Genomic DNA, 116027 nt, shown 5'->3' with positions numbered 1-116027 from the left:
GCATAGTCTTTGAAATGAGACACATCTGTTCTTTGCAATAGTATAACCCTGCAGTTCTGGAGGTTGTAGATTCCTCATTTGTGAGAGTGCCACCTAGCCAATTCTGCACCATCAGAGCAGAGGAGACCTAATTCTAGCCTTAAAAAACAGGTGCAAAGACTAGACACGTGGAAATTATTTCATTTTTCATTTTTATTTTCTTTCCACCTTATTTTTACATAAAAGTGGACATGGCCAAGTCTTCCAGGGTCAGCTGCTTCAGGTTATTTATCTGTGCAAAAAAAAAAAAAAAATGAAAAAATGCTTGATGTTGCAAACTGGTATTTATTATGATAGCGCTAACATCATTTTCTCCACTTTGTTCAGCCGGTCGCACACCAGACGAGAGGTGCCACAATGTGCTGCAGCTAATGAAGAAGTCTCACACATACACAGAAAATAATTTACTTCCTTGCTGAAAAATAAGGTATTTCTTCCCAAGGAAGCTGAATTTAAAACCAGGATATATATTGAAACAAATGAGGTAAAAAAAAAATTATCAAGCTTTGGGTTAGGGGTTGGTTCCCAGATAGCATCAATGATTGAAATAACGTTGAATCAATGTTAATGTGTCAACGTTAACTGCATTGAATCAATGTCACTTTTGCACCCGCAATTAATGTTGAATCAATGTTAATGTGTCAACGTTAACTGCATTGAATCAATGTCACTTTTGCACCCGCAATTAATGTTGAATCAATGTTAAAATTTCAACAAAAAATCAATGGTAATGGCATTGAATCAGGGTTACAATGTGATGTTGGTTCAAAAACAAAATGATAGAGTGATATAGTTTTCATCATCATAAAGCAAAGTCATTTGCTAATTGTTCTCCTGAGCAAAAGAGCGTATTTGTTCTTAATAGGTAACATTCACCAAAAATACTTTCTTGCTACAAGTCAGACATTCAGAATCTTGACTTTTAAAGCTTTAAAGTCTCAAAGTCTCAACAATGGTGACATCCTTCATGCCGCAATGCATGCTGGGAGCCACCATAGTATACAACTCATGACTCCCAGCATGCATTGTGGCATGAAGGATGTCACCATTGTTGAGATTCATATGCTGATTCTTGATGTCTGTGTGTCGAAATTTTTTTTTAAATTGCACTTTAAAAGTCAAGATTCTGAATGTCTGATCTGTAGCAAGAAAGTATTTTTGGTGAATGTTACCTATTAAAAACAAAAACGCTCTTTTGTTCAGGAGAACAATTAGTAAATGACAAAAGTAACATTGATTCAACATTATTAACGTTGGCACATTAACATTGATTCAACGTTATTTCGATCATTGATACTATCTGGGTTAGGACTATAAATTAATTAAAACTTTAAATAATTCCTGAAAATTAATCATACAAATACAGAACTGAATAGTAAGTGCTATATACTGTACAAAACTAGGGTTCTAGAAATGTGTCCTGAAGCTGCACTCTCTCCAGTTTGAACGATCAAGCTTTTTTTCATTCTTATGTCTCTACTCAGCAATAAACAAGAGGTCATGGTGATGGGAAACCACAGAAGAAAAGTTTATGCCCCTTTTCCAGGATTTGAACCTATAGAACCTCAGGTTACCATGTCTATAGAATCTGCAGCAGTGTTCACAATGACATTGATCTGAGGTGACAAAGCAACCCGAACTCATTAAATTTCAATGAGACATGATGGTTTCCAGCAGCATAACCATCAGTGACAGGATGGTGCTGTGTCCAACAACACAACAGAGTAGATAAAAGTTTTGCTTTTTGTAAATGAGCAGTTCCTCAATGCTAACAGGAATGAAGACAGTATAGTGATCCATCTCTTGTGAGACACCAGTGTCAGCAAGATGGAGAAGACAATGTTACGGTGAGTGATTTCACTGTTCTGTGTGATTTGTTTCTACCCACATACAGAATATAATAACACCATGGAAAACCGAGTCAGAAATCGTTGTCATTCTGAGGGAGTTTGATTCGTGCAATCTTGTTCATGATATGATGTATTATACATCACTGCAATTTTTGTGCAGCTGTTCTGCAAATGCTTTCTTCCGAAGAATATTCATTTTAAGCAGCAACAAAACTGATTTACTGTCAAAGTCAGTGTTGTGGGGTAACGCATTACAAGTAATGCGAGTTATGTAATCAGATTACTTTTTCAAGTAACTAGTAAAGTAACACATTACTTTTAAATTTACAACCAAATATCTGAGAAACTTTTTCAAATAAATAGCGCAAGTTACTTTGTTTTCCCACTAACACCTCTCCTGTCTCCATGTTGAGAAATTGTAAGGTGCAGAGCCACTGTGTGCATTGTCTAGACTAAATGTAAACATGCATTTACTCATCTCACTTGCACAAAAACAGATTCCGTATTCCTCAAAATGAATAAAAACAGTGAAATGCAAACTCAGAATATTACAGAAACCTGCAATAATTAATCTCAATTTATTAATGTCTTTGCTGCTCAATTTATTAATGTCTTTGCTGCTCGATGATCCAATTTAGCCATACTAATTGGCATAATTGAATTTAGATAAACATAACATTTGTTTGTTTGTTCGTTTTTTTATTGCTGAAAAAAGAGAACTTTCTTTTGCAACCCAGAACAGCATAATTTGTTTCACTTTTGGAGAAAAAGGGCCTTTACGTTTGCCAAAAAATAGAACTTTTATTATTATTTAAAAAAAAAAAACAACAACAAACAAACAAGCAAGCTCAGCCCATGTAAGAGAAAGTAAAGCAAAAGTAATGTAACATTACTTTCCATAAAAAGTAACTAAGTAACACAATTATGTTGTTAATACAGTTACTTCTTAAGGGAGTAACACAATATTGTAACACATTATTTTAGTGTAACTTTCCCCAAAAATAGAATTAAATTTTATTTTTATTGTCAATAACTCATTTAGCCTCAAGCACTATGAACACCTACTAACAACTGATCTCCAGAAATCAAATCGCTGTCTATGTGAACTATAGGCAACATTTATAAGTGGTACAACAGAGGCGCTTGATTCACTGAATTGAACTCACAAGTAATACTGTCTTTGTTCTTTGTGGTCTGTACAGTACAGAAGGTGGATCAGCCTACAATATTGGTCAGCTAAACTGATCAACAGGCCCACACAGAATCTGCGCCCACAGAACTCAGCAGATAGCTGAGCAGATTTCTGAAAAACACCCGACACAATGTTCTGCATATTATCCTCCATTTGCATGTTCATCCTACAGATTTTGTCCAAAAATATTACTTATGTGAAAGGTGGAGATAAAGTCTTATAGATTCAGTCTGGGCCTGCTGATCATTCTCATGCTGGTTCATATCCAACAGTGTCTCTGGTCACGTGACCTCTGCACAGGCAATAAATATCCTTCTCCCACTTTGCTCTATCTTAGTAAACAATTAACATGTTGTCGACCAGCTTGTTAGCAAAACCATAAAAAAGCAATTAATTGAACTCTACCTCATGAGCCACATAAATAGCAATTTTGTAGAGGAATATTACATTTTTGGATATATTCTGTGTGGAAACATATACAATAAAATAATAATAATGTGGGTGCGTGCGTGCTTTCGTGTTTAAATTTAAACTACGGAGCGGTCGAGTGGTTGCTTTGATTTTTTTGATTTTTGATTTTAAAAGTTACCTCTTCAATGAATTATAGATTAAAATGTCATATTGTGTGGTATATCATTACATGGTTTGCATTACATGTAAAACTCAGCTAGAAGTCTGCTGTACAAAGACACAGAACATGTTGCGTAATCTCCATTAATGGACTACACAAACATACTGTATCACTACGTCTGATTATATGGAGTACCGTATTGTGTGTTGCTCTTGAGATCCAAATGACCACTTCAAAGCAATGCAACATTTGGCGAAACCTTTTAGAGTAGGATCATTTATAATATCTGTGGACGACAGTTGTGCTGTACAGCATGTAGGCAGGGCATTTCAGAACAAAATGCAGTAATTGAGGAGCTGTAGGAGAGATGGACCTCACTCTCTTTCAAACGATGCTCCATAAATAAAACACTTCAACTTGCTGTATGAAGTGTCCTTCACAAACTTTCAATACAAGCTGCACCTACCAGCACAATGCTATAATCATATACTGGGACTTACAGTATTAATTTGCAAAATGCTGAAGTTTAAAGCAACTTTTAAAGTGAGTGGGAAAAGAGCATAAATATTCTTTTCAAGCAACTTTATATAAATATATTTAGTTGTTTGCAATTATTAATTTTCTTGGACTGTGTATGAATAATAGACCTTACAAAAAGTAGTTTAGATGAGGAAAACAAATTATGAACAGTTAAATAGAACAGCGAGATACAAATATCGCAATTACCTTTATTTTTTATTCAGTGGCGGAAACAAGCTCCCATAGGTTCTTGAATCTGATTGAATGAGAGCCTTTTCCAGCCATGCAATATTCTACTAATATCACATGGTAACCATTTCACAATTTATATCACTCTGCTTGTTTCTGCCGAATCTATTCTGGCAGCATTTTTCACAGCAATTGTCAATGGTGGAAGAGCAAACCCACTATAATTTTACAAACACTACTGTATTCGGCCCGTGGCCTTGTGCTTATGACCTAATCACATATAGCACACTCCTACTTGTGATAGATATATATATATATATATATATATATATATATCCCTGGGCTGTTTCCCAGATCTGAGCCACAAGCAGGCCATAGCAATGCCATGTGTCAGCCAAAAGCAAATAAATAAACCAGAACTGGAACCTTATCTGAGCCATAAAATCTTTATTATTTATAGAATCATCTTAGCATTAACAAGTCTGTTAACAAGCAGAATCACTGAGGGAAAGAAAAGAACAGAAAAAAGAGACAAACAGAAACACAAGAGCTTCAACTGACTTCTGACCACAGCCTTAGATGAAATCAACTAAAAATAAAAGAAGTCATTAAATCCCCCCAGATCTCAGTAGAGGATTAAACAACTCCACAAATCCACAAACAGCATTACAGCTTCACATATTACTAACCAGATTGACTTTATTTCTGTCATTCATCTACAGAAGTTCTTATTGAGAATTAACAGAAGTTTAACGCTCATGTTTGTTTCATTTGAAGTCACTGTAATGGTGATTGATGTTTCCATTAGTTGGGCTCTTATAATATGTTTATCTTATCTGACTGCTATGACAGTGTGTTTGTCAAACACATTTATAAAAACAAAGAAAGCTGAAATGAGATCAGATAATGCTTTTTAGTTATTGATGGTTTTATAACCAATCAGAAACAGCCTGAATCACTGACATCATTTGAACGCAATACATGTGTTATGCCAAACCATGTTTTACTGCAAGATGAGATCACAATGTATTGCATAAACCTGTTAGAAGCTTGAAGAGAGAGAAAAAAACCCCCAGCAAGCTACAATGACAAACACATATATGAGCAATCAGCATATGAATCTCAACAATGGTGACAACAAAAATATTCAGACAATCAGATCAACTCTGGACATCACAAAAAGCTACTAAAAGAACAAAAACAACAGCAAAAAATAAAAGAAAATAGAATTAAAGAAAATAATGAGACAATTCAGCTGCATAATTGATTTCAATGACAGTCGAGTTTGAAATTATTCAAACTGTTGGTTTTTATTTTGTGACAAGTTTCGTTTCGTTACGAGATTTCAATTATGGTCGCTTTTGTTCTGTTACGAGATTTCAATGACGGTAGGTTTTATTCAGGTACGAGATTTCAATGACATCTGTTCTATTCGGTTATGAGATTTCAATGACGGTTGGTTATGTTTCTTTACAAGATTTCTTAATGAAATTTAAATAATGGCCTTTTTTTTTCCATAACGAGATTTCAGTGCCACTTGGTTTTGTTTCCTAAAGAGATTTTAATGACCGTCACTTTTGCTGGGTTAAGAGAGCTCAATGACAGTCGGTTTTCAGTGTAAGTCGGTTTTGTTCCATTATGAGATTTCATTGACGGTCGGCTTTGCTGGGTTATGAGATCTCTATGACGGTCTGTTTTCAGTGTCATACAGTTTTGTTCTGTTTTGAGATTTCAAAGACGTTCGTTTTGTTTCTTTGTACTTTTACGATATTTATTCGGTTACGAAATTTCAATGACATCTGTTCTATTTGGATACGAGATTTCAATGACGGTCGATTTTGCTGTGTTATAAGATTTCAATGATGGCCGGTTTTGCTGGGTTATGAGATTTCAATAATGGACAGTTTTTATGGGTTATGAGATTTTAATAACAGCTGGTTTTTCTGGGTTGCGAGATTTCAATTAAGGTTAGTTTTGTTCCCTTATGAGATTTCAATGACGGTCAGTTTTGTTTTATCACAAGATTTCAATGACGGTCGACTTTATTCGGTTATGAGATTTTAATGACGGCTGGTTTTGCTGGGATATGAGATTTCAACGATGGTCAGTATTGTTCTTTTGCGAGATTTCAATGATGGTCGGTTTTATTCGGTCATGAGATTTCAATGACGATCGTTTTTTCTAGGTTATGAGATTTCAGTGATGGTCGGTTTTGTTCCTTTGCAAGATCTCAATGACGGTCAGTTTTGTTCCTTCATGAGATCTCAATGACGGTTGGTTTTGTTCTTTTACAAAATTTCAGGGACAGTCGGTCTTGTTGGGTTACGAGATTTCAAAGACAATTTCATTTCATTACGAAATCTCAAAGACAGTCAGTTTTGTTACTTTGCAAGATCTCAATGACGGTTGGTTTTGTTCGGTTTGCGAGACTTCAATCAACGTTGTTTTTCTTCTGTTACAACATTTCAAAGACAGTTTTGTTTCTTTGTGAGATTTCAATGACAATCAGTTTTATTCGGTCATGAAATCTCAATGATGGTTGGTTACGTTCCTTTACAAGATTGCAATGAAGGTAACTTTTCTTCTGTTACGAAATTTCAAAGACAATTTTTTTTCATTATGAGATCTCAATGATGATCAGTTTTGTTCTTTTACAAGACCTCAATCATGGTTGGTTTTGTTCGGTTTACACGATTTCAAAGAAGGTTGTTTTTTTTTTTTTGTTTTGTTTTTTTTTAGTTATAAAATTTCAAAGACAGTTTTGTTTCTTTATGAGATTTCAATGACGATCAGTTTTATTCGGTCATGAGATCTCAATGATGGTTGGTTATCTTCCTTTACGAGAATACTTAACAAATTTTACATTATAGCCATTTTTTTCCATAACGAGATTTTAATGCCACTTCGTTTTTTTTTCCTAAAGAGATTTCAATGACGATCAGTTTTGCTGGGTTAAGAGATCTCAATGACGATCTATTCTTTTTAGTGTCAGTCGGTTTTGTTCCATTACAAGATTTCAATGACGGTCGGTTTTATTCGGTCATGAGATTTCAATGACGATCGGTTTTGTTCCTTTACAAGATTTCAATGACAATCGGTTTTGCTGGGTTATGAGATTTCAATGACGGTCGGTTTTGTTCCTTCACGAGAATTCAGTGACGGTCAGTTTTGTTCCTTTATGAGATTTAAATGACGGTCGGTTTTATTCGGTCATGAGATTTCAATGACGATCGGTTTTGTTCCTTTGCAAGATTTCAATGATAATCGGTTTTGCTGGGTTATGAGATTTCAATGACGGTCGGTTTTGTTCCTTCACGAGAATTCAGTGACAGTCAGTTTTGTTCCTTTATGAGATTTAAATGACGGTCGGTTTTGTTCCTTCACGAGAATTCAGCAACGGTCAGTTTTGTGCCTTTACAAGATTTCAATGACGATCGGTTTTGTTCAATACTGTATGTTTTTTTCTTTAACGAGATTTTAATGACAGTTGTTTTTGTTGCATTACGAGATTTCAATGACAATCGTTTTTTCTGGGTTATGAGATTTCAATAACAGCCGTTTTTTCTGGGTTATGAGACTTCAGTGATGGTCGGTTTTGTTCCTTCATGAGATCTCAGCGACGTTTTGTTAATTTGAAAACAGTTTTGCTTCTTTACGAGATTTCAATGACAATCGGTTTTGCTGGTTAATGAGATTTCAATGATGGTCGGTTTTGTTTCTTCACGAGATCTCAATGACAGTTGGTTTTATTCGGTCACAAGGTTTCAGTGACGATTGTTCTTCTTATGTTACGAGATTTCAAAGACAGTTTTATTTCATTAGGAGATCTCAATGACAATCGGTTTTGTTCCTTTGCAAGATTTCAATGACGATCGGTTTTGCTGGGTTATGAGATTTCAATGACGGTCGGTTACGAGATCTCAACACTGTGCGTTTTTTTCTTTAACGAGATTTTAATGACAGTTGTTTTTGTTGCATTACGAGATTTCAATGACAATTGTTTTTTCTGGGTTATGAGATTTCAACAACAGCCGGCTTTTCTGGGTTATGAGACTTCAATGATAGTCGGTTTTGTTCCTTTACGAGATCTCAGTGACGGTTGGTTTTGTTAATTTGCAAGATTTCAATGACAGTCAGTTTTGTTCTTTTACAAGATTTCATTGATGGTCGGTTTTGTTCTTTTACAAGATTTCAGTGACGGTCGGTTTTGTTTGGTTACGAGATGTCAATGACGATTGTTTTTCTTATGTTACGAGATTTCAAAGACAATTTCGTTTCATTACGAGATCTCAATGACAGTCAGTTTTGTTCCTTTATGAGATCTCAATGACGGTTGGTTTTGTTCGGTTTACGAGACTTCAATGAAGGTCGTTTTTCTTTTGTTACAACATTTCAAAGACAGTTTTGTTTCTTTGTGAGATTCAAATAAAAATCAGTTTTATTCGGTCATGAGATGTCAATGATTATTGGTTACGTTTCTTTACGAGATTGCAATGAAGGTAATTTTTCTTCTGTTATGAAATTTTGAAAACAGTTTTGTTTCTTTACAAGATTTCAATGACGATAAGTTTTATTCAGTCATGAGATCTCAATGACGATCGGTTTTGTTAATTTGAAAACAGTTTTGTTTCTTTACGAGATTTCAATGACGGTCAGTTTTGTTCCTTCATGAGATCTCAGTGACGGTTGGTTTTGTTAATTTGAAAACAGTTTTGTTTCTTTACGAGATTTCAATGACGATCAGTTTTATTAGGTCATGAGATCTCAATGACGATCGGTTTTGCTGGTTAATGAGATTTCAATGACAGTCGGTTTTGTTTCTTCACGAGATCTCAATGACGGTTGGTTTTATTCAGTCACAAGAATTCAATAACAATTGTTTTTCTTATGTTACGAGATCTCAATGACAATCAATTTTGTAGTTTTACGAGATCTCAATGACAGTTGGTTTTGTTTGGTTTACGAGATTTCAATCACTTTTCTTTTGTTACAAAAATTCAAAGACAGTTCTGTTGCTTTATGAGATTTCAATGACGATCAGTTTTATTTGGTCATGAGATCTCAATGATGGTTAGTTATGTTCCTTTACGAGATTTCTTAACAAAATTTACATTATAGCCATTTTTTTTCCATAACGAGATTTTAATGCCACTTGGTTATTTTTCCTTAGGAGATTTTAATGACGATCAGTTTTGCTGGGCTTAGAGATCTCAATGACGATCTATTTTTTTTTAGTGTCAGTCGGTTTTGTTATCTATTTGGTTATGAAAATTCCGTGATGGTCGGTTTTGTTTCTTTACGATATTTCAACGACGGTCGGTTTTATTCAGTCATGAGATTTCAATGACGATCGGTTTTGTTGGATAATGAGATTTCAATGATGGTCGGTTTTGTTCCTTTACGAGATGTCAATGATGATTGTTTTTCTTATGTTACGAGATTTCAAAGACAATTTCGGTTAATTACAAGATCTCAATGACAGTCAGTTTTGTTCCTTTACGAGATCTCGATGACGGTTGGTTTTGTTCGGTTTACGAGACTTCAGTGAAGGTTGTTTCTCTTTTGCTACAACATTTCAAAGACAGTTTTGTTTCTTTGTGAGATTTCAATAACAATCATTTTTATTCGGTCATGATATCTCAATGATGGTTGGTTACGTTCCTTTACGAGATTGTAATGAAGGTAATTTTTCTTCTGTTATGAAATTTCGAAAACAGTTTTGTTTTTTTTACGAGATTTCAATGACGATCAGTTTTATTCGGTCATGAGATCTCAATGATGGTTGGTTATGTTCCTTTACGAGATTTCTTAACAAAATTTACATTATAGCCATTTTGTCTCCATAACGAGATTTTAATGCCACTTGGTTTTTTTTCTTGAGGAGATATTAATGATCAGTTTTGTTGGGTTAAGAGATCTCAATGACGATCTATTTTTTTTAGTATCAGTTGGTTTGACGGTCGGTTTTGTTCCTTTACGAGATCAGTTTTATTCGGTCATGAGATTTCAATGACGATCGGTTTTGCTGGGTTATGAGATTTCAATGACGATCGGTTTTGCTGGATAATGAGATTTCAATGATGGTCGTTTTTGTTTCTTTACGAGATCTCAATGACGGTCGGTTTTATTCGGTCATGAGATTTCAATGACGATTGGTTTTGCTGGGTAATGAGATTTCAATGATGGTCGGTTTTGTTTCTTTACAAGATCTCAATGACGGTCAGTTTTGTTCCTTCATGAGATCTCAGTGACGGTTGGTTTTGTTAATTTGAAAACAGTTTTGTTTCTTTACGAGATCTCAATAACGGTTGGTTTTATTTGGTCACGAGATTTAAATGAACTTCATTTTTCTTCTGTTACGAGATTTCAAAGACAGTTTTGTTTCATTACGAGATCTCAATGACGGTTGGTTTTTTTCGGTTTACGAGATTTCAATGAATTTCATTTTTCTTCTGTTACGAGATTTCAAAGACAGTTTTGTTTCATTATGAGATCTCAGTGACGATCAATTTTGTTCTTTTACAAGATTTCAATGAAGATCGTTTTTCTTTTGTTACAAAAATTTAAAGACAGTTTTGTTTTTTTATGAGATTTCAATGACGATTAGTTTTATTTGGTCATGAGATCTCAATGATGGTTAGTTATGTTCCTTTAAAATATTTCTTAACAAAATTTACATTATAGCCATTTTTTCCTTCATGAGACCTCAGTGACGATTGGTTTTGTTAATTTACAAGATTTCAATGACAGTCGGTTTCATTCTTTTACAAGATTTCAGTGACGGTCAGTTTTGTTTGGTTACAAGATTTCAATGACGATTGTTTTTCTTATGTTACAAGATTTCAAAGACAATTTCGTTTCATTATAAGATCTCAATGACAGTCAGTTTTGTTCCTTTACGAGATCTCAATGACAGTTCAATGAATGTCGTTTTTCTTTTGTTATGATATTTCAAAGACAGTTTTGCTTTGTGAGATATCAATGACGATCAGTTTTATTCGGTCATGAGATCTCAATGATGGTTGGTTACGTTCCTTTATAAGATTGCAATGAAGGTAATTTTTCTTCTAGTACAAAATTTCAAAGACAGTTTTGTTTCTTTATGAGATTTTAATTGGTAATGAGATTTCAATGATGGTCGGTTTTGTTCCTTTACGAAATCTCAATGATGGTCAATTTTTGTTCCTTCATGAGATCTCAGTGACGATTGGTTTTGTTAATTTAAAAGATTTCAACGACAGTCGGTTTTGTTCTTTTACAAGATTTCAGTGACGGTCAGTTTTGTTTGGTTACGAGATTTCAATGGTGATTGTTTTTTTTATGGTACGAGATTTCAAAGACAATGTTGTTTCATTATGAGATCTCAGTGACAGTCAGTTTTGTTCCTTTACGAGATCTTAATGACAGTTGGTTTTGTTACAAGACTTCAATGAATATCATGTTTCTTCTGTTATAACACTTCAAAGACAGTTTTGCTTTTTTGTGAGATTTCAATGACAATCAGTTTTATTCAGTCAACACATCTCAATGATGGTTGGTTACATTCCTTTACGAGATTGCAACAGAAGTAACTTTTCTTCTGTTACAAAATTTCAAAGACAGTTTTGTTTCTTTACGAGATTTCAATGATGATCAGTTTTATTCGGTCATGAGATCTCAATGATGGTTGGTTATGTTCCTTTACGAGATTTCTTAACAAAATTTACATTATAGCCATTTTGTCTCCATAACGAGTTTTTTTTCTTGAGGAGATTTTAATGACGATCAGTTTTGTTGGGTTAAGAGATCTCAATGACGATCTATTTTTTTTAGTATCAGTTGGTTTGACGGTCGGTTTTGTTCCTTTACGAGATCAGTTTTATTCGGTCATGAGATTTCAATGACGATCGGTTTTGCTGGGTTATGAGATTTCAATGACGGCCGGTTTTGCTTGGTTACGATATTTTAATGACGGTCGGTTTTGTTCCTTCACAAGATTTCAATGACAGTCAGTTTTGTTCCTTTACGAGATTTAAATGACGGTCGGTTTTATTCGGTCATGAGATTTTAATGATGATCGGTTTTGTTGGGTTATGAGATTTTAATGACGGCCGGTTTTGCTGGATTATGAGATTTCAATGATGGTCAGGTTTTGTTCCTTTACGAGATCTTAATGACAGTCAGTTTTTTTTTTTTTACGAAATCTCAATGAAGTTCGGTTTTGTTTGGTTACAAGATTTCAATGACACCTGTTCTATTTGGTTATGAGATTTCCGTGATGGCCGGTTTTGTTCCTTTACGATATTTCAATGACGGTTGGTTTTATTCAGTCATGAGATTTTAATGAAGATTGGTTTTGTTGGGTAATGAGATTTCAATGATGGTCGGTTTTGTTCCTTTACGAAATCTCAATGACAGTCAGTTTTGTTCCTTTACGAGATCTCAGTGACTGTTGGTTTGTTTTAATTTACAAGATTTCAATGACAGTCGGCTTTGTTCCTTTACAAGAATTCAGTGATGGTCAGGTTTTGTTTATTTCAATGATGGTTGTTTTTCTTATGTTATGAGATTTTTAAAGACAGTTTTATTTCATTATGAGATCTCAATGACGGTTGGTTTTATTCGGTCATGAGATCTCAGTGATGGTTGGTTATGTTCCTTTACGAGATTTCTTAACAAAATTTATATTATAGCCATTTTTTTTTTTTCCATAACGAGATTTTAATGCCACTTGGTTTTGTTTCCTAAGGAGATTTTAATGCCGATCAGTTTTGCTGGGTTAAGAGATCTCAATGACGGTCTATTTTTTTTAGTGTCAGTCGGATTTGTTCCGTTATACAAGATTTTAATGAAGTTTGGTATTATTCGGTCATGAGATTTCAATGACGATCGGTTTTTCTGGGTTATGAGATTTCAATGACGGCCGGTTTTGCTTGGTTACGATATTTTAATGACGGTCGGTTTTGTTCCTTCACAAGATTTCAATGACGGTCAGTTTTGTTCCTTTACGAGATTTAAATCACGGTCAGTTTTATTCGGTCATGAGATTTCAATGACGATCGGTTTTCCTGGGTTATGAGATTTTAATGACGGCCGGTTTTGCTGGGTTATGAGATTTTAATGACGGCCGGTTTTGCTGGGTTATGAGATTTCAATGATGGTCGGTTTTGTTCCTTTACAAGATCTTAATGACAGTCAGTTTTGTTCTGTTACGAGATCTCAATGAAGTTCGGTTTTGTTTGGTTACGAGATTTCAATGACACCTGTTCTATTTGGTTATGAGATCTCCATGATGGCCGGTTTTGTTCTTTTGCGATATTTCAATGACGGTCGGTTTTATTCGGCAATGAGATCTCAATGATGGTTGGTTATGTTCCTATACGAGATTTCTTAACAAAATTTACATTATAGCCATTTTTTTTCCATAACGAGATTTTAATGCCACTTGTTTTTTTTTTTTCCTGAGAAGATTTTAATGACGATCAGTTTTGTTGGATTAAGAGATCTCAATGACGATCTATTTTTTTTAGTGTCAACCAGTTTTTTTTTCTGTTACAAGATTTCAATGACGGTCGGTTTGATTTGGTCATGAGATTTCAATGACAATCGGTTTTGCTGGGTAATGAGATTTCAATGATGGTCGGTTTTGTTCCTTTACGAAATCTCAATGATGGTCAGTTTTGTTCCTTCATGAGATCTCAGTGACGGTTGGTTTTGTTAATTTAAAAGATTTCAACGACAGTCAGTTTTGTTCTTTTACAAGATTTCAGTGACGGTCAGCTTTGTTTGGTTACGAGATTTCAACGATGATTGTTTTTTTTATGGTACGAGATTTCAAAGACAATGTCGTTTCATTATGAGATCTCAATGACAGTCAGTTTTGTTCCTTCACGAGATCTCAATGACAGTTGGTTTTGTTACAAGACTTCAATGAATGTCATTTTTCTTCTTTTATAACATTTCAAAGACAGTTTTGCTTTTTTGTGAGATTTCAATGACAATCAGTTTTATTCAGTCAAGACATCTCAATGATGGTTGGTTACGTTCCTTCACGAGATTGCAATGGTGGTAACTTTTCTTCTGTTACAAAATTTCAAAGATAGTTTTGTTTCTTTACGAGGTTTCAATGATGATCAGCTTTATTCGGTCATGAGATCTCAATGATGGTTGGTTATGTTCCTTTATGAGATTTCTTAACAAAATTTACATCATAGCCATTTTGCTTCCACTTGGTTTTTTTTTTCCTGAGGAGATTTTAATGACGATCAGTTTTGTTGGATTAAGAAATCTTAATGACGACCTATTTTTTTTAGTATCAGCCGGTTTGACGGTCGGTTTTGTTCCTTTACGAGATCAGTTGTATTCGGTCATGAGATCTCAGTGATGGTTGGTTATGCTCTTTCATGAGATTTCTTAACAAAATTTACAAAATAGCTATTTTTTTTTCCATAACGAGATTTTAATACCACTTGATTTTGTTTCCTAAGGAGATTTTAATGACAATCAGTTTTGATTTCAATGACGGTTGGTTTTGTTCAGTTTACGAGATTTCAATGACGGTTGTTTTTCTTATGTTATGAGATTTTTAAAGACAGTTTCATTACATTACGAGATCTCAATGACGGTCGGTTTTATTTGGTCATGAGATTTCAATGACGATCGGTTTTGCTGGGTTATAAGATTTCAATGACAGTCGGTTTTGTTCCTTTACAAGAATTCAGTGACGGTTGGTTTTGTTCAGTTTACGAGATTTCAACGATGGTTGTTTTTCTTATGTTATGAGATTTTTAAAGACAGTTTTATTACATTACAAGACCTTAATGACGGTCGGTTTTATTTGGTCATGAGATTTCAATGACAGCTGGTTTTGCTGGTTTCTCAGTGTCGGTTGGTTTTGTCAGTTTACAAGATTTCAATGACAGGTGGTTTTGTTAGGTTTACAAAATTTCAATGAAAGTCGTTTTTTTTCTATTATGAAACTTTAAAGACAGTTTTACTTTTTTGTGAGATTTCAATGACAATCAGTTTTATTCGATCATGAGATCTCAGTGATGGTTGGTTATGTTCCTTTACGAGATTTCTTAACAAAATTTACATTATAGCCCTTTTTTTTCCATAACGAGATTTTAATGCCACTTGGTTTTGTTTCCTAAGGAGATTTTAATGCCGATGAGTTTTGCTGGGTTAAGAGATCTCAATGACGGTCTATTTTTTTTTGTGTCAGTCGGTTTTTTTTCCGTTACAAGATTTCAATGACGGCCAGTTTTATTCGGTCATGAGATTTCAATGACGACTGCTTTTGTTCCTTTACAAGATTTCAATGACGATCGGTTTTGCTGGGATATGAAATTTCAATGACGTTCGGTTTTTCTTCCTTCACGAGAATTCAGTGACGGTCAGTTTTCTTCCTTTACGAGATTTAAATGACGGTCAGTTTTATTCGGTCATGAAATTTCAATGATGATCGGTTTTGCTGGGTTATGAGATTTTAATGACGGCTGGTTTTGCTGGGATATGAAATTTCAACAATGGTCAGTTTTGTTCTTTTGCAAGATTTTATTGATTGTCGATTTTGTTCCTTTACGAGATTTCAATGAAAGTCAGTTTTCATTGTCAATTAGTTTTGTTCAGTTACGAGATTTCAATACAGTATGTTTTTTTCTTTAACGAGATTTTAATGACAGTTGTTTTTGTTGCATTACAAGATTTCAATGACAATCGTTTTTTCTGGGTTATGAGATTTCAATAACAGCCGTTTTTTCTGGGTTATGAGACTTCAGTGATGGTCGGTTTTGTTCCTTTACGAGATCTCAATGACGGTCCGGTTTTTTTTCTTAATGAGATCTCAGTGACAGTTGGTTTTGTTAATTTGCAAGATTTTAATGACAGTCGGTTTAGTTTTTTTACAAGAATTCAGTGACGGTCGGTTTTGTTTGGTTACAAGATTTCAATGATGATTGTTTTTCTTATGTTACAAGATTTCAAAGACAATTTCGTTTCATTACGAGATCTCAGTGACAGTCAGTTTTGTGCCTTTACGAGATCTCAATGACAGTTGGTTTTGTTCGGTTTACAAGACTTCAATAAGCATTGTCTTTCTTTTGTTATGATATTTCAAAGACAGTTGTTTTTTTGTGAGATTTCAATGACGATCAGTTTTATTCGGTCTTGAGATCTCAATGATGGTTGGTTATGTTCCTTTACGAGATTTCTTAACAAAATTTACATTATAGCCATTTTTTTCCATAACGAGATTTTAATGCCACTTGGGTTTTTTTCCTAAAGCGATTTTAATGACGATCAGTTTTTTTACAAGATTTACAAGATTTCAATGACATTCGGTTTTGTTCCTTTGCAAGATTTCAGTGACGGTCGGTTTTGTTTGGTTACGAAATTTCAATGGCGGTTGTTTTTCTTATGTTACGGGATTTCAAAGTATATAAACTTTAGAGGATTTATACTTACAACAGAGCAAATGTTAGTCTCTGAACATGTTTTTGTAAAATGTGTTGTGAAAATTAAATGTGAACATTTTGTTCAGATACCAAATATTTTGACAATCAAATACACATGTACACTTCTGGTGATGCAAGGATTAGTGCTTTATTATATTATTATGATTATTATTGATCTATTTATCTCTTTTTATTTTATTATTATTTTGTAAAGGTGTTTTCATGCATGTTTGGCAGGAGTTTTTGTTGCATTTACACTGTTCTGACCAGCAGGGGTCACCAGTGTGTGGTGCTTCAAATGATTCGAAACAGTGAATCATTTTGCAAAGCAATTGGTTAAATTGTTTCGAAGCTTTGAAAAGCTTTGTTTCTCCCATCACAAGTGTAATGTATTAAAAAACTTTTTTTTTTTTTTTTTTTTTTCCCCAACATATGGAAGTGCTATCAACAATTCACCCTTTGCTGGGAGTTGGATTGCCAGGAGATCTGACCAATCATAACGCTCTATGTACCGTTTTCTGACAAACTGTTAAAATTTTTTGAGCAAAATAGCTTTTTTTTTTTTTGATTTTATGACCTGTAGGTGGTGCTGTTCCCAAATTTGCACAAACCCTCAGGTTATGGTTCTGATAAAGCATACCAACTTACATTTTGATTGCTGAAAGTTTGCGAAATCATAACTTTAGAACAAAGAAGAAAAAATTATGCTCAGTCATTTCTTTGCAGCTCAGTCCAAAAAACATCTGACGATATTTTGGACAAAATTTAAAGGAGGTATAGTGAACGAAACAAGTTAGGCAACATGTTGTACAGACTATTTTACACCAGAGTTACACCCTTTATATAGCACAGCCATCCAGTTTCTTATCCAGATACAGACCGGGCTCAACCCTGCTTAGCTCCAGTGGGTGTGCAGGTAAAAGCTACAGGTTGACCACTGCAGGGCTTCCCCCATATAAAAGTGAATGTAACTTAACACATGTAACACATTCACGGTTACAATAGATTTCTAGTTCCCAGCATGCTTTGCTTCTGACTGTTAAAGGAAGGGTCAATGTTGAAATTAAGTGTTAATTCATGCTTTGCTCAATTTTATTATAAGGGGAGATCTGTTGGTGTTTAATGTTCTAATTTTTTTGGAATTTAAAATGGTTTTTTGTATGTCTGAGTTTTTGGGGTTTCCACTGTGCTGAAGAGTAGAGCCTGTGGTTAGGCTGAAGTACTTGCAAATGTACGTTATACGTTAAGACATGAAAGATTATGTTTGGCTGTTTGGTGACTGGTCTAATACATGCAGGTGTGCTTGTGCTGTTGTTAGCTAAATGTATGAAACATATGTAATGTTAAAATTCATAAGATACAGAAGGTATAGCGCTTTATTAATTGCTGTAAGCGTATGTACTGTTTATATCAGTGTTCTCAAACTCAATTCCTGGAGAGCCACAGCTCTGCATGGTTTTGTTCTAACCCTAATAAAACACACCTGATCCAGCTAATCAAGGTCTTCAGGATTACTAGAAATTTTCAAGCAGGTGTGAGTTGGAGCTGGTTGGAGCTAAACTCCAGGGCTGTGGTCTTCCAGGAACTGAGTTTGTGATGACTGGTTTGTTTGTTCAATTAATTTATAAATGTGCAGAACCAAATCTTATCACATGAATTAAATCTTTCAAGATTTCAGCAGAGGTGGATTAAACAACTCCACAAACAGCATTGCCAGCTTCTCTTTTGACTAAACAGACTGATTAACTTCCATCACCATTATGGTGGTCAATATTTGCTTGTCAACATTAGTTAGGCTGCTGTATGTGTTTGTTGTGGAAAGAGAAGCTGATATTGTTATGTAATTGATAAACATATAATCACTGTGTAGCTGGCTGGTGTCATTTAAAACTCAGCATATGAATCTCAACAATGGTGACATGCTTCATGCCGCAATGCATTCTATAACAGACTATTATTAAGTTGAAATGAACTGCTTTACAACGATAAAAAAACACTCTGTGTAAGATCCGACGACTAGATGATGACAACCTCTTCATCAAGTTGTCAACATCACCAAACAAACGTTGGGTTAAGATGTCAACCCAATTTTTATTATCAACCAAAATCCAATGTCTACATCCTGTGCCTGCTGGGTAAAGGTGGAGATGGAGTGATGCTAGAAGAATATTCTCACTGGAGTGACATAAGCAGTTATGATTGACAGGTGATGAACATGCACAACCCAACTTCTGTTTACAGCTAATTTGTTAAAATTTTGTGATCATGTGTTGATTTACAGTTATCTAAAGAAAGCTTTCTGAGAGAATCTCTTTATATTTGTGAGTGTCTGTTGTTGAGTGTGTGTGATTGTGTTTAAGCATCTGCAGTATCTGTCATTGTATTCCCAGATACCAACATTGTGCCGGCCCATGTGGCGTGGAATGACGCCACTTGGGTGGACCGCTCCGGTTTGCCAGATCTAGGCCACAAGCAGGCCATAGCAATGCCACATGTCATCCAAGAGCAAAGAAATAAACCAGAACTGGACCTTATCTGAGCCACTAAATCTTTATATTACTTATAGAATCATCTCAGCATTAACAAGCCTGTTAACAAGCAGAATCTGAAGTAAAGAGGAAAACAGAAAAAAGAGACAAACAATAACGCAAGAGCTACAATTGACTTCTGACCACAGCCTTAAATAAGACATTAAATCTATCAAGATCTGATTAAACAACTCCACAAACAGCATTAAATTATTACTAACCACTGACTTTATTTCTGTTAAAAATCTACAGAAGTTCTTATGTAACTTTTTTTTTTTATTTCACCACAGTCACCATAACGGTGATTAGTGTTTCCATTAGTTGGGCTCTTAACTCTTATTATAAGTTTGTCATCTCTGCCTTCTGTGCCAGTGTGTTTGTCAAAGACATTTGCAGTAGCAAAGAAAGACAAAATTAGTTTTGATGATGATACTTAGCTCTTAATGGTTTTATAATCATTGCAAATGAGCCTGAATCATTGATGTCATTTGTATCTAATAATTGTGGTGTGCAGTTACAACCCTAGGTTATGAAATCATGTTATATTTTTTATTGTTACATAAACCTGTTAGAAGATTAAAAACACACACACAAAGACATCAAGAATCAGCACATGAGTCTCAACAATGGTGACAATCAAAAGTGTCATTCCGCAATGCATGCTGGGAATCGTACAAAACTCCCAGCATGCATCACAACATGAATAAATTATGCAGCTGAATTGTCCTATTATTTTCTTTAATTCTAACTATATGCTTTTATTTTTTGTGGTGGTTTTTGTTCTGTCTTTTAGTAGATTTTTGTGATGTCCAGAGTTGATCTGATTGTCTGAACATTTTGTTGTCACCATTGTTGAGATTCATATGCTGATTGCTCATATCTGGTGTTTGTTGCTTTTTTTTTTTTGGTTTGTTTTAATCTTTAGTTTTCTAACTGATTTCTGCACTATATTGATATTTCATATTACAGTAAATGACATCAGTGATTCAGGTTATTTCATGATGATTATAAAACTGTCAATAGCTAATGTCATTAAGTGGTTTCATTTCAGTTTTCTTTGTTTTTGTAAATGTGTTTGACAAACTCTATAACTTGTTTAATTATTTTGTTAATTCAAATATGGAAATAAAATGGAAATGAAAATATAAATGATAGTAAAACTTAAATGAAGAAGCATTCATTCACAAGGTTGTTTCTTAGTATTAGACAGAAAAAATGTTGGCCTATGGTATGGAGTACTATCATATAATCCAGAACTCTGTGGATATTTCACAAGAGGAAACCCCTGCAGTTCTTTGAAGGATGAAAGAGGATGAAATGTTTTCCAGATCTTTCCATGACACCTCAGTATTGTTGACATGCAGTGATTGGGAAATTCATGTAAGGTTCCTGGCATTTGTGAGTGTGTTCAATGGTGTTCAACAGCTAATTAACAAACTGTAATTCACCTTTGCAACTCTATTTGTCATTATTATTTAATTAGAACACCTTTTTCATGTTGTTTGTCAACCCCCTGCATGCGAAAATTAAATAATAATAATAATGATATATACATATATACATACTACTGTTCAAAAGTTCAGTGTTGTAATAATTTACAATTTTTTCTTTTTCAATATATTTTTGATCAAATAACTGCAACCTTGGCGAACATAAGAGACTTCTTTCAAAAACATTAAAAAATTATTTGTTTGTTTATTTATTTGACAGTCCCAGTTCTCATTCAATTTCAATATCCTTGTTTAATGAATAAAATAATAATAAAATCAATTAAAAAAAAAAAAAAAAAAAAAAATATATATATATATATATATATATATATATATATATATATATGTGTGTGTGTGTGTGTGTGTGTGTGTGTGTGTGTGTAAGTACAATTGAACAGAGAGTAACCAAAGTCTAAAGTCATATCAGAGCAACAGCAACATGGTATTATTCTTAAAAAAAGATATTAAATTAAAAACATAACAAAAACATATAACAAGCATTCCTGGTTTCATATAAAGTGCATAACATTTTTTATGACAAATGATATAAGGCGGCAACATAAGCACAGATGAACTCTGGGTGGCAGTATTACCTCAGAAGTGTTACATGATTTTTGAGACCATTCCAAATCTGTGTTGAATAACATTCATTTTTCAGTGGAGTCCTGTATGTTTGATCTTCCATTTTAAAATTATAACCAAACACGATAACATATTTCACTTTAAGCAGAATCACAGCTAAGTGTTTAAATAATGCAATATTTACATTTTTGTGTGGGAAAACAATTCACCCTACACCTCTTGATGGGTTTGAAGTGCAGAAGCTCAGCAGGGTTGAGCCTGATGATGATCAGTACCTGCATGGGAGACCCATGTTTAAGTGTTTGAGGGTCCAGCAGGGGGTGCTCTCCCACCAGTCTGCATGGATTCTCCTCACGGTTCAGTTCTGAAAGGAACACTGTATAAATATGTATATAAAAAGAGGTCCTAACTGTGTCCATTAAAATCCCAGTAAGCGAGTATCTCCAGCTAAATTACCGCCATTAGTTTCTTTTCACGGCTGCTTCCTGATAATCTTTGCTGTAAAACATGTTGAATGGAAGAATCCAATAAAGTGTTATAATGTACAAATGTATTGTTTTGTTAGAGTGGCCAACACATAACCTCATGGCAATTCATAACTGTTTTATGAATCATGAATGTTGTAGGAATTTGTACGATCTCAATTGTATGTTTTCGTACCATCTTACACCTGAGGTGGTGCTAGGGGTAGACCTTCATGCTTTTTTTCTTTCAAAAAAATCATGTTTTCATACAATTGACATTGTTCAAATTAATGTGAAACAATCACCTTGTAAAATAGTTTTATCACCACCTCTTTTTCCCATGAGACTAGGTTGGAGTGGCAATAACGCAGAGTAATGGTTGATTTTTTAAATGAAAGATTTCCCCCAAATGGGTGCATTGATTATTTTTTCTTCTTCCATGAATAAACTACTCACTATATGCATTGATTATAGTGGGAGACTATGGCATAAATGTCAAGACGAAGATTAGACATTCATGCAAGGTTTTCACTTGAGGACAGGAACAGCACAGCTAAAGCTTTACTGCTAATTAGAGCTGGCTTCAGCCTCATGGTGACATATTGATGGACATGGATGGGAATCTTTGGAATAAAAGTATGCTGTGAAAAATGTGTTTCCTGAAGTGAGAACATTGATTGATTCAGGGTATGCACCAATGAAGCAGGCCTGCAGGATATAAACACTAGCTTAATTGAAATGAGCATGGATTTGTGCAAACATTCTCTGTTTTAGAAAGTCAAGTTATTGGCAGATTATCTACTGCACTGACAAGATGAAAGTTGCAGTGAACTTTGTGACTGATGAAACCTCTCTTTAAAGCAGTGACAGGTCTCTAAGAAATATATGTGCTGAACAGAAAATGTGATTGAAGGCTGCCAGACTGAATTTTAATTACAATGTTTAAAGGTGGACCGAGGTGATGGAGATTATAGTGCTAGAAAGCTAATGTACAGTATAGTGTGATTTTTTAAAACGGATTTACAAAGTATATTATATTATGTACTCTACTAGCATTCAAAGACATGATATTCAAGTTTACTGTGTACAAGTACACAACAATATAATGTTATTCTTTTGCCAAGATAGCCCTTCATTTTCATGTATCTGTATTTATTCAATGCTAGCCACCACCAGTTACTTAGAAGTGCCAATTACTTTTACTGTTTTTCTCAGTGGCTTTGTAGCATTTCTCAGATCACAAATGAAATTCTCAAAACAACTTGTTCAACCTCCACATCATCTAGTCACTTGTGCACATCATAAAAGCAATTTCTCATTGTTTTGAACAAATTTCAAATGCTTTTGTACAGTCATGCAATTGATTATGTACAATTGTCTGCTGTTTCCTATTGCTTGTGTCATGTTGATCAAAATATATGATATGGTTTCCTTTTGAAGTCTTACCCCTCAAAACATCTAGGCATTAGTTCCTTGCATACGCCATTAAATGCAAAATGGTTCAACTAGTTGTCATAAACTGTCGACCATATTTTCTACACATTTCTATTAGACTTTAGTAAATGTGTCCTGAATTGATGAATTGCAGAGGTGAATTCTGAATTTCACTAATGAAGGGGAATGTAAAGCATTAGATTAACCAATAATCAACCAGTTCTATAAAAAAGCTCAGAGGTGTGTCTCATGGAAGCTTCATTTGGAAAGCAGATATAGATAGAGGACAACACAGTGTTACAAATTCTGACAATGGAAGAACAACAAGGAAACAAACAGGGTCAACAGCCGGGAAGAAGGAGAGGAGTAAAGATTTGTGGTGGAAGGGTACGGAGGCAAAACAGTGGAAGAGGTCAAGACTGTAGACATGTTTCTGATGAAATAAGGGCTATGTGGACCATGTTCTCAATCATGGTCGAAGCGGGTCGAAAGGTACAGCCGAATGTTGGGAGAACAACCATGTCCTCGATCATTCAAACGTTTGTAGACAGAACAGACAATGTTCACTATACTGTAATACTGTGTACTTACTGTAATGCTATATTACAGTAGTCCACTTGCATTTTACAGTATACAGTAAATATACTTTATAGAGACATAATTGTCAAAGAACACAGACTCAGGAGAAAGGGGAGTACAATGATCAAACAGTTTATTATCCAACAGGGTGAAATAATATGGCAAATGAAGCAAATCACAACAACCAGAGTGGATGAGGATAGAGACAGCCCAAACAGGGAAGTGCACCACAAACACCTTGATGATTGCTGAAGATGGAGTTGAACAGACAATAAAGAAGGAGATGGGGATGCAGGGAAGCAGGAAAAGATGAACGGAGCACGGGGAGATAATACAGGTACATAGATCCAGGTGAGTAGCGAGTAACAATATACATAGTCCAAGTTAAGGACAAGACCAGACAAGGCCTGTGTGTGTGGCGCTTGCTTTTATGGAGAGTTAAGGAGTATGATGGCAGACAGGTGTGTGATTGGGAAGTGATCAGAGAGGATTGTGGGAAATGTAGTGCACAAAAGGAAACAGGCATGGTGACTGTGACAATAATATATATATATATATATATCTGTATTTTCCTTGCTCTATAAATAGAGTGGTATCCACAACCTATTCTTACAAGCAATTTTTGTGTCAATCAAATAATAATAATAATAATAATAATATATGCTAAGTTACTGCAGAGAAGTCTAAAAATTTTATTAATTTCATAGTTTGATTTAAATTAATAAAATAACATAATAGGTGTTTTCTGAAAAAATATCTTGAGGGAAAAAAACCTATACAGCAACTATGAGATTAAAACGGATTAAAAAGTGTTAAAACGCATATCTATCCATCTATCACCCACGTAGAAGGCGATGTTCTCAGGACCTTGTGCAACGTTCCCTAAAAGTTCTCTAAAGGTGAAGAAAATTCTGAACCTTTACAGAACATTCGGGATGTTCCAAAAACGTCCTCTTTTGGTAATGAAAGTGCTGCAGTTTAAGGTTCCTATGACTTTAGGGGGACGTTCCATTTTGGTTATTTTATGGTCAAAAAAGAACGTTACAAAGAGGACATTTGGGACATTAACAGAACGTTCCCACACGGTCCTCTGTTGGTCATTTAATAACGTTCCCGATATGAGTTTAGGGGGACGTTCTGTTTTGGTTATTTTATGGTCATGTGAGAAAGAGGACATTTGGGAAGTTAACAGAACGTCCTACAGTAATAGTCCCCTAAACATTCCCAGAATGACCTGAATGTTCCCTGAAGGTCCACCAAATAACGTTCCCCAACCCTTAAAAGAACTCCACATCATGACCGTCTCTGAACGTTCTGGGAACGTTACCAAACTGGACTGTCCCCCTAAAGTCATATAAGGAACCTTGAACTGCAGTACTTTCATTACCAAAAGAGGACGTTTTAGGAATATCCCTAATGCTCTGTAAAGGTTCAGAATTTTCATCACCTTTAGAGAACTTTTAGGGAACGTTGAGCAAGGTCACAAGAACGTCGCCTTCTACGTGGGTGTTTTATAGAAAATAATAAAGTTTAAAGTCACCGTTATGGAGGTGAGCGTTTGCTTTAGATGGGCTCTTGATTCTTGATATTTTAAAAATTTGATTTTCTCTGGCTGCTATGACTGTTTTCCAAAACATGCTTGTTACAGCAAAAATTATAAGTGAACGTGCTGGTCAGATGAATCAGGTTGTTTAATGATGTTGATTCAATCACCATGGCGTGTATTAACTTCCTTTTTTATTTTTTAAATTCATTATACAAAGTTTGAAGTGTTGTCTTTTAGACTCACGCAGACATCATGAACCTCAGCAATGGTGACAATAAACAAAAATCTTTTTTTTTTTTTTGTGACTTTAGTATCTTGTTTTGTGATGCTCAGAGTTAATCTGTTTATCTGAAAATTTTGTCACCATTGTTGAGGTTCATACGCAGAATCTTGATGTCTGTGTGAGTCTAGATGATCCCGTATGAATAATTTCTCCACAATGATAAAAACTTTCAAAGTATCAAAGCAGGATAGGATTTTATTCATTATCATATGACTACAACAACATGAAAGGAATACAATATTCACTGTATGGTGATGAAATCATCAACATTGAACAACATAATCCACTTCTGATTTCTTGTTCTCACAATTTTTTTTTTTTTGTAACAAATGTGCTTTAGAAACACAGTTAAAACATAAAGGTTCAGGAGCCCAACTAAAACAAGCGCTTACCTCCATAATGGTGACATTTATAAATTTTAATTAAGATGTTTTGAATGAAAGAAATAAAATCAGAGTGGTTTGTAATAAGTGAAGATTGCTGAGATCTAGAGAGATCTGTAAGTGTTTTATGTTCTGTTTCTGTTATCTGAGTTTTGTGAGGTTACCATCGTGCTGGAGAGTAGAGCCTGTGCTTCAGTTAGTGATGAGCCAGAAATGCTGATGTTCTGCTGCATGTTGTTTTATTTAAAGCCAGTAACTGTGTAGTTGTTGATTCAGTGATACAATAGTTACATTAGCTCATACATGTGCTGTTGTCAGCTAATGACTTATTGCAAAAGATTTGTGTTTTAAAGAAAAGGTTTCATAATAATAATAATCCAGGACAAACTTTCAAAAAGCTTTTTTTTTTTTTTTTTTTTGTAAGACATTTAAGAAAAATGAGTTTTTGTTTGAACAGCTAATTTTCAATTAAATTTTTTGACAAGGGCACCAGAGACATTCTGAGAACATTTCCAAATAAAATATGGTTCCTTAAACGTTCAGAGAACGTCCTGAATGTTATGTGAAGGTCTGCCAAATAAAGTCCCCCAAACCTTAAAAGAACTCCACGTCGTGACCGTCTCTGAACTTACTGGGAACGTTACTAGGCAACGTCCTTAACACCAGTGGGGACGTTCTGAGAATGTTCTGGGAACGTAAAATTTCTAGAGGGGCAATCTATCTATCTTAGATAAAAATGTATATATAGACAGACAGACAGACAGAAAGACAGATAAACAGATAGATAGACGTACTCATGATATACACATACAATGGAATGAATGAATGTTACTTTGGACAAAAGCCTAGGCTGCTATATAAATGTAAAACATGTAACTATTTTGTTAAACTAGGAACCATTCTGTCTTTAAAGGTGCACTCATTCATTTTTGCTAATTAAAAAATGACCCCTAAAGAAATAGTTAGTCATATTGAGAAATATAATTACAATGATGTAGAGTGACACGACTTCTCAGCATGTGTGCAATCCGCAGTGCAAACAGAATGAAATGCCCTAATGCGCAGTCCCTACAGAGCTATAGGACAAAAGCGACTATGACACGCAAAGGCCTCTGTGACCGTAAAAGATGCAGCTTGAGGCTGTCCGGTGACGCTGCAATGCAGTAGCCAGCTGCGTACCAGCATGAACCACCAACAACATGCACAAATGAGTTGGGACTGAATCTAAAAAGGTCCATTTTATAGATGTATGTAACATAAGATGAAGAAAAACAGACAAAAAGGAGTAAAACAAACAATCTGAAACCTCATGAATCTATGCAGGTATCTAGGAATTTAAAAAGTGTAAAACCACTGTGTAAGAAGAGCAAGCAAAACGTAAACAAGAGCTTACCCTAATAAATATGTTACTTAGAATTAACACTATATACTGCACATAGATGGCCGAAATGTTTCTCTCAGGCTCACTTATGATAATAGTGTATCACATGAACCATTGCGCACTATCATGAATTCCTCACTACTTTCATAAGATCAGAGGCCTAACCTGTTAGTGGGAGTGATGAAAGGAGCAGCCTTTGCATAACCATTCAATCGACTCTCCCACTGTGCAAATTACCAAATATATCTATAAAATGACATGTGAACCTGAGAAAATTTCATGACAAGTGAACTTCAAATAGCCTAATTTGTTCTGCTCCAGCAGCTCTTCTCTCTCACACAGTGCATTTCTCATGCTTTAATATGTAACCAATCCAAAAATCTATCTACCAATCTATCATGCTACATATTTGTGAATCAACATTTCATTCATTGTCTATAGAGAGGGGTTTTCTTTCTTTCTTTTTCTTTTTTTCCCCTCTAAAAATGGCTTTATGATCACTGCTGGTTACCATAAAGACTGAAGCCATTCCAAGTCATCTTTAAAATATTGTCTATGAAGCACCTTAAAGGGTTAGTTCACCCAAAAATAAAAATTCTGTCATTAATTACTCACCCTCATGTCGTTCCACACCCCGTAAGACCTTTGTTCATCTTCTGAATGTTTGGACAAAACCCAGTGAGATCTCCATTGACAGCAAGGTAACAAATGCTTTCAAATACCCAGAAAGGTGCTGAAGACATATTTAAAACAGTTCATGTGACTACAGTGGTTCAACCTTAATGTTATGAAGTGACAAGCATACTTTTTGTCTGCCAAAAAAACAAAATAACTTCGTTTAACAATATCTGGGAGCTTTCAAAACACTGCTTCATGAAGCTTCAAAGCTTTAAGAATCTTTTGTTTCGAATCAGAGAGTGTATCAAACTACCAAAGTCACGTGAACCATTGAAATTTCGAAACGTCTGAAACACTAATGATGTAACGAAGCTTCGTTTACTGAAATCACATGACTTTGGCAGTTTGATACGCGCTCCACTGATTCGAAACAAATGATTCGTAAAGCTTTGAAGCTTCATGAAGCAGTGTTTTGAAATCACCCATCACTAGATATTGTTGAATTGTTGTATTTGTTTTTTTGGGCACAAAACGTGTTCTTGTCGCTTCATAACATTAAGGTTGAACCACTGTAGTCACATGAACTGTTTTAAACATGTCTTTAGTATCTTTCTGGGTGTTTGAAAGTGTTAATTATATTGCTGTCAACGGAGGCCTCACTGAGCCATCGGATTTTATTAAAAATTTCCGAAGATGAACGAAGGTCTTACGGGTGTGGAACAGCATGAGGGTGAGTAATTAATGACAGAATTTAAATTTTTGGGTGAACTAACCCTTTAAAACACCTTCTTAAAGGGACAGTTCACCCTTCCCCCCCCCCCCCCCCAAAATGAATTTCTGTCATTTACTCAACCTCATTTTGTTCCATACATGTATGACTTACTTATTATGTTACTGATGTAGAAACGCAGTGTGCATTAGCCTGTATGATTAATTAAAGCAAAATTGTCAGATAAAAGGGGGATACCAAGATAAAATGAGTAATATTCAGCTGGTCATTTGATCTCAAATATCAGCTCCCATGAGGCAACCCACTCCATTTAAAATGAATCCGCTTTTAATAGGCTACTCATTGGTGTCTTCACCCCATGCGAGTCTACATGATTTTAAACAATTTTTTTCAAAAGCTCCAGGGGTAAAACTTTTTTAATGAGGAAATAATTACTGAGTGCACCTTTAAATAAGTGAAGAATAAAGAATGAAGATAAAAACATCTAGCCGAGCGTTCATGGATGAATTATTGATGATTTAGTCAGTAGCAAGGTTCTTATTAGGCCTCTATTTTCTTTATTAAATAAGTGTTTTTCAACTTCATTCAAATATTAAAAGTATTTAAAAGTCAGACCCCCAGAAGTCCATACAAATCCTTATTGGTAACTTGGAAAAACTAACATCATACTTAGTTTAAACAAAAATTTCTCTTTTTTTGTTTAATATTGTTTTAAAATCTACTCTATCCTCTCCAGCCCTGTAGTTTCAGTGTTGGTAGGATATGAAAGTGAGGACACTCACTCAACTTTAATAATGCTGGAGGTGCATCACTCAGACAGTCTGTCTTTGTGAATAATACTTGTGTCATTGATAATACTAAAGGTTATTGCCATGCTTGACCGCAAGTTTAAATTACCTGCCTCCCTGCCTGAGACTTATCTGAAAAGAGCAAGGGTGTTATAAGTCACACTTTTTCTTGGTGACATTTGGTCCTCTACTGACTCGATAGACCATCACCTTCTAGACAGCGGTGACATTGCTCGGTATCATTTTCAGCTGGGGAATTTCCACAGACAGATGGTGCAAGACATTCACGTTTAAATTCGACCGTTAATTCGACCGTTAATTCGACAAGTATATGAATATATGTTTAAACGCATTCTGTAACCAATTAGCTGTAAAAAAAACAACACCAAAAAACAAACAAACAATGAATTATGTCTGTAATGCAAGCAGGTAGAACGACACCAAATATTTCATGCATGATTTCTAATATTTTAGTCTGAGATGTGTGATTGTCATAATTGTTAGCATCCACATAAAATGCAGTGAGTAAACTGTGCCCAACATAATCACAATGTCTGACAGGAAACCAAAACATGTCGGTGGACTGTTAAGCAGCGTACTTGTGCACTCTGATATGAGTTACACGTAATCTGTCTTGAAGTCTAAAACTTCCAACAGGGAGGCTGAAATTACCAGCATGAAATATGCATAAGATACTTTAATATGTTCTGGCTTGTTTTCAAAGTTAGGTAAAAAATATCCACTCAAGTCAGGTGGGAGTCAATATTTCATAAGAGTAGCCCAGAATGACCTGGCATCCCTGGTATGTTGTATAACAAGCACCTGGTGGGATGAATTCAAAAGAGAAGAAGAGAAATGGAAATACAACCCCTCCGGAAAACATTGCAATGTTCTAAAGCCCTGTTATGGTACTTTTCTTTTTTCTTTTTTTTTATCCTGGAAAATGGCTTAGGTGGATCTGAGCACTGGGGAAGTTGCAGACTGAAGCATACATGGCATCCATTTTGGCTTGTGAAATCATGTTTATTTTGGTTATGACTTTGTTTTAGGGTCTAACACCTTTGCTTTCTTCTTAAATCTACTGAGCTTCATGACAGACTCAACTTACAGTTGAGCCAAGCCATTTCGCTCGGCGGCCATCTTTGAAACACTTCTCGGGCAGCTTTTTCAGTCATGTAAGTACAGCTCCTTTAAAGGATTAGTTCACTTTCAAATGAAAATTACCCCAAGCTTTACTTACCCTCAAGCCATCCTAGGTGTATATGACTTTCTTCTTTCTGATGAACACAATCGGAGAAATATTAATAAATATCCTGACGCATCCGAGCTTTACATTGGCAGTGGAACGGGACCAACGAGTATGAGCTGAAGAAAGTGCTTCCATCCATCATAAATGTGTACTCCACATGGCTCCGGGGGGTTAATAAAGGCCTTCTGAAGCGAAGCGATGCATTTGTATAAAAAGATATCCATATTTAACAAGTTATGATGTAAAATATCTAGCATACACCAGACCACCTTCCGTATTCAAGTTACGTCAGTTACACTTTTTCCATAAGTTGAATAGGGAAGGCGTAGGACGCAGCGTAAACTTTTTGAACCGCAAGAGTTTTACACTTTCTTTGTATGTTGAAGGTGGTCTGGCCTTCATTATAATGATAACTTTAGTTAATTCTACAATAAGTAAATCTACTTCACTAGCTAATTACTCTTCAAAAGTGATGCGATACAGAGCGTGTATCTGTATCTGAAAGTGAAAGAGATACAGAGCTAGGCAGCAAAGGCGCAAAGGCAGCTGCAGTGATGCGATGACTTTCCCAATTGCCGACTAGCTCTTTTATTTAGAAGGCGGGACTTTTTGCAATTTGCATTGCAATTTCTCCCATTCATAGTAATATGAGTCAAAAAACCCTTTAAGGCAAGTCATTTTACTTGGCTGCCATATTTGAAACATCTTTGGAAACCTTCTTTTCATGTCTTTTTGCGCTTGAAAACTGTCTGGATACCAAACATTGGCCGTATCATTGGATCAGTGCATTAGCTTTTAAAGTGACAGCAGCCAATATACCTGCTGCTGTCTGTGTCCTTAATGTTAATCAAACAACAAAAGACAACGAAGTATCACTCACTGCCTTGACTGAATAACTTTTGTAGCTTAAAGGATTAATCTATGTTTAATATTCAGTGAAGACTATGCAGTTATTTTATATTTGATTACTTTATTAAACTTTAATGTCATCACTGCCTGTTTTTGCAAAAGAAGTTTCATTTTCAGTTTGTATTGATTTTAATTTTATTTTAAGTCATTTTTATTAGTTTTTGTTTTTAGCTTTAATTTATTTTTTATTTCAGTTTAGTTTTAGTAATATTAGTACTTCAACTTAAAATTATTTAACAGTTAGCTGCCTTTTCTAATTTAAAGTTTATTTAATCCAATACTTATAATTCAGCTTTATTTCAATTAACAAACACCTAATTTTAATTTTTTTTTTAGTTAACAGTAACTACACTGCATATAACACAAATATTGTGCAAAATAGTATATTTTAACTAAATGTAACTATTTTAATCAATATTATTTGGTACTGGATAACATAATAGTTATAGATATATAGTATTAGAATGCATACTATACATTTATATTTCCTTTCTTTTAGTGGATTTTTTCACTGATCACTTAGCATTGCATTCTGGGATTGTATTATACATGAAGGATATATAATATGCTGCTTACATTTTGTTACACTGGGAGCTTGCCTATGATGTCTTAAAATGCTGTCAAAGTAGGCAGCTCAGCAGATTTTGGAAAGGAGCTCTTGCGTCCCTGGTTTAATTCTGCATGCATGCTTATGGAGTATATATAATGCATACTAAAAATAAATTAGGTCAGTTGAAAAAATTGGTTCAGCTCTCAACGCCTGCAAATAAACCGAACATGTGCTATTCCAATGGCTTCTAGAAGAACCAGTAACAACCCAATTTATCTCAATCTGTCCTATAAGGTCAGTCACCTTCAAAACGTTGTCAATTTCCCATGACATTTATGGGTACTTCATGTGTAATTTAGAAGACAGATCTTTTTTTTTTTTTTTTTTTTTTTTTTTTTTGTAGAGAAATAAAATTGGAGTGAGTCCAAATAACAATCTGGAGTCAAAAATAACAATACAGTGTTATGAGCTTCCTCTTGCAGAAAGTTGCTATGGGAACACTGATTCATCAAAGGCCATATCTATTCGTATATGGTTATATCTATTCATCATGAGAACTGATAGGAATGATAAAGGTCATATTGTAGTAGTTTCACACAACGAAAGAACAGGCAAACTGAAGAATGTAATTGTTAAAATATAGAATAAAACGTTTGCAGTTTAAAATGATCTGCATTGCTGCTTATGGGATCATTTAACTTTGAATACAAATCACAATATTTCTGTTTTACCGTTTTTTTGATCAAATGAATGCAGCATAAGATAATTCTTTTAAAAACAATATAAAAAATACATCTGGAATAATGGACCAAAATACTGATGACTGCACAACACAATTTTTGGTCCAATTGATTGACAAGCGATCTAACCAATCATAACGCCGAATCCGCCATTGTGTCCGACAAAGCAGTCAGGAGTTAGAAGATTAACCTCGGTGGACTTGAACTTGAAAATTTGTATTTACGTCTTTCCGCGTTTGAAACAACATTCCTTCTCACGTTCATCCATGTTTATTTGATGCTATAAATTAACTAGTAGGAAGAGATGATCGGTTCACGAGCCGCTTGAGCTGAGGTGGTACAGCAATCTGTCACAACACATTAAAGAGCCACAAAACGTTTTTTATTGTTCGAATTTCTTAACAAATTACACAACTTGAAAGCTGGGACTTTGTTTAATATCATAAGTAACCTGCTATGCCTTGTCTGTCGACGTGTTGTCAGTGTCCTCTTTGCTCCACGATGTATTTTACACTGCGTGTGGCGTGACAGCGCCATGGCTTGTCGGACAAAGCAACAGTAACTAAGGGGGGCGGGTCTTTGCGAAGGGTCAATTAGATACTCTCTAAACAAGAATGTCCCGCCCCTTATTCCACCTGCAACCAACTAGCTAGATTTTTTTTTAATGCTGCACATCTCAAATAATGTATTGTTTTTAATGTTTTTTTTATTACTATTAATAAACAACAAAACAACTTACAAGATTACAAGAGTTATTAATTAAACGTTTTTAATTAGTCAATTACATTTACAGGCAATATATTATTTTTTTAGTAAAATGCAAAAAATAAAATGATTTGGTGTAATAACCTTAGCATAATAACAATGACACTAACTCCCATCAAGCTGTGTTTTTCTCTATAATACATTTCAGGCTTCAAAGAGAAATACCAGATAAATGGCACTGGCTCCCATAATCAAAACAATTTACTCCTAAAATTGGTTGTGGATTGACATGCAGAAGCAACCCGTCTGTGATGTGAGCAAAATATATCCAGTATTAGCATCTGAAAAGCGCTGTAGTTGCCAGCCACCAGCAACTGGGCATTTGAGAGAGATGAGAGCTAGATTCAGTTCCTCAGCAGCAAGCTGATGAGATGTCACATCTCCACATGAATATTTATGAGGCCGGTTGTGGGCGGCCTGGGAATATGAGAGCATTTTACACAAGAGTCGTGTGGCGTGTGACTTAGTGGAGTGCTTATATGATGACGTCACATCTAATTCATTTTTCTAACAACTGGAAGTGGTTTAAGGTGGGAAGTTGTGACTGTCCAGTGGGAATACCAGTATAAGAAATCCTGCTGCCAGTACTTCTGTGATTAACTAAGTCCCTGGAGGCTCAGTATAGGGTTAAATGCTAAGCACTATTCCTCCTCATTAACATTAGACACTGAACTCTTACTCTTATGAATATTTGCTATGACAAAGAAAAAATGGCTCAGAATCAAATTTTTAATCATTATCATACTGTAGATAATGTTTAAATTAGGAGGAGTTTTGGTGTTAAGAAGAATGATTTCACCAACATGTTACTGGATCAACATCTTTGTTAGTCAACATTACAATCAACCAATCAGATTCAATCAACAAGTTTACAGTTTATGTCAAGTTTCGGCTTACCAGGGGTGGGTGCTTCTACACCAGTGTTATTTACCTACCATTTCCGTCTGATTTTAGGGATAACTTATGGGTAGGGTTAGGTTTAGGGGTAGGGAAATGGTTAGGACAAAATTTTCATACAAGAATATTGTTCCAGGATCAACAAAATATGCAAAATTGGCAAAATCACAATGACCTAAGAGTTCAAATTGACAACCGCTCCATCCTACACCAAGACTGCAATCAGATTATTTTTTACACTCTTATATTAACATTATGCCAAATTGCAAGTGTGCTTTTGTCCTAATGTCACTCCTTTTAGTGCTTTAGGATACACCAAAATAGGTCTATTAGTGATGAGAAATTACCTTTTTAGTGTGCATTTCATGTTCTTACACTGACTATACTGGTCTCAATGTAAGCAGATGGGCATTCAGCCTAATAAATAAAAATGAGATAATTGTAATAGTCATAGCAATAATATACTACATTATTTTTATATTATAATAAATTATAAAATTAATACTGTATAATAAAAATAAGTGATAAAATAATACTATTTTCTATCATATTTTGCACAACTAAAGATCTTAAAAAATATTACTAACTATTGAACATCATACTACTACTAATAATAATACAATAGAACAATCATTATCATATTATGATATATTATAATAATATGAAATATACTGAGCCAGCGTTTGGACGTAAACACGGAAGCTCTGAACTGCATTCACTGCACCAACTGCATAGGAGACTGAGGGAAAATTGTTGAATAAAGTCGTTAATTTTGTTTTGTTTTTGCACACAAAAAGTATTCTCATCGCTTCATAACATGTCATCAAAAGGATTTCATCAAAAATATCTTAATTTGTGTTCCGAAGATAAACGAAGGTCTTGCAGGTTTGGAACTAGGGCTGGGACAATACTATTGATGCATCGTGATTCGTGGATCGTTTCTGATATTTTCCAAATGCATTGCAAATTGATTCTGAGCTTAGTTTTTAACAGCAGATGGCGCTCTAGGCTATTTTTTAACCGCATGCTCAAATGCTCACGAAGAAGACCACTCGCGCGTTTGGCTGAGTCTGACGATGGCTGCATCCGAAAACCAAGGCAGTTGACTTGATGCCTCGATGCCTTATCAGGCAATGACTTGTAAGGCAACGTTTGTGCATGAAGGCACCTCACGAAATTCGGACAGACTTCTGAGGCAGTGTAACTGTTTAATGATCTACAGCAAAATAGCGCGAGCTTTGGTGAGAAGTAAACAAATATTTAATTACTACAGTAGTAATTTCTCGCTAGAAATGACATCAAAAGTGGAAAATGTTGGTCAAAAATGTACATTTACACACAAACTGACCAGCAACACAACTTTTGGACGCTGTCTTTATTTTTCAAGCTCAACTGTCACGAAAGAAAAATGCACAGGATTGTGGGATACCAAAGGCAGCGAAGGATACATCTATGCTGCCTTCAAAAATTGATCAGATGAAGGTATCTCAGGAAACAGGAAGTGAAGCTAACATTGGATTCGGACGTGCCTTGATGCCTTCCTACCTTGAAATGTGTCCTCCGAAGGCAACATTTTCCAGTTTTCGGATGCAGCCAATGTATTTGCACCTCAGAATGCTTTTATGATGCAAGATCAATGTAAACAGCCCACTGCAAACACCCTGCAACCTTTTCGAACTTTATGAATGATTATTTTATAGAAGGTTTAAGTGGTGTGTGCAAGGAATTGGAAGGAAGCAGAGGCTGTTTCTAAAGCACGCAGTGCCATCTGCTGTTGAACTAAGCTCAGAATCGATTCAAGAGAGAATCGCGATACATACGGAAAATATCAGAATCGATCTAGAATCATTTCTCGATTCAGGATGCATCGATGTATTGTCCCAGCCCTATTTGGAACAACATGAGGGTGAGTAATTAATGACAGAAATTTCATTTTTTGGTAAACTACCCCTTTAATATAACTACGATTGTATTCGTCTGAAAGAAGAAAGTCATATGGTTTGAGGGTGAGTAAATCATGGGGTAATTTTCATTTTAAAGTAAACTAATCCTTTAAAAGAAAAGAAAAAAAGAAAAAGAAAAAAATACCACTACTAATAATAATATCATCATCATCATCATCATCATCACCATAATAATCTACTATATCTTCTAGAATATTTTGTATCAATACCTATAGGTCTATCTCATTTCAAGTTCATTTCGAGTTTTGCAGTGACTTTTAAACAAAAGACAATCTCAGACTGAAATGAATTAAACAGAATGTGATTTGTCTCAAGAAGCAGGGAGAATGTTTAAAGACAAGCATTAAATTTAAACCTCATGCTTGGCACTTATCCCACAATGCCCGGCCCACAAATACACCACTTCCAGCAGGTAGAGAGATAGTGAGAAGCATTTGCCCATAAGAAGCAAATAGGCTAGTTGAGAAAATCGATACTGGATGCATTTGTATCTGTCTATTCTGCAGTGGTGTTTTCATCAAGCCGCTTTGATGAAAGCAAAAGGACCAAATGAGAAAGAGGTCCTTGAAATATATTTCCTCTTCCAAAGAGGCAGTCTCATACAATGGCAGCTAGTGCTTTTAATTTCAAGCAATTGTTCCCCCAGAAAATTTAAGCTTGTAAAATTTTAGTGTTAAACAGCAAAAACAGCCAAACCCACGCAAAATACTGAAAAAGTTGGTAGATAAAAATTACTTAATATATCAAACATATCAAAGTTCAACTGATGACGATGTGGATCGAAAACATTTTATCTTTGTATTTGGCCTCTAAATAAAGTATTTTTTTCTAAGAAATCTTCTGCTATTATGTGTGAGAGCTCCTCTACATGTTGTAATATAATCTTTGTAATTAAACAAAAAACAGTATATTACCTCTAAATAATTCTATAAAATTGTATAAATATTGTCAAATCATTAAAGTGTTAGATGATTAAACAAGCACATATTCTGTGCCATATATAAGACAGATCAATGAATCACTCTCTATTATAATGAGCTGAAGTATTGATATGTAATAAAAAGAAAAGAAAAAGAAAACCATTAGAGCATTATATATGCATTACTGCAAATGAAGCTTTCGTGACGTATGCAAGACCCCATGGGTATATGAAAGACTGGCTAAGAGAATAAACACCCCCATATTATAATCCCATTTAAAATGCTAAGCAGATCTATTTAAACCATTTGCCCGTGCTGACAAATCATATCCTTTACAAATTCATATGTATAAATATTTTAAGCACGGCAGCAGGCGATGATTACGCGTACAGCTTTAATGCAGTGCAATTGCATTTGGTTCATAAGCGGACGCTTGTTGAAAATGTGGGGGTAGAATAAGAGGAGTTCCTGACCTTGGTGGATGTGCTTTGTGTCCATCAGTATTCCATTATGTTTGTGCTCCTATTTTTATGGTGATTGGAGCACATCAATCACATTTAAAATTCTAACAGTCTTGCCCACCACTGTGAGAACAAATGAAATGTCACAGGAATCTCATAGCGATCTTCTCAGGAATGTTGAGGCCAATGAATTCAGGGTAATGTGATATACTAATATATATATATATATATATATATATATATATATATATATATATATACATATGGCCTAATACTCTAATGATTCAGGAGCCTTTACATGGTCTTGTGCCTTTCCCAGTTGAATGTGAATGTGGAAAGATCATAAAATATCCTCTGTTCTGCCCATGTTGGCACATACAGCAAATGTTATCAGTCTTTTAAATGGACCAATTTGTATAATGCACCAATGCATTACACCAAGATCATCGAATATGCTTTAACGTTTGAGGGCATATGCATGTACATGCACAAACATGTAATGTTGATGGATGAGATGACCCTATAAGATGACATTTCATCATTTACATGCCATCAGTAATTCAAAAGGGGCCTTTTCCCAATGCGGAGAGAATATCAAAAGGAGTTTAACTGTATGCACTAAGGTCACCTTGTGATTTGGCATTGATCAGTGCCAGTTTCGGTCTCTAGTCCGGGCGAGAGGTTGGTCTAAAGGGCAATTATCATTCCTGAAGTGTGCAGTTAGTTAAGCTTTCAGAGATCCCTCCCTCATTTTAATTTCAGCCCCTTTGTTATAGCTTGTACGAGGAAACATCTGCAATGCTGCTGCGACAGTCGGCGTGTTTGTCTTTCTGGGTGTTTTCATCAGCTCGTTATTTCTCCACGTCGACTGGTGACGGCCAGCCATAGGTGAATTGAATGCGCACATGGCCTGTTTCCTGGGCGGTAGGGTGATAGACAGTTGGATATGTTTTTAGAAGATGGACTACGACTCATACATGGCAGGTGAGCTCAGGCTTAGCATCAGACATTTCCCAATGCTGAATGGCTCACAGATCTGCCTAAGGCTACTTGAATACAAATGGCATCTCCATCGTCTACTTTCCACAGTTATCCACTCCCATAGTGCACAATATATGATTTATCAGACTTTATGCAGAATTACCTGTGCAAAAAAGGATCGGATAAGGCTACTAAACTGCAGCTTGGAAAGATTCAAGCTACTTATAATTTAAGTAGTCAAACTAGTCTTTTGAAAAGTACATTATTAAGCTTTATTACATGGTTAAGCTTTATTACAAGTGGCTAACTACAAGATATGTTAGGAAACCTTATTATTTTAAATGATATAAATCAGATTATATAATTTTAAAAATCAGTACAAAAAGTACATTTACATCAAATACCAAATTCTGTCATGAAACTCTAGATGGCGCAGGCTGATTGTAGATTATTGGCAATAGTCTCTTTTCAGCTGTTGCATAACTGTGCTCCATTCTCCAAATCTAAGGCAGGTGCAAATGTGCAGCTTTATTTGGCTTGGCTGTACAGCCTGTAAACTATCTGGAGAAAATGTTTGGGGTCGAGGACTCTGCACTTTTCTCATGTCTCCTGCTTTGTTGGGGGGTTATTTCATGTATGTTACATGTGCAGCAGCATGTCTTACATGCTCACAGCAATGTCTGTGAATGTATTGGCAGTAGCAAGTCTCGGTACAGCGTAGCAGATCTATTCTGCCAAGACCAAATACATTAACATTACCATACCAAAAAAAAAAAAAAAAAAACAGTATAATTTACATAACAGAATCAGACTGCTACTTGAGAAAACAGCATGGTTATACAAGAATTGGCTTGGCTTGTTTGTGCACAACACAATGGGAGATAAAAATATGGTGATGTAGAGTTCTGTCGATACATGTTGTAAAACATATCTTGTTATGGAAAAAGGTACACTATTTTGAAAACAACTGAGCTACTGTAATAATGCCAAAAATGTCATTTAAATCAATACTACCAGTACTTTTAGCAAGTGTAGTAAAAAAAAGAAAAGAAAAAAAAAAACTGGCCGTGCATGTTGAATGAGTCAGGCTGTGTTGCTGGTCTTTGACTGAGGGGGATCCTTGAATCAGAATGTTGCTTTGGGATGCGTCTCTAAGGCCTTATTAGATAGACTTTGTGAGAGGTTTACTGTTCTGCAAAACCCTGAATCCATTAGTATCAACAGTCCAATGCATGTTTATGTGGATACAGGAAACATTGCTTAAGGACAGGAGGACATAAATTGAACACAGCATGCCAAAAGTATGGTGGCCCAGAGTGTTTAAAGCACTGTAAATGAATAAAACACATGCAAATAGAAAATAAAATAAAACACCAGCAAATTAAGAAAACATCTTTAGCTTGACAACACGTGCTGCAAATACTCACAAAGCAACCAAATAAAGAAACGTGCTGCAAATAGCACAGACCACAACAGAAATGTTTCAAGAGGACCCCAGCAAGTGACAAACATTGCTGGGAAAAACTTATTGTTCAGTGTCTACTCATCAGTGGTGTTGTCAATGACCTGAAAGGTGAGTTTTTTGTTTATTTTAACATCTTGATCGTATGTATTTGCAGCGTGTTTCTGTATTTCATTGCATTGTGAGTATCTGCAGTGCTTTTCTGTATTAGTTGCATTGTGAGTATTTGCAGCGCGTTTCTGTATTTGGTTGTGTTGTGAGTGAAAACTGATGGGTTTTTTTTTTGTAAAAATAGTGTAAAATCTTTGTTTATTTGTTTAAATAGAAAAAAAATTCTCCGTTTTAAAAATGCTCACAGACTTCATACATACACATACTGTATATAACTGGTCCTACTCACACCCGCGTCGAGCGGGATTTTTTAACCGGCATTAACAGCATGGGAGGCAGGAGCGCTAACATGGACGCAAAAGGTCGCAGCCTCTAGTGTCAGTCGCTAGTGTACCTCTTGTGGCCAGGGGAGTGAGGTCTACCTGCACAGCTCTTTACTAGCTGGCCTCCGTTACACTCACCCCCTTAAACCTTACTCTTATCCGGGTCACGGCACCAATGTAACTGGTCGTACTAAATCAGAATCATAGAATGATTTCTGAAAGATCATGTGACTGAAGACTGAAGTAATGGCTGCTGGAAATTCAGCTTTGTTTAAAATATATTAAAATAGAAAACAGTTGCTTTAAATTGTAATAATATTTCACAATATTTTATACAAATATTTTATATAAAATTTGAGAGCATCTCTTCAGTTGACATTCTGTTTGATGTTCCCTGCTTCATTACTAGTGCGATTTCTAACAGAAGAGAATCAGGCCAGTCCAAATCTACAGCTTATAATTGGGACTCAACTCTAGCTAGCCAGATATGATATTACTGAATGAACTGTTCCTAATGCCTCGCTGCTTTTCTGAGACATTCTCTTTGATGACACCATCGGAACAACCATCATGCACAGATGCCTGCAACTAACGTGTTCCGAGTAATTTTATTTCCACGGCAATAAAGTTAATTTTGCTGTGGAATGATGCTGCAACGATAGCACTGACCTAAAGTAGAGCTCAGCCTGAATTTGTTAGTCTTTTCACTGTTTAATCACAGTCAGCAGCCAGCACTGTGTCCACAAAACCAAAGCCCATTCCAGTATTCAAGGTACACAATGTAAGCCAGTACATAAGGTAAGGTGATCTAATGTGTGAAGCACAGTAGCAAAAGGGTGACAAGATGGCTGATTTAATTGTGTAGTCACTGCAATGTCCCCCCGCGGTATTTGACGTGTCCTTATTCTGTAGCCAGCTAAAGGCAATTATCTAAGCTTAGCCTCATGCTTACAATTTGCCCTCTTGGCATGTGCTTGTTCAATGTTCTCTAACTGTTGCAGAAAATGTGCTGTGCAAATACACTGGCACTATATGCCAATGAAGTTGTAAGTTGTTATGTGCCGTCTCATCTCTCTATGGCTGATTGTGATGCATGATGCATCAGCTATAAATGCATCAACTGAAAGAGGTGGTTTGTTTCCACTGTTTCTCTGGTCAGCCCTGATTGCTGTGCTCTGTGAGTAATGCTGCCTTCACGTGCTATCGGAAATTTGATAATTCCCACTTCTGAAGTCGTGATTATGAGCTCATCGCATTCAAGTTTTGGAATGGGAGGGCATTCATGCTTAATTTTTACCTAGGAATCTCGTATTTATGATAATTCCGAGAGCATGTAAAGGCAGCATAAGCAGCACTGTACCATCACCAACATGCCACCCCACCCCTGAAGGACACGCAGCCTTATACACCCACCCACTGCTACTGAAAATTAATACATTTGTACCTGTACTTGTTACCTCAACTGTAAATTATGCTTTATATGTAGGGCTGAGTAAATATATAGTTTTTCTTATTAATTGTGAGTGTTAATCTATGCCACTACAGCTAAATGAAGGAAAATCATAATTTACTCAAATTTGCAGTAAAATTTAATACATTAAAGGCACAATATGTAAAATTTTTGCAGTAAAATATCCAAAAACCACTAGGCCAGCGTAATGTATTTTGTTCAGTTGAGAACTTACAATATCCCAAATGTTTCCAACTATTTGTAAATCGTGAGAAAATCGCGATTTTAACCAAGGATATGGGACGTGTACGGGAGTCGCCTGTCAATGGCGTCATATCCATCGGTTTCCGGTTTTATTTTGTAGAAACCATGGAAACACCAAAGACGCTTTAATATATTACCTGTTTTATTAGACAAGGGAACAACTGTTTGGATACATTTATAGACAGAAAATGAATTATATAGCTCAACAAGTTTAGTCTTACTGTTTAAATCTAGTTTTCTTGATTTTCCGAGAGTACCATGCTTTTACCATGCCTCAGAGAAAAACTATTTTGTCAAGTAGCTAATACAGCATTTTCTCCATCATACAATAAGTTTTAAAATTAATTGCATGCCATTTATCAACACAAGCCACCCAGCATTTATTAATAATATTCTAAAATCGATCTATCTTAATGCAGTGTGCAACAAGTGTCTCACAGCAGCCAACGTTATAACATAACATAATTTTCAACACAGTCAAATGTCTCTAATATGATAAACAGCACTTTTGCTCGAGTGCCATCCTGATTCTTTTCCACCGGCTGTGAGGTGAAAATGACATTTCCTGTGTGCAACCAGTCCAGTTCACAAACAAATGACTGGTTCATTTTAGTGAATCAAAAACATACAGCACAATCAGTGTAGTCCGATTTGTAAACTAATCACTCTTTTAAAATAGTTCTTTGTAGGGAATCAAAAAAAAAAAAAAAAATGCAGTACAAACAGTGTAGTATGATTCATGAACAGATTACTCTTTTAAACTGGTTCTTTGTAGTAAATCAAAAACATACAGTGCAACCAGTTTAATCTGATTCATAACAGGTCACAACAACGGCTCTTTGAAACCGGTTTATTTTAGTGAATCAAAAACATTCAGCACAAACACTGAAAAATTACTCTTATGAGTGGGAATTGTATCCGAATCTGAAATGTATCTGAATCAAATCGAATTAAACAAACATTGAAACTGAATCAAATCCACAGCTTGTGAATCAGAATGATTCAATTCCCATTTGATTCTATATAGATACCCAGACGTATTACAATGCATAATCATTTATTTATAATGTCGGATTTTCATTGTTTATTCATATAGAAAGAAAGAGAGAGAGAGAGAGAGAGAGAGAGAAAGAAATGGTTACTTAACATTTCAGCCCTGCTGCAGTTCTCCTGGAGGCATCATGTTTTCATGTTTGCTGAAGTATGTTTGTATTCACTCTATATCCACCTGGGTGTCTGCAACAATCCTAAGCTGAGAAAAAAAAAAAAAAAAAAAAAAAAAAAAAAAAGATTATTTTGACACAATAATTTGTCAACTGATTAAAGAAGGGATTTTTTTTTTTTTATTAATTTCAGTATTAATTTTAAAACAAATTACAGGACATATAAGTATTTAATTTTTAATTTATCTTCTGGTTTGAAAAAAAATGTTATTTTTATTTAGTTTTTGTCACAAAGCAGCCATGCTTACTGCCCAAGCCACAAACACAGGTTAACTCTCAGTAATCCTCTACTTTATTGTTTTGCCCGACTGCTGCAGGCTCTTCATATGTTTCAAAGAAAGATTATGTCATGAAGCTTTTGCCTTAGAGTGGTTTGCTTTCTATTCTTGGTGTAAATCAAGTCACATCCCAGCAGTCTGAATCACCAGGTCTCGTCTGTCTAACACCTATAGTACAATATCATGCAATCCATTAGAAAACTTTTTGAAGTTGCTTTTGCTGGTCCTTTTACATCTTTCGAAAGTGTTATATTAGTTTCGCCTCAAAGGGGAAAGTGAAGCCATATGCTGATTTCCATATACCTCGTCGCAGTGAATGGCAGACTTCAACACATTAACATTCTCACATGCAAACCGAATCTATAAAAATAGCTCATTCTGACAACTGATGCCTGCGTTTCCCCTGCGCTTGCCCTAACTTTTCTTCAGCTGCATAAACACATCGGAAACATTTAATACATGTGCTTTCAAGTGTCACAGAGTTTCCTCTCAGGTGAGAGTCATGTAAAATAATAGTGGATGAAGCTCAGGAGATTTCAGCCCCCCGATCTAATCCCATAAGCCAAGTGTATGACCAGAAATGAGGTCAGGTGAAATCTCTTCCTCTACAAAAACCAATTTACAGTGTATGAGTGGATAGAACGCACCAAGACCCATGGAGTTTCAGCAAATCGAGTTTGTGAGAGCAGGTTTCTCACCTTACTCAAAATACCGGTCAAGCGGCCACGGTCAAGTGCTGTGGTCGTGTATCTAATGAGACTGAAAAGAAGCAGACTGACTGTGTGTGAAGTGACGAGGCCGAAACAAATTAAAGAGCTCTCAATGTAAAGTGAGTGAAGGGAAATAGACTTGCAGAGAAAATAGACTTCTCTCATGCATTCCAATGATGGCACCTCAGCGGTCAAATTATCAGACTCGATGCAGACGGCTCCGCACACACGGCAGGGTTGATGGGGTCTGAAGGTGGTCTCCTTTGCTCCCCCTGTGCCTCTCAGATACTGCGTTTGGACTCCGAGCCCTTTCTTTTCACAAAGGAACTGAATCGCAGCAAGCTCCATATGGATCTCCGCTCACCAGAGAAATGAACCATCGCTGTCAGGCGCCATCTGATGGAAGGAGCACAGGGGAAATCTTAAAATTACTGTGTTTTCCCCGCTCTTCTATGATAAATTATATGTGGTTTTTCATCAGCAATGCAACGGATTGTCTTTCAAATACCCTTATTGAGATGATATCCCTACCCATCTGTCACAACTTTATGCTGAATCCCCCACTGTGGGTATGGTGAAACAGTTTTGACATTGAAGTCTTTGCTGCACAATAAAGCATTTAATAATGTTCATTAATAAGTGAATGGATGAGGATTACTGCCAAACTACCTGTTATTGTGGTAGAGCTCAGAGTCCCACGCTTTTCCCTAAGCAAAAACAATCACACTTTTGTTTTCATATCATGGTGGACATTTTCAATGACTTTCTTTTTCTTTCTTTTTTTTTAATGAGATAATTATATTTGTATCTCCTATCCAGAAGTGGCGGCTCCCTTTCAGTTCATTTGAATTGAATTGGACACATCCCACAGGAAGTTGAAATGGATTTTGAATTAGAATTACATAAAGTTAAATGTACTGAATTACATTTGAAAGAAAATTCAAAGGGCAATGGCATTCTGTGAAATAACATGATATTCAACCTTGATCCATAAAATGAGAGTTAATTTATGAAATATAAGTAAGTACATACATTAAAAATTGACAATAAGATCTTTTAGTGCTTTTGAAAGAAGTATTTTCTCACCAAAGCTGCATTTATTTGATCAAAAATACAGTAAAAAAGGTAATATTGTGAAATGTTAATAGACTTTAAAATGTCATTTATTCCTGTAATGGCACAGCTGAATTTTTAGCAGCCATTACTCCAGTCTTCAGTGTCACATGATCCTTCAGAAATCATTATAATATGCTGATTTGAATTTTGAATAATGGAAAGTTTTTAGCAGTATTTAGCATTGATTTAAAAAATATAGATAATTTGTAACATAAATGTCCTTATGCTAATACAATCTTAACGAGCCAAACTTTTGAACAGCATTGTAGAAATTAGTTAGGCCTACACATTTTATAAGTGACATCTGCCTGCAAGGCCCATACATATCAAACAAAGAAAATGAATAACAATTTGAATTAACTGGAATTTAAGCATTATGGAATTTAAAAACTGAAGTTATGACCCGTCTTAAAGAAGAATATTAAAGCTATGATGTCTCCGGTAGTGATCAAACTAGAGCATAGACAAGTGACTGTTAAAAATGTTTTTATCATTGAATCAATCATGTAAGAGATTTGTTAAAAAATGATGATTCATCCAATAATGAAACAAGCATCTATGAGTGAGTCATTGAATCATTCATTCAAACCGATTTAAAAAAATAAATAAATAAATAATTCATTCAGATTAATTAAACATTTTAAATCGACTGCAGCATTTTATTACATGTTATTTTGTTTAGTTGTCTCAGCATTGTGGAAGAATCATGATCTCTGTTTAAAAAAAAAAGAAAAAAAAAGTGATTCTCAATTTAACCAGAATTGTGCAGATCTAAGCGCTAATTACTCTTCGACAGCGATGCCATAGAAATATACAGGGCTACCGCAAAAACAAAAGTTCAAACACAAAACTCTTGTTTTTCTTTTGCATGTAAGGTCTAACAGAGATTTTAGAGAGCATTTCTATTATTTAAAATGAAAAACATTCAATATCACGTTGACTGGCCAGTCAACGTGATTGATGCACTTTGTCACAAAAACAACTCAGCAAATGGGTTAATGTAAAACCCAACAAGCTTCATCAAAGTAACCCAACCTGTGTTCTGTCCAATATTTACCCAGCGCTGCAAATATTACGAGATTCTGGAGCGACAGCCATACGCATTTGACTTATGTCTAAAAAGCATTAACTTCTGTGACGTAGTACACAGTGCCATGATGTAGAACGCCATGTCCTACGTTATAATGCGTAGAATGTCATTATGTATTACGTTGCGGTGCGCTTTTTAGACACAAGTCAAATGCGTATGGCTGTCGCGCCATTTGTCTTACACAAATGCATCGATTCGCTTCAGATGGCCTTTATTAACCCCCGGAGCCAAGTGGAGTACATTTTATGATCGATGGATGCACTTTTTTGGGCTTCAAAATCTCATCCTCCAATCACTCCCATTATAAAGCTTGGAAGAGCCAGGATATTTTTAATATAATTCTGATCGCGTTTGGCTAAAGGAAGAAAGTCGTATACACCTAGTATGGCTTGAGGGTGAGTAAATTATGGGGTAATTTTCATTTTTGGGTCAACCATCCCTTCAACCCAGCATTTTTTGGAGGAAGTGTGACTTTGGAGAGCGCTCTGAAAGAGGGTGGAATCTTACGCTTTTAATGGTAGCTTGCTATTGCTAGCCTCTCCGAAATCGCCTACCCTAGCTTTAAATGACTAACTTGTAGTAATAATAATAATATTTAAAAAAAAAAAAAAAAATCTAATCTTTTTTTTTTTTTTTTTTTTTCAAATGTGGGTGTCCCCAAAAGGAGAGTTTGTCAGATTTATCTCACCCTACCCCTAAACACAACCCTCACAAAAAAAAAAAAAAAACTGCGTTAATATACATTTTCATTTTCTTTAGTATAACTTATAAGCTGTTTTTCTAAGGGGGACCAAAAAATGTCAAAGATTTCTGGTATTGCCATCCTTGTGGGGACATTTTTTCCAAACAACACAGGGTTTACCAGGACCACACACACACACACGTGCACACACAATACTGCTAATCTACATCACTCAAAATGACATGAAGCACAGATGTTATGTTACTTGATTTTATTACTGCCAGTTGACAAAAAAAGGTTGTTTTCAAAATACTTACATACTTTCAAATATCACTACAAATGTGATGTTTTTAGCAAGAATGCTCATTTTTGTTTGTATTAATTCAACTTGTGCATTCTTCACATGTGGTTCTGACTTCCTCTGAATGTGGTTTCAGTGATCAGATCAACGTTTTGGGCCTCATTTACTAACTCTTGCTGTGATCGGATTCATGTTAATACCAGGTGTAAAAATGGAATATATGTTCACATCTGTCTCTTTCGATACACTATGTGTGTGAGTAGTTTAGAGATCACAGACCGTATCCAGTAGAAGCTTGACTCACACCTGGAGGCCTGGATGATCTCAACGCCTTTGGCCTCTACTGAAGATTGCACGACTTTAGAGACTTTCCACCCCCACACTTGGACCCCCCTCACTCAAAAAAAGAGTCTCTGTTATAGCCCACCATGTGTTGTGAGGATTATCTCTTAGTCTAACTCAGGATGGAAGCTGGCCATGCCATCTGCTCCGAGGATGATCAGACTCGGGGATTCACGCCAATGCCTGACCAGCAGTAAATTAAGGTAACGTGTTTGTGATGAGGAAACCCAGAAACACAAATAACAGCTCTGTATTGCCCAGTACGTTTTAGCCACACCATTAACATGCTCAATGGCTTTGCATACGTAAGCTGTAAGTAAATTGAAAGCAGGACCAGAATTAGAGTCTCAGTTGATGGTCCAATTACAGAAGATAATGGTGGCTTGTTTAACTGCTTACTAGGTTGCAGGCAGAGGTATTTAGCTGTTGTGTGCATGTGTGTTCTGTTTGATTGTGTTGCATCTTGATCTAAACTACCCAGAGTCGGCACACTTTTACTCCATTAAGCATAGATGGCTTTAAAACCCATTTTGCTGTTTACACATTGAATGTTAATCTGTGTTCACCTCAAGCGCTTCCTTTTATGTTCGCCTGCTCAAGCTGAATGATGTGCCTGTGTTTGAGTTCTGTGAGATTCTTGGACCACATTGGGTGTTTCTAATAATAATAATAATAATAATAAAATTATGCGCTGAAATTCCCTGATGTGAGAGGCTTCAGATGGACATTAACACGTTTCATGATATGTGACTTGAGAACGGCTGCAGGGCTGTTCATCACCGAATGTGTCTCTTAAGATGATGTTGAAAATTAACAAAATATTCAAGGCGTATTAAATTTCTTATATTTGTTCTTCAAATTAATAAGTAGTTGAATATGTGCATTTTCTTCTGTGATTTTTGGGGGAAATATGCAGAATGTTTTTTAATATTTATTTAATTTATTAATATATAATTTAAATTTGTTTCTATTTCGGCAGTGCCGCTCTGGAAATCCTCGCCCCACTGAAAACTCATTGGAACGAAGTAGCGCTCCTCATGTATAAAAAGCATAAAACATTAATAAACAAGCACTCTACAGGCAAGAGATCTGTAAAACTTTGTGAACAACATATTGGTTAGTCCAACCAATTGCTTTGTGGATAAGCAGAACAACTGATCACACAAGTGTAATCTAAAAAATCTTTCAAATCAAAAATTCATGAATGCACCATAAAAACCTCTGACCTCCACCTTAAAGCCTCTTCAAAGACTTCAAAAGTCTTTTAAATTGGGTCAATCCATATCCAGGGATTCACTCATCAAAAGTTATTAACACAGTGTTTCTGTTAAAAATAAGCCATACACAGTAGGAACAGTGAATTAGCGAGAATACTTAAGATTGAGAATATACCAACTTTCGACATTCATGAGCAGGGTATAAACAAGTCAATGTAACAAAAATCCTCGCTCATTGAACAGCTTTATATCCCCTGAACACAAAGCTGACTACGCCGACTATGTTTAGCACTGGTGGGACCCGCATTAATCTGGCAATTTAAAGGGGGAGGAGAGCCAATCTCTGGGAGGGGTGTAACGGCAGACGAGCAGCCCCTGACACCCACAGGCACCCTATACCGAGAGCATCAGTCCTGAGCGCACATGAGCATTACAGCAGCCAGCCTCTCTCTCTCCCTCTCTCTCTCTTCTCTGTCCCCTTGACACTGCAGGGGTGAATACTGAATTCAGCAAGCGCTTTGCTCTCCCCCTCATTCTGTTTTCACAGAGCTCTGCACAATGCTCAGATGAGAAAGGGAGAAACAGTGTGTTAGAGAGAGAGAGGGCAAGTTAAAGAGAGCCAAAGAGAGAGCGAGAGGGTGAGCGCATTACAGAGAGTGATTGAGGAGAGGACCAGAAACGCGTGCAAGACCGAAGAGTTTATTGCAATAGCTACTGGAGGTCTGGATTGTGCAGCTTTAATCCTCGGGAGACTTTGTGGGACGTTTGGAAGGTACGTGCCAATTTCTGACTAAGCAGACTGTTGTAAAGTGACGACAAAGAGAATTTCTTTCAGATTAAATGTGAAGTGAAAACAAACTATAAGCTGTGAAAAAAACTGAATTGCCAATGGGGAGCTTCTGCAGTTGTTGTGCGATCGTCATTCAGAGAATTTGAGTCTGCCACTTTTTATTGTCACTCTGGAATGAGACACATCCGTTAAAGACAAGTGCTCATATAGACATGCGTAATGTGTCAGTGTGTTATTGAGATCTAACTGAAGCATGTGATGGGCAGCTTGCGGACATTAAGCAGATGCTAGGGGTCAGTTCTTGGAGATGCACTGGTGATAGGTTAAATATTTATTCTAAGTGAGTGCTGTTATGAATAAGAAATGATTTGCGATGAATTTCTTCTGATATTTAAGTATAAATTACTGTATATATGTAGAGGGATAGTAATAAATTCTGCCATCATTTACTCACCCTCATGTTGTTCTAAATCTGTATGATTTTCTCTCTTCTGCAGAAAAAAAAAGATGATACTTTGAAAAATGTCTCAGAGCTTTTTTGTCCCTACAATCAAAGCCAATAGGGTCCCCATTGACTTCCAAAAAATCTTTGTGTTCCACAGAAAAAAGGAAGTCATACAGGTTTGGAAAAATATGAGAGTGAGTAAATGACTTTTCATTTTTGCGTGAACTGTCCCTTTAAGATTTCGCACAGAAAGACTGCGTATGGTTCAAAGATCTTCATGAATTTTAACATCAGGCATTTTATCTTCAGAGCAACGGGGTTGGAAAGCAAACTCAGAATAAAAATGGCAAACAAATGCACGTTGTACTGTCATATTGTCAGTGCAGAACCTTGTTTCAGGTATCAAACAAAGAAGTTAACTAAACAAATAATGACACTGCACAAGCCAGAGGGGACAAAAGTCTGTACAGACAGATGTCTGAAATCTTCAGTCATTTCCTTTAAACTACATTTAGAATCACAATGTTCTGCCCAAGCATCAGTATACTATCTGAGTTGCCTCATGCCACTCTATATAACAATGATGGATGATTCTATGTTTGAAAGGGCCCCTAAGATGGACTAGACTGTTATTGTGTTTGATTTTTTGTATTCCTGTGTGTTTGTGTAATTACCCCATTGTTTGCATATTAAAAACAGTGGAATGTACATATTTGCATTTGACAAAGAAATCCATTCTACATTGTTTTGGCAGTAAATTAACACACAATAACATTTGTTCTCCATTTCCCAATGGCACAGCTTTCAACATCTCACCTCGGCTGATAATAGTCCACATGGAAAGCCATTGTTCATGGTCTTAACATCAGCCATGTGTGTTCAGACCTTCAAATGGCAGTACATCAGTGCCTAGGTTGCTCTCTTGGGCTTCATCTGGAAGGGCCAATAACTCTGTGAATATGAGATTAGACACAGCGTTTCATTGGATCTCAGACTCAGAGGACAACAGCACAATTAAACACATCTCTTTATTTACCACAGCCTGCATTAATGTGGCTGCTAAATACAGAATGAGAGACACGCAATGAGAGAGAGGTAGAGAAAAGAGAGATATTTAAAAATATGTTTTTCCTTTTTTTTCATTTTATAATAACTTATAATTTACAATATTTTCATTGTAAATATTTTACATTTAATTTTTCATAGACACAAGAATAGATACATAGATGCAATTAAAAAATAGTTAATTCAGGAAAAATTCAATATGTATATATTTTTTTTCTTCTACATAATTTATAAAGGGGTGGTTCAACCAAAAATGAAAATTCTGTCATCATTTACTCACCTTCATGTCTTTCCAAACCTGTATGATTTTCTTTCTTCTGTGGAACAAAAAAAGAAGATTTAAAAAAAGAAGTAAGTACCAGTTAAGTACCAACTAGGTCTTAGTACCAATCAGTCTTTTGCTGGATGTTGGTCAAAATTCGATATCGGCCATGAAACTCAAGGTATGATAAATCACTCTACTGTTCCAAACACAACAGAATAAGAAATCATCATGACATTGTGCAGGGTGTATATGGAACAACTAGGTTTCAAGGGCCATGAATGTCTGCTCTTCCAAAACCATGAGGGAATTAATGCTCAAATCAACCTGAATCATAACCAGGTTATCAGAACAAACACTTCAAAAAACACACATACACTCCTGTATGTGCCAGAAATGTAATCTGGCAGCAAAAGCCATATATACATAATATATTGTACTTTTAATAGCAATTTATTTAACTACACAAGTAGACATTGTAGTTTATTTTGTGTTCCCAAATGTGGTGACCACAATGTCTGACCACAGTAAAAATCTGGGACTCAAAATTTAATTTAAACCGGGGAAAAAAAAGGGTATGACGTAAAAAGAACAATAAACGTTTCAGATTCTGAACTATTTTATAGGTCACTAATCTAATAAGCAATTTTGTGATATTGATCTTGTGAACTACTTGTACAGACGAAAGTTGAATCTCCTTGATGCTCTTTGGATCATTTTAAAACATGCTGAAGAACATCAGGTTTGACAAACTTGTGGAGTTTATGGAGCTCAAATGATGTCATTAAAGCAAAACACATTCATGTTAATCTTTCAAATCAGTTAAAAAATCAATTTGGAAAAAAATAATAATAAATATAGTTTGTAGCATGTATCTATACACATGCCTTTGTGCACAATGATAGAGAAAAACCCTTTCATCTACTGCAAAAAACAAACAAACAAAAACAAAACAAAACATTCCTATCATATCAAAGAAAAAAAAAAAAGAAGAAAAAAAAAAAAACATTGCAGCAGCTAGAAGCTCAGTTAAATAAAAATATTTGCGAGTGTGGATGCTGAAAATCATTCAGCCTTGGGGAGGAAAGAGCATACTGTTTTGGCCAGCACATGATATCAGAGAGAAAAAATAAGGAGCAGCAAGAAGCATTTTTATGGACCATAGTAAGATTTCTCCAATGTATATCTTTTTCTAAAAGTGCCATACATCCCTTTTTAAAGGATCCCAATTTTGGTCTCCTACAATAGGTTAACATGCATCAAAGGTCAAAAAACACTTTTAATTTTCTCATAATATATATTGCATTGCAGCATCATCTATTTTCTCACAATATGAAACAGTTCGATAAAGGATTTCATCTCTCTAAACCCCTCCTTTCCGAAAGCCTATCTTGCTCTGATTTGTCAGATGGCCTAGTCTGTTGTGATTGGTCTATCATTTACAGCATGTGTCGGAAATGAAACGTCCATTACCATATGTGAATTTCAGCTCTGGACGCCTGTGACATGTGAATTTGCACTTAAACTGATTTGGCTTATTACGATAATGAAGTCGCAAAGACTGCGATTATTTTTTTATGCGTCAGTGAAGCACGGCTTTGTGATCAGTAGTAAATGCTGCTCCATCTGAAAGCACTGCGAGTTTGAGTCGCTTATAACGTGCTTTTGAAAAAGCAACTCCTGTCAAACATCTTTCCAAACATTAGAAGCATTTATGAACCTCTTGTCCAACAAAAGACAACATTTAATAACATTTTTACTCCAAACTCACTTCATAATGACAAATGAGCATCCTTCTTTGAGACGATGTGGCTTCTTACACAGAATAAGGCACACAACATATTATTTCATAGTATTCTATACAGTGATAAAGGTTATGTCGATTAGCATTCAAGTATAAATATACTTTATTATCATGAAAATACCCAAGAACGCTTGAAGAACTCATAAAAACCATATATTGTCGTAGTCGTGTGTTTATTAGTCATGTTTAATCAAAGCGTTTCAATCTTCTGATAGAATGATAGAATGACATCCATAGGGATTTCCTGGAATGACATGCGTTATCATACTTCTGCGGGGCATATTTGGAGTTTCTACGCGAGAGCGCCCTCTGGCTTTCGGATGAAGCAGCATTTACTGTTGATTACAGACGCTTCACTGACAAGCTGCGCATAAAAATTGTATGCGGTTTAATTTCAATTAATCGTGCAGCCCTAGTTTCAGGCGGAATCTGGTTCTTTCTTTTGGGAGATTTATTGTGCACTTTGATCTTTGAAACTTTGCAGACCTTTTACATTTACAAACAGCTAAATTACACACTACAAAAAAGGTAACATCAGAAGAAAAATACATAATAAGGGCACTTTAATTTATAATTTATCAATTCCGATGTTCACAAAAGTCTCATTGTGAAAAAGGATGGTCATTATAAATGGATTACAGGCACAATTAAGCAATTTGTAAGGGTTTAAATATCGGTGAAGGCTCACACCGAAGTGAGATGAACAGATGTTTGGTCAAGGCTTAATGACATACAACTAAAGTTTGTAATAAATCATACCCCCCCATCCCATTCACTAATTAATCATGCTAATAAAATGGCATTTGTGACATACATTTGTCTATGCTCTTGTGTTTTACATACATATTATATTAGGAGTTCCTGTGTTATCTGGAGGATTAGTAATTAGTATAAATTCACTCTATTAAAAATTCAACATTTTTTCTGTACAAATAACCTTATTGCGTATAAAATTTCACTTTTCTCATCCCTATGGGTAAATGTTAATGCAACCTCTAAATATGATGATCACTCATGCAAGAAAGAGAGCAGTAGAGCATGAGAGGGCAGACATACATATAATAATACAAGCAAAAGAACACAGAGTTCAAAAACCCATGTGCTCTAAAGTCACGAAATGCACAACTTGCATGCACACCCACGCATCTATTTTCAAAATGCCCTGAGAATCAAAAGACTTGGCCCTGTGAAGTGCACTTCTAAGTTCTGCTGGGTGAACCATGTTGTGTCTGCCATGCCCTCTTGTTGTGCACAAATGAAAAAGGGATTTGAATGTTTTCTCTGAGGGGCTACAGTCGGCCAAGGGCAGTTAATACATGAGGCAATTTATCCAATTTCAGAGAAGGTGTCAGGGCAGAAGGAATGAATAAATCCACAACGTGATAAACAAAAGTAAAAGAAAAATAAATAAATACATAGATAGTATACCATCTGTTGAAAAAAAAAAAAAAAAAAAAAAATCACCAAAGGCAAATCTTTAAATGTACTTTGACATGTTACACTGTTGCCTTTCCCCACTATACACAACTGTGAAGCACCAACAGACATTATTCAGGGTAGATGCCATTTTTAATTTAATGCCTTCAGTATATTGTTCTGTCTTAAGGTTCTAGCTCTTATCTAATATTTACAACCCATGTTTTCAGTTTCTTGTCAACTGGAAATTTGCTATTTGATGTTTCTCTGGCTGAACACTCGATACACAACAGTACAATATATTGACTCTTATCTATCCCTCGAAACCTTATTTATGCTTGTGTCAAATGAAATATGCTGTTTACCCTTATGTCTATTACTCTTGAGTATCATAGTGCTTTGGAGGAAAAATGACCAATATTCTCTCTCAGACTCACACACTTTGCAAGTTAGTTTACCATTTACTGAAAGAGTATCTGAATGACTTGTAAATAAGAAATACTGTATTGCAACATGAAGCTGTGTTATTCTAACCAACAAGATTCATGAATGCTTTTATAGAGTTCAATAAACAAGAAATAACATAAAATAACCTACAGTATGTCTATTTTTTTGTCAATGAAAATAGTTCCAAAAGAAGTCAAGTCACAGAGTGTGCATCCAAGCAAGTATCCAGTGTATCCAGTGTGTATCCATTGTTAGGTGCGCCACAATTCACAACTTAAGTGCTACAGAGTGCTGCAGTGATGATGTATTTTTGTAGGCCAACCCGGAAGTTAGTATCACCTTGGTTCCCCTGACAGAAAGCCAATAGGATTTTTCCATTGGCTTTTGGATTATTGCAGAAAATAAGCTCTGTGACCAAAAAAAGTTTATGATTATTACACATTTTGTCCATCATGATAATCTTTTTCTTCACAAGTGAAAACACAACTTTTGGAGTCTAAATTCAATCGGCAGAAGTAAAAAGCTAAACATAGGCTATTAATTAACCACACCACATTCGCAAGGCATCAATGTCACCACCATTAAGCTTCCGTCAACTCTTTCAGTCTTTATTTAAAAAACATTTTCCCTGAAAGTTTGAGTTAGAAGAGTTTGGAAGAGCACGATTATAAACACAATAAGGCTGTACTGTAACTAGTAATTCACTTGTTCATACTTACATATAATCTGCTGTCTGAGGGATGGTTGGGAGAGTAAGGCGTTGGGGTGGAGGTGGGATGCTGGAAAACTGTTTTGGAACTGAAGTAATTCGGCTATAAATGCCTCCTCTTGCACTGATTGGTTAGATAGATTATCTGAACGTGCTCCTCCCGAACTTTGTTAATAAAACATCATGTAGTAAGATGAGTTTACTTGTTCAGCGTGATGAAATTTATTATTCCCGACAACCTCTCTAGTCCCATCTAGCTACTTGTTAGCAACTGCCTTTTTTCAAGATAAGTAAAAGCTTTAATAAAAATCACAAGGGGGCAAACTGATGCATTTTATGTAGTTGAATAAAACGTGGAAATATCATTTTAAAAAACCCACTGAAACCGGAAGTGCTAAAATGCTAACTGGTTTCCGGGTTTTGGCCTACAAAAATACGTCACCCTTGCAGCACTCTATTCTACTATTCTAAAGAGACATGGTGATGGAAAAAATATGAGATGGGAGGAAAAAATTATATGTCAATGCTTTTGCGTTCTCTCACAAATGTTTTGTTCACCTGAGAAACTTCTTTGCGAGCAAACCAGCTGTTTTGTTTTGTTTTGTTTTTTTCAGCAGGGTGTTTTGTGACCCTAGTCAATGAACAGCAATGTGATGCAAACTATTTTGATTTGTGTTTTATTATGGGCACTGTTGCTTACTCTTTTTGCTTGCAAACTCTTTTTGGTTAGTTGTTCAGTTGTGGCTTCAAGCTAGGGTACTTCCATGGCTGATAGTAGCCAGGCAGAGGCTTTGAAAGCATCTCACCTTACTTCAGAGCACTCTCCAAAGCCACGCCTCCTTCCAACACACAAGAACACACACAGTGGATAACATTACAATAATAATGAACGTAAACAACTTACAGAGCTCTTACTTGTACCACCGGACTGCTGCAGATTCATTTTGCAGTTGATAGTGTTGACATGGAAACGCATAAATCCGAGTCTGAGGTGGCGAACAGCTCCGGGTACGGGAACGTCACGGGTTGCCATGTCATAATTACGTTTACAACATGGCGTAAATGCAGCATAAGTTCATTTTGGTTTAAGAGGAACTGTAAAGGCGGCTGCTGTTTGTTTTTGGCGCTCGTTTGCTGTCTGAAGGCGCTGATGACGTGTGATGTGATGCTTTCAGACCGAACATTTTTTGTCCTGAGACTTCCACAAAGGATATGTACATGTTTTAATATTTAGACCACTTCTATTATTGATTGCTATCAGGATGTGAAGAGTTTCAACTAGTAGGCCTATAACAAAAAGTTTCTACCCTATTAAGACACTTCATGCACTCACTCAGCTGTCGCTATGTCAGTTGTCAACTGTCAGCTGTCGGTTGAATAAGTTATTCACTCATGGGGGCACGTACACACTGCAGCTAAATTCGGTTGTCAGTTCACCTTTTAGTGCTTAATCGCGTTCTGTACACACAGTTCAGTAAAATACGGGAGTGACAACCGCATTCTACAACCGAATTAACTCCCGAAAAATACAGGTAGTGACAGCCGCGTTTACAGAAATTCCACGCAGTGTGTACGGAACCGAACTGAACAACTAGTTGTTAATTACGTTTAACGTTCATCGGAGATGTGTCTCTCTATGCGCGGTGAATCACAGGGAGTTGGGAAGCATGAGCCCTGACTCCTTCGAGTTGCCAGATCTTGCTAGAAAAATCAGCGAACAAGAATAAGCCCATAATAAACCGAAATAAATCCAAATGCTTTATGCTGAAAATAACACCAAAATATCACGATTCATTTCTGCACACTTTAATAACTCCATAACCCGTTAGCTTTATGAGAAGAGCTTAAACAACAAGCCCGAAAACGTTTATAATGAGTGATCATGGCAACACAGAAAGAGCGCGCTCTGTGTGAAACAGGCTGTACAAGCATAAACAACGACGCCTCCGTCGACTGTGTTAGTGTGTTTAGTTAAACTGCTGAAAATAACGAGTGTTTTATCAATGTAATATTACTTTGGTCACAATAATGGATACCAAACACGAGAGACGCCAGGACGTCGCTGTGGTTTCCAAGCTGTCAATCAAGAGGGAGAGGGAGTCGTGTACACACATGTAATGATAATTTAGGGGATTCACTCCCGCATTTAAATGCGGTTGTCACTCCTGAAACTTACAGTGTGTACGTGGCAGTCACTTGCCTCCACTTACTGGTGTAATGCAGGGCCGTCAATTGCGAATGTTATATGGCGGCTGCCATACCTGGTTGCCCAGTAAGTGCAAAAGAATGCATTATAACAAAATTAATCAAGATAGAAATTATAAAATTAGAATTATTATGAATAATAATAATAAATTAAGAATAATACATTGAGGTAGGTATATTTTAGGCTTACATCTCCAAATCAATCATGTGAGAACTGCCTTTCTGACTGTCTGACAACTGGAGCTCAAAAGAGATATTTACCTGAGAGAAGAAAGTGCATACATACTCTTCTGAGGTTTATACTGTAATCTTTGTGCTCTTTGTCATGTTTTATTAGTCACCACAAAATCAAAACGAACAATTCTTGTTTTTATGGAATATTGCAGTGTTTATTATAAATTATTTATCTGTGTTTACAGATGTGAAGGCACGTCTTATTCACATGAGATCATCACAGCAATAGTAAACCACAACAATCTAATCAATTCCCGATGTACAAAATCAAGTCCCATCGCCATACATTTTTTTCTTGATCGAGAAGCCATCTCTCGGATAATACGTTACAAAAGGGAAGAAAAAACTATCGTAACTGTTTCATGTCGCCTTTAAGCCCAAATGCTAATACCGACTGTCCTCTTTCTATACTGTAGCCTAATCCATGTGTCTAAACTTGTAGGCTTTCAATTGGATGAGCTTTACGGAGCTAACGTGATTGGTAATTGGAATCCCCTTTAATCACAGGGGAATTCTCAACTTTACATTGTTGAATGAAGTTTTAAGATTTAATTATATGATTTCCCTTATTTGCATATCTTTCTCTGCTCTGAAGAACCTAGGCACAGTGCTGTTAGGCTTGTAAAACAGTACCGAGAACATATTTAAGAGTATAATTTCACATACACTGTATTTACCACTTTCAATGGAGATATGTACGTGTGTATCTCTCTGTCCTTTCTCTGAGACATCGTTTTGTTGTGTGTCTAGTTTCTGTGTCCACAGCCTCTGCTAACAGGCCTCCGTTTCTAACGTGATATGACAGCGCAATTTCAGTGAATCTTCTGGGTGATGCATGCTAGAATGTTGCATGTTTATTCAGCAACAGAACCAGAGAGTAAAGTTCACTCACATCACCTTACATCATGTCAGCCAGAATACACCAGTTCATTAATTTGCCACAGACTGGCAATAAACTTTCATAGTCAACAAGAAAAAAAAGTTCAAAATAATGAGGGCATAGTTTTATTGTGTGATGACCTTTGGACAGACACTGAAAGTGCTCTTTCTGGGTACACTGCATTTGAGGTCTTTGAGCTTGTTAAGTGTTGAGACAATTGCTGAGGTTTCTCTGTGGGGAATAATAATATTGCTGCAGAGACACAATGCCCTGCCAACCATAAGACATCTCACTACTACGGCACACAAGAGGTCCCCAGGGATTCGTACTGCAATCATTTGCTCTGCTTGGTGGTCTGTCTGGCAATTGATGTTGCACTCATCTCATACTATTTGTTGTCCTGCCCTCTTTATCTACATAGATTTTTTTGCATGTTGCAGCATAAAATCACTTGTAAGTAAAACATATTTCATCTCCCATACTGTCAGACTTGTGCATGTTGTAGAAATATTAAACCCATATATTCAGTTGGGGCACAGTATGTACTGTAGCAGGTATAACATAAGGGTTTGAGAGGGCGGGAGAAAATAAGTCCTGTGAGAGTATGGGGAAATATTGTTTTATCTCATCCCTCCCTTGCCAGTGTTATGAAATCACTGCAACGTGCTTCTCATGTTTTAACTAATCCTTACCTTTACAGTTTAAATAGGCTAGTGACGCACTGATATAAATAAAAATGTAATAATTTAATTTATTTAAAGTGCCCCTATTATGCCTTTTTAAGGTTCCTAATATTGTTTTGGGAGTCTCCTACAACAGGTTTACATGCATGCCAAGGTCAAAAAACACTTTCGTTTTCTCATAATATACATTTAATTTCACCTGAGTTTTCAACGGTTTGTAAACAGTTCGTTAGAAGCAGTTCAAAGAATCACTATCTCTAAACCCCTCCTTTCCATGAGCCTACACTGCTCTGATTGGTCAGATGACCCAATCCTTTGTGATTGGTTTACTGCTCGCCCATTGCCATAACTGAATGACAGCTATCAATTCGCAATACATTGTATACAATATGGACAGAAAAGACAGCATCGATTTTACCGTATCAATTTGAGCTTGAGTCCAACAATGATACGTCTAAAGTAGTCGATCAACCAGAAACTGCCCACGTAGAAGGCGACGTTCTTGTAACATTGCGCAACATTCCCTAAAAGTTCTCTAAAGGTGACGAAAATTCCGAACCTTTATAGAACACGAAAGGAATGAAAGTGCTGCAGTTCAAGGTTCCTTATATGACTTTAGGGGGACGTTCCATTTTGGTTATTTTATGGTCACATAAGAACGTTACCTTCTATTTGGGACATTAACAGAACAGAACGGTCCTCTGTTTTTAGACAATATTGGACCCACATCTGAATAGTAGAACTACAGAAACGTGAGTTAGCTGGTTAGCAGGAGACAGACTAGGGTGTATGTTACACAACATAACATACAAAACTACGAATTTTGAACAATCGCTAGAAAATGTGAACATCAATTATTAATCATACTTACAGGTTAAGATTCAGAGGAGCAAGCTGGTCCAAATAAACTAGTCATTAATCCATATTTTAAGATCAAGTGTTTTGTGAATCCTGCATTAAACTCCTTGAGGTTTGAGAAGCAGTCATCAGTAAAATGACGGGAACACAACAAAAGATTGGTATTGTTGAAAAAATGAATTTTCCCTGGCGTCTGTGCGCGCGACAAGTGGGAGGGCAATATGCTAATGTTTCGTTGTGACGTCACAACGAAATGGCTTGGGATTCGTTTTACAAACGACTCGTTTAATTGACTCAGAGTCGACTCTTACTTTTGAGAGACAACATTATATACGGTGCACTTTCAGACTTTGCAGGTTGTTTTCATTCACTTAGAGCTATGTTACACACTACATGAAAGGTAATTTTTAAAAATCCATAATAGGGGCACTTTAATGAACATCTTATATTACACATATAACTAGATAATATGTATAATTACATTCATGGTATTTCTAGTGGCAGATTCTCCTTCTGAGTCTGTTTTTTTTTTTTTTAAACATTTGTAACTGTGTGATATTGCTTTTATACAATTGTTGAATAAACAAGAAGTTAATATTAAGTTACATTTTAGACACAGTATCTCCAGTTTCTTTGTCCACATAACCATTGCTTCGAGCAGTACACAGCAGTGGCATTCTAATTGAATCAGTGTTTTAAACGAATCAGATGAGCAAATGATTCAATGACTCACTCATCAAGACGTTCATTTCTTTTGTTTTGAATCTGTGTTTATGAAAGAAGCGTTTGAGTGAATGATTTAATGATTTATAAATACAGTCGCGGTGTTCGAAATAGTGCATTATTGTAGCATACTACATAGGTATACTCTTCCTACCGTATCTAAATAAAATATAGTAAGAATATGATTATGGTATTCCGTGTATAGCTAGTCCATTGTTTCGTTCCTGAACGAATCGCTAGAGCAATTGATTCACTGGCGTACCAATATAACCTGCAGAAAGAGTCAGTGAAGATCAGCATTTAATTGTAGCTTTGTTTTAAGTGTGTGGTGGTGGAAGTGTTGTATCATTTCCCATAGCCACTATATGTATGTATATTGTATACTTGAAGAATAACCCAGTGTCATTGTCTTCATTCTGTCTCACATAGGTCTCCTGTTTCTATTTCTTTTAATAAGAGTTGGAGATTTGAGAATATATTTATTGTGTATTTATTTAGAATAATAAATAAGCTCTGTTATTTGTTCTCTAGCCTCTTATTGATTTACTGATATGAACAGCTTCACTCAGTAACTTTAGAACCAGCGGGGGATATGTTGCATTAAAAAGGAGTGGCAAAGTCTTAAGGTGGCCTTATTTTATATCTTACCTCCAGTCACAGTATTAAATTAATTAGAAATATCTCCATCTTCTACCTAATCAACATTTTTAAGCTATTGGTTGCATTTTCTATAGTGGCCTGATATATTGCCTTAATTCTCATAGCAATTGGTACAACAGTGATGGATAGTCCTCTTGTACATAATTATTCAGGTTCTTTCCATTTAGAGGGTGATTAAGAGAAAAGTTGTCTGATTTGTGACCCTAAGCATCTGGACTGGCTTGTGCTTCCTGTGACTTACCATCTGTGGTCAAAACAACCCTACTATTCAAGTGGGACCACCTCATTTTCAAAACTAATGCACTGAAAATGAGCACAGAATTGCACATCCAGCATAGTCCTGGAGGTCTGCCAACAGTTGTTCAACTCTTGCCAAACTCCCTCGTTCTTGCAGTCTTTTTTACATGCTTGTTTCTCAGACCTCCCAGTGCTAAAATGTGCTAAACGAACTCGAGTGAGCCAATTTGCTCAGATTTCCTGTATTTGTAAAGCCCTTCAAGTGAGATTACATTGTAGCTGAACAGAAAAAGATTTACACTGCAAAGATGAAAACATAACAGACAGTGTGGCCTTCTTCTGCTTTCATTGCATGCCAACATGATACCCAGACACTCCTACAAATCCTCATAATCTCATTGATTTAAAGTACCTTTGCTTCTTTTCTCTTGCAGGTGGTTAACTAAAATTTCAAGCACCCCAGGAATTCCATGGATGTTAGTTGTTCCGTCCCGCCAAGGCTTTGGATTCATCGCTTCTTTGCCTTCACTATAAAAGTCACCTGTGTCCATCTTTGCACCTAAAGGTTGTTCCAATGCTCATGGGGAACTGTCTGCTGCTCTTCCTCTGGTGCCTCTTAGACAAAAGCTTTGTTTCTCCCCTCCACTCTTCATCCCAGAGCAGGATGGGGAAGGAGCAGCACAGGAACCTAATGGCACATAGGAAACATGGCATGATGGGAGTTCACAGAGTCAAGAGAGGATGGGTGTGGAACCAGTTCTTTGTTCTAGAGGAATACATGGGATCTGATCCACAGTATGTCGGAAAGGTAAGAAGATATTGATTCTCAGAGCGATGCTTAGGGCCAAAGGTATTGAGAATAGATTGTGAATAAAACTGTGGGGGAGTTCAAAGGCTTGAACTAGAACCCGCTGCTTCTAGTTATTCTTTTTCTTCTTTTATCTTTCCTTCTATGTTCATGACCAGTTTTTGGTTGCTTGAAAGTAAATATTATTTGTAGGCAACCACATAACATGGTTCATGGTTTGAGCAACCACATTGTGCAATGGAGATAGAGAGAAATGGATATATATATACATAGATGCCTCATTAAATGGCATGCCTCATCAATGGCTGTTTCTATGGGCCGTTATACGTAAGTCGTCCACCATATTGGACCAGCCAAAGCCAGTCCGTGAACATTCGAAAGCAAGTTTACTGAAAGTCTGTAACCGTAGTTAGACATGTATGTATGAATATCTAAACCTGCAATAGACTTCCGCAGATTATTTTGCTAAACTAACACGATACAACAAGACAAAGGCGTCAGCTAATACAACATTAAAAAGTTACCATAGTAAAAGTAAAAACATTAAAAAAGTAAAAACCTGTAAATTTAAGTTCATACATATAAAAACGAACACAAACTAACACATTCTCCCCTGTGAAAGGTTATTTATTTCCTTTGGGAATTTAAATCTCGGTGGTTTCACAACCAGAAGCTGCGCAATTTTGTGGCTTCATTGATTTTTACTGTGAGTGATAACACGCTGACCGATCCAAGATGGCGGGCGTGCCAACGTGTCTGGAGTGGTTGAATGTGGCATCTACGTGTACATATCTATGTAGCAGCAGATGTTTACCATTGTAGCTACATGTAGGTAACAACTCTGGAGGAGAAGGCAGCAGTTTTAAAGTGTTATTTTAAAATTTGTTTCTTCGGATTTCCTGCCAAATAACAGAATGGCAAAAACGTTTGATTGCCGTAAATTTGCAAGAGAAGTGAAGAATGCAAGCTGCTCTCTGAAGGTAATATATTCAAACAGAAAAGTGATTTTACACCAACCAAACAAACTGACGATCCAACACTATCTCACATGTTTGTATATATTTTACAAGGTGGCTAATTCGTACGAATTTGTACAACCTTACTTCTACAAATTCATACGATTTGTCTAAACCCCAGTGATGGGTAGGTTTAGGGGTTGGGTTAGGGGTAGGTCATTCGTATGAATGCATACGAATTTGGCAACTCGAAAAATACGTACGATTTAGCAAAAAAACGTATGAATTGTATGAGTGAGATCGTACAATTTCGTACGAATTAGCCACCTTGTAAAATATATACATATTGCCGTGAGATCGGGTTGGACAGTAGTCCACACAATCATTTTTTCTGTATATGGGACATGTTCTTATGGGATGTAATAAATGAGGATATGAAGCTAGTGGATGCAAGTGTTGAGGATGCAGAAGATAGGGATAGGTGGAGAGAGATGATTCGCTGTGGTGACCCCTGAAGGGAGAAGCCGAAAGAAGAAGAAGAAGAAGATGGGACATGTTCTCATGCACCAAAATTGTTACATTGTCAAACATAAAAATGTGGATGGTATAATCTGAAACCATTTAATTAGTATTCACAGCAAAGGGAGAAGGTTAAAAGGGCTCCATATTGTATCCCAGGCTGAAAATTCAATATCAAGGTCCTCTACAAAAGAGGTTGGAATTGAGCACCTTCAGCTTAAATGGGATCAGAGCTAAATTAAATAGTCTGCAGTCAATGCCAGTGCAATCAGTGTGGCCTAACGGAGAGCTGTCAGTGCGGATGTACATTAGGAGACAGGAGCTTGTCACAGGTATTCAACCACATGCCACCTCTACTTCTGTGGCTGCAACACATTGAAAAACAACTCACTCTTTTTCACTCAAGATCAGTCAAATGACACAGAAGAGCCTTGCCCGTAACCTCTGATTTATATAACCTGAGAACAGCTGTAGCAAGAGTGAATAAAACCTTAATTGCAAACAAATATGTTAGCCTGTCACTATAAATAGAGTTTGTTGGCTATAACCTCCTTTAACTCAGGTCACTGGAAGAATATGGCTTACAGGCTACTTATGAATTACATGGATGATGCTCATGTTGGCATCAGATGAGCAAGCTGCTATTTAAAGATAAATTGTTAACAGTTGTTAACATTTTATCATCACTGTTATTTTATAATTTTCTCAACCATTACTAAAGATGTGAATATAATTAATTTACTTGAAGCAGTCTGTTACAATGAAACACTACAAGAGAACCTGTTTGATTATTACCTCAGCTTATTTGGCTGTAAAGCAAAATTTGATTGTGTTGCTGAAAAATGTAGTTAAATTAGTTAATTTAGTAGTGTTAGTTATTACCCAGCACTGATGTGTGAAGGAAATTTAGATTCACTGTGTTCTGCCAGACACACTGCAAACTTCACACTGTATTTCCCAGTGCATTTTCATTAGATCACAACACTTTAAACTTTGCAATTGTGGCTTCACACCTGCCATATCTGTAATGATTAGTTGGGAAAGACTGTGATCAGAGGTGGCACCTTGGGAAATTATAACACATTCCGTCACATAATGTTTGAGCTGCTGCCACAATTAAAGTGACGCCGCACATGAAATGTTACATCAAAGTTACATGACAGGAAAAGTTTAATTAGAGCAAGCAAGAAAAACAATGAAATGTGGGAAAAAAAATTTTTTCTTTGTGTGCTTTGTGCTTACACTGTACATTGCACATTATATGCTTCTTTCAGTAACTATGTATTCTGTTTAAAAATGAATGGGTCAGTCTGAATAAATGTCAGCCTTACTATCCATCAACTGCAACAATATTTAAAGGTTGAGAATGTTGAGCGCTCAGTAAATCTTTTTTTTTTTTTTTTTTTTTTTTCTCAGTATGAGCCAATTGTAGAAAAATAATGGATCATATAACTTGTGTGCTAACTGGTGTAGCAGTCCGAACTGCCTGTTTGCAGGTTGTGGTCAAATATATGACATTTCAGATGAAAGAAAGCACAAGAAAGCCTTTAATTGGATTCTAATTTGAATGCTTTGCGGAGTTATTACCATTATTTTGTGAATAAAGTACAATTATTATTGCAGATACACCGACAATTAGACTCAAGTTGATTATGAATTTTTCAATTCTAGCAGTCAAAGATTTCTGCAAGTGTTCTTTTTGTCTTTATTTTTTTCATGTGAAGCAAGGCACACTTCTTGTTTGCCCTTTGCAGTGAGGATATATTACCTCACTGTCACGTTTTCTTTCTAAGTATGACCTTTTCAGTAGAAAACAACGCTTCTTGATAGCCTTGCCTTTTTTCTTGGTATTTTACGGTCATCACTCAGCATCGTCCTTACATCTAAACACATTTTGTGAGAACATGTACTGCTATACAGCCATTGGCGGTCACCATTTTAGGATAGTGTACTTTTAATTTATTGGCCTCATTGGCATTCATAAAAGATTAGTGATAAAACTGTAACTCGACACAGATTAGCTCTTTCAATACTGGGTTGTAGCTCATGGATTATCTGCTATCTGCTAAAGTGAATCATTTGATGGCCTGTTGTACCCTATCTAATGTGCTTTTTTTATTAGTTACTCTGCCATGCAAGAACTTGGCAGGATGGCAGGATTTAGCAGTACAGAGTTCTTCTTCCGTTTTGATCATTGTGCATCCTTGCACATTTAATCAGTGATTTTTTTCTTTTTTTCTTTTCAGAGTATTAATCCGAGAACTTCAAACTTAATCCTTCTCTTCCAGTCAGAGGATCAAACTCACTTTCACCCTAGTTGAAAAATTCAGTGTTTCTTCACGCTTCCTCTGAGTTGAAAAGATAACAGTTTCCTGCAACACTCTATTATCTTAGGTTCCTTATGTTTTGTAATCTTTTATTTAGTAATTGTTTATCTTGTCTAAAAAAAGAAATTATATAAAACCTCCAGTAAAGCCATAATATATTCAGCTGAAGAATATCCATGCTGTAAATAAATCAATGTTGTTGAGGCGCTAACAGAAAATAAATAACTGAAGGTTATCCACATGAATCCTCTTTTGACATTCTCAAACTGTATGGGTAATGATATGCCACCCACATGTTAGCCAACATGTAGTCACATGATCAGAGATTGAAATAGGATTGGTTTGGATAGGCCAAATCTGATTTACTGTAAGTAAATGGATAAAATATTACAATTTCTCATTGGATATGCTAGATTTGTGTTTTATAAATGATTATGTCTTGTAACACAAATGTCTCTGGTTTTTGTTGGCTGATTATTGTATTTGCATATATTTGCATATCTTATTACAGTAATGAGTAATAATTTACTCACCAGCTCCCAGTGAGATTTCTCATGGTCTCTTTTCACATTTCAGCTTCACTCTGACCTGGATAAGGGAGATAGTATGGTGAAATACACACTCTCAGGTGAAGGAGTTGGCTCTATTTTCACCATCGAGCCAAGCACTGGAGACATCCATGCCTTAAGGAGCCTGGACCGAGAAGAGAAGCCTTATTACACACTGAGAGCGCAGGCTGTGGACGTGCTCACAGGCAGACCCTTAGAGCCTGAGTCGGAGTTTATTATCAAAGTCCAGGACATCAATGACAATGAGCCAAGGTTCCTGGAGGGCCCATACTCTGCCAGCGTCCCAGAGATGTCACCCGTCGGTGAGTTCACTTCTCATTATGTCCCAGATGGTTGGGTGTTTGATACTGTTGGAAAATCCTGGCCTCAAAGCATGCTGCTTTAAAGTAAGTCTTGATGTGATGATCTGAACTCTTCTTCTTTATTGTTCACATACATATTCAAGGTCAGTGAAAGACATTAGACATTAGTCTGTTGCTCTTAGTAATTAACTGCACTGATTTATCCCTGCTGCAAAAACAGCTTAAACCAGCCTAAGGTGGTTAATTCATCTCCCAGCCTGGCCAAGCTGGTTAAGCTGGTCTGTTTTGATGGTTTTAGAAGGCTTTTGGGCACTTTTCAGCTGCCCAGGCTGGGGGACCAGCTGGCCAGACAACTAAATAAATGGTCTGATAGCTAATCCCAAATGCTGTTGAACACTGCATTTCCCCTTATTAAGCATTCACAATTCTCAATTCTTCTGACTATTATATTTCTAAACAATATTTTGAATTGATCACTTTCAAGCCCATTTTTTAGATTTGTACCCTAGTGCAACTGATGAACATAAATTGGCAAGAAAATATATGAATTTGTTAGTTTAAAAAAGCATGACAATAAAATTATTTAGCAATATATACCGCTTTAAATTTGTGATTTCTGCTCTTCATATATTCATATACATCATAGTGATATCTAATGTGATGAAGTACAAATTTATATTATAGATATAAAACCTATCATTATACAGTATATCTTTTTAGCGCTTTTAATACACATCGTTCTAAAGCAGCTTTACAAAGAATACTGCTTTACAACTTTCAGTAAGCAAGCCATAGGCGACACTGACAAGGAAAAACTCTCCGAGTTATTTAAGTGGATGTGGAAGAAACCCTTGGAGGAACCAAGACTCAGCAAGGAGTCCTTTCTCCTCTGGCTGAGTGACACATGATTAAACAAATTGAGACAAACATAAACCATAAATCTGTTACACAATGCATGCCTATTTACAATTGCAGTATGAAACATTAAGTACACAAGTACATTTGCATTTACTTTTCTTTTCTAGGAAGTGTCTCAGGATTATTAATATGGTCTGTATTCATCATTATGTGTCATTTGATGGCCTCTTATGGTCTCTTTCATGATCAGGCACATATGTTACACAAATAACCGCCACTGATGCTGATGACCCCACTTATGGAAACAGCGCGCGGATTGTATACAGCATCCTTCATGGGCAGCCCTACTTCTCTGTTGACCCCAAGACAGGTGAGGGATAGTTGATTTTTGGGTGGTTGTTATTTAACACATGGTCTTTTGCATTCTACTGAGTTGAGCTCACCGCTCTGCTCAAAGCATTTCTACTGCTTTGCCTTTGGCATTTTATTCACCTCGTGTCATGCTGTCATCTGCTGATCAAAAAGTAGCTCCTTTGAGAGGGGAGCTATTAGGATTGATTAGTCTTTAGAAGAATGTCAAAGGTTTGCCTTTTCGTGATACAGCTCACAAAAGCATTGCAGCACAGATTAATGAAGGCCTGTTTAATTCTTTATATCGCTGTAGGTCTTTTACATCCATCAGAAGGGAATCGAGCTGTTCTTAAAACCGATTGCGACAGTTTCATTGATTTTACTTAATTATTTAGTAAATGTGACATTATTATGTTTTATATCATTTTGTGTACATTCATAATGAACTATTAAAGGTGCAATATGTAATATTTTCTGTCCGCTAGAGGTCGCTAGAGACCTATTCAAAACAAAGGCGTAGCTTGATGACGGCAAGTTTGAGCGCGGAATCTTGGGACATGTGGTCTTCACCTCACAGCCGGTGGAAAACAATTGGGATAGGACTCGGGAAGAAATCATGTTCATGGATGAGATTATTATTGTTACTGTAGTATGAAGCAGAGCAGGACCGAGTGTTGTGGGAGCTGAACGAGGCCGCTGGAGTGATTGCGCAACACACGCCTCACGAGCAGCCAAACTTTTATTATGTCACAGTCGCCGGCGCCGCTTCCGCTTTTCTGGTCATGAGTATGAGGTAACACAGCTCTGTTTATCATATTAGATACATTTGAGTGTGTTGAAAATGTTATAACGTTACTCTGTGTCTTCGCTCGGTGGCTGCTGTAAGACACTTGTTACACACTGCAGTAAGCTAGATCGATTTTAGAATATCATGTTAAATGCTGGATGGCTTGTGTTGATAAATGGCATGCAATTAATTTTAAAACGTAATGTATGATGGAGAAAATGCTGTATTACTGTTACTAAAAATAAAGCTGCATCTGATTATGCTATGTTAGATACTTGACAAAATAGTGTTTTTCTCTGAGGCATGGTAAAGCATGGTACTCGCAAAAAATCAAGAAAATTAGATTTAAACAATAAGACTAAACGTGTTGATCTATATAACAATAATTAGTTTTCTGTCTATAAATATATCAAAAGTTGTTCCCTTGTCTATTAAAACATAACATATTAAAGGGTCTTTGGTGTTTCCATGGTTTCTACAAAATAAAACCGTAAACCGAGGGTAACGCGGGGATGATGCAATTGACAGGCGACTCCTCACACGTCCCGGAGCCTTGGTTAAAATTGCAATTTTCTCACGATTTACAAATAGTTGCAAACATTTGGGATATTGTAAGTACTCAAGTGAACAAAATATATAACACTGGCCTAATGGTTTTTAAATATTTTACTGCAAAATTCTTACATATTGCACCTTTAACTATTCTTGTTTTAGATTTGATGTCACTAACTACTCTAGGTTACTAAGTTACTTAAAACCAGGCAGTCAGATTAAATCTTATCGAGAAAGAACTTTTGTGTGCAACATGCAATATATCTATATATTAGGGAAGTATACTGCTGTTCAATATTTTGAGGTTAGTATTTTTCTTTTAAATGAATACTTTTGTTGTCACGAATTCGGCCTCTGTGACTCCCTCCGATCACCACCTGAGGGCTCCCTCACCGGAGTTCTAACCCTTTTGGACTTCATTTCCCATCACCCACTGCCTGGCGCTGATTACGCGCTCACCTGATCCCCATCCGGTGGACTATAAAACACGCACTCTCTCACTCACACACTGCAAAGTCTTGTTTTGCCATGGCTGACATTTCTGAGCATTTTTCCATGTATATTGTTTCTTCGTGTATGACCTCAGATTGTTTATACTGTTACGACGTTTTGCTGCCTGCCCAACTGACCTTCTGCCTGATTATCTGGATATTGTCTGTTCTGTTTGCTGCCTGCCCCAACCCTGTGCCTGTCTCTTTGTTACGATTCTGCCTTGCCTGTGATACTGCTGTTGCCCGTGATTTACCCTTGCCTGTTCTACGATTATCTACAATAAAGCTGCACATGGATCCCATGGCTTCTGACTCCTCGTTACATTTATTCAGTATTAAATTGATCAAAATGTTACATTATTTTACATTGCTATATTTCAAATACATTTTCTTTTGAACTTTCTATTTATCAGATAATCCTGAAAAAAGTGTTACAGTTTTCACGAAAATATTAAGCAGCACAACTGTTTTCAACTTTAATAGTAAATAATAGATGTTTCTTGAGCACCAAATCAGCATATTAGGATGATTTCTTAAGGATTGTGGCACTAAAGACTGGAGTAATGGCTGCTGAAAAATTATATTTTATGGCTTTTTTTATAGTTTTGCCATCACAGACATGCAGGGTGAGACTATCTTTTAGGGTCAGTTTACACAGAATGCGTTTTTTCCATTCGACTATGCTACTTTTCCACTGTTTTTCAATGTAAACACTCACCAGATGGACGTCGTTAACCGTTGCTCTCGCATCTCGTGTCTAACGTCTTTTGCAGCATGTCAGCGTTCTAAAACTGCAGTTAAAAAAAATTCAACTTTTAAAAGGCGTGTCTCTAGCTGTTTTTTTCCGTTCAACTGATCTGCATCTTGCGTTTTTAACAGCAAAAACGCCATCTGTGTAAACACATCACATGCACACTCATTAAATACTCTGATATAGACCTTAACACTTGGAATATCAAACACAGAATGGTAGCAAGTTACTAAACATGAGAACAAACTCAAAAGCAACAATAAAAATAAAATAAGCAAATGGTTAACCCATATTAAAGGATTAGTTCACTTTGAAATGAAAATTAACCCAAGCTTTACTCACCCTCAAGCCATCCTAGGTGTATATGACTTTCTTCTTTCTGATGAACATAATTGCAGAAATAAATATCCTGACGCATCCGAGCTTTATAATGGCAGTGATAGAGTTCAATGAGTATGAGCTGAAGAAAGTGCTTCCATCCACATGCACCCATCATAAATATGTGCTCCACACGGCTCCACAGGGTTAATAAAGGCCTTCTGAAACAAAGCGATGCGTTTGTATAAAACAATATCCATATTTAACAAGTTATGAAGTCAAATATCGAGCTACCACCAGACCGCCTTCCGCATACAGGTTACTAAGAAAGTGTAAACTGGTGTCGCATCAATCATACTTTTTCCATAAGTTTAATAGGGAAGGCGCATAATGTAGCATAAGCGTTGTGAACTGCAAGAGTTTTACACTTTCTTCGTACGTTGAATACGGAAGGCGGTCTGGCGGAAGCTCGATACTTGACTTCATAACTTGTTTAAATATGGATATTTTTTTTACACAAACGCTTCACTTCAGATGCGTCAGGATATTTATTAATATTTCTTTGATTATGTTCATCAGGAACAAGAAAGTCATATACACCTAGGATGGCTTGAGGGTGAGTAAAGCTTGGGCTATAGCAGAATCTCATTGAGCCCCATGTTAAAATGTCCAACTTTACAGCAGAAAGAAACATGTTTACAGCCTGGTACAAATTGTGGTTTTGGTCTATATAGCTAATTTTGCCCTTCATGACAACTGTGAGGGGGGTGAATTTTTTATAACTCATCCGTTTAAATTGTATTAAGCCTTAAAGTTCTGCATAATTAAGGGCGCTGCCACTTGAGTGATAGGTGGATTGGCGCTGCTGTCACCACTAGCCATTTGTCTGTTGCCGTCATGTCACCTCAGCTCCACCCACGTCCAGCCTCTTTGCCCATTTTCTGTTATCTGAGAGTGACGAGCGGTGACGCGCTGCCAAGATGGCAACGGCCAGCTTTAGGTTTTAAAAATGCTCTTCAGAAACCTACGGGTGACGTCACGGACACTACGTCCATATTTTGACTGAACTACAAAGAAATATTTTCAGGTGTAGGCCTATTTGAACTAATCCATCTCATCTTCTGTACTTGTTGATTACACAAGTATAATAAAAAAAATCTTTTTTAACCAATATTTACATTGTTTACGTAAAAATCATTTGTACTGTGTAATATTAAATTTGTATCTTTTCAATATATTTGTGGTAAAATTTGTATGTTCTTACATGCTGTCTCTCTGTTTCTCTTTCTTCTCTGTCTCAGGGGTCATAAGAGTTGCCTTACCAAATATGGATAGGGAGGTTAAAGAAATGTACCAGGTGGCCATACAGGCTAAGGACATGGGCGGTCAGCTTGGGGGTTTAGCCGGGACCACTACCATCAATATCACTCTCCGTGATGTCAACGACAACCCACCACGGTTTTCTAAAAGTATGTTCAAAAACAGATGTTTCTAAATGTTCAGGAATCATTATAGAGCACCCTGAGGCTTAACAGTATACTGTCAGCATTTCTATATCAGCAGCAGTTTATCCCTGGGGTTTATCTTAATGTGAATTTAATCTGGTTTCATATTTGCTTTGCTCTGTGGAAACCTTAAACATGAGTCAGTCCATTATTTGAATTGTTTAATTCAGTTAATGGCAGGCACTGATAGCAAAGAGGGGCTTTCTTCAAAACAGAGACTGAACAGTAATGCGTGACCCGAGAAGAACCTCAGATTTACAATTGGCCATGATTAAGACCTCAAGGGCTCTTGCCAAACACAAACAACTAAACAGAGCTGAATTTGCAAATGTGATTAGCATTCCAGCACTTTTCTCCAGAGCTGCTGAAGTGATTAGTGGATGATTATTGTTAACTACCTCTCAGAGTGATGTCTAAATAAGTGTTATGACTATTCCTGAGGGGAGAGTTTATCACTGATAAAGTTGTTCGTGAACTTCAACAGGTATCTTTCACTTGCGTGTTCTTGAATCTTCACCTGTGGGCTCATCGGTGGGAAGGGTCAAAGCTCATGACCTGGACTCTGGGAAGAATGCTGAAGTGGAATATAGCATCGTTCCTGGTGACGGGGGCTCCATGTTTGATATTTACAGCAATAAGGACACACAAGAAGGAACAGTCATACTCAAAAAGGTAGAGTATGGCCCCGATTAGACAGAATGCACTTTTTGCAGTGAGAGGCGCCTTTTAAAAATTGTTTTCTATTGGCAGTGAGCGTTTTGAGTGCTGTTTATGCGCCCCAGGCGCCTCGCATTTTCACAGGAGCGCTCTGAGCGCCTGAAGTTGAAAAAAAAAGCAACTCTGAGCATACGTCATTCACGGTTTTTCCCATTGTCCAATCGAATGAATGGAGAGGCGGGCTTTCCGTTGTGCCGACGAACGTTTACAGTTGCTTGAACATTGCAATGATGGAGGAGAAACTTGTTGTGGCTGTCGCGGGTTACCCGGAGCTGTATGACTTCACAAACCGCAAGTACATAATATGACAGTTTAACAGCAAACCACAGAGCGCTCGCGCTACACTGACAGGACAGCTAATTCAGTGGTTGCCTAGCAACATAAAAAAATCGCAGTGCACTGCTCTTTTTTTCTAAAAAAAAATCAACCAAAAGAAGGCAGTGCGGTGCGCCTTGTGTTTTCAGACCTGAAAAACGCGTTCTGCCTGACTGGGGCCTATGGCTTCTTGTAGTCATTTTCGGTCTCAGAAGAAAAAAAAAAAAGATTAGGCATGTGGCAGTTTTTACTGTATATTTACACTACCGTTGAGAAGTTTATTTTAAAATGTAATTTATTTCTGTGATAGCAAAGCTGAATTTTCAGCAGACATTATTTCATTCTTCAGTGTCACATGGTCCTTCATTAATCATTCTAATATGCTGATTTGGCACTCAAGAAACATCTTGTATTATTATCAGTGTTGAAAACAGTTTATTTTAGACCCAAAAATTAAAATTCTGTCATTAATTACTCACCTTTATGTCGTATCAAACCCGTAAGACCTTTGTTTATTTTTGGAACACAAATTAAGATATTTTTGATGAAATCTGAGAGATTACTGATCCCCCATAGAAAGCAATGCAATTACTACGTTCAAGGCCCAGAAAGGTAGCAAAGACATCATTAAAATGTGACTACAGTGGTTCAACCTTAATTTTATGAAGCAATTTCAATACTTTTTGTGCGAGAAAAAAAAAAAATTCAACAATTTCTTCTCTTCCGTCAGTCTCAAACGCTCTTCACGTTGTAAACACAGTGCAGCGCTTCCAGGTTCTATTTATTTTCTTAAAAAAAATCGTACTGTCCCCAAGCTTTTAAACGGTAGTGTACATTTATTTATTATAAACATATTTATTCATTTTTCATGTATAGCAATACCTTTTGTATTAAATGAATGATTTATCCAAGAAAAAATTTCTTTATTTTGTTGTTCGTATTTAAACATGTAAACATGAATGAGAATTGAGAGCTACAGACAAGATTATCAGAGAATAATGTCTTAAATTTCTTTCTCATACAAAGCTACTGTATGACTTATGATATAGCGCACAAATATAGCGCAGTTGCATATGTAGCTTATGCGTTATTTGCCATGAAACAGGAGCTCCTTTACCACACAATTCTTTGACGGCATTTAGATGTTTGTTTAGGCAATATTTATCTTCTGGCTAAGGCCGTGTGACATCAGATGCAAATAACAATTCCATTTGCATCTCTTTTTCACACACGTGAATTCAAGGATGATAGCAATAACCCCTTGTGCTCCTTCATTCAGGGGCTTGTGTGTGTTTACCCGAGGTGAGTCATATCTTATTACTCGATGGCCATCCAAAGCATCCTGAATGAATAATGCATAAAGCCATAAAAGCGTGAACGCTTAACCCACACTACGCAGTGCCTGCTCTTGGACTTATCAATTCATTATGTTCTTTGTGGCTGTCCTTAGAACATTGCTTTCCCATTTCTGTTTTGCCAACAAGTGAAAAAAAAAAAGAAAAGAAATATATTGGGGGTGCTGACCTCTCAGGGGATTTAAAAATACATTGTTTGAGTTTCCCCAAGAAAGGGCCCAATATTTTTATATTTAGTGGACATGAATAAGTGAGTGCGCCCATGGCCATCAGAGCATCTACCTCTTGATGTGATGTGACAAGTAGAAATCCCTTCAGACACCCTGTTACATGGCCAATCACAGATGTGCTGGCTATGCTATAAGTGCTTAGCTGAAACAAATGCCTTGGTAAAGGTGTGTGGATGAGGCTGGAGTGCTTTCTTCCTCCAGGGAGTAGAGAGGTTACTCTTTCATTACTCAAAGCTAGTGTAGTCTGTGGACACATAATGACAAGCCACTGCTGCTATTCATCTCTCTCCGCAGCAGCTGGAGAGATGCTTATGAAGAATATAAAAGCATTTAGAGGGCTATGCCTTGATTCACAGTACATTCTACATATATAGACAATTTTTATATATATATAGTGCCTAATGAATATATTAGACCACCACCCAATGTGAGGTTTGTGATTACCAAAATCATTTTTTATGTTTCTGTAATGGTTGATCTACACCAGTATGTGTAAGCTCTTTAGTCACAGTAGTGTTTCTAATGCTAAAATATAATTATTGTTGTGATTTAATGGATTTTACAGAGCCCTGGACATGACATGCAGGAAAAAAATAGTAGGCTAAATTGTGCGCACGATTAATTAGTTCCCTCGATTTACTAAAACGTGTGTACGATTTACTATTTCGTTCCCTCGATTTACTAAAATGTGCGCATGATTTACTATTTCTTACATGCGAATGATTTATAAATTGAGGTAACGAAATAGTAAGCCGTGCGCACGATTTAGTAAATCGAGGGAACAAATTAGTAAATCGTGCGCACAATTTCATTTTTTCTTGCATGTCATGTGCAGGGCTCCATAGAATTCAAAGATAGATTACACAAAAGTTTAATCAAAAGCAAGTCTTTGGGAACAACAGAAACTATTTGGAAGTCAATAACAACAGAGACTGTGGAAATGAATTACATAAAAACAATGCCAGAAAGAATGCAAGCTGTTATCAAGGCCAAAGGAGGCCAAATTAAATAAAAATAAGATATAACATTTTTCTGGTTAATATGTGTGAATAAAGACTGTTTAGTTGTTTCAGTTTGTTATTTATTATATATTATATTTAAACGTGTGTGTGTGTGTGTGTATATATATATATATATACACACACACACAAATTTTAATGTTCAATTAATCACAAATAATTATAGAATCTGTGCAATCACTTTAAATATTTATTTAATTGATAGAGTGCCCTATCCATCCATCCATCCATCCATCCATCCATCTGAGCCTCTTTTTGTACCCTATTTGTGAAATGGCCCCATAATTCATAATTTAAAAATTCATCAACAGTAGATTATAAAAGGCGCAGTGAAAATATTTGTCCGTCCTTCATCACGTCTTTTATTTTCCACTTTTTTATTCCCCAAGCTGAGGCTGTACAGGACAAAGAGGCATAGTCCTTACATTGCAAAATGAGTGTGCCATATCTGGTGACCCAAAAAAAAGTCTGGAAATGGATATGCGGGATCCTCACCGTGGGGCATGGAGGAGGGTCAATGACAATGCCCCTTCTTCCCTCTGTCCTCAATAACAGACTTCCCTCTCCCTCTATTTCTCTTTGATGAGCTGTTCCATCACGCCCCTGCTCTGCTACACAGGGATTTTTCTGAAACGCTAAGGGTGAACATTTGGGGTCTCGTGGCCTTATGGGCTCAGTGGAGGATCTACTCAGGTAATGAGTTCAAGGGATAATTGTCTCTGTATTATCAACAGGATTGAAAGGTGGGCTTTGCTCTTGCAACATATGGGATTATTTTAAAGGTGCACTCAGTAATTCCTTCCTCATTAAAACAATTTTGCATGTACAGCAGTAGTTTTGAAAAGTTTGTTTAAAAAGGTTGTACACACATGAAATGAAGAAACTGGTCATATCAGCAGCATAAAAAGCTGTTTTATTGTACATAGAATGGGTCTTATGATTGTACTTTAACATCAAAATGCGAAGTTGTAAGAATTCAAAGTTGTAAGGAATTTTGAATACTTCACAACTTGCAGTGTAGAAGTGCAATTAAAAATTCATGAATAAATGTCAATTAGTAGGGGAATTAATTAAAGTTTTGGTATGTGCACTGTATTGAATAACAAAACAACTCTATGGACTAGCATCTGATTAGCATTCGCTTTTGAGTGGAGAGGATCCAAAATAGAGAAATGGGCCTTTGTATTAATTCTCCGAGGAAGAGCCAGAAGACTCTGAAATGACTAGATAAACAGTGGCATCTAAAGGTGTCCAATGTTACAGAGGAACAAAAGACACAAAGAAAAGAAACAGGACATGTTTAGACTAAAATGAATGGTTTTGTAAAATAGACCAGACTGAAATATTATCACAATAAAAGTATTGTTTTTCAGGTCAGAATTTGTGAGCTAAGTTTTAATGCTATAGTCTTTAACAGTGACCAAATGTTGCTATACAGGGGCTTCTGTGTGCTTCTGATTGGCCAGCTGGGTTTCTGTCCTGTCATGTCTGAGGTTATTCTTTCAGCATGGTCAGCACTATGGTTAGCTCAGCCTGCAGACAGCGAGGCAGACGCGTATCTCAACACTAGCTTGAAATGACAATGGCAGACATAATTGTTGTGTGCTGTCACCAGTGACAAGACCTCCTGCAGAACAGCAGTGTGGTGTAGACATGAAGCTGATGCTTTTTAAGTAGCACTAAGGTCTTTGAAAAATTCTTGGCTGACAATGACAACAGTAAGTTGTCTTTGTAATCAGTCTTTTTTTGATGAAAGTGTCTCTTTTAACGTTGTTGAGGACTGATATTCCCTTAGCTGTTCTGAAAGACTTATGTGTATTGTTTTTGGCTTTCAACAGACTGTTACAAATTGTTCTTTTTACACTCATTAACCAACCCCAGTTCAGTAAAAGTTTCTCTTTTCAGATCAACACTGCACTGTGCACTCTGGTTTATGCAGAGGCGTGCTGAAAATGAATTATTCATTTTTTTTTAACAAATCTAGAATCTGTCAATGAAGATGCTAAAGATCTATAATTTTTAGTGATTTCAAAAAATGTAGATAAAGAATTGCTTTTGCTGTTAATACAAATACTGTCCTGAGCAAAACAAGAAGTATACAGTGTAAAAAAAAATATATTTTACTTTTTTATTAATTTTTTTACTTCGTGTTTGGTTTGGTTTGGCTTTTTTTTTTTTTTGAAATGTGTTACGGAGCTTTTTGGTGTAGCCTAATGTATTTATGTTGATTGAACAATTGTAAAATAATATTTGAGACTTGATTAGACTCACTTGAATATGTATAGATGTATGCACATGAAGCATATTTTTTATAGGTTCATTTTTCAAGCCACAATCATACACAGCCGATCAGGCAACTATTAGTGGAAAAAAACTAATCAGGAGGACATGATTTATCATTTGTGTTCTGCAGTCACTCTTATCATTTGAGAAAGAGCAAAGCTAATTAAGCTAATTTTCTTGCTCCTTTCTTTCATGCTTTGTTTGTCATTCCATTCCTAAGACATTACTGTGTGTGTGTGTGTGTGTGTGCGTGTGTGTTTCTGGTAAACCCTACATTATGGGGACAAAATGTTCAAAGATGGCAATATCAAATCTTTGTCCTTGTGGGAAAATTTTTGGTCCCCATGAGGAAAACAGCTTATACAGTCAAACCAAAAACTATTCAGACATTTTTGATATTTTTGATATATTTTTACTAGTGGGTGCAGGACACTATAGTTCATTTATGTAAGGGAGGATAGCAAAATAAAGTAAACTGTGACATATTACAACAAAAAAATTCTTCATACAGTGGACTACTAGTAAAATTGATAAAAATTTGGAACCAAAAATTGTTCAGACACCATGTTTTGCTTAAGTGTTATCTGACATAATTAAGATTATTTTTTTCTGACACAGTTTAACTCTGAGATCTTGTCATATTTTATAGTGTCACCATTTTATAGTGAATAAACGGTATTAATGAATGAAATGTTCAAGGTGTCTGAATAAATTTTGGTTTGGCTAAATCATACTAAGTGATTTTTTTTTTTTTTTTTAAATGTAAAAATAGGTTTAAGGTTTACAGTTTGTACAGTATAAAAAATCATTATGTCTAGGTAATGTTCCCATAAAACATGAAAAACCAACGTGCGTGTGTAAATGTGCATGCGTGTGTTTCAGGTAAACCCTGCGTTATGGGGAAAAAATGAAATCCCATCTATTTTAGCTATTACACAGAGAGATATATAGGCTGCAGCATACCCAAATCAAACCCGAGTTTGCTGTCCTGTAAACATGTGCAAGCGGCAGATGATGTAAAACACAAAGCTTACCTCATTCATGTGCAGCAATGAATGACACGAGGCTTTTATTTATTTGTTTTTATTTATTTACGTTTATATGCGAATGTTGTACACCTCCCCATGTTAACAAACTTTCAAGACTATCAAGTTTATAAATGACCAACTTACAAAAACAAATTTATAGCTGTCTTTGTAAAGAAATGCTCACTTTACATGTAGCTTCGAGCCGCTGCTGTGACGCTGTGCAAACGCTTCCAGTGTGAACACTCGCGCTCAGCTGCGATGTAGTGACGCTCACGCGCCGCTTAAGCTTGAAGTGTGAAACGGGCGTTGGCATTAGCAGTTAGCTTTTTTGGTAAAGGTTGCAGGCTTCTTCCAGTGGTTTTGGCTGCGATAGATTTCAGACCTTCTGCTGTCCGTCTGAAGGTCTGGCTACGCGAGACTACACTAGTGCCACCTAGAGGAATCACAAAAATAAAGCATATTTTGCAAACTACCCTTCGTGCGTCGCGTTCGACCCAAACAACACAATCACAGCTTTTGCAGGTGCCTGTGAAGTCTCAACAGGTAAATATAGGAAACTTTCAATCAAAGATCTATTAGAAAAGAGGCTACTTCTTACCGTGTTGCTATATGTCAAGAGAATAAGCAACTAAGTATCTAACAATCTGTGCAGAGTGAACACGAGCGTTTAGCTTATAATAAACAAATACAACGTACAGTATCTGTACCGGGCACAGTTTTGACATGACAGCATACCCGGTTAAAAAAAGTCACCGCTCATATTAGCATTTTCAAATTCAAAGTGAAATAATGTGACTTTTTTTTTTTAGTTGCTGAAGTTCAGAATTCATTGTTTCGGTAGTGCTTTGCTGCTACAACTCTTTACTTATAAGGTGTGACTGTGCCAAATTCTGCCTTTGCATGGCTGAATGAGCACAATGATGCAAGAGCCACTGGCCAAAGACTTTTCTCCTTGCTTTCTTCTTCTCTTCCTTTATTCTCCCTCCTGTGATTCCAGGGTAGAGTGAGCAGCAGCCTTTCCTTTCCGTTCCCCTCACTTCTGATCTCTGCATGAGTCCTCTGTTGTGGAAACCATTTTTACTTAGATCATGAGTTTTATGACCTGAATAAAGTTGGTTGTGTTTTGTTTTTCTTTGACAATGTACAGCCACAAACAATTTGACATTACTTACTCGTTGCTGCCACAAACAACAGCAAAATAAAGAGATCAGTAAATTAAAACTAATGATGTCTCATTATTTATTTTACAGCGTCTGGACTATGAAACCAGAAAGGCCTATACCTTTAAAGTGGAAGCTTCAAACGCAGTTCTTGATCATAGATTCCTACATTTGGGACCTTTTAAAGACACTGCCACAGTGAAAGTGAATGTTCTGGATGTGGAGGAACCTCCTGTCTTCAGCCGGCTGTCTTATAGAATGGAGACATACGAGGACACACCAGTAGGCATCATCGTCGGAGCCGTCACAGCTGAGGACCTAGATGTAGGCAACAGTCCTGTTAGGTATGTGGGCAGCACACAAACACACACATACAGATGTAGGTCAAATCGAAGCACACACAGTTTTACTCACCTTTAAATACATGTGTATATACACAACGTCCTGTGGGAACTCCTTTCAAAACCACTCTACATGAACAAGTCCAAGTATAACTAGACAACACCAAACAATAACAAACCTGTGGTCCCATGGGCTCAGTCCACTTGGCAATCTTGTTTTGAACAGTGTGTACTGCTTTGATTCAATCCATTCTGACAAACTTCTGGTGCAGTTTGCAAGTGTGACCTTATTTAATGTGGCACATTTGCTTTTTTTAGATCTTTATTTAAATGCCTGAAAGTGTTAGCTACAATGTTGATGTTAAAAGAGAAAAATTTGAGAGCTTTATGAAAGCATTTGTTTTAATATGAATAATTCATGGAGGTGGTAGTAATTTAGAAACTCACAGCTCTAATATTTCACCTCAGTGCATTTCCTATTTGTTAAATTTAGTGTTTCATTTTAATTCATGTGGATCCCAGTTTTTTTTAAAGTATCAGTTTCAGCTATGAGTGATAATTATTTTGTATTTAATAATTATTATTATAAACAGTTTGTTGTATTATATGTTATTGTTGTTACATACAAAGTGACTTTCGTGCAATGGAAATTTAACAAGGTGAAGTAGGGCATTTGACTGTTTGTATCACTGAGCTTGTCTGTGTTTGCGTGTTCCTGATAGGCTGTTGGTTCTGCCAGTTGGTGGCGAAAAGTGACTTTATGATTTCTTTATGATTAATTGAATCATTTGCTCAAACATTTCATTTCAAAACTGATTCGTTCAGGAATGGCACTGCTATGTGTTGCTTAGAGACGCAATAGTTGATTCTGCATTGACTTTGTTTGAAACTATTTTTATAGGCGGAGCAAAAATACATAACTGTTAATATTGTGTGTAAAATGTAATATACTCAATATTTACTTCTTGTTTATTACACTGTTGAATAAAAGCAATATCACATTCGCATAATGTTTTACACAGTAGTATACTGTATTGTTATTGCCATTGTGACCTCACTAAATGTGTTTAAATCAAGAGTGGTGGAAATACAGTTTTGTAATTAAATAGATATTTTAATTCACTTATTTGGGACAATTTCATATCTTTGGACAGCCTGATCAAAATTTGATATTGCTTCCGGTACATTCAACAAATTGAACATATTGAATAGAATGCAACAGTCGGGTTCCATAAGTAAAAATCCCATTCATTTTTCTCAGTATTGGGTATAGATTTTTACTGATAACGTATTAATCATTAAAGGGATAGTTCACCCAAAAATGAAAATTCTGTCATCATTTACTCCCCCTCAAGTTGTTCCAAAGCTGTATAAATTTCTTTGTTCTGCTGAACAGAAAGGAAGATATTTTGAAGAAAGTTTGTAACCTGGCTACTTTGGGGCACCATTGACTTCCATAGTAGGGAAAAAAATACTACGGAAGTCAATGGTGCCCCAGAACTGTTCAGTTTCCCACATTCTTCAAAATATCTTCCTTTGTGTTCAACAGAACAAAGAAATTTATACAAGTTTGGAACAACTTGAGGGGGAGTAAATGATGACAGAATTTTCATTTTTGGGTGAACTATCCCTTTAAAGACAGACCAACTGTGAGATACAAGGTTGTTAATCAATGGTATATGCTTTTGTTGAAGACATTAGTCTTTTATTATTATTATTATTATTATTATTTGTAAACAATCTAAACATATTTCGTATTCGTCTTTTGTCGGATTTTTAAATTTTTTGCTTCAAATAAATGTTTGTAATGTTGTAGCTTGTTGGTTTGCATGGCTTTTGAATGGAAAGAATGAATAAAAAAAAAATATTTCCAGAACCAAGGCCGCTGAAAAAGTGGGCGGCCGCTGTTGAACTGTACTGTAGTTGATATACTTGTATGTCACATGAAACACAGTACATCATGCAACTCTGCAAAACGACATATAGTATGAATCTGGTATAATGCATTTGTGAACATGGCGAGACCCCCTGAAGTCAAGTTTTTTTTAATGTAAAATTTATAACATGCAAAACTTTACCAGAGAATGGAATATTTGATAAGGGGTGATTTGAAAACTTTTTTGAGAATTTTTTGTGAAGTTACTAAGCTGTAGTTTAGTGTTGAGTAGTGCTTACTAGAAGAATCCTGTTGAGACTCTCACTGAAGTTTTGCTTGAATAGCAGAATACCTCTGGCGAGGAGGTAGTGAGATACCTGAGACAGAAAGGAAGGAGCAGGAATGTAACCCTGATAGAGGTCTGATGCTACAGGGAAAGTGCAGACTTCCTCTTTTTCAACTGATCCACTGGGCTGCTTGTACTAAAGAAATGGGGTCACAGCAGTGGGCTGAAAAGTAGCAGACAGGTTCAAAGAGACCAAGAGTGCTCATACACATACAGGAAGTAAGCAGAATTGAAGTGTATAAATATTGTGCATATAATAGTTAATTTAATAACATTTTTACTAGGATTTGTAATCAGTGTTAGGGAAAGTTACTTTTTAAAAGTAATGTGTTACAATATTGCGTTACTCCCTTTAAAAAAGTAACTAATTGCGTTACTTTGTTACTTTTAATGAAAAGTAATGCATTACGTTACTTTTGCGTGACTTTTCACCTGGGCTGGGCTTGCTTGTTTTTTTTCCTATTTAGTAAAAAAAGTTCTATTTTTGGAAAATTTAAAGGTCCTTTCACACCAAAAGTGAAATGAATAAGCCTCAGGATGAAGGAAGTGCAAATTCACAACTGTACAGTAGAGGGCGCAGCTCAAACAAACCTTTCAGCTGTGCTGCCATTCTGGATTTCAGAAGAATAGGATGCAACAGGAGAAGCAATAGTCATTTTTGTCATTTTTGCTTATTGGTATGGTTAAATAAATTGGATCATTGAATGTCAGCAGCAAAGACAATGGTTAAAGTGAGATTAAATACTGTTTTAGTGCAAGTGAGATGAGTAAATGCATGCTCACATTTAGTCTAGAACTACAATAACCATTATGTTTACACAAAGCACACAACACCTCTGCACTTTATTTCTCTCAACATGAGGACAGAAGATGTGTCAGTCAATAAATGGGAAAACAAAGTAAGTTGCGTTACTTATTTGGAAAAGTAACTCAGATATTGTGTTACTTTACTGGTTACTTGGAAAAAAAGTAATCTGATTACACAACTTGCGTTAACTTGTAATGCGTTACCCCCAGCACTGTAGTAGGTATTGATGGAAATTTGTTTGCTTTAACATTCATTTATTTTTGGACCCTGTGGATTGGCAGTCAAAACTCAAATCAGAAAGTTTGTGAAAGACATGTCACCAGTGAAGACCAAGTGAAGTCAAATGAAAACCCAACAGAAATTTGTTTTCACTATTATCTATTACCAGTAGACTAGCTTTGGTCGCCATTCATTGTTTTTGAACAAATCCTTTAAGCACAACAACAGTTTTTCAATCACTTCCCTGCAGTCATATTTTCTGTTCACTGAAGTCTTTCCCTTGAAGCTGAGGGATGTGCATGCAGTGTTTTGGTGGCTTTTTGTACTTTCAAAGACTGCCAAACAAGAAAATACAACAATGCCTGCCCACTTTTTCAGCAGCCATGGTTCTGTCTTCTATTAATTTTTCACATAGGGATTTTTAAAAAGTCGTCATTTAGAAACTATAAACGATGAATCAATCCAATCAGCTACGAGATAATTCTTTGATTTGAAGCAAAAAAAAAAAAAAGTATTTGAAAATCGAATTAAAAGAGAAAGGTACAAGACTGTGAACTTAAAGGGATAGTTCAAGTTTTTCCAAACCTGTATGAATTTATTTCTTCTGCTGAACACAAAAGAAGATATTTTGGAGAAAATCAGAAAACAAACAGTGGATGGTCCCCATTGACTTTCATAGTATATATTTTTTTCATACTATGAAAGTCAATGGGGACAATTGACGGTTTGGTTGCCAACATTCTTCAAAATATCTTTCATGTTCATCATAAGAAAGAAATTCATACAGGTTTGGAACAACTTGAGGGTGAGGAAATTGACAGAATTTTAATTTATGGGTGAAGTTTCCCTTTAATGACTTTATTGAGGAAAAGAACTACAATCCTATGAAGTACTGCAAATGATGTAATCGAATTAAAAACTATGCAGAAATATAAAACTATTGATTCAAAGATGTTGATTATACATAGAAACTATTATGTAATTTTCAGTACTTTATGGGAGTGGGCAGGCACTAAAAAGTTCTTTTGACGCAAACTGCTTGTTTCAATCTGAATGGTGGACATTTATTTGTAGAATCATGGGTAATGTAGTTTCTCACCAGGATTACCACTTTTAAACATGTTGATTTAAAACAATTAGACACTATAGATCACATGAATGGGATTTTTAATCAAGTTTTTAATGTTGTTTATATGACTGTGTGGTGTTTTCAATATGCTTTATGACAAACCATGTGCAAATTCATCAGTCAACACCATTGCTGAGTATTTTCTCCTTAAAACTGCAGTGTACCCATGACAATCTCAAAAACACGGTTTGAAATCCCCTGTAATCTTTCATCATGACCATGTAACCAATCCCGTCAACATGCGGGTCAGGAAAGTTCCTTTCATTAATTCCAAGGATGCTGATTTTTAGAAAGCAGCTGTCTGACTGCTGACTGCAGATGGCAAACGGGAACATCATGGTTTGTGTAACATTAGCAACACATTATTGCCGGGCCTGCCTGTATAATTCGCTTTTCCTCTTCTTCTGAAACGGTTTCTGGTTCAAACATGAATAAAAACCAATAATTCCACTTGCCATTGTGTAGCATTTACTACAGTTGACTAAGTGGATCGAGCTGGTGTGACTGAGTGGAGGCGGGGACTAATTTGCATATTCATGGTTCTTTCTTCTGTGGAATATAAAGAAGATATTTTGAAAAGTGTCTCAGTGTTTTTTTTTTTTTTTTTAACAATGGAAGTCAGTGGGCACCACTGTTTAGCATTCTTCAAAATATCTTCTTTTGTGTTCGGCTAAATAAATACACCGTGAGTAAATAATGAAAGGTGAACTATCTCTTTAAATATGAATGTATTTCATGCAAAAATATGCATGTACAAATCAAATACATCCGATATTTATCTGTAGCTGGCATTATAATTAATCATTAAACAAAACTAAACATTTTATATTTGAATTATAATTCTAATCTATACCAAAGTGACCTAATAGAAATTTCTTGAATATGGTTGATCCATTTGTTTGTTGTTGTTGTCTTTGATCAATTGATTTGTAGATATTCTATTGAGTGGAGAAAGGACTCTGAAAACCACTTTGACATTGACCCTGTTGAAGGAACTCTGTCTGTCAGTGAAGCCCTGGACAGAGAGAGAAACGCTGAACACAACGTCACTGTTGTAGCAACAAAAGTTAGTAAGTATGGTGGATTGACCAGGAAAGCAGGTTTACAAGCATATTATAACTGTAGATTAAAATGGGGATTGAGTTGGTTGAGCACAATTCTAAAGACCACATCTCCATCTAGTGGAGAAAAAATTGAAGTACAACAGTGCTTTACTTCTAGAGGCTGAAACAAATTTTTAAAATCATAAATAAAAGCTCAATCCAGTTAAAATAAAAGAGATTTGTCAAGAGATCAACTGAATAAGTTAATTCTTTTTACATCAAGCTGATTTGCTAATGAAATGCAGCCACAACAACTAAAGTTTCTGCAAATTTGAATGCGATCCAGCCAAATTCCTTTTGTTTTGTTTTTTTGTAGCTACAATGGATTCCATATAAGGATTTATTATAACATGAAAGCAACTTCAAAGTTCAAAATCATCAGATCCAGTGTTATTGGGTGTCAGTATAACATGTCAAAGACTTTTTACATTTGTCCCTTTTCTTTTCTTTTTCAAGTATGAAATGTGTCTCACATTTTGCAGTTTCCACTGATCTTATTCATGGACAATGCCTTGTTTGATCTTTCAGACAACCCCCTGCTGTCCAGCAAAGTTACTGTCACAATCAAGGTGCTGGATGTCAATGAGTTTCCTCCAGAACTTGCCTTTGTGTATGAGACGTTTGTTTGTGAAAATGCAAAAGTAGGACAGGTACGTATGTGTGTGTGAATAGCTACCTGTGCTTCAATTTGAGTTTCCTGGCCTGTTGTTGGGTGCTGCAGTGAATTAATGTGAGAGAACTGTGCCTTGATCTTCTCCTTTCATGCTGAAAGAGAGCTACTCCCAGTACAACGCTGCCTATCAGTGTCTCCCTATTCAGGTCTTTTATACCAGAGAACGTAGTTCCCTTGCTTATATGCGGAAATGTGCGAAATAGATGACACAACAAAGCCTTTTCAGAATTTACTAAAGATAGTCAACCGATCAACATAAGATGAATGTATGCAGTTTTCATGAGGAGACAATAATTAATCAAGTCACATGCAGTTACCCCCCAAAAATCCTGGCAAAATATTTAAACAAATAAAAAATAAAATGTATTTAAATATGCTTTATTTTGTTAAGTATAAAATTAAAACAATATATGCTGTAGCACAAATGTAGTTGCTTTGCCAAACTTACGAATTTTGATTGCTAGGTTATATAAATTTATATTTTTAATACATTTTTATGTAATATAAAAAAATTACACACAACATGTAAAGAGTTTAAATACTGTCCATTTCAATTTGATAAAAATCTCTCATACAATAGAATTGTGAATTATTTTAATAATAATTCGGTTATTTATCTATAATGATCCATTTATTATTATTATTTATTAAATATCTGGCAATAATAGATATTCATGATAAATAATAATAGTAACAGTTTAACTAATGTTAAACAAAGCTTAATTTTTTTTTAATACATGTTTTATGCTTCACATTTATTCTGAATTCACAATTTATTATGAAATTCTTGATGTAAATTTATCATAATTGAAATGTGTAAATCATAAAAACTTAAATACTATTTATTTATTTATTGGTAGGCTGGATTTCTTACATTTTATTAATGATCCCTTTATTTTTATTTATTAAATGTCTGACCATAATAAATACTCATGATAAATATTAATACTAACAAAAAAAGAGTTAAAAAAAAATCCTTTTATCTCAGTTTAATATGCAGAGACAACTATGAGCCCTCGAAAAGTGTAAAAACTAACCAGCAAGACACATCAACACTGGAGCCAATAGCATGGTTTTGGAGGTGGGATTATCTGTTTGTCCAGCCAATGAAAAATGGGAAAAGTGTTAAACCTGTTTGAAACAAATTATTACTTTAGCAGTTCTGTTTGGTGATTCTAGTGTAGTCAGAAAGTACACGCTTAAGCTTTATTTGCACACATTTATAATACAATATAAAGTGGATGGAGTTCTAGATATTTTTTCTCTGCCATGTTAAATCCTGTCATTCTCTCACAATGCATGACTTTGTCATCAGAGGTTTATTGAGTTGACAGCGAACCAGTCATAAATTACGCCCCATGTGGTTGAGTCATAAAGACAGTAAGCAACCTCAAATGATCCCTTTGAGGTTTGATGAGTTGAGCACGTCAGCTCTGTCAATCAAACAGACTATTGTTGTATTCTGAACATTATAAGTGCTTTTACGAAATATTCAAGTTCTTTTCTGTGGTGTTTTATTCAGATCACTGTTCTGTATCTGTTCTCTAGGTGATTCAGATCATCAGCGCCACAGACAAAGACATGCCAGCTGTAGAGCACCGATTCTACTTCAAAACCCCTTCACAGACCAGGAACAGAAACTTCACAATCAGGGACTATGGAAGTAAGTTGGAACATAACTCATCACTTAAAGGGATAGTTCACCCCAAAATAAAATTGTCATCATTTACTCATACTTCATGTTGTTCCAAACATGTATGACTTACTTTCTTCTGCTGAACACAAAAGAAGATAATTTAAAGAAGGTTTTAACTCTTTTAGTTCATTTAATGAAAGTTAATGGGGTCCAAAACAGCATCCACATTATTTGAATTATAACTTCCCCCCCATTTTTAGGTGAACTGTCTCTTTAAAGGGATATATTAAGGTTATTTTCAGCTGAATATGTGTAGACAGCTTCTATGGAAACATGTTCACAGTAGATACACTTATAAAAATCATCTGGAATATTCCTTTAAAGGTGAAATGTGAAATGTTGTTGTACTAAAAGTACGATTATTTAGACTATGTTATTCAGATAAGCAACATATGTATTGCATAGCAGTATCTACTGGGAATACAACTCTAAACTACCGAACTAGTGCTGTGACGTGAATAGTGGTCGGATCCCAAAGCAGCACATCACCGCATGATCCATTTGTACAGACGCCTACAGCCTCGCTGCCTGCTCCCGTGCTCAGTCCCCAGTGTTCTCAGCACATGAATATCATCAACTGTGATTCACAGAGACAGGGTCACTCAGGGCTACACAGCCAAACAGGCACAAGGTGTGCTTTAATGACTCCTACCTTGTCAAGAGAAATCCCCAAGTTGCCCAGGCGTAACAAACCTCTCATGACGGGGTCAGTCGACCTTCCAGGCGAGGACAAGCGCATCTTGACGCGTTGACTCAGTACTATGAGTGCCAAGCAAAGCCCTCACCATCAGACCAACAGGAACCTGCTGTGTTTTCAAGCTTGGTTTAAAAGCATTTTCAGTTTCCTCTGGGTCATAAGAAACACTTGGCTAGACACTAGAATCAAAGAGGGTAGTCTAAATTGACTTTGATGCTTCAAATTTGAGTCTGTATCATATTTTTTACATAAAATGATTTATAATAGAATTAAAGGTGCACTCAGTTTCCCTTATTTTAAATGATAAGTAGCCAAATAAAAGTTGTTTTTTTTTAGATGGAGCAGGTCACCACATGGGTGCCACCATGTTGAAATCTTGGTAACCCACCTGTTTTTGACCAACTTCTACACATATTTTTAATACCATTTTGCACTATGTTGATATACAGTATGATGTTATAAAATCATGCCAGAATACAAAAATAGAATAAATTTATTACATTTTAAGATATTTAAATCACAAATTAAATGGCTGTATTGGCCTTTGGACGGTTAAAGCGAAAGACCTTTTGACACTTCAGGACCTTTAAAATAAAATACCTTTATATGTAGCAAAATATAATTAAAACCTTTTGGATTCAATAAAAGAAATCTAGTTGTACTGTCTTACTTACTTTAGATGTCATATCTTTGTTTTTTATTATTATTACGGGCTTTGGACAAAAAAAGGCTTTTTGTTCTTTTTAACTTTCTGTTCATCGAAGGATACTGAAAAAAAAAAAATCACCTTTTCCACAAAAATATTAAGCAGCACAACTGATTTCAACATTGATAATAATAAGAAATGTTTCTTGAGCACTAAATCAGCATATTAGAAAGATTTCTGAAGGATCATGTGACACTGAAGACTGCAGTAATGATGCTGAAAATTCAGCTTTGCCATCACAGGAATAAATTACATTTTAAAACATTAAAATGGAAAACCGTTATTTGAAATTGTAATAATGTTTTCACAATAAGAGACTTATTTAAAAAACAAAACAAAAACAAAACAAAACAACTTAGAGTACACTTAGTACCAAACAATCCCGGTGGAACACCCTGGGGTTAAGCACCTTGAAAAAATAAAAAACCTTTTTAAGTGGAACACACTGGGAATATTTCAGCCTAAAGCTACATCTAAGGCTACACTACCACCTAACCAATATAATTCCTCAGTTAGGATATTAATTGTATAGTTAACACTGCAAATTATAGTTATTGGCAGATCCGTACCTATTGAGATTAAAACACTCCCCAAAAGCCTGAAGTGTTGTGCATCCTAGTTTTGTTTGGACTCCAGCTGTGTCAGAGGCCCGTCTCAGAAAGGTGTATCATGCTTTTCCCAGGAGTACCTCATGTTAGCTTGTTATCCCCTTAACCAGAACCACTTTTTTCTATACTTATTTCCACTTCAAAGGGATTCATTTTTCTACTTAATTCTGGAATTAGGTCAGTCTCTGTACCTCATAAGTGGCTCGTGAATTCATAATATTCTGTCATGGAGAAATGTAGGAATGGCAGGTTATGATCCCCGAGAGCATGAGTGTGATTATCACTGACTATTTAAGCACAATCATCTATAGCCTCCACTAAATCTGCATTATAGATAGTTTGATGGTCTCTTTGTTTTCAGACAACACAGCTGGAGTGGTGACCAGGCGAGGGGGGTTTCGAAGACTAGAACAGAGCATGTACCTGGTGCCGGTTGTTGTGGAGGACAGCGGGTACCCGATCCGAAGCAGCACGGGGACGGTGACTGTGCGGGTGTGTACCTGCGACACAGACGGCTCCCTCCTTTCCTGCAATGCGGAAGCCGTTTTCTTTCCCATGGGACTCAGCACTGGAGCTCTGATGGCCATACTGCTGTGCATTGTCATTCTGCTGGGTGAGTTATACACGTTTGTGTCCAACAGAATACTGTGGATAATGGCAAGACAAAGAATAATGCATTTAACGTGCTAAACGGAGAAAACATAAGAAAAAAAAAAGCAGAGGTTACATTTGTGTAGTTAAGTCATATTGTTTTTATTTATCATTTTATTTGGCCCAAGGCTCTGATGGCAGGACAGTGACAGTCCAGACAATCATGTAAACAAAACAGAGTATGTAAAAACAAAAAGTCAATAATATAAGTATATGGGTATTTCTTTAACTTCTGGGACTTGGGTTTTTATTAAAACTAACTATTCAAATGCCTTTATACAGTATATACATTACCGTTCAAAAGTTTGAGGTCTATAAAATTTTATTCAAAAGTGTTTTAAAAAGCTTACCCAGGCTGAATTTATTAGTGCAAAAGTACAGCATATATTATGTGTAATATTAAAATTGAACATGTAAAATATATTTTAAAATGGAATTTATTTATTTATGATGTTAAAGCTGAATTTTTAGCATCATTACTCCAGTCTTCAGTGTCACATGATCCTTCAGAAATCATTCTAATATGCTGATTTGCTGCTCAAGAAATATTTCTTATTATTATCAATGTTGAAAACAGTTTTGATGCTTAATATTTTTGTGAAAACTGTGATATTTTTTTTTTTCAGGATTTTTTGATGAATAGAAAATTCATAAGAACATTTTATTTGAAATATATAATATCAAAAAACATTCCTTATTATTTTCAATGTTGAAACAGTTGTGCTGCTTAATATTTTTGTGGAAACTTTTTTTTCAGGATTGCTTGAATAAAAAGTTCAAAAGAACAGCATTTATTTGAAATAGAAATATTTTGTAACATTTTTTACAGAAACTTTTAATGCATCATTGCTTAAAGTGTTCATTTCTTTATTGACCTCAAACTTTTGAACATTAGTGTAGAGATTGTATTATTCTTTTCATGTAACTTAAGAGAATATTTCTATTGTACTTAATTTCCAATTAAGCTATAATTTTTTATCATTATGCAAAACATAAAAATATTTTTAATTGTGTATATTTAGGATACATTAAATGCTAGCTATGAAATTAGCCTTAGCAAAACAAAAGAAACTTTTTAAACCCTTTTGGAAATGTCATTTCCATCACAGAATGCTATTAATGTGTTAAATATTGTAGGATATTGTTAGTGGACAAATGAAATAAAATAGTGAGGATATGAAAGTGTGGTTTTTGAGTTTATTTTATAAAAGCCAATGTGCCCATAGTTGAAGAAACACCCATGTACTGTATAAACATAAGTGTACAGTACATTAAGTATGGAATGTGGAATCATCTATATAATACAAACAATTTAAAAACAATCTTCTAAATGGCAAAAAAAAAAAAGAGCAGTAATAGGACAGGTGTACTGAGGAATGCCCGAGGTGGAATTGCAATAAAAGCACTGTATTGCAATAAGTCCTAGGTAAGTGAATTCTGTAGCAGACAGTGCAGTGAAGTGATGTGCTTTGACTTCATATTTTCATTTGCCAGCGTTACAAAACAAGAAAGATTCCTTAATACGGCAACCACTTGGGGGAGCTGATGCAGAAATAATGATTCGAATGTGATAATAAATATTATGTTCTAAAAGACTGGAAAATAACAACACTTCCCCTAATAACACATGCAGGTAGATTTAGCCAAATTTTCCCTTCTGCTTCTTCTGAAAGCGTGAATTTTTAGGTCTAATCTTTAATTCTTGCAGCAGAGCCTGTGCCTCCCCGTCTCTTTCTCTCTCGCATCTTTCTTTGAGTGGAATGGGGCGAGCGAGCGCTGTCTGCCTCAGAGGAGAGAGATGAAAGCTCAGAAAAACTACCTCCCCTCCTCTCACACAACCGAGGCACTACGATGTTGACAGACAGCATGTCAAAACTGCATTATGGCTACCCTCGGGCTGCCGTTCTCTTTAGTCTCGTTTTGAAAACCCACGTCAGAACAGAAAAAGAAATCAGCTAATGGCTTTGGAACATGTGACCACCCCTTTTTTTTCACTAGTCTGTTGTCACTTAAAGGTCCTGTACTGTATGTATGTCAATATGCATTATGGCACAAAAAAAGTTATGTGCCTCTGGTGTCTTGCAGTGATGGTGATGCTCTATATGGGCCTGAGAAAACACAAGAAGAAGGACACTCTGATGTCGTCCAAAGAGGACGTCCGGGACAATGTGATCCACTACGATGATGAGGGAGGCGGGGAAGAGGACACCCAGGCCTTCGATATAGGTACGTTACGCAATCCCAAAGGCATCAAAGAGACGGCGCAGCTGCAAAAAATAAGATCAGAGGATGAGCCTGATCAGGCTAGTGCGTGCGTCTCCAACGAGGACAGCGAGGACATCAGAGCCTACATCCATCATTGTCTTCTAGAGAACTCCACACCTCCGTATGACTCTTTGGTTACATATGCATATGAGGGAGAGGGTTCGGTGGCAGAGTCCCTCAGTTCCATTGAGTCTTGGGTTCTCGAACCCAAGGAGGATTACAGAAATCTCTGTGACTGGGGTCCTCGTTTCAAAACTCTGGCTGGGATATTTAAAGAGCATGAGGCCATGGAGAAGGTGGAAAACGAAGCACATGCTGAGGCACTAAAGGACAGAGTGGACTGAGAGCATTTTAAGAAGCTCTGTGAAAAACACAAAGTTTATTTATTTCAGGCATGGCACTTAAAGGGATCGTTCACCCTAAAATAAAAATAGTGATCATTTACTTGTTCTCATGTCGTTCCAAACCTGTATGACCTACTTTCTTCTGTGTAAAGGTGCAGTCGCAATTGAAAAAAAAAATTTGCAATAGCGAGAACTTGTCAGTAGCGTAGCAATGTATGAAGGACAGCTCATACAGAAGTTACTTCCAAACCAAGCAGCTTCTGTTGGTCAACATGAATCTGTGTGACCAACTTGAAACTGTTGCAAAATCTGCATTGGGAAATCTTTCACCCATACAAGAAATTTCTGATTGTATGGATTCTAGGCGTGTAACGGTACACAAACATGATGGTTCGGTACATACCTCAGTACTGAAGTCACGGTTTGGTATGGGTTGGGTACAGCAGGGGGTGAAAACTAAACATAAAATTGCTTTTTTTTTTTTTATTAAACAGTGGTTTATTGAACAAATTGTGTCTCGTTAAATTTAAATATAATTAACTTTTTTCTTTTCTTTGCCTTTTCTTGCTCAAGGTTACAGTTAACAGCAGAGCCCAAGCTATTAAATTCAGTTGCTATTTATTTTTAGATATAATAATCAGCACTCAAATAATAATAATAATTAAAAAAAAAAAACATGTAAATTGCATATAAGGCAGGTTTTGCGTTAACTTCTAAATCTAATTATAAAATTATTACTGCCATTTTTGAAATATAGTCATTTGCACAGTTACTGTCATAACTTGTTTTCATGACAAATTTATTTAAACATTAAATAACTAAGACATTACTAACAGGTAAAGTAAATATAACGAATATATAAGCTAATATAGTGCATATATTTAGTGAAATGCTCTCCTCTAGAGTTCATTTCTCTAGTGAACTAACATGCTGTGGACAGTAAATGACTTGCCTGAGGTAAATGTAATGCTATGTGAGATATTATTCTCAAGCTGTTTTGTTGATGTCTTTCCACGATTTAAACACTGGTTAAGAGATTACACGTATATCTAGATGGTCTGTTCTTCTTCTGCGCTTTTTCCTTTTGTGGCTGTTAGCAAACAGCGTTGCATTACCGCGCACGCCCCCTTCTTGGAGTGTGAATTGCCTGTGACTGACTACATTCACCATCTAACTGCATGAATCGAACCAGGTCGTCCATACCGTACGGTTTGGGATGAATACATGTACCATCACACCCCTAATGGATTCCTATTGAAATGACTGGATTTCAACTGCGAAAAATTCACTGAATGATGGTAAACATGGCCGCACCTTAAATAGAAGTGTTTTTGTCCATACAATGAAAGTCAGTGGGGACGGAATGTTGTTTTGGACCCCATTGATTTTGATTAAATGGAAAAAACAGTTGAAACTTTCTTCCACAGAACAGAACAAGGTTTGGAATGACATGAGGGTGAGTAAATGTTGGCAAAATATTAATTTTGGGGTGAATTGACCCTTTAAATGAAGAAGTCGTGGCTAGGACAGGACACTCTGACAAGGTTGGCTATGTGCCTTTCCTATACCTCATGCATATTTTACACTCCTCTTTTCATTATTAAGGAAAAAAACGTGGAACTGTAATTTTTCCGGTTGCATTTTAACATCTGTTTTATACTTCTCTAAGTCAAAGAACCAAAAAAAAGCCCTCTTTGATATAAAAAGTGCCTCATGAACTGCTTTGTCTTTCAACTGTTGACATTGTATTTGCAATGATCCAAGCAAGAGCATTCTGTAACCTCTGTGTACATGGACTAAGAAGAGGAAAAAAATAGGATAAACATCACATTCAAAAAAGCGTCACCCTACTGGCTCTCCTTCCAAACATATTTACCAGCACTTAGCAGGAATTCTGCCAGGCCAATGCCCAGGACGTCACAGTCAGTACTTTTCACAGATGCCCCATGAACACATCCTTTTGGATCGCCCTCACTGACTGCCCCAGACTGTGCTGCTTGCTTCCATGGTGATCGAGTCCCTCCATCCCTCGCTATCCTACGGGCCTCTGCCACTAGTTTGATAGCCACAGGCTCTGTGTGCCTGCTGTCTTCCTGTCTAACTGTTGTGGTGCTGCTCTGACATCACCCTACAGCGATTCATCAAAGCTGTGGCTTACACTAGGGCAGCTGTTAATTTTGATTTACGTTTTCTATCAGTCTCCCTGATAGAGGAGCTAATGAGACCTCGTTGTCAAAAGTTATCAAAAGAGAATATGAAAGAATCTCTTATTTATTATTGAATATATTGTATAAACTTGTGTCTATAACAAACTCAAATGTAAAATTTTGGACAATAAAGTTATGTTTGTGATAAATGCTCTTTGCCTTTTCCCCACTTGGTTCAGATTTTATTACCCATAGTTAGGCCTGTTACATACCACAGGCCTAAGAGTATTTTTATATCATTTATATAGATTTATATTTCATTTTATCTTTATGTTAATTATGTATTTAATTGTATTTCAAAAGTTGGGGGTCGGTAAACATTTTAATGTTTTTAAATAGTCTTGTATTCTCACCGAGGCAGAATTTATTTATGAAAAGATAAAAATATATGAAAGTACAGTAATATTATGAAATAGTAATACAATTTAGATAACCGTTTTCTTTTTTAATATATTTTAAAATATAATTTATTCCTGTATGGAAAAGCTGAATTTTCAGCATCATTTCTCCAGTCTTCAGTGACAAATGATCCTTCAGAAATCATTCTAATATGCTGATTTGCTGCTCAAGAAATATTTCTTATTATTATCAATGTTGAAAACAGTTTTGATGCTTAATATTTTTGTGAAAACTGTGATTTTTTTTTTTTTCAGGATTTTTTGATGAATAGAAAATTCATAAGAACATTTTATTTGAAATATATAATATCTTTTGTAACATTATAAACAGTGTTGGGGTGTCACGGGCAGCCGCAGGCAAATATACGAGGAAGAAGAAGATAATCCAAAACGTAGATTTTTTAGTGAACACACAGAAGAACGGGTAGCAACACTGACACCTTGACATTAACAATACCGGACAGCGAACTGAACACAGGAAGGAACTAAAATACACACTGTAAATGATAAACAGTTGTGTGGGTGATTGGTGTCCATGGTGACTGATGACTGGCGGGAACTAGGAACAAAGAAGCACATGACAACCAATACAAACGGGACGAGACGGTGACTGTGACATGGGGAAAGTTACTTTTAGAAGTAATGTGTTACAATATTGCGTTACTTCCTAAAAAGTAACTAATTGTATTACTTAGTTACTTTTTTATGGAAAGTAATGTGTTTTTGTCTCTTTTGTGTCACTTTTTCTCACCTGAGCTAGGTTTGCTTGTTTGTTTTTTAACAACAACAAAAAAGTTTTGGAAAATGTAACTTCCACAACAAAAGTGAAATGAATAAGCCTCAGGCTGAAGGAAATGCAATTTCAGCTGTGCTGTCATTCTGGATTGCAGAAGAATAGGACAGGAGAAGAAAGTTCAGCACTCTTATTTTAGCCATAAAAATAAATAAATAAATAAAAAACACAAATGTGATGTTAATCTAAAGTCATTTTTGCTTATTGGCAGCGCTTGAAGTGGGGGAAAAAAGTGCCGGTACTCTCTTGTGCACCAGGTGGCATATGCAAATTAGCATCATAAAAGAGAACTTCCAATAGGCTAGACTGACTTTGCTTGCATTCATGTGATTTGTCGAGATAAGAAGTAATTCACGTAGTGCCCTCTGGGTAGTGATGGGAGAAACTACATTTTTGAAACTTCGAATAAATTTAACCAATTTCTTAGTGAAATGATTCACTGTTTCGAAGCACTTGAAATGCCAGACTCTGCGTACCGGCCCCACTTCGAGCACTTACTAGTCTGGTTGAATTGAAAGGTGTGAAAAGTGTTTCGAAACGTTTTGAAATTTCAATGGTTCACATGACTTTGGCAGTTTGATACACGCTCCGAACCTCTGATTCAAAACAAAAGATTCGAAAAGCTTCGAAGCTTCATGAAGCAGTGTTTTGAAGTCGGCCATCACTAGATATTGTTGAATAAAGTCATTATTTTGTTGTATGGCACACAAAAAGTATTCTCATTATTCCATAACATTAAGGTTGAACCACTGTAGTCACATGAACTGTTTTAAATATGTCTTTAGTAGTTTTCTGGGTATTTGAAAGTGTTATCTTGCTGTCAATGCAGGCCTCACTGAACCATCGGATTTTATCAAAAATATCTTAATTTGCGTTCCGAAGATGAACGAAGGTTTTACGAGTGTGGAACGACATGACGGTGAGTAATTAATGACAGAATTTTCATTTTTGGGTGAACTAACCTTTTAAATCATCTGGATTCAGTCAGATTTAAGGGCTGTTTGTGTGTCTTTAAATGTGTTTAAATCAACTTAAATCAAGCCCAACAGATACATTTTTACATCCGTAAACAATGTGTAATTGTTCACATTATAATAATTCAGGTTTGGGTTGATAAACCAGTTCTATTTATTCTATTCATTAATTTTCTATTTTCAGTGTGCTTCACATGGCTAAAATAGGCTCAGTGCTAAAACTACAACTGCTTAAGCAGGCAGTGTGAATGCCGTAACCTGTTAATATGGGTGCTCAAACAAACGTGTTGCTTACATGTGGTGTGAAACAGGCCTTACAAACTATTTTTTGCCAACTAAATTTTGCACACCTTACTCTTTTATTGTCAATTTCAACAGTTACAAATACTGAACACACCAATATGTTATATATACTGTATAGTTCATAAATAGAATAAATATATGGCCTTATTCATAACCTGCATGAACTTTTTCATCATCAGAGACTATTTTTGTGCTCTCGCAGTCCAAGGAGGACATCTTACTCTACTAAGTATTGAGAAAGATGACTTACCTTCAGTTTTAGAACCTGTTTTATAATTCTAAATGTCAAGTTCTAAGTCTTATTGTAATGAGCCAGAGGAAGCTGAATTTTAATTTTGCTGCTAAAGTCATGCACTTAATACAATAAAACAAGGGTGATTTTAGCTTTTGACAGGTCTTGCTCTTCAAAGTTCATGAGTAATTGTCTCATATCAACATCTTGTTCATGTATATATACCCATTTGCAAATAGTTTTTTGTTTTAAGTTTTAAAACCTTAGTGAGGTTTTGCTTTAAAAAGAACAAAACAAAATTAATGTTGAGCATTTTCTTGCTTGCCAATGTATAGATATCTTTACCGGAAAACAAACACTGTTTTAAGAAATATTTTTTGTATTTTTTATGTTTTCAGAAAATTTAATGTTTGACACTGTCCTTGCCTCACCTGCCAAATTACTTATCCTTCACAAAACTCATAGAAGCAGTCGCCTTAGACTTCAAAGGACTAAACTTTTTTTTTACTCTATGCAGTTGCACAGACTCAAAAAAAAAAAAAAAAAAAAAAAAATCCCTTCTGTTCAATTCCAAATAACACCAAAACCACATCAAACATGTAAACACCAGCTGAGTCAGGCACATCTTCAAAAAAGAATGCAAAATCAAGTACAACAGCATGTCTATTCCAAGATGAAATGCTTTCTGCAGAAGAAGCACAAGGCTGTGCAGTCTGAAGAGGTCTTCGTGATTGCTGACCTACACCAGAATACTGAAACACACATTCCACACCTCTCTAATTAGAGGAATCATTTTACACAGGTTACAATGTTCAAAGCGCCTCTGTCTTACTGGGGTTAATAACTATGAAGCTATAGGTGTAATTCTAAAAAATGAAGGGGGAAAAAAAAAAAAAGTAATTTACCCTAATGTTGTTCCAAACCTATGACTTTTATTCTTAAAGGATTAGTTCACCAAAAAATGAAAATTCTGTCATTAATTACTCACCCTCATGTTGTTCCACACCCGTAAGACTTTCTTTTATCGTCGGAACGCAAATTAAGATATTTTTGATAAAATCCGATGGCTCAGTGAGGCCTGCATTGACAGCAAGATAGTTAACAATTTCAAAAGCCCAGAAAGCTACTAAAGACATATTTAAAACAGTTCATGTGACTACAGTGGTTCAACCTTAATGTTATGAAGCAATGAGAATACTTTTTGTGTGCCAAAAAAAACAAAATAACGACTTTATTCAACAATATCTAGTGATGGGCAATTTCAAAACACTGCTTCATGAAGCTTTACGAATCTTTTGTTTCAAATCAGTGATTCAGAGTGCCAAAATCACGTGAACCGTTGAAATTTCGAAACACTTATGACGTAACGAAGCCTCGTTATACTGAATGCACGTGACTTTGGCAGTTTGAGATTGTTTGATACATGCTCGAACCATTGATTCGAAACAAAAGATTCGTAAAGCTTTATGAAGCACTGTTTTGAAATTGCCCATCACTAGATATTGTTGAATAAAGTCGTTATTTTGTTTTTTTTGGCACACAAAAAGTATTCTTGTCACTTCATAACATTAAGGTTGAACCACTGTAGTCACATGACCTGTTTTAAATATGTCTTTAGTACCTTTCTGGGCATTTGAAAGTGTAAATTATTTTGCTGTCAATGCAGGCCTCACTGAGCCATTGGATTTTATCAAAAATATCTTAATTTGTGTTCCGAAGAAGATGAATGAAGGTCTTACAGGTGTGGAACGACATGAGGGTGAGTAATTAATGACAGAATTTTCATTTTTGGGTGAACTAACCCTTTAAGTGTCAAACAAAAGCTTTTTTTTCCTCATTTTTCTTTTATACTGTGTATTTTTCAAATATCTGTGCTTTATCAGATTATTTTCATTTTGGGAAACTTTTACTTCACTCAATCACATGATTCATTCACAAATTGTACTGATCCAAGTGTAGCTATTGTTGAGAGAACAACTCTCTGAATTATTGATCCGGTTGAAGTGAGTCTCTAGTTTAGTTCACTGAATTGGGCACATCTGACTCAAACGGAGCAAAGGATCCTCAGAGCTCGAGCGTAGAACATGCCTTGAAGTTAAAGTTATGAATGCTGAATTGTATTATTTTCAAGTATTTCCAAAATGTTTTCATCTCTTTGCATGCACATTTGAATCATCAGTAACTTCATAAAAGTTTAATCTTATGATAGTCTATGACAGCTTTGTTAATAAAATGAAACATTTGGTTATTCGTTAATCATGCATATTTAATGTCTGCATACACTAATGTTCCTAACTTACTAGTGCTAAATTTGACTCAGCTAAATTACTCTTTTTGTCTTCCATGTGAGAAAGACCATCATACAGGTTTAAATCATCCTGAGGGCAAGTAAATGATGACAGAATCTTCATTCTTATGTGAGCTATTCCTTTAAGTAATATATAGGTCATGTTAATAAAAATGAGAGACATTTGTCTTGCATCACGTGGGTGTTTTGGAGGCTATATTTTCCTTCCCTCCTTCATAACAAGGCCCCAATTCCCTTTTCCGCACTACAAATGCATTGTTTTCTGCAAGCCCCATGAATTCTAAGGAAATGATTCAGTCTCTGCTGAATCACATTCACATTCATTGCTCTAAATATGTCACTAAAAAGTTTCTTCCCCAACCATCCGGGATTCAGAGGTAAGCCTCTCTTCTCGTCGCACTCTCTCTTCTCAGAGAAAAGGCGGTCTGAAAGTGCTCTCAATATACCGACACATCATGAGACTGCATGAGGACAGTTTTAAATATGGTGAAAAATGGCTTTTATGCTTCATCTAAGGAAAGGCTATCAAAAATAGCACTGCGCTGAATACACAGCAACAGTTGTTTGTTAGTTGTTTGACATTCATATCCAAAGTCTGTGGTTGAAATAACATTTCAGGAGTTGTAAGATACTTCCATACACTGTAAAACCGAACCGTGAAATTAGTTAAATAAAATGAGTTTGTTTCACTCAAATAATAACGAAAGTTTATTGTACTTAATAGAAAAAAGTTGCGTAAACTCAAAATTTCTTTCTAGTAAGCTTAACTTAATATGATTGAGTTGAGTTGCAGTAGATTTCTAATTTCTTTGCGTCAGACTGTATAAATAAATGTTTAAATTAAATGTTATTTTGTGTGTTTTTGCACTAGATTATCATAGGGAGACAACAGTGTTTAATGTGTTATGATGGGATTTCTGTGTTTGTTTTGTACGGTTACCATTGTGGTGAAGAGTAGAGCCTGTGGTTAGTTTGAGGATGTGCTGCAAAACTGTTAAGACCACATATACTGTATGTTGTTTGATCACGTGCGAGTATATAATGACATGCAGTCTCTTAGATAGCAAATAACACATTATTATAACTATCAAACATTTAACCAAGATCTGAATGTGATGCTTATGTAAAAGAACTGTAGGAGCGAAGGACATAATTGTTAATGAGAGACACCTGTGCACCACATTGGCCTTGCTCCATTTCCACGGCTCTTGGCCCAGTCCCACTTGTCACAAAAATTTTAAGTTCAACTAACTCGATGAGTTAGTTTACGTAAATGTTTTGAGGTAATAAGTTTCCTCAAATGATTTGAGTATTCTGAACTTACTGAGTTTTACAGTGTACAAAATGAACTATTGGAAATGACACCATCCTATGTGTGAATGTACATGCTACAGATTATAACACATCAAGATATTTTGACAACATGGGGGTTTGGTGGAAGGGTGTTGATTGAACACAATTCACATCATTACCACCTTCATCCAAATACCCATACAATATCTGTTAACAGCACCTCAGGTGAAACATCAAAATCATCATATTCCTGACAAGTAAGCAACATTTGACAGTTTAATTGGAAAGCCTGATGATGTCACATTGATCTGTCACCTCTTATAACCCTTAAATGCATGAATGTTTCGCCAATCATTCTTACATATTTGGGTCTTTATCGACCCGGATCTATATCTAACACGGAAGGATCTCTACCTGTCGCGACAATATAAAACTCCTCTGATATTAGACTAACAATTACAGAAGAATAAAATAAATCATATTTTGTTACCTTTTGGAGCTTGGAAGGGCTCAGTTTGAGCAGATGTTTAATGCCATCATCACTGTCCTCATAAGAGCTCATTTCCAAGTAAATTCAGCAAATAATAGGCTAGTTTTATAATAGGCTAGTCAAACATATTCTCAAAACTATATAATTTTCAACATCTTTAAAATCAATATTTCGATCACTATCAGCTTCACCAGATCCATCCAGTGACAGTGACAGTCATATTTGATTGCGTTCAGTACTTGCTTTGCAGTAAATCGCTGAGCCATCATGTTTTGCCTATTCTTTCGTTTTCTGTCTGAATGAATCGTAACTTCATCATTGTGTATCAGACATTGCCACCTTGTGGAATAAAGGTGAATTGCACTTATTCCGACATCAAAGATTCAATTATTGTTGTGCAGAAAAAATATACGTAAACTGATACACACCTCGGGTCATTAGCGACCCTATACAATTTTTACAAAAAAATGAATACAAAAATAGGCATTCTTTTACAATTTTATGATTTTTTTTCTTGTTATATTCTTTATAATAAATTGATTGAGGAATACCAAGAAGGTTGATGTCTAACTTAAAAAAATGAATGAGGAGGAAGGTAGTAAAAGTCGCTAAAGAACCGAGGTATGCATTTAAGGAATAATCAGACACATTCATTCCCAAAAGTAATTTAGATGGTTGGGAATCATGAAGTTTTAGAGGGTAGTTGGAAAGATTTATGTATTGTAGCTACTACCTGAATGCATTCAATTCCTTTTTAAAGGGGTCATATAACGCCACTTTTACAAGATGTTAAATAAGTCTCTGATGTCCCCAGAGTGTGTATGTGAAGTTTTAGCTCAAAATACACCACAGATATTTTTTTATAGCATGTTAAATTTGTCACTTTTTGAGGGTGAGCAAAAACACTCTATTTATGTCTGTCCCTTTAAATGCAAATTAGCTTCTGCTCCTAAGCAGAGGGCGGGATTTCAAGAGCTCCTGTTAGCAGCTCCGATTACCTCACAAAGACTCACCGAAAATGTCAGAAACTGTTCAGCCTTTTATGTTCAAACCGGAGTCAGACAATGATGGAGAGACTCAAGAAGAAGTGACAACATGTAGAATGCAACATGATGTTTCTGAATGGTTAGTTGCTTAATTTATGTAGCTGATGTGGGACACCTTAAAGTCATTGATTAGCATATTCTGTCATGATAATCTATAAATCGCTCTTGTGGAAACTGTTGTAAGATGCCTACAGAGCCAGAGAATATACTGCATGAAGACAGAACAGGTATAGTTCAGTTTAATTACGGTTATAACTTATGTTGGCATCTTGCTTTTATGACATGCTATTGCATTTGTGTTATGTACTGTATTGCAATAACATGGCCTCACCACTTTGTTGCGTGTTCTCGGGGGACAGCGTTTATGTAAATTTTAGGATTAGTGATGTCACCAACCCGGGAAGAAGCTCGTTGTAGTCCCTACCAGCCGTTTGTTGTAGTCCTTAAACAGAGAATTCTTTAAAAGAAAATATCTCCCTTTGCTTTGAACTTTGAGCATTGTAACTTTGCACATGTTGTTTATGCTCTAACAGCAACATTACACACTAACTAAAGTTAAAAAAGTGAAATCATAATCAACCACCCCTTTAAGGAAAGAAAACAGTTGAATTTGTTTCACTCCATGATTGTATTTTATATATCTTCAATTTTGATGATATTTTCTACCATATAAAAACTGTGAATGATTTCACCCCTCTGGGTTTCATTTAAAAATAAAACTGCCATTTTGAAGGTCTTTCACTGAGAAAGTTTCTCCATAATTGTCAAAAACTTCCAACAGACAAACAAGCTCAGGTGTCTCATTAAAGGGAGAAGTGAGAGGAGACATGTTGAGTCCATATTTCAACCACAGTATTGTTTTTAGAACAGAAAACATTTTTGGCTTGGTGTTGATGAAGCAAAGAGCTGTACGAACGAGCCTTTGGGGGTACATTAGAAAAAAAGGTTGAGAAACACTCCTTTATTTATAGTCAAAAAGCGCTATTGTCTCACAGCTATATTACTGTATTAAATAACTGTATTTTTTTCACTGGTACATACTGCAACATATATTGACTCAGTAGCAGCTAACCATGCGTCTGCTTTATTGTATCAGAACAAAAGAGTCTTTCTTAACCTGACAAAGGGGTTGCTTGTTAGTGTTGAAAAGCACACCATGTTTTATTTTCATTTTTATATTTTTGTATTTTTACCTTTATACAGTGATGTCTTTTTGTTTGGAAGTGAAAAGCTTTTTGATCCCCTGCTGTTATTTCGCTTTATAAAAAAGAACCAATCGGAGAGAGCAGATAGGCGGCTTTATTTTGAAGCCTCTGTTCTTTACTGAAATTAATATTGATTCTTGTATCATAGCGCAACAGTTTCATTTAAGTGATGGAAGCGTAATACTCCATCTCCAGCTAGTTGCTGCCAAGCGCTACAGTATGTGATTCATACTCTCTTACCCCCAGTTAGGATATTGACAATAAAAATGAATTTCTCACCAATTGGATGTGCGCAGTCTTGGATGTGTGCATTACATTTCCTGGAGACTGCATCAAATATTTCAGATCATTGTAAAATGACAGGCGTGTGTGCGTCGACTGATTTACATGTAAATAGTAGGTGATTTCAGAGAATAGAGGCTCTAAGTAAAAGGTATGTGAACCTTTTGTAATTAGCTGGATTTTCACATGTATTGGTCATAAAATTGGATCTTAGTCACAGTAGACAAACACAGTCAGCTTAAACAAATACGTTTTTGTGTCTTATTGGAGACCCTGTGTAAAAATGTGAGTAAATCCCTAGGCCATTGACTTCTCCAACAGATAACTGGAGTCAGGAGTCGGCTAACCTCGAGTCCAATCAATAAGATTGGAGGTGTTGGTGCCTTGCCTAGAACAAAAGAGAGCTCAGATCACTTAAGATTAAAGTATCTCTAAAAGGCTTGATGTTCATCATTCCACCATGAGACAAACCATCTATAAATGGACAAAGTTCAACACTGTTACTAGTTGGTGTCCTGTCAAGATGACTGCAAATTTATAGCGCAGAGTACTTGATGTTAAGAAGAATCTCAGATTGTCAGTTAAAGACTTGTGGAAATCTCTCGCACATGCAAAAATCTCTGTTGACACTAAACAATAGTGTTAAAGGGATAGTTCACCCAAAAATGAAAATTATCCCATGATTTACTCGCCCTCAAGCCATCCTAGGTGCATCTATCCTTCATAAATATAATCCATACAGCTCCAGGTGGGTTAATAAAGGCCTTCTGAAGTGAAGCGATGGGTTTTTGTAAGAAAAATATCCATATTTAAAACAAAACTAGCTTCCGCCAGATGATCGTACTGCGCAAGTCGACTTGCGCCAAATGAGTAAGCACCTGACGTGATGTATGACGCAGGATGTAGGAGTAGCGTAAGCTTTAAGGGCTGTGCAACAAACTCTAGCTCCTCTTCTCTTATATCAAAATCCTCTGACATTTCTCTTTAAAATTTCTCGTTTTAGACTTCTAATTCGTGACCGGTGTTTCGTTTTGTTCTATTCTCTGCGCTTCCGCATTCGTCATTGCGTCATGCGTTGGGTCAGAGGTTACTCTTCCGCCGCAAATCGATGCGTACGGTAAAATTTTAAATATGGATATTTTTCTTGCAAAAACCCATCACTTCGCTTCAGAAGGCCTTTATTAACCCCCTGCAGCCGTATGGACTACATTTATGATGGATGCATGCATTTTTGGGGGGGGGGGGCTTCAAAACCGGTCCCCCGGTAGAACCAGGAAATTTCTAAATATATCTCCGACTGTGTTTGTCTAAAAGAAGATAGTCATATACACCCAGGATGGCTTGAGGGTGAGTAAATCATTGGATAATTTTCATTTTGGGTGAACTATCCCTTTAAAAGAATAAAATCACTGAGGAAGTCATGTTGAATTCTTCCACAGTGGTGCTGCGGAATTTTCTCTGGACAGATGAAAACAAAGTAGAGTTGTTTGGGAAAAGACACAAAATGCCATGCATTGGCTCTGATTTACTGCCTCAGGGTCTGGACAGCTTGCTATCATCGACAAAAAAAAAAAAAAAAGAGCTCCCAAGTTTATTTGAACATTTTGCAGGAGTATATAAGGCCATTTATCTGCCAATTTAACCTAAAACAGAAGTTGAGGTGATGTGACAGGACAGGACAACGACTCAAAGTACTGGTGTAAATCAACAAAAAAACATCTTCAATAGAGGAAAATATTCCTTCTGGAGTCCTCAACCAGACTGAGATGCTTTGGCATGACCTCAAGAAAGTGATACAAGCCAGACAAGTCAAGAATACTGCTGAACTGCAACAGTTTTGTAAAGATGAATGGTGCAAAATTCATCCAGACTGTTGTGCAGGTCAGAACCGCATTACGTGACACATCCGGTGGAGGTCATGGCTGCCAAATGAGAGTCAATCAGTTCAATTTCAAGTATTTTTTCCACTGTCTACTGTGAATGCTGACATTGTGTTCAGTAAAAACATGAAAATGTATCATCATGTCTATTCACCTGGTATTCGTTATCATATTATTTTAATTTATTACTGTACACTTTCTCGTTCGTCTAGTTATTTACCTATACCGGCTAATGAATCGGAAGTCTCATACATTCACAGAAACTAGCTTATTTACACATTGAAAAATAATATGGATAGTGTGATCAAATTTCATGACTTAGCACAAATCCAGGTAAGTCAAAAGGCTTCCTTCAACTTTATACTGTATTTGTAATGATTACATGTCTAGTACAAAGAACCAAGTATTTAAAGCAAGTGTTATTCAATTTATTTAAGCCTCATTGTAAGCCTTAAGCCTACAGATTAAAACAATGTGTTGTGTTTTCCCCCAGAGGGCATCAACACACCTAAAAAAAAAAAAAAAAAAAATTTTCAGGCAGCAAAAGCACTCCATTCACTACTGTTTGGCATTTTATATGATGTTAGGAACGTAAAATGGACCAGTGAACTCGTCTCCATCACAAAATCAGGCCGTTTTCTTTAAGAGGGAGAAAGTGTTTTGGGGAGCTGGTCTCAGCATTAAATTATTATTTCATGCAATTGACTTTGATTTTCCTTATAAAGAGTGCAGCATGTTTGGCGAGGTGTCAGTATATGTTTAAAGAGACAGTTCAACCAAAACTGAAAATTCTGTCAACATTATTTCCTATGAAGAACAAAAAAAGATATTTTTTAAAAGTGTTTTCCTTTTCTTTTCTTTGTTTTGTGTCCATAAAATGTAAGTCAATGAGGACCAAATGTTGTTTTGGACCCCATTAACTTTTACTGTTTGAACAAAAACAGCTGAAACCGTTTGGATTGACATAAGGGTTAGTAAATGTTGACAGAAATTTCATTTTGGGGTGAACTACTGTATCCCTTTAAGCAATGTGTTGAGGAAGGAAAGAAAATCTGCAAACGTGAACATCAAATGAATTTCTTTCAGGTAGAGCACACTCCAGATTGGGCCACAAATCCTTCCAATATTACCATGTGCACACAACCTCACACTATAGAGTGAGCAGTAGGTTATTACAGATTAGACTGGTCATGCGCGAGTAAATCCAACTCATATCCTTAAAGGCCAGAGGACCCTTTGCTATCCTTCGCTCTTTTTTTACATTCAGAATATGTCAGCATGTTTGCTCCATGCATGCAAACGCAGAGAATAATGAAAACAATATTTCCGCTGCAGAAAATACTCATATTTTGCATTTGATTATGAGATGGCATTAGCATATTGAAGAGGCTAGCACATTTCTGCTTGCACATGAGAAGACAAATATATTGCTTAATAATACCAAAGCTCAGAGTCCTCCGTCCACTTCCCCTGGGAGTCCTTTTCATTTCTCCGCAAGCTTTTTAATCACCCCTTGTCCCCTAATCAAGTTCCTTTCCATCAATCTCAGCGGCACTATTCCTCATCTCCACCGGAGCCCACCGAACCAGCACTCTTTCTCGCTCACTAGATTTATGGACCATACAGCGGAGGAGCCAAGCCCCCCAAAGCCATGGTGGCCATGACAACAGTAACAGGAGATGACAAAGTGGTCTTTGTTTGAAAGGTTGAGGTCAAGGTTTTCATTTCGCTTCAGTGGTAGAAAGTCTTTGACTGTCATGGTCAATATTCTCTAGGTCTGGTAAAAATGGATAATGGCAGTTGTAAATAGAGATGTCATTATACATCCATCTCGGTGACTCAACGTCTTGTCAATCATCTTGTCTCAGGCATCTGCATCCAAACTCTCATTTCACATAAAAAAGTATTTAGGGTTTTTGTATTTATTTAAATATCAGTATTCCCTTAATTTTTAGTTGCTGTCATTTTCAGGCACCTGGGCTATTCTAGAAGATATAACAAGACACTGTCACTGCTAAGGGTCTTATACCTTCAAGGGAGACTTAGTTGAGTCTACAAACCAATTAAAATCTTTTTGTCATGGTCGTGTGAAAGGTTTCTTATCTGCCACTCTGCTTCTTCACACAATGGTGTCCCTAGAAAGAATGTCTTACATCGCTGACTTACACCAGTGCACGTCAATCTGTCTCCTGTCTGACGTGTGTGAGCTGAAAACTGGTTGTCTCCTCCACTTCCCCACTGTGAGTGTGGCCCATTTCTTACTGTCATCATTAGACTGTTTCCTCTCAGAATATTGCCACTCACCTTACGCTTAACCCTGTATCCCCTTCCATTTTCATTTGCCATTAGCACTGGAGAAATGCACATTCATCTTCATTTGCACACCTCTAAAAAGCAGACTAATCACATCGCTGCAATTATGCGTGCCCCTTGTATATATTCTGCCTTTTAAAAGAAAGGGCTGTAAGGAAATCAGCTATGCGTAACCATTCGCTGACATACAGACAGAAATACCCAGGGTTCAATCCAAATATGTTAGCATTTAGATATACATAAGCGGATGTCACTTGCACTCCAAAAGTAACCACATACACTCTTCTTCTATATAGAACCTTAAAGGGTTCTTTCAGGCACTTCATTTGGTTAACCTTCCATTATTGGAACATTTTATAGATTTAGTTTAAAATAATTAATTTAGTTTCAATTCGTTTTCAATTTTTATTAAATTGTATAAATAAAAAGCTCTTAAACATACTTTATCACTAGAAAAATTTGAAATAACCTGTTAAACAAGCAAAATGCATTATTTTCCTGTTATCGCTGTAAAGCTGTTTGAAACAATCTGTATTGTATAAGTAAGCAATAAGGTACTCGAGGCTGAAGGGCGTTGTTAGGCACTATGCGAAGCAGAAGCCCTGCAACCCCTTCAGCCGTGGCTTATTCACGATACAGCACTGGCCTTGAGTACCTTATTGCTTTTATAAAACAGTTACCACACAATACAAATATTAAAGACAAAAAATATGTATCAGTGCAACTTTCATGAAATAAAATCACTAAAAGCCTTCCTTCCACCGGAAAAAATAGTCTCTGCCCGTGAACAGCAACAGAAGTTACATTATTGCGCCTTTAGATGGTGGCAAAGACTGTCTTTATGAGTGAGTCACTCAGTAGCGAAGACTTTTATATTGAAAAGACTGAATTATTGTGAACACAGAACAAGACGCAACTGACAAATGCTTTGACTAGCGCTGTCAGTCACGGAAAACCCCTTAACTGTTAAAAGGACAAGATGATACATTGGACATTTAAACAGATTTTTTATTATGAACAAAGGACTGACCTGAAGGAAAATGCTAAATCTGAATGCAGATAATAAACTCGTTCAATCGATCTCTTTCTCACAATACTCTTCTACATAATACAGTAAGCTTCATTGAACAATATAAATTGAGAACAAACAGTTTACGTTGCTAAGCTAAGGCCTATGGGTGTAGTGATACACAGAACCGTTGGGTGAAGCGGTGTTTTATCGTGTATAAAACACAGCTATTGACCAATCAGAATCAAGGACAGGAACTAACCTTTTTATAATGCACTACATAGGCCTAAATTGTCACGGGTGGTTGCAGGAAGGCAGACGAAGAAGACGAATATAGTTCCAACATGAAGGTTTAATGAGGATAATGCACAGAATAAACAGACAAGCAGGGCAACACACACTAAATGAGACGTTGACCAAACAGAGAATGAATGTGAGGGATCAACTTATATAGCCTACATAAATGAGGATAATTAATAGAACACAGCTGAAACCAAGAACACAAATGAGGAGCTGGAAAACTGAACAAAGGAACACATGATGAGAAGGAACACAAACTAAGGGTCCGTTTACACGACAATGATATGCTTAAAAAGGAGATGTTTTTCCTTTGAGTTTTCCGCGTACAGACAACACCATTGTCAAAACGATCCCCATTCACACAAATCTGTGAAAACGACTAAAAACACTGTATTGTGCTGGCAGGCCATTAGATGGAGATGAAACACTAAAGAGTATAGACTGAACATGTAATACGCATGTGCATGATGTCATCGTTTTCACAGATTCGCGTTTTTGTTGTTTACACGGAGACTGTTTTCAAATTAAAACCTTGCACTTTGAAAAAGTTTGCATTTTCAGGCACCCAAAATTCCGTTGTCATGTAAATGAATGGCCAAAATGCATAAAAAGTTTTCTGTTTTTAGTTGGAAACGATGTCGTGTAAACAGCCCCTAAAAGTTCATGAAACTAACAGAACATAATGGTGATATAAATAAAGATGTAACTTGACTAAACATTAAATAATTTAAGACATTTCTCCCTATTTAGAAACTTTATGGCATAAAGGGTTCTTTAAGATTGAGTCAAGAGGAGATAGACAGAGAGAGATTAAATAAAAAAGAAAAAGTTAGAGTTAGAAAAAACTATATAAATAAAATATATGTACATATATTTTCAAAATAACATTTTATTAAATAAACATTTTATTAATTAATTAATTGACTTAATTTTTATTAATTATTTAGAAACTTGTAATAAAAAAAACAATAAAAATAAAAAAAATAAAAAAATTTTGGGGTCAGTAACACCAGTCTTTTTTTACTATTATTTGTTCATTATACATTGCATAAAATGATGAATGAAACTGCATGTTTAAACATAAGAAATTAATGAATTAAACCTCAGTAAACTTTTAAAAAAAGTTGGACCAACATAAGAAAATTTAGTTTGACAAATGTAATAAAGTTAAGTTAAACACATACTACAGTAAATTTATTTGTCCTAATCATGTTGATCCAACTAAACTAGTTTTAATTTGAATGTAATAAATTAAATTGTGTGGAAAAACCTTCTTTGACTAAGTAAGTAAGGGTAATAATTTTTTTTTTTTTTTCTTTTTTTTTTTTTCAAAAATATCACGGTTGGTTTCCACAAAAATTGTTAAGAAATACAACTGTTTTCAACATAATAAGAAATGTTTCATAAGCACCAAATCAGCATATTAGAGTTTTTAAGGATCATGTGACACTGAAGACTGGAGTAATGATGCTGAAAATTCAGCTTTGCCATCACAGGAATAAATTACACTTTAAAATATAATCAAATAGAAATCAGTTATTTTAAACTTTACTCTATCTATCTATCTATCACAGGACAGGGACTTACAATACATCTGGTGTCTCTCTCCACCCGATATCATCCACATTCAGAGCACATAAGCGGGGCTCCCTCCACACCGCTGCTCTGGAGCCTGAAATTGCTCATTCCCTCAGGCAGCCCCCGCAGACCAGCACATGCTGACTGCTATTGAATAGTACAGGGTACAGTTCTATTTACAATTTTTTTTATCATCCAGCATGACATATTAAGGTTCCTCCATCAAGTATGGAGCAAACCTCAAGCAGAACCATAGGATCCGTCATACGATTGCTTTGTAATTAATGGTATCTTTTTTTCCAGAGCTGCTCACCTCTCACATGTAGGGTCGTTAGAGTTCAGTCTGCTGTTGACTGGCATTGTCTCATTTTTTTTTTTTTTTTTTTTTTTCCCCAGAAGCCATAAAAATTGCTTGTTACCAGCCTCGCACTTCCAGGTATTTCTGAAAAGCAGGGTGTGTTGATTCTGTCTGCACACCTTCCGTTGAAAACACCATCTGGACAATCTGACAGCCCTCTCAGCCATTCTACAAGGCTTCAGAATCTCCGGTGCTAATTTATTTTGACCCCAAAGATCTCACACTGGGGTTTCATGGTAGTGATTCTGAAAAACAGGTGCACTGATGATGAGAGTCGTGCTGTCCTTGCACACATAATAATACAACAATACAACTAGCTCATCTAACCTCATTACAAGTGTGTCAAGACTTTTTGCCTTCATATGCCCAAATTGGTTCAAAGGTTTATGTGAAAGCAAATATAATTACAGAATGGTAACAGTTCTCATAAGATAATTTAACAGACACAATGCTGCATGAAAGCCATACTAAATACATTGACTCTGACTCACCTTGTGCTGCTTTGCTTCTGTTTAAGTGAAATAGTTTACTAATTGTTCTAGCACCTTATGGTACTTGTCTTGATATTTGCACTTTGTGGCCCTGTTTATACTAGTGCGTTTTCGTTTTAAAACGCATGAGTTTTGCCAAAGACTATAGCGCTATAACACAAGATGAGTCACTGATATTGTTTTGAATAGGAGAAAGTGCAACGCAGCGCGCAATATGGCGGAATAAGTCCCGCCTTCTAAATAAGAGCCAATCGCCGATTGGTAAAGTCATCACTTCACTGCAGCAGCCGTTAGAAGCTCCGGTTCCCATGGAAACAGTCGGACGCGCGCCTCCGAAATGAGACGCAAGAGATGCGCATTTAATGCATGCGCATTAGCTTGATCCATCCTGAAAAATAGTTTTTTTGTCATGATTCAAGCGTTTAGAAACAAAATTTATGAGACAGTTGTTGTTAGATTTAATTGGTGATTTCAAATATTAAATTTCATCGAAAGCTTGATAAACAGCTTTGGATAATTTGATGTTTCCCCATTCAAAGTGATAGGAGCTGCACCTGAATGCCTGAGAGGCGTTTCAAAGATGGCCGCCGAGTGAAATGACTTGTCTTAAAGGGACTTTGGTTTTGCTACGGTTACACCTGTCGTTTACACTACGCCGACGTTTTCGAACCTCTAAAAAATTGAGATTTTCAAAAACGCTGCAGACCCCATTTTAGTTTGAAAACGCCGGGGTTACGTTTCAGAAAAACGGACCAAAACGGAAACTTTTGAAAATGATGGCGTGGCTGCCCACGTTCGCTCTGCGTATCCTTGACGACCGGGTAAACAGTAACATGGAGACTGAACTGCAATCTTTGCTGGCTTTGTTGTCATTTTTATCA

The 116027-nt window shown here is 36.1% G+C and overlaps 1 protein-coding gene across 1 annotated transcript; it reads left to right on the top strand.

Annotated features, from left to right (window-relative positions):
• The first annotated feature begins 50031 nt into the window (after nucleotides 1–50031).
• cdh12a (cadherin 12, type 2a (N-cadherin 2)) lies at nucleotides 50032–98053 on the top strand. Its single transcript, XM_051878240.1, has 12 exons — nucleotides 50032–50377; nucleotides 63458–63831; nucleotides 68210–68504; nucleotides 69613–69732; nucleotides 73914–74081; nucleotides 74602–74789; nucleotides 82315–82568; nucleotides 87877–88013; nucleotides 88575–88696; nucleotides 90268–90382; nucleotides 92788–93039; nucleotides 95163–98053. The coding sequence occupies exons 2-12, from the start codon at nucleotides 63598–63600 to the stop codon at nucleotides 95684–95686; spliced, it is 2409 nt and encodes an 802-aa protein (XP_051734200.1). The 5' UTR covers nucleotides 50032–50377; nucleotides 63458–63597; the 3' UTR covers nucleotides 95687–98053.
• Nucleotides 98054–116027: the final 17974 nt, after the last annotated feature.

Source organism: Ctenopharyngodon idella, chromosome 2 (assembly GCF_019924925.1).
Source record: "Ctenopharyngodon idella isolate HZGC_01 chromosome 2, HZGC01, whole genome shotgun sequence".
NCBI classification, from domain to species: Eukaryota; Metazoa; Chordata; class Actinopteri; order Cypriniformes; family Xenocyprididae; genus Ctenopharyngodon; species Ctenopharyngodon idella.
This window is presented reverse-complemented; position numbering and strand designations above follow the sequence as displayed.

Excerpts from the sequence above, each read along its gene's own strand:
- cdh12a (XM_051878240.1), top strand. The coding sequence starts at position 63,598 with ATGCTCATGGGGAACTGTCTGCTGCTCTTCCTCTGGTGCCTCTTAGAC. Across the intron at positions 82,569-87,876 it reads GTAGGCAACAGTCCTGTTAG|ATATTCTATTGAGTGGAGAA; the intron begins GTATGTGGGCAG and ends ATTGATTTGTAG. Across the intron at positions 88,697-90,267 it reads AAAATGCAAAAGTAGGACAG|GTGATTCAGATCATCAGCGC; the intron begins GTACGTATGTGT and ends TCTGTTCTCTAG.